We start from the raw sequence: 144,179 nt of genomic DNA on the forward strand, positions 1-144,179 counted from the left end.
TTGGACGAGGACAGCCCTAGCATGGACAGAAGTTAGTCAGGGTATTGTTGGTATGAAAAGATGGCCATGTCCTCATAGTTCACCTTTCCCACGCTGTGGGAGCCGTTAAGCATTCCTGCTGCCAGAGGTAAGTGCCAGAGCTCATGGGGCTGCAGCTGTGACGGGGGGGGGGGGGGGGTGGGGGGTGGGGGGGGGGGTGGGGGGTGGGGGGGCGGGGGTGGGGGGTAGCCTCTCCACTTCATGGCAGGAGCCTCAGACCCTTGGCCTTCTGTCTTCTTTCCTCTCACTATCCCTCTTCACAAAATGTGCAGCTTCATCCAAGTCAGGAACATGCCCTTTACCTAAAATGCAGAGAAAAGCGTTACAGCCTCTGCTGCTAAGAAGCCTTCAGTCAGCTCTGAGTCAGGAATATTATACCTGGATCCTTGAAATTCATAAAATGTGTCTTTATATTGCTGACAGGAGTCCCTAGACCTTGTATTCATCATTATTTATTAATAATGCCAAACTAAAATCTACAGGAACAAAAATCTTTTTTAATCCCCATGAATTAATGTCAGGCAGTCAGACTTCTGGTATACTTAGTATTTTGCCTCCTATTGCCCTGAGCTGAAGCATGAGAGGACAAGGATCGCTCATGTCACCAGTCAAAATACCCAGAGGGCCTCTTTAGCTCTTTTCTATTGCATACAGTAAAACATATTTATCATGCTATAAGTATGAGGCCTTTGAATTTATAGTGTATTATAAAGCAAATTCAGGCATTAATTTAAATATATGAAGATCTATCACGTAAATCTGTGAGATATTTCCCTCATGGGTGGGTATCTTTCTGTTGAACAACAGGTGAAACCCTGGACCCATGGGGATTTTTTTAGTTGGCTTCACTCCTTGTTGGGATTTTCTCCAAAGTGGTCTGTTGGCCTTGGTGCATGTTTTTTCTGTATATAGCTTGTTTAAATGAATTTATGTTCTGATGCATAGAGTGTAGAAGTCAACTTTTCACCCGAGGTGTGTGTTCCTAAGCACAACATGGGGTTTGGAAATACTTTGGGCCACATGCTGGAAGCGAGGCCCAGTTTTTGTGGCATGCTGCCACATCTCTTTTGATTAGGAAGCTAACGGCTGGATAACTTCTGAAAACAGGAAGGTATGACAGCAAAACTTTATTTCGATTAAATAGCTCCCATATAAACACAGGAATTCCACTGTCATTCCCACTCCTTATCCTCAGCAGGTTTTGCAAGGACAGACTGGCTGGGTGACAGGCCCAGTGGCTCTGTGCTGGCCACAGGTCACTGTGAGCAGGTTTCTTACCTAGCACAGCTGGCAGCCAAAAGAAATTCTCTGAGAAGTCATAACACAGCCAGTGTTAGCAGAATTTACTATACCTCCATGGATCTAGTGATTTTTCAAAAATTTTTCATGGAGACCTATGGGAAAGCTTCCAACACATGAATCATCTTATACACAATATTGCTGCCACCTCCCGTTACTGTCAATGGTTTGGGAGCCAACAAAATGTCCACACCATCCCCTCACAGTCTGTGAGAAGATCAAGTAGAAGTGAAGCCCAGAGAAGTAGAGGGGAAGGAGGAGGAGGAGGATGAAGGCAGTTATGGGTGTAGGTTGGGACACCTGGGCTGGGCTGGCAGCCACTCTCCTGTGAGTAGCGTGGTGGGAGGCCATGCCTTCTGCTGCTGTGTGGGTGTGCAAGGTCAGATTTTAACCTTAGAAACCAGTGAACACTTTGGAGATATCATCCACCGTAAGCTCAACTGCTGGCAGGAAAATGAAGAGCCCTAGAAATAGATTAATTTAGCATATCAGGAGTGGTTTTTAATCTATTTGTTGGAGGTCTAGCTGATGCTCTTCTGAGGTCAGGGGTCATGGGCAGTGTCATTTTGCATGGTGGTGGCTGCTGGCAAGCCAAGTATGATGTTTCTGGATTATTTTGATGTACTTCAAACATTATGAGAAAAATCAGATGTCTGGAATTAAAAAAAAAAAAGTATGTTCTGGTTTCTGGTGAAAAAGCTCAGCTGTCTCAGATATTTTGCCTCTCGCAGTACAGCAACAAATACTTTGTTGAAGGAATTGGCTGGCTGAGGACTCCAAGTCCCCAAGTGAGCTGATAAAGGGAAGGCCTCTGAATGGAACTGGGGGAAGATGCAAATGGTAGTAGTGTTCCCACCAAAGTGTGCTGATCAAAGACTGGAGACCTTAAGGAGAGTTGAGTTCAGCTCCTGATCTGCAGTCACGGAGGAGAAAATGGATCACCCAGAGGTAGATTAGACTTAGGTTCAGGGGGTGGTAATGGTACATGGAGATGAGAGGAGTTTATAGGGTACAGAAGGTAAAAGGCACATAAATTTTGAGTTATTAGATAGCAAAGCAGCATTCCAGCAATGCAGCACTGTGCCTAGAAAACAGATTGAATGCAAGGCAACAGAAAGCTAACAGATACCCTTTCTACACCACAGCCCTGAAGTTTCCCCAGCCCGTATAGAGTTGGTCTTGTGTTCAGTGGCATCATGAACACAACTACCAGTTAAACATGAATTGACCTATCAAGTAATTAAGAAGTGCACAGGTAAAAATCACTGATTCATATATATCGGCCAAAGGCAAGCTATAGAAAAGATTCAGTGATTGTTTAATGAAATACAGGTGTTGAAAAAAGATGCAGTGTTAATGGTATGAACTGTTACTAATTTGCCTTATTTATAGCCCAGTTTCCCCTAAAGTTATCAATGAGGTTTAATGTAAAGTATGAAGGATTAGAAAAAAACATTTGTTTAATAAACAAAATTAAGCTTAGAAATGCAATTTCTTAGAAAGCTGGTTAAATTAATCTTAAATGATCTGTTTCCAAGTCCCCATAAAAATCACTCTTCACTTAAAAACTAAAGGTAAATTTTGTACTGACACAGTGTTCTTTACATGAAGCAATGTTATTTCATTTAATTCCCTCATTTAACTCCCCTTTTAGCCATAAAGTTATGCTTTCGGTGTTTGTATACTTACAATGTGTTGTAGTTTCAACAAATCAATGATTAGAAGTTGCAAATATTCAGGTGAGAAACAGGTAGAACAAAACTAAAACAACATATCAGAATTATTATTTAAGTTCTACTGTCTCTTGCACAAAGTTTTGGAATATCAGTGGAAATCTGATATCTTAATCATTTTACTCTTAATGACTGTCATTAACTCTTTGCTATGCAGTTCATAAACTACTGGGTGTTAGACTAGGTCTGTCCCACCAGCTCAGCTGGACTTTAAGTACAGAGAAGACTGAAATTTTTCTGTATCTCCACCATTGCGGGCCTCACACTTCTGATAAACTTTGGAAAGTACCTCACACTGATAAATTAAAAATCCATCCTCAAAGTTGCCCTTAATAGTCATACATTGTTTAAACATACTGTGCAAACTGTGACTCCTTAGAACAATTACACAGATCAGTTGCCTATATTTCTTTATAAACAACACTCAGATTAATTAGTTGGAATGGCTTCCTTTGCTTCGCCTCTGATGTCATGAAAATGCTATTACTAGCTCTTCCTTGGACAGAATAAACAAGCATATCTGATATGCAAGCTAATATAATGTCCTTTATTTACATGATTGTAAATCCTGTTAGCTCTGAAACAATTTTGAATTTAGGAGTCGGCCAAAAAGGAGAATAACAAAGGAGAGAAGTGACCTCAGTGATTCCACGCTGACGTATCTTCAGCCTCAGAACTGGCATGGGAAGGTTGTGTTATCAGTTGGCTTGGGAAACCTGAGTGATGGCTCTGCCATTCTGCCCACAGCAGCACATAAACAACTATTAATAGTTCAGGAGTTCATAACTTTTACCTGTACCTCAGTTAAGTTTTCTGTGTAGTATGCATAGGGTTTCCAATGTGTTGAACAAAGCTCATTGTTTAAACAGAGCTAAACTGGGATTTTAGGGCTTCATCTACTGAAGAGCTTTATATTCAATATCTGGTTGTTTTAGGCTTCTACTGTAACATCTACAAGTATTTTTTCTCTGGCTGCACATCATGTTGAACAACCTTTTTATTCAAGTATCTAAATGGGAGATCTAACTTCTTTCAAAAATAGAGACTGTATCCCCTCTGAAAATATTGCTGTATGGTATATAAATGCCATGAAACATCAGCCAGTTGGTGTTGTGTTTCTGAGGAAATACTGCCCAAGCTTAAGCTCAGACTGGTTATCTAGCACTCTTACTGGTATATTTTGAAAAGTGTAGGTGTTCTCCATGTTTCTTCATGGCATCTACTCAAGAATGAACATACCTTGTAAAAATGATGAGCATTTAGCACACTTTGTCTATTTAAACATATCTTTTCAGCTACATTCCCCACTTCATCGTGAGCTTTGTTAGAAGACCAGCTGTTAAAGGTTACAAATAAAGAACTGGGGTAGAAGACAGATCCATAGAATGCATGGCAAACCTATTTACTTCAATGGAACTGAGGTTTCAGTGCAACCTTTGTCAAGCAAGAACTTACAGAGAAATGGCTAGGACTTTTCCTTGTAAGATGCTGGGTTTGCCTCACCAGTAATTGGCTGAGACCAGGAGTTCATGTACATACAAAGAGAACTTTATTGCTATCATATTGTGGTACTTTATTTAAGGTTACAGAGGAACCCAAATGCTATAAGACTGGGAAACTGAATTGTGTTCAAAAACATACATACAGGTAAATATTTGTTTAGATAGGACTTATTGTAACTTAACTTATAGTGGTTTTGCATTATCAGATGTCCAAAAGCACAGAACAGTCATCTTGGCCAAGTGCTAGCCAAGTTAACAGTCATCATAAGTGGAGAACAGCAGAAGCATGGCAAACATTTCTATAAGTACGCCAAATATTTTCAGTTCAGGAGCTTCATGAATTGTCCTGTCCCTAAACGTAAAGATTCCATAAACCAATGACTAATCTATGAATGGATGCTCAGGCAATACTTCATATACTGAATACAGCCCATTAGAGCGACTCGTCTGGCGTGCACCCCATGCCCCATTTGTAATAGTCTTATTTCTTGTTGACCCCTCAGGAGGTTTACCTGTGTATGTGCATAGCTAATTTTCAGAGTCCTGTAAGGTCTTTCAGCTACAAGGAAAACTGGATGATAGGTTCAAGTGGTTTTATGTACAAAGGGTATTTTCCTAAATGAGACAGGTGACAACACTATTTATTGTAGTGAGCCCTATTCCAGCTAGCTCTGAGTTCGCAAACTTGCTTGTATAGTTTCTTATATTTGGTGTTCCACTCCTGAAGGATTTTTTTGCATCAGTTTGTAATCAATTTTATTATTTGTGTCTGCTTTTGCTTCTTTTTTCTGTTGGTGCCTTTTACTGTTGTAGTATTCATACTCAACAGAAAAGCATCATTTATCCTTATAGATATGCTCAAGGAAACCTGTCCATTGCAGTCATTATCTTTTGCATGCTCAATGCATAGTTGGTTACTCTGCAATGTGAAGGAGACAATAAAGTGTATAGGCAGAAAGCAGTGATGGGGTACTAGAAAGTCTTGAAACTTAAAGGAATGATGTGTTCCAAGTGGTGTTAATTTTCATGTGCAAAACTGATACTTTTGACAGGATTAAGTTCTCTAAAATTTTCAGGAAGCATTTAAAATATGAAATAGAAAGCTTTATCTGGTATTTTGTAGATGTAAAACTTGCTCTTTTTCATACCAGGCTCATTTTTTTATCCCTATGCTTGTTTGAATATTTACCTTATTTTAATATTGTATTTTTTTTTATCAGATGATGAACTGCATTCTAAACCACCTGAGTTACATGGACTTTTCACTATCCTGACTCAGCAGCAGACCTGTACAGGATATGATGTAGCAACCAAGCGCACTTAAGGGCTCGTAATTAGTGTAGGACGTTAGTAATTGGGATGCCCCGGTAACACTGGTCTGCTTTGTGACCTAGGACAAGCTTTTTAACTTCTATTCTTCAGTTCTGGAGCTCAAAAGATGCAAGACTGAGACATACTGATTTCCATGTGTGGAAAAAAAAATGCCTTTTTCTCAGTTTCTTGGTGGTACATCAAAGACAATTTTGTCTTCTCTCCTAGAACATTAGCAGAGACAAGGGAGCAGAACTTAACAATATCAGTGTTGTTCGTTCAAGACTATTGAGTGGTTTAAGCAGAGGCCTTAATCTAGGGTTTAGTTTATTGGGCAAGATCCTTAATCTTTATAATCTTCCATCTGTGGAGTAGAGATAATGCAGTTTTCCTTCTCCTATCTTCTTGCTGTTGTTGGTTATTTATACCGTAAGATTTTTTTTTCCCTCTGTTTTACTACATACATGCATAATTTCATGGCTCCCACACCAAATGCAGCTTTGACTTTCTAAACACTGCTTGAGGTCTTGAGGGATTATTTTTCCTGCAGAATCCACTGTGAAATCTGTTTTCCCTTGATTATTAACTTTCTTAGGATCATCAGCTCTTCTATCCAGAGTGAGTCACCCTAGCTTCTGATAACTTCTGATGAAAATAGGTGTTCTGTGAATAAGTAACTATTAAGACCCAACATATGACCCCTTTGCATTGTCAATATTAAACCCATGGCTTTCATAATTTTGAGCTACTGGTAGTGCAAGTACTGTCTAAATGCAAAGCGTTTAGTCAATGACTAAATGGCACCACAGAGATAAAATATTATTTCATTGCTATTTGTATTTTTGATGTTATGATAAATACAGTGGTGAGATCAGGAGAGATTTATGTCTGACAATAGCTCATGGAAGATCTGTTTGTGTTCTGTTAGAGCATAAAAGCCTTTTTCTCTGTTTTGTCTTCCTTTGAGGCTAGCAAAAACAGCAAGCAGGATAGGACAAATTCTAGGCCACGGTGAATTATGACTTTTTCAGTGAAACTAATCGTCAATGAGAGACAAAGAATAGGATTTTTAGTTGTGAAACAGGAGGATATGAGATTGGGCTGAACAAAAAAATGCCATGGGATTCACATATCATTCTACATCTTTGAACTATACGTTTCTAAGCTGTTTTTTAAATATATTTCTCCATTCCCTAAACTATTTTAAATGATACTTGGATTGTACTATGTCACATTCCTGTAAAGATGCCAGTAGCTGAGTTATTCTTTACTACTAAAGGAATATTATTTGGCTCTTTTCTGTTTCTTCATCTGTCTGCCCATCTTCTTCCTTCTGAAACCCACTTGTGCCTGACATTTTTCACTGTGTGATTTTAGCCACGGATGCTATAATTTCAGAAGACTCGGTGTATGGGAAGGTAATGTCAGCTGCTCAAGACCTGACCTGTAAAGATGCAAATAATTTAAGACCAGGGTAGGTGAAGAGGCTACAAACACCTCAAATTTGGGCCTCAAAGACTGAGAGCAGTCACAAAGCACAGAAATGTGCTTATGGGTAGTTTAAGGCAGTTTTGATCTGTTCTGATCTGAGGGCTGCTTTGCAAACAGCCAGCTCTGACATGTACTGTGAAAGCAGCAAGAGAGCTCTGTAACTGCCATGACATTCACATTCTGATCAGTTTGAGGTGAGCAGTGAAAAAGGATGACTAGGATATCACTCACAAGCTTCTAGGGACAATGTTGTAAGCTTGCACCAAGGAGAGCCACAAATGCATACAGGTTATTAGTGATGGTACCACCCATCAAAAGTAACTTGCACTGTGGTTTTGGAACCCATCCTTGGTATGTACTCAAGATATTCATAATCCCTATGTGGTAATCTTATCTACAGCAAATCTGCCTCATTTATTACTTTCAGGATATATGTATATATGCATATATGCATGTGTGTAAACACTATAAATAACCATCTGTATTTTTTGTGCTGAAGTTAATTCTGATTCTTATTTATTATCACATTATTTAGTCACACCAATAAAACCTCTGAGCTATTTCACCAAGTTTGTGAAAGAACAACTGCTACCTCATGGTGCTTCTGAACACATCATAAAGCTGGGGAAGACAGACCTGTCAACTTTCACCTGTAACAATGCCCTGGCCTAAAGTCTTGATCTTTCTCCATGGGGAAAGGTTGTAGACCTAGTGCCAGTCCTTAGTCAAGTTAACGACAAAGATCATGGATCCCTGCAAGCAATTTTTCATTAATTGGTGAGTGCCTTTTATGAAGGAAAGGACTGGACCACAGGGAACTCATTCTCTTTTTCCTTCCTACCATTTCTTCTTTCACTCTGTGTTCACCTTTGTCTAACCTCCCCATCTCCATTAGGCAACATCTAAAACTAATTGAAGGAAGAGAAAGGATAAATATATTTCCAGAAACTGTTTGTGTGAAGGAATATTGATTTAGGACTGTGCACCACCAAAGTAAAGAAGGGAGACTCTGTCAGCAGATGAACCCAGTGAAAGAATGTCTTCTAACTCTTACATGAAAAACCTTTCCCCTGACTTCTAGAAGAGCTGAATCAGATGTCAGATGAAGCCACAACAACCCTTGAACAGAGATGGTGCAATTCAGATTTGTTGTTCTTGCATTCGATCTGATCCTGGTGCTAATTAGCTTAGAAAAAAATGTTGTTTCTCTAGACTCATTCCCAGAGGTCACTTCAGGCTTTAGGAGCCTCCCAGATATTGAACTCCCAAGTACTTGCACTGTTTCTGAAAAGGAGAAGGAAATTATTTATAAAATATCACTCTTCCTCACAGAATTTGTGTCTGGAATTGGAAGACAACTGCAGTCTTCCAGTGTTTTCATCACTGTCATTTTAGCAGCTTTGGTAGCTCAAAGAAACTCAGGAACAGAAACTGATGTGTTTATATCTATCTATATGAAATCCTAGCTCTTATTCTCTGTATGCCTGCTTGGTTTTTAAAACATTGTCTGCGTGCCTCTATGGATTGCAAGCTTGATGCATGAGAGTCCATTTATTAGAAAAGCAGTAAATCTCAGTAAAAAAAAATAATAATAAATGGTAAGGACAATATAAGTTTCCTTAAAAGACTTGCTCTGTTTCTTTGTGAACTACCTTTTATCCTCTACCATTTAGGATCTTCTGACATGTTTGATAACTGGCATGCTGCCAGCTCTCTCACATAGACCACCCACCCTTCACAGTGACGTAAAGGAAGTCCCCAAGTTTGCATTATCCGATGGCAAGGAAGCCTTTGCTATATTTCACTACACAGATGGTGAGCAAAAAGGTGGGAGCCTTTGGATTGGACTGCATCCCTTGAATCTGATTTGTTTCTCTTCTCACCCAGGCCCCCCTGTAACAAAGAAATCTTCTGTTTGGTGTACTTGCAATGAGAAAATAATGTTCCAATTGATGTCAGGTGCTTTAGCCTCCAGCTGATTTCAAAGTGCATCATACTGCTAGAAGAAAAAACCCAGCTGAAAAATGCATGGAACTGTAAAAAGCTTTTCACTAGTCCTGCTCTGTTATCACCAGGAATGTACTTTACCAGCTGAGCTCAGTGCTTTGCTCAGTGCACAGGGCTGCATGCTTCATCTCTTACCTTTTTACTCTACTTCTCTTTTCTAGTGTCCCTATAATGTTGTGATCTGTGTTCATGCAAAAAGGTTCACACACATGCAAAAAGAGCATCTGTGAGATCTAGTGGCAGGAGAAACTACTAGCATTCTGATTTCCTTCTTTGCACTCCGCATCCTCTGCCATCTGCTCTTGGGCTCTTCCTGCTGTTTTTATGTTGCAAAACTCTTTGAGACAGGATGTTTTTCTTTTTATTTGTTAAGAGCCTAGTGTAGAGTAATGATAAACAGGAATCTAAGGCTATGATGAATATCAAGTTGCTGTACTTTCCTGACATTGTGGAATGTGTCAGTTACTCAGGTGTGTGGGGCTAATGCATACAAGGAGGAGAAAGGCTCCTAATAGCCAGATATCACCTAATACTTAAAGAGTGGGAACTAAAACTAAGTTTTTATGATTTTGTGTCCAGATATACCCCTATTTTCAGTTAAGAAAAGTCAAGACCTGTAAATTCAGATTTAAAGAATTTCTGAAAAGTGAAAGTTTTTGAATATTCATGTAGAGGAAGAATGAAGGGTGGAAAAAGTTTATCTTCCATCTGTTAAGATAAGGTGAAAGACTGTGGTTGAGTCAAATTTTGCCTTCATTCAAATTGGTAAGCACTTAAATGTGTGCTACAGCCTTTGCCTTCCTCACCAGCTCAAATATGGAAGATGTGGGAGCCTCAATGATCAGGGATGGATCAGGCTCCTTACAAAACTCTTCTGTGCAAACCGTAAGGCAGGTAAAGGTGAAGACCTGAGCACATGCACCTGTCAGCTGTTCCTATCTTTCACATGATACTGGAGGCTTCCTCCTAGGAGTAGAGAATTCATGGTGGGGAAAGAAGGCAGGAGAACAGTTTGGTTAAATTCCAGATTCTGTCAGCTACTGTACCTCACCTGAGATATATGCCTGACTATAGTCACAGTGGGGAGGAATGAGTTCAGTCACTAGGCCAAAAGCCAGAGGATCAAGACCAAGCTTTATATGCAAGGTTCTCCCTTAAACAGGGAAAGCTGATGGAAATGTATGAAGAAACCAGGCATGCCTCATTTCCCTATAAGGCTGGAAAAATTCTAGGGAAAAACAAATCTTTGCTTCATATCATGTTTCGGCTAATAAACATTCCTTTTCTGTTTAGAGAGCTGCTTGGTCACTACATACCCCTGTTCAATGGCACCAAGAGCTGCAGAACATTGAACAGTTAGTGGTTAGTGCAAAAGGTCATAGCCTAAGGAAAAGAAAATGGAAAATTTTAGCTTAAAATCAATTTAAATATTAAGCTAGAGTTGTGGGAATATATGGGAATTGAACAGGTAAGGATCTAAGACAAAGCTATCAGGACAGATCTCATGACATGGCTTGTTAAAAGGAATATAAGGCACAGGAATTGCACTGACTGATGTGCCCTGACATCTCTCAGACCTGACTCCTTTTTATGAAAATTCAACTGTAAAGGCTTAATTTATAGAAGAAATAGAAATATAATACCTTTAGAAATATAACACCTTTTGAAGTTATTTGCCTCAGATGACACAGAAATTTTCTGAGTCACAAGGGAGTAGAATGGAAGAACCATGATCTACATTTTACAATCTACCCATTAACACATGTTTTATCTTCCTGGATCAAACAGGAAGAATTATCAAAACCTGTTACATCAGTATACATTAGGGGAAAATTGCTTCTAAGGCTATAAGTGGACATAATCCACTTCAAAATTTCTTTTACAGCTTTTGCATAACATTTGTAGGTACAAGTAACATGGCTTATGAGGGGAAGTCAAATTTACATATGTACCTTGGACAGATCTAAGTTCCAATATTCATAGTTGCATGAGGAAACATGATTTACATATATTGATTTTGTTTATAAATATGTGTGTACAAATTCTGAGCATTCTGTTGAGAATGTGAACTTTCAATTTAAATGTCACTGCTCAAAGGAACACTAAAAAAAAAAAAAATAGAAGCTACACTTAAATAAACACACAGTGAAATTTAAGTCTGGCAATCCTGAAACGAGTATCTTTGCTAACTTTAGCTTCCAGCAGGAACAGCATACGGGAGGAAAAAAAAATATAACGGGGCAGGGGGAGGGCGAGGGAATAGGTTCCATGGTATAACAAAACCATGTAGCCCTGAATTCTTTCCCCTTAACTTTAAGTGCTTATTTGAGTTGCCTTCTAAAACACCTTTTTCCTCAGACTGTTTTATGATCAATAGAGAGAAAGGCACTATAACTCAGTTATACACCTTTAAACCAAAATCATCCTTGAAGGTCATCTAGCTATCCATTAAACATAGACAGAGTCTACAGCAAATGAGTAGGTAACTTAGGCACCTTGCACATAATCCAGAAGTTGGAGGAATGAAGCCAAACCTAATTGGATGTCATAACAAACCTAGAGAAGAAATTTGCCTTTCCTTTTCCCAGATTCAAATCAAATAGGAAGTACCAAATAAGCTGATTGCCATCTTCTAAAAATCTTCCAGTTTCTTTCTCTAAGCCATAATCTATTGTTCAGTTCCGCAGGAATCATACACAATTTTACATTACAGTCTGTGCTGTCGTGAGTGGGTGTGGTGTTGTGTTCTGTTTTTCTACTTTGATTTCTGGTCACCTACCTGGTAATAAGAAAAGGGTCTGAAAAAGAATGAAGTGGGAGAAAAACTTTGAAACAGTCTAAGCTTAACTCTAAACTCTTCATAAAATTTATTTCAAGTTCTGGTGAAACTTGGATCTTTCCTTAATTTTGAATTATTTTTCCCGAACAAAAGAATCCTATCTTTCAAGGAATCTCTATTTTGGAATTATTCTACTTTATGTACAAAAAATGTAGAAGGGGCTCCAACACTGACATTTTGGAATCGATTTATTTCCACTGGATAGAGTTTGAAATCAAATACAACATATTTCATACATTTTTTCCAAAGAATTAGCAATTCCTTCCAAACTGAGAACGAGGCAATTATTGTGCCTCCCCTAGAAAATGGAAGTAAATATTTCTGAACACCGGCTGAACAACACTTTCCATCACTTGAAACAACAAATCAACTTGTGCATTGATTAACTGTCAGGCAATCATTTTGTATTCCTAAAGCTCAGAAAGATGTGTTTCAAATCTTGCCTTGTTTCTATCCTCTGACTTTTGTGGCTGCAGTAGCAGTGCTCCCACCTTTTTGACAAGCAATAACAAGCTTTTTTCCCTGTACTTATCTGCCATCGAGGTACATGCAGCATGGAGCAGAGTGCTGGAAGTAGTTTAGCAGTTGCTTTTGATACATCCACAGAAACCACTTTGGTCTAAAGTCAGCGTGATCCAGAATACATAATTTCCAATGTGCTTTCATTGGTATGTGAAAGTGCATTTGCTGATTAGAAGAAGCTGAAGTGCAGGAGCTGGGAGATCTAGCTAGAAAGAATTCCTCAGGCCCTATCCTAGGCCTGTTAAGCTTCTTCCGGTTCACGTTTAATGTTTATATTCAGGGGACCACCAACAAGTGGCACAGGGTGTGCAAGGTATCAGCATCTCCAGTCTTTGTGCCAGTTGCTCCTTCAGAGCAGAATGTGTTCCCAGCAAACCAAATTCCATGACTAATGAATAGGCGTCAAGGCTGCTTTTTGGCTTCGCAGGAGAGTAAAAGGATCTCAAAAGACTGGAACTCAGATTTCCATTTTAAGAGCCATATCAGTGATTGCCGTAGCAAAGAAAGGGAATGCATAATGCAGCAGGATGACTATTTTACAGATACCATTTTCACATAGAACTGCCCTCAGCTGCTACAAAAAGGGGAGCAAATTACATTCCTTTTTGTTTTGGAATTCAATCAGCCAAAGATGTTCTCTTGCTCCAAAACATGTTGCTGGTTCATTTCTCCTTGAGTCATCTCTTGCATCTGTGCTGGCTAAGGATAAATTGCTACTGTTTTGATTTGATTGAAGCTACATTTAGACTGCCAGAGGCTGTAGCAAACCAAATGGATCAGGTTTGTATTTCACTTATCCCCAGGCAACCCTAGTGGATTCAGCAGGTTCACAGCGAGGTGATTAAGAATCATATTCAATCTTTGTCTTTTTTACAGGGTTATGTGCAATCTGTCACACATGCTTCTCTGTTTTGACACAGTTACTCTTTGTATTACACTTCTGCATTGCACTCATTTCAGTTTAGCCACAAACACCAGCTGAGAAGGAAAATTCTCTAAGAAGTTTGCTACTCACTCTCTCCTGATATAATTTATACCATGCTCAGGTTGAATGTTTAGTTTTGCCTTGCTTATCTCTGAGAAGCATAAACAATTTACTATCCATGTACTCCTGAAACCTGGCTAAAAGAAAAGCCTGTAAACCAGGTATCCTAGGTTGTATTTAATAATTCTTCAAAGTGTATGCTCTTCTTTTTTTCCAGCCATTGGTTTGTTGCTCTAACAAGGAAAGTTTATCAGCTTTGTTTTCAAGAGACAAATTTGGGCTGTACAGCTTTGAGAGATATTCTCTTAACCTTAAATAGGAAGAGAGCAGAAGTTAAGAGTAGTCAGAACCTCAGATGAAAAAAAACCTGATTAATTTGATAAGAGTGATTTATAACAGCAAAGGAACTGGCATAGTATCAGAGCAAACAACATAGCATGATTTGATGCAAAGGATCATAAGGTATGTACCAAGCAAGGAAACTTCAGTTGTTCATCTCCAAGAAGCTGGCATGCAGAGTTTCTTCTAAATCAAACACCTCTCACTGGGCTGGAAAACTAATGCTCAAGCTTGACAGCAAGGCTGACAGCCTTGTTTGTTGAAATGTACCCTTAACTTTCAAAATGTTCTCACCTAATATGATGAATTTGATTTTTCGCTGGACAATCTTATGCCAGAAAGATTACCTGAGATTCCACAGGAGTTAATCTGAACCACATCCAAGATAGAGCTCAGAGTCTGTATGCACATACAGAATTGTGCTAGCTAGAGTGAACTTAGAAGGGAAAATTAGCAGGCAGCTTCCATCCTGAAAGTGGCTATGTCAAAACATTCATGTACCACTTTCTCTGTGTGAATACAGAAGTTTCAGATGGCTTAGAGAAACATGCCACTTGAAGAAATCATACACAGCAAAAGCATGTTTGAAAGAGTTTTAAGGCAAAATATGCAAAATATCCTTGGAACACCAATTTGAGATGGTTGGGATTCCCATTTATAACCTAACAGAAATAAGCAGGCAGAAAGAGTTGCTGTAAGATCCAAATCCAAATCTCATCTTCCAGGGAGGACATGGTATTGCTACAAATTAATTATTGAGAAATGTGGTAATAAATTGCCCTTTAACCTTCACAAATTAATCATGAGAAAGCAAACATAAATAGCATTAGTATGTTTCCATCTGCGTATTTTGTATCTTTCTGTAACTGTGTCCCAGAGAAAAATAAACTCTTATATGCCATAATATCAAGTGCTACATATACACAGTTTTGCACCTGCCAATGCCCAAAATGCACATAGAACATCCTGAAAGTGGTTGGTTTATTTAGGTATTTTAATTATTTGACTTAAAATATGCTTGAATAAAGCAATACCACCATGAAAATAGATTGGCATTTAAGAAAAAACAAGTGAAGTGCTGCAAATTACCTGCTTTAAAAGTTGCCCCTGCAGATCCCCTCTCTAGGCAAGAACCCGTCTCTCCTGCTCCATCACAGTCTCTAGTCTGAACTGTTGTTTCTTGAATTCCATCACCTGATCCTAATACAAATGAGGATTTAATCTGCTGGTAACTCAGTATGTGGAAATCAGTGGAAGTTCTTCATTACAACAGCATGAAGTTTCTTGCAAATTTTCCTATAATATATATTCTGATAGAGTAGTAATCACTCCAGAAGCATGTGCTCGTCTTTCCCTGCAGTTCTTCCCTACAGAAGCTCTTCTCATCTCCTGTTTTAGGAGATATGTCTTAGCAGTAATTATACTTTTAATGATAAATGACTAAACTTTTGTTTGCTCCACTCCTTCTTCTCCATAGGTGGTGTTGATTTTTTAAATTTCTTTTCATTCAGGAAGTATTTAATTAGGTATTGTGCTAAATCTATAGGAAGATTTAGATGGTTAAAGCAGGACTTTAGGTGACAGGGTTTAGATGCTTAAATGGCAAACCACAAAATCCCACTTTACTACAGCTTGTGGAGGAATGTGAAGTCTGTAGCCAGTTCAATTTTTTAGAAGAAATCTCTAGAGGTATATTTGTCCTTCTGGGCATGGCAATTGTGAATAGGTCCTGCTTAACTTATGAGCACAACCTCATGACATCTACCAGCCAGGCATTCTTCAACCTCCTTCAGTCCTCTATTTAGAGCATGGTCTGAGGGCGTTCTGAGGGTGAACCTATCAAGACCAGTCCCATTCAAAATTCAGCAGCAGAAGCTACTTTTTTTCCAAAGCATAAGTAAAGGTGATGTTTCCCCAGCCCATTTATACTTAAGCTCAGAGGATGAAGAGCTTGGTGTTTAAGAGACATATTGACAATCCTTCACATGATGGCCTAGGCTCAAACCCTCTTGTTCCTACTTTACAGGAAATAACCTTATGACTAAGCTGTAGGCTACCAGTCATAGACTACCCAGGGTGAAGGAGGGTAATCTGAAGTGGTTACTAGCAGATGTGAGATGTGCCCATACTTCATGTCAACCAAATTTTCCTTTACAGTCCCCTTCCTAGGCCAAACCCAGACTTTACTCTGGATTATATCTGCCTTTTCTTTAGATTCATAAGCATCTTTTCCTCACTGTAGATTCTTCCATGGTCCCCTACACAAAAAACTCCCAGATACAGGTAGCTACATTCCAAAGAAATTCTAAAAAATTTATGAAATACTAGTATTGTGTGTGGCCTTTCTAGCGAAAATTTATTTTGCTTAATGTCCTATTGTAAATTTCCATATAGAAATTTGGGTCTGATTTGGTACTGGTTCATTTAAGTTTTCCTCATAGTCCCCCTTCAATGCTTTGTGAAGCTTTCCAGTGCAGAGCCAGTGGTATTTTGCAGCATTGTGGTCAATGCAGCTGCATGAAAAAACTCAATTGTCTGATGCTTGGAGCACAACATAATAATTTATTAGAAACATAATTTAGGCAATAAATCTCAAACACTATAAAAATGCTAAAGTGATATTAACTATAAATTGTTTTAGAATCATCTCCCAGAAGAAAATTTTAGTTAATTACTTTTCCCAATAATTATTGCCTGTCTGATCTGATCTTTCATAACTAAAAAGTGGGTTTTTCAAAGCAATGGAAATGTTTTCCAGAAGTATGTAATGAAAACTGATGGATGTACACAGATCTAAGATTAAATTTTATAATAAAAATACAGATTTTAATAACACCAATAAATAACAAGGTAGTTCTTATAAGCTTTGATAAACAGGAGCAAAATATTGTCTAGTTCTTATCTTGCAATCTGCAAGAATTGATACATTATCAGGTGGATTTTTTTTATTCCAGCCCTTAGAAAAATGACCAAGAAGTGTCCTTTACCAAGGATTGTACTCAGTATAGTAATAACATATGGAAAGTAGGGAAGACTTACTAATTAACCCATAGACGAACTTCCACAGGTTAGAGACCTAAATATTTTACAACAACAGTACACTAGGGGGACTAGTTTTACTCTTTCTTCAATCCTGGACATATGTCACAGTCACAGGAGAGGTGCAGCTTCAGTGAATTAGTACCTATGGCACTGCTAATACTGGATCTTGCACATAGCAGGCCAAATATCATTATTGTAATTCCTCAAAAATCAGGAAGTACCTAAAAGTTACCTGACCTACAATTTTTCCCCCCTTCAGTTCAGATAAATGTTTGTCTGTCAGAGAACTGCAATTGTTAAGTATGAATGTGGCAAAAAAAAGAAGAAATAAATGTTCGTAATATGAAAACTGATAACTCCAGATATCATTAAGCAGACCAGACTGAGCCCTTTTCCACCACGCTAAATCTGCAGCATTTTCACTACATAAAATGGACTTGCTTCAGAACAAGTGTTATCCAGGTCCTGGCTTATTTTATATAGAATAACTAGGAAAGTTGACTTTCATGCCACAGAGCATGTTTAAATAGGAAACTTGATTAGTTTGTTAAATAAACACTACTTACTTACTTGAATAGGTTAATAAAATTTAGTACCAAAGTGAGTTGACTATTTCCTTACTTAGATATTTTGTGTTTAGCAGTGAATTGGTAAGAGTAAAGAACTACTGCTTTCTTTGGTACTGTCTCTTATCTTTTTCAAGAAATCACAGAATGTCTCATCTTCATTTCCTCCATCCTTTTGTTTAATCTTTGGTGTGCTGGCAATTAAAAAGGCCAAAATACCCTTAGGACACTCTCAAGGGGCTGTACCGTATGAGTCAGACTTTCAAGAATCTAGCACTCAAATGCTCCTGTTTAACTACAAGCATAACTAATATAAAACGAGACCTGTACGTTTCCACTGAGCTATTTTCTCAATAGGACCTGTATTCTGATGGAAAGCTCTTCTTACATATGTAAGGATCTCACATTTTCTTTGATTTTAGATACTCCTTTGTGTCACTATTAAAGCACTAGGGAAAGAAAGGTTATACAAAAAGATGATGATTGTCTAGTGTTCAGTTTTTACCAGATTGTGTTCTTTATAGAGTGATTCTCCAGAGTGTATCACCTGCACCATTTATGGAAATCTTCCATGATGTTGTCTCAAACAACTTCTTTTGGAGTCCAAGGCTATTTAAGTTAAGAACTCCTTACTACAGCCTAACCTAAACTTTCCCTTCCTTAGTTCCAGGCCATTGTTCCATTGCCACTGTAAATATTTCCCTTCCTTCATTTAAGATAAACTTTTAAGGAAAACATCAGGCAAACAAAACAAACAACAAAAAAACCCTCCAAAACAAAACAACAAAAAAAAAGAAATTAATCTTCTCTTCATCTTTATAAGCAGTGAAATGCCACAGTGCAGTTCAGCTGTGGGCAGCTTTCAGTATTTGTACAAGAGAGCAGTCACTCTGGAAATTAATAAGTGGAGAATAATCTTACATGTAATTATAAAGGCTCCTAGCCTAAGCAACCAGAAAACTCACAGGGGCAAAACTCTGTTATAATCAGAGGTTTTTAGATGGAAGTTAATGCTGCATTCCCTGGTAGTATGGGGGGAGACAATTCTCCAATATATGTGGCCTCAACTCTAACATTTAGATCTGGTCACCAAATTAATATGAATGCAATATATTTCAACTTTTGTGAAATATTTCATTTGTTACCTTCTGGCACGTTGATTAAGGAAGGAGGAAAATTAAAATATCAACAAGCTCATCCTGGAGGTCATTCTGAAGCATGTGGAGGAGAAGAAGGTCATCAGAATTAGGCAACATGGATTCTAGTTGACATGGATTCACCAAGAAGTCACGCCTGAGCAACACAATAGCCTTCTGTGAGGGAATGGCTGGCTGGGGCTAGTTGAGGGGAGAGCGGTGGTGGATGTTGTTTGCCTTGACCTCAGCAAGGCTTGACACTGTCTCCCATAAGATCCTCACACATAAGCTCAGGCAGTGTGGACTAGATGAGTGGACAGTGAGGTGGATCGAGAGCTGGCGGAACAGCAGAGCTCAGGGGTTGTGATCAGCGGCGCAGAGTCCAGCTGGAGGCCTGTAGCTTGCGGCGCTCCGAGGAGTCGGTGTTGGGTCTGATGCCATTCAACTCATTCACCATTGACCTGGATGAAGGGACTGAGCGCACCATCAGCAAGTTTGCTGATGATGCAGAACTGGGAGGAGCGGCTGACACACCAGGAGGCTGCGCTGCCGTTCAGAGAGACCTGGACGGGCTGGAGAGTCGGGCAGAGGAACCTCATGAAGTTCAACAGGGACAAGTGGAGGGTCCTGCCCCTGGGGAGGGACAGCCCCAGGCACCAGCACAGGCTGGGGTGACCTGCTGGGGGGCAGCTCTGCGGAGAAGGACCTGGGAGTGCTGCTGGGCAGCCAGTTGCCCGTGGGCCAGCTGTGTGCCCTGGTGGGCAGCCAGTTGCCCATGGGCCAGCTGTGTGCCCCGGTGGCCAAGCAGGCCAGTGGGACCCTGGGGGGCATGAGGAGGAGCGGGGCCAGCAGGTCGAGGCAGGGGATCTGCCTTCTCTGCTCTGCCCTGATGAGGCTGCATCTGAAGACACTGAAGACTTGTCTTCCTGGTTCTGAGATAATTATCACATTCTATATAGGGTCTGGAAGAAAACATCAAATCTCTGCAGACTGATTTTGCAGATGGCACCAAGACTGTGTAAGCAATGTAATTAGTGAAGAAGTCTGTTTAGGGTAATTGAATCATTTCATAAGAAATTCACAAACAAATGCATGGAATCACAGGATCAGTATGTCTAGATGGGCCATCCTATACTTAGAAATATTCTTACAGGATGGGGATGGTGTTCTGGGGAGGAGTAAATTGGGGTTCATGGTGGACAGCTAACTTGCATATGAGCTACCATTAAGATGCCATTTCCAAAAGTGCTATTATAATCCGTGGATAACTGAAAAGGGGAATATTGACTTCAGATAGCAAAGAAATACATTAGCTCTGTATTTGGCACTGTGACTAGGAATATTCCGTCCAGCTCACTTGCCCAGGACGGGACAGTTGTCGTTATTGTTGTTAACTGTTGATGATTTAGAGAAAGCTCAGAGCAGGGTTACAAAAGCAATTGGAATGTGAAAAACATAATACAGTGACATGGATTTCAGTCTGGTTGGTTTTATCAAAATAAGTTATGTGATGACAACTGCCAGCCAATATCTAAATGAGAAATCATAAAGGAAGAGGGGATGATAAAGCTAGTGAAATACAAGCTAAAAATAAGCCCTTTTTTAAAAAAAAACAACCCACCAACAAACAGTGGTGGCAATTGGTTACAGAAAGAGATTAATAAGAATCATGATGGATTTTCAATTCCAGGAATTTTTAAAGTCAATTCATTTCCACTGACTGATATGGAAAAATTCATGAGGCCCTGTGCAACTTAATCTAAACAGGTCCTGGTTTGAACAGGGGGTTGCATGGGATGACCTCCTGAGGTCTTCTCCAGCCTTACAAACTAAATTACTCTACAATTCTATGGATTCTGCTTTTGGGGAGATCGGACAAGATAACCCATTTTGGCCTTAAGGTAAGCGTCTGCTCGTTTGCAGTATAGTGTAGAGAGAGCAGCAGCACTGTAGCTGCAGGGAGCACAGCTCAGCAGAGCTAATTTATCCAGAGAACAGCATTCCTTGCTCTCCAGTAACCTAAGGAAGATCTGATTTGCAGTATTCCAGAACCAACATGTGCATGTGTGCCAGTGGAATACAGATGCTTCACTTATTTGAGGTAAGCCTTTAGTTTTGGAATTTATTTACTAACAAGAAACTAAAACCGATTCAAAGACAAGTTAGTACTGGCATAGAATTGGGTACAGGACATATCTTTCCACCTTTATTTCCCATTAGAAAGGGAGAAATAAAGCAGGGCACAGTACCAACACAGCATTACCAACACAGGGAAAGGTACGTTCCCTGCCCCAGGAGGATAGGTTACAGAGCTCGCAGTAGGTAACATCAAAAAAGAGCTATAACAAATCGTAGGAGACAAGAGGAACTGCATTCAAACCCACACATACATACTCTAATGAGTTGCTCAGTGAGGTATTTCTGATCCTTGTAACATTATTTTGCAGCATTAATCATTTGCTTTGTTAGTGTTTACTCAGTTACTAGCAATGTGTTGATTTCTGTAGCTATTACAGCTACAGAGGAGGGAGGAGGACTGAACAATGAATGTAATACTCTTGCACATTTTGTGTGGGAATTTGTATAAGACTACCATAAATCAAAGCAGGCTGGAAGAACACACTAGACCACGTGGAAGAAAGCCAAGCACAGGTTCACTGGTGAAGTAGAAGGGGTCAGAGAAACACAAGCTAAAGAAGATAAAGCAGAACTGTGGTTTCTACAGTTATTGCTTCTTCTTGCTTTTTGCACTTTCCTGCATTGTATGGCTTACAGTTTTTCTGTTTGGTATATGCTGGCACTAGAATTTTTGTATGGTTATTACATTGCACCTTGATGCTGTATTAATATTAGTTTTACATCTCAAATATCCACATTCAGCAAATATTTATCTAGCTATTTGATGAATGATGGCAGTCTTAGCGCTTTCCCTTCGAAATTCTCTCTTCTTATACCCATACAAACTATCATTAGTGAGTAAATCCAAACCAAGCAGATCAGCCAAAGGACTTGAACTTTCAATTAAATACATTAGCTGATGTAGGCCTAATATTAAAAGGGTAACTTCCAGGTGGAAATTAAACAATTACTGTGTTAGTTTTGCTTGGCCAAAAAGTCTGCTCTTTCCAGATGTGAAAATCAGTCTGCTAAAAGAAGCAAAAAGCAACTGAGAAAAACTAAACATTCAGCACCAAAGAGAATTCTCTCTTAAAAGAGAACAATGTGCATGCAGGGACCTAAATGTCTGTTACAGTGTCTCAGACTGTTGGATGTTTCTGTATCCTAAAGGGTCTTAGTCCCAACTTTGCACCTGGAAAGCGGCACAGGAAGGGATGCAAGTTAAATATCCATTTCACATGGATCACTTGTCATTCAGTTTTTAGAACACAGCAAAAGAATTTGGAATCACTGTGCACAGGTCTCACAAATCCTTTTTTTTTAATTTATGCAATTTCACTAGAAAAACATCAGCTATTTACTAGTCCAGAGTACATGCATTGAATGGAAACTGAATGCTGGCTGAGGAGCGTGATGGGACCACCACCATCAAGAAGACCAAGGAAGCAGGTTTCCAAAGTCCACCACTAAGGTAAAACTGCTTTTCCTTTGCCTGCTGTTTCCTTTTTGCTGCAGTAACAGCTACTGAAAAGCACTGACCTGAACTGAGTGTTCTGTAAGAAATTGAGGAAGGTATTTTATATAATGTTTTCTATTGCTGAGACAGGCTTCACATGCTCAGGTTGGCAGTGAGGTTCCCGTACTTAGTTTGAAGAAAACAGGGAAAACAAATTCTTACTGCAAAGGTCAATAATAACATTATCGAACAAAAGCCAAAAAGGTGCTACCTTTTGTGTCTGTGTGGGAAAGAATAGTGCTAGTGGGAGAAATAGAAGGAACACAGTGGGGGTTTTTTCATAACAATTCTGTGAGCCCAAGCAGAGAGATTACCTCTCCTTATCAGCTGCCCTGGCTGACTGCAATGTAAGAGCTCCATTACCTGTTCCTGCAGGTCATATGGGACAAACCAGTTGGAAAACAGAGCAAGTTTTAAGTAGGCCTCCATTTGCTCGCTCGAGAAAAATTATGGGGTTCCAGAGAAAAAGCCAACATAAGCTTTGACATTTACCAGGGAGGAGGAGATCTTAATAGCAGGAAGGGAAGAGCTATAAGAGCATGAAGTCAAAAGACACAACACAGGGGTCTAACCAGTGGTCTGTGCCTTGGCTTCCCTTTTTCTAGGAGAGGATGTTGCTGTTGCCTTTCTGCCCAAGTATGCTGGTAGATAAATAATCATAGTAATGAACTAATGGGAGGTTATAAAAAAAGAAATTCAATAAGAATGAAGGATTATGCCAGAGGATGACTGAATTTTCAAATTCAGAATTAATGGAAATCTCATAGTATACGTATTAATCAAGAGCTTAATGTTATGGAAGAATCTGTGATTACAGACTAGAACTCAGTCCCCTGAGGAGAACAAGAACATTTGTCTTGTTGAAAGGGCAACATGCAGAATACACTGTGTACTTATTTTTAAGTGCAGTCACCCTGTATCTCAATTGAGTACAAAAAGCATGTAAGAATGCACATGCTTCTTCAGCACACAAGCTATAACCCGCAGTCTCAACACAAGTTACGCCAAGCAATTCTTTTTTTCTATTGGCACAAACACATGCCTGCACCTCTTTTTTATATTTGTACATTTACACAGCTGGATCTTGCTGGACACAGGGTGTTCCAGCAACGTCCGTTGCAGGCCCTTCTCCCCTTCCCCTCTTTGCTTTCACACCTTGGGGTAACTTCACAGAAACTCAGGCAGGCTTGCGAAAACACTCGTTATGTCTCCTTAGCTAGACAGCCCATTTATTTTAGATAATGCCACCGTTTTGGTTGAAGGAAACGGAGAGTGTCAAAGTGTTTCACAGTGCTTATGTCTCCATAAACACAAGATTTACTGACTAGATATAAAGCAAATGGAAGGTGAAATCATGCGTCACAGAAATGAGAGTTAAAATAAATACAAATATGGGCATTTATATTTCTCCCAAAAGCCTGAGGAATGACTTCTGTGGTCAAAAGCTTGGCAATTTTTTCCCAGCTACCCTAGGCTGTCTAATGAGAGGTATTACTTTATGTTACAAATTGCCTCCTTTTTGTCCAAGGCAGGCATTTTCTTCATAGACAGGTACAAATACAGTATTGCATAAATACTCATTAAGGACTTGTGAATAGCTTTTTGCCCATATATTAAAGGGCACACATAGACACAAACACACACCCCGTTATTATTATTTTTTTAATGAAGAAAATAAAATTGAAGATCATATTTGGTATCCCACACATGAGTCCCTGCCTTGTCCTGCTCTTATTACGTGGCTGCTAAGGGTAGGTGATAACTATGGGATGATCGTTATGAGAATTTGGTTTAATAGACTATGTAATTTTTCATTTTGGAAGGCAACAACTCACAATATGTTGAGTTCTCTCTGGTATGAGAGATATCTCACCATGTAATCAGGACCCCAAGCATGCCTGCACAGGCAGTTACATTCAGGTTATCTACTAGCTGTCTACATGCATGTAGAGGTTTAGGGTCCATAATGCTCTAAGGGTAAAAATCTGAATGATGGCTGTTCAACTGTGATTTGAAAGGATTAGTTCTGGAAATGACCAAGCACTTCACACAGTCCACCAGGAGATATCTGGCACTCATTTCTTTTTAAGGACAGCATGCTTGCTCTGAGTATATGCAGCCCCTGTGCTAATAGCAGCAATATGAATGGAGAACATGTGGGCCATGAAACCAGTTACATCTAATCCCACATATGAGCCTGTTTTTCATCTCACTGGAAGTCCATGTGTTGCAGAGTTTATGGTCAAATTAAGCATTAAACAGTAGCAGAGATGTACAAAGACTTGGAAAAACTGACAGGAATGTATTTTGATAATCAGAAGTATTGGTAAGTGCACAAGAACCCCTCATGCTGGATCAACTCATGGGTCTTGGCCAGTCTTGCACTGCGCTGGAGAAAGAAGAATGTCACAGCCATTCCCCACTGAAGCACAGCTCTGCTGCTCTGGGGGAGCTAATGGGATGTCATGGCATCACATGGAGCTGGAGACCTATAAACTATCAACACTGCCTTGGCAGCCCAGGAGGCAGGATTAAGGTTCCTAAAACCTTTGTCCTGCAGTCAATATGTGTTCAGTGAGATCACAGTACCTGCAATTTGGCAGTGTTGGGAAAAACTGTTACTTGTGAGGATGCTTTTAAATGTCTAATATGAACTGTCAGCTCTAATGAGAAAAGTCCATGAAATTTTACATTGTGCAATCTAGAGTGCTCAGACTGGTTTGCTTAATTTTAATGTAACTTGGGAATAATCTCTGTAGTCTGTAGAAGTGTAGCTGCACTATCACAGATGTCAGTGAAAGAAGTGGTAATTCTTTTCTATATTTAAATACTGCACATTTTTTCTCAGGCTTTTTCAGGAAAGCAATTCTGATATTATAGGCCTTTCTACATTACACACTATAATATTGAACCTGCTTTTTTGCTATTTGTTATCTCTATTTTATCATTAATTTGGGAATTACAAAGACCAAGCAATACTGTGCTATAAAGAACAGATAAAGTGTTCATCCTCACTTTTGTGAACACTCTTGTGACTATCTAATACATTCGTAGAGATTTTGATTTATTCAGGTTTGACTTACAATGCAAAGAAAGAGAAATGATAACCCAAACACCTTCTGAATGTATAGAATAAGTAAGTTTCTAAGCAACTTCCCAGACTATTTATCAACACTTTATATGGCTTCTAGTGTACCTATGCCTGACAGGGAAAGAAATTGTTGAAACAGTAATAGTTCCTGAATAATTCTACACTGAGCTATGGGAGTTAATATAAGTTGTTCAGAGGATCTGAAGCGATGAGTTTCTGCAGTCGAGGAAACTCTGCATGCAGATTAGAGAGATGTTGCAGCAGTGGCATGGCCAAAGCAAAAAAGTATAAAATTTACTAGTTTTTCTAATTCAACCTGACAAGAACTGTTACCAGTAACTGCAGAGTACAGAGGTGACAGATTTTCCCACTGGAAGGGCAATGAGCACTTTATGGAATGATTAGTGGTCTGAGTTTGACCTTTTAAAGAAATGTGAAAGTTTCTTATGTGGGAGAGAGCACAGATAAAAGTAAAGGCTGTAGTGGGGTCACTGTATAGCTAGATAGAGCACAAATAGCCAGGGGGAGAGATGCACACTCCTTAGGTGCAATGTAGCCGTAGACCAAAAAACCCAGGCAGCAGTTTCAGAAAAAAGTTATGCTATGAAGCAGAGCACAAGGCTGTTGTATTGAATGTTAAAGAATTTTACAGGACATTTATGTTGCATTTGTATATCATCACATCAGTAACAACAAGTATTTTTTTCTGAATGAGAAAGCTAAATGAGAAGAAAATGTGCTATGCACATGAGTGTTGAGGAGACAGTTGAGAACAGTGGCTGCACATAGTTGTTCATCCCTCTCAACCTGCAGTAGCTAAAAGAGAAGAGTATGGAACGGAGGCTCAAATTCAGATCAGGTGTAGAAGTGTGCAGCTGCTTAAACTCAAGAAGGTTGCATTACCCTGTGCCAGATCATAGACTGCTCAGCATACCAGACGAGACGGGGAGAGCACTACAGAAACACAGTGTTTGCCAACTGTACAGTGACACTGCCTTTTATCTTCTCTTTGTAGGCATTTCAGAAAAATGAAATGTGGTTATTCTTTCAGAAAAGCTGTTTAATTTCACTATTTTCCACAAAATCTGGACTGTTCTGCATTTATTGCCTGTCATACAGAGACAGATATTTAGCAATTCCACTGCTTCCCTTGCTATGACTAGAACATAGTCTGAATATCATTTGAAGTCCCTTTGAAATACCAACCCAGTTTCAGTAGATGTTACGTAAAAATTCACCACACCTAACTTCAGGAGTCTTCGGTGAAAGCTCTGTAGTCTGAGAGGCTGTCCAGGTTCCCTTTTTATCCAATGCAGAGAAAAAGGCACTTTGGAGAGCAGGCTGTCTAACTGACACGGATATCCTCCTGCATGTGGCTTCTGCAGTAGAACTACCCTTTTATCTCCATCATCTGTAAAGGAAACCTGGACAACTGGCCTAGGTGTACTTTGCTGCACAGTAGGAGACTATGTTCAGACACGTATTGTATCCCAGATATCAGAAACTGATGGTCCAGTCATTTTCATGGATACGCCTGTTACAGTTTCCACTGGATGGTTTCTCAGCTCCTCCATGTAACCTTCCCCACCGGAGCATCACCAGTGCCTGACTCTGGGTGTGGACTCATTGCCGAATGTTCTGCATAAATAATGCTTTTGTTAAGTCTGCCTCTGCCTTTCTGCAGCTCTCATAATCTTCTCCACCACCCACCATCAAATGGGGTGTTTTTAAATGCTTGAGCTGAACAGCCTCGACTCCAGTTCTAACTACACAACTCCGAAAGTGCGTCAGTTTCCAAAGGTGAAATTCTCCATCTTGTCACTCCTTGAAATCCACAGCAATCCTGAGCAAAAACTAAAAAAGCAGAATATGCTGTTTACACATAATAATCCCTTAGGATATGTGTTTTCAATTGATAAGGTCTGATCAAAATCAAACCCTGTATCTCTCACGTTTTAAAATTGTTCTGAATTCTCATGGATCCCATTAGACTCTGCCAAGCTTCTTTGAACTATTCTTAGATGATGGCATTTTCAACAGTCCAAAGCAGTAAGTCTCTCTTATGTGAGGACTATAACCTGCTAACGAGCACGTAACTGTCCTAACAGGAGTTCAGCAGAATTCTGTGAAATTAGATTGGTCTAAACCAGAAGATTGCCCCTTGTATTGGTAATAATTGTTTGCTCAGTAGCTCAGCACACTTACTCTAATAAATAGGTATATCAGCTCTATCCTTCTGTTTATAGAAAGATGTTTATAGAAAGGCCCAGGATACAAACTAAAAGTTTAAGTCTTTCTTTCTAGGGGGGGACAGCAGGGGAGAAGAAGAAATAAAAATTGTATAATAGGAACTTAAGAAAAATTCTATAATAGGAAGAAATACACAGTTTGCAGTAATCTGTTTTCAAAATAGAAAATTTTAATCTTTCCTTGGCAAAATATTCTTCCTTCTCTTTATTTACTGCAATTTAATAAGGGGGGTTTATGATATAAAAGAGAACATTTAATTCAGAAACAATAGTTATTAGATGAAATTACAATTATTTGCTTTTTTCATTCTTTTCCAAACTTTCAAAGAATCATTGTCTTGGCACTTTCACATCAAGATCAAAAACCATAGAACTATGTAGAGTGTCACATCTATTTCGAACAAAGGAATCTCAGAAATTAATTCATGTTTTAATGAAATGAAAAAGAGTCACTCTGTATTAAGCACACCTTTGTTCAATATGATTGAGCATCTTAAAGGTATAAAACATAAATCCAGAGATCTTCCTGCGAAAATATATCCCATCCAAGTCAGTTTTCGCCATAGTTTTCAAAATTCCTTATGTCTTTGATACACATTTTCTAACAGTATCTTAGAAATGTTTTCTTTTTAACTCTAGATACATTTGGTGTGAAATATGATGGCAGAATTGTTTCAAAACTTGTGAGTGGTTTCATTTGATCTTCTAAGTGTGTCAGTAGGATTTAAATTTGCAAGTTTGAAGTATGTTAAGCAGCAGACAAAGAACAGAGGGTGTGTCAAGTGTGCCATTGTCACAGGAGAATAAACAATGTAGCATGACTGACACTACTGTAGTTTTTATTTACCATGCAAGAAAATGCATTTTCTTTTAGTCTTGATTTATTTTTCTGGGAAGGTTGAAGACTGAAGTAGCACTTAGTTCTCAGTAGAAACATTTTTTAAATCATGTTCCAATGCTACCTTTATAATAATTCCAACTATCTTCTGCATTCCTACCTACCTCACCCATACTGTCTTAAACCATTTAACGAACTTCTGGTAGCTCATTCACTTATGATCACTCACAGACTGCCTGCATCTTCCATAACAGCAATCCCACTACTAGTTCTGCTTATAATACAACTTGAGAAATTGCTTTTCTTATGTAGGATTGGATTTGAATATGGAAATAATTCTTTACAACCACCTGTACAAGCAGCTTCACCTGTTCTATCACTCAGGCTCCTGATCTTAATATTTCAGTTGTTTCTTACTGGCCAGAGTTTAGACTGCAGTAGGTAGCATCTTACGATTTGCTGCCCCAGCTTCTGCGAGGTTTTGAGAAAGACCATGCCAAAAATTCCTGTCAGGATGTAGTTTTTCACCCTCTGTACTTCAGCAGTTTATCCTTTTAGGTCATGTCCATATTATAATCCAGACTAGTGTGGAGAAAAGAGTGATTCAGATGCCAGTTGCGGCTAGCTACCTGTATTTAGATGTCTAAACACAGGCATCTACATGCAAGATAGGTCTCTAAGCTCGCATTACTGTCAGTAAGTCTAGAAAGAGTTTCATTTGTCCAGATGTAAAAGTTTGCTTCGGGCAGAGCTGAGTATGTCTTAAAATGCTGTAGACTGTCTTGACCAGGGGCTTGATTCAGTGTCCTCCACATAAGCATCAAGTGCCAACTGAAGTATCCAGGCATATCTTAAACAACTATGCAGGACTGGGCAGGTGTAACACAAGACCCATAGGAATTCTCTGCCGTTCTGGATTGACATCTGTCTGTCTCATGGAAAACCTAAGGGCATCATGAATAGCATTTGACAGCAATTTGTGGCTAGGTGTATTTAACCATTCACCCCCTCTGTCTATACTAGGAGCCTTCATACCAAGTTCATGGTTAGACACCTAAATCTAAATATCTAGTGTTTGACTTTGAGTTCCATCCAGGTAGAAATGTAACCACAGAAGAGAAAGTGCCATCACTTTACTACCTGAAAAAGACCCTGTTTCCTGGATGGGTTTGCAGCTGTGAGAAATCCCATGCTATTGTGATTGTGTCAATGTCATGCAAGCATACCAAACTAGTTTGAATGTGGGCATGGTAGTAAACTTATTTTTAACCATGTCTACCAAAGGGATTCTGTTGAAAGAGCCAGATGGACTTTCATCAACATTCTTATCCAGCTGCTGCTGAAAGTAACATCAATCCCTTTGGCAAAAACCGGACGAGACTTTGACTATACACAGTACTTTTCTTGTGGATATTGATATGACACAAAAAAAATCTCCTGTGCTTCATATTTTTATATGTTCAAATGTTTGTATGGTACCACTGCCACACTTATACTAGCCTTCCTGCCATACTGTGAATTATATTGCTATTTCAGTTTTCTGGAAGGAGAGTTGAACTAGAGTGATATGATAGCTTTCTCAAACTCACAAAGTAGTCCACAGAAGAAAGAAAGAAGAAATAAACCCACACCTCTAAATTGTGTTGTCTAGTGACTTAAATTGCACAATCTCCTTTTTTTATACAGGTAGAAATGTATCTCAATTGATGCCTTTTTTCACAGCAACAGAAGAATAAAGTAGCTTCACACTGCATTATGCAGAATCATATGCTGAAAAGAAGAGCTTTACAACAAACATAAAAAAAGTATATTTTGGCTCTTCCATTTATGTAATTTTCTTATCTTAAAACAACAGTTACTCTTAAGAACATGGATTAGTCATTAGGTTTGAGGAATTTTTGGAGTTTTTTAAGTGCATAAGAAGTTATAGAGCAAACTCCTGTTACTTTAGTAAGAATTCAGTTCTATCAAGTTCAGTGCATGCAACTGAATACAATAAGCTATAATTTTTAAAGTGTAATTGGGAGAAGCATGGGCTGTGAGCTATTGAAAATGTAGATACGAGGGTAGTCAAGATGGAGTCTCCAGGTCTGCATTAGTAGTTTTATTGCTTTTAATAGGCACTCCAATATCAGGATAATTGAATAAGTGGGTAAAAGAAGCTTTGTAACTTTAGCTATGAATTTTAAACTATGAAAGATCTTAGAGTCACAAGAGCCATATGAAAAAAAAAACCAAAAAAACCAAAAGAAAGCAAATAACTTACACTGGTTTTGGCTAAAATTAGTATGATTGCAGGAATTTTAAATACACAGTGATAAATGGAAGTATCTAAGATGGTAAAATGGATTACAAAGGCAAATTCAGATTGGTCTCATGATAGGAATTTAGCAAGCAAGTACAATATTTTTTGCAAAAATACTGGATTTAATTTAGTTTGCTTCAAGCTTGATCCAGATCCCAATCATTACTTTGATTTAAAACAATATCCTTTAACTTCTCTGGGCTTTGGACCAAATCCTCTGTGGACATAACAACTCTTTTAATAAGGCAAAACTTATAGAAAGAAGCAGTGGGGGGTTTAATAGTGGGGTTTTTTTTTACAATCAAACTAAATTATAATTTGGAGAAAAAACAGTTTATCTTCCAGGTGCATAAGACCTTCTTCAGGTCTGCAACAAAACCAGCAAAGTAGCTGCTTGATAATGTAATTCAAAAGATTTGGGAGAAAATGTCAGTGTCTGTTGCATAGGGAAGGTGCTAGCAAGGAAGCTAACATTGATGCTGTAAATCCAGTATCTTTTGATTTTATACTGAAACATCCAGTTACTGATGAAATAATACTTTTCACAAAACAACTATTACAACTCTGACTTCCCACTCACTTTTTTCCTCATTGGACACCCACTTCAAGAGGACAATCAGTCTTCAGAATGAAGTTCTATTAGTGCTATAAAGCACATACTGATTGCAGACATTGGTTTTATGACACAGGATATACTCCAACACTTCCAATCATCCTCTTGATGTTCAGTGGGAAGTAATTACATGGATGCCTTTTTAGTTTTGTGGGAGATAACCATACGATCACCCCTCTTCACACCAACATCTGCTACTGCTCCAATGCCACCAACCACTGTTTCTTTCAAATTGTCTGCTTAACAAAAGTTAAATTCAGAACAACTGTTGTCATCACCTACTGTTGCTTAGAAATTGTTGTTTCTGTTTAACAATTTGCATACCCAAAGCCTTCACTGCTTCTTCTACCCATAGAAGTTGCTCTTAAAAAAGATACTGTCTTCCTACAAATGCAGTGTAGTGGATAAAGAAAAATGAGCAAATGTTCTTTCCAATCCTGTCCATCATTCTAGGATATTGTCAGATTTTCTGATCGGTAAAAGTTATAATTTTTTTTCATTGTCAAAACCCACTGTTACAATGCAGAGCCGCTATTTTGTTCTATAAGTCAGAGTGCTGTAATTCTTTATAAAACAAAGCTTAGGATAACAGAGCTATAGATCTGCAATAGATGCACAGTCCTTCAATCCCTTAAAGAGAACTTGCACATTTTTTTCTCATTCCTATTATTCCAAACAAGAGACTTTTCTGCCTAAATGGTTACCAGTGTGGGTATCAATCACATCTTGCCATTCATAAATAACGAAGAGTATAGCCCAATGGATCATAAACTTTAACGAGGAAGAATGTCATAATAGGACTTGAAAGTTTTGGTGGTTTAGTTGGCATTTTAAATAACAATTGCTCATGTACTTCTGAAAGTCAGAGAATCATAGAATCACAGAATGATCAGGGTTGGAAGGGACCTTTGGAGATCATCTATTCCAACCCCCTGCTAAAGCAGGTTCACCTACAGCAGATTGCAGAGTCATGTCCAGGCGGGTTTTGAATGTCTCAGAGCAGGAGATGCCACAACCTCTCTGGGCAGCCTGTTCCAGGGCTCTGTCACCCTCAAGGTGAAGAAGTTCTTCCCCAGATTCAGATGGAGCTTCCTGTGCTGCAGTTTGTGCCCAATGCCCCTTGTCCTGTCGCTGGGCACCACTGAGAAGAGCCTGGCCCCATCCTCTGGACATTCATACTTCAGATGTTTGTAGACATTGATAAGATCTTCTCTCAGACTTCTCCAGCCTAAAGAGGCCCAGCTCCTTCAGCCTTTCCTCACAAGGCAGATGCTCCAGTCCCCTGGTCATCTTTGTAGCCCTGAAGTCATATCTTAGTGGACTTTGTTAGGTTTCTGGTACGTTTTAAGAAAACAGTTTGATCCTTTAAATGGCTCCTGTAGCTTTTTTCTCTCTCAAACAAGATTTTTAGCTTTCTGTAAACAGAATCCTAAAAGCTGCCATATAAAATGGTATGCTAAAGGGAATAAAATAACACTTGTTTCATGTAATTTTTTTCATGACATCCAGCCCTGGAAAAGGCACAAGGTGGAAACATTCCGGTTGTAATCATTCCCGTTTAGGCAGAAAAGAGGATATAAATTCTTTCTAGCATTCCAGAAAAGATACAAATATCACTATTTTCATATTTAATATGACTCCTTTACCATCAGAAAACAAGGAATACATGTCACAACTTTCAGAAAACTGATTTGTTTCCTGTTTTAATTTCATGATTTACAGTATAGATTTCAAGTGAAGTAGAATGAATCATTTCAGGAAGGTCGATAGCTGTAACCTGAAATCTCTCCCCACTTAAGTTGAGAAGTCAAATCTAGTATTTAAGCTTTTGGGATGTTTTTATTGTTTTGCCTATAAAGGCACTCACCTTCTTACATAGTTCACTAAAGACAAAGAAGATATAGATGTTGTGGTCCTTCATGGAAACTTTGTTGCTTATTTTGTTTTAAACTAAAATCAAGATTATGTCAATTGAAGACATAAGGCTGTTCTTTGTATGCAAAAATGTAACAGTCTAGGATTGAATTATTGAATATCTTACCATTAAAAAAATCTTTCCTACAAGATTTGTGGTTGTTTTACAGACTTGAAGGATTTTTTTTTTTCTTTCTGGTACCTTGGAAAAGCATTTGAAATTTCTGATGAACTCCAGAACTGAATTTGACCACGATTCTTTGAAGTCACACTCAGCACTTGAACTCGGCTACAGAATACTGGTCTGTCCACATTTGTTATGCAGAATCTGTCCCTCTTCATGCAATGTCATTGAAAACAGTGAGTAGAATAAAGCATGTATATGTATATGTTAGCATACATGCAGCAGAACAAAACCTCTAAGACAACTGGTAGTTTGTGTAATTTAAAGTGGAACTTTTACACTGGCTGACAATTGGCATTTACACATAGGCCACTTCAGGAGAGGACCAGCAGACGGTTGTGTATAAACCAGCTCAGGGAACAGTCAGAAACAGCTCTGAAGAAAGATGACTATAAATCAAAATGCAATCAGGCCATTTATATACTAAAAAAATAAATCTGCCTTGGTCTTTCCATATCAGTCATGCATATCTACCATATTCAAGTTGGTAGATCCTTATTGAAGACTTTTTTGTGGGATGTAGGATTAACAGAGATAGCAAACCTTTTCCCTTTCCTCTAGGAAGTCATACTGACCAAAAGAAGCATCAGGTAGTCATGAAAATGTAACAGTCATAGGCCTGCTCATGCATACCAACATGATCGCTAAGAGGCAGCAAAGGGTAGAAAAGATTAATCAACCAATTAAAAACAAAGAAAGAAGTACTTATCATAATTTTCAGAACTATACCAGGACCTGGTACTCCAAAATAAAAGTCATACTGCATAACCTCTCTGGCTCTTTCTTGCTCTGCAGAATTTATTAAATACCACTCGCCTTGTTACTAAGGCCAAACTAGGCAACTTCAATCATAGCTTCTTTTTGCCAATTTTTACAAATACACAAAATAAGATTCTAGTTAAAAATAAGGTGGACCAGCAGAAGTAATATTAAGATAAATATATTTGCTGACACTGTATAATACCACTTTACTTAAAAAAGATTACTTTTAACTAATCATTTACAATACCTTTTTCTGAAACTGTATTGAAATAAGAGACTGTTCTTATTCTCAGAGAAGTCAAGACCTTTTGCCCTTGAGGTCACGACTTTGTATGGACTGGGATTTGCCTTAACACTGTAGTCAAATTATTTAGTTACTAAACAGGAAATTTTGGTAACCAAAAGTAAGTACATGGTGTATCCATCAGCATCAAGTTATACAGTATATTAATAAATTTTCCATAGTATTTTACTATTAGCTACTAGAAGCACATTTATCTAACTGTGGAAAGCTGTTTAGTCTTCAAGGCTTCTCAGATGATTTGTAACAAAATCAAAAGTAAGTTCCCTGATGGTTTGTTCAGCTAGAGTACAATTTGCAGTGGATTTGACCTTGGTGACTGAATAAACAAAAGGAAGATTTTTTTAGACTATATCATATTTCTGCTATCAAAGAACCTATAGTAAAGTTAAGGTATGGTCTAAACTTCAAAGTTTTGCTGGCATTTTGAGCTGGCTGCAGAGTAAAAAAATCTACTGGGGAAAATTAAAACTGAGGTTTGAATGCCTCAGTATGAGTTTTGAATGCCTCATCAGCTGTGGACAGAAAAATATGCCAGCAGAGCCTCAAGCAGAGCTGCAGCTAGAGCCATACAAGCAAGCTCTACCAGCTTCCAGCACTGTTTCCCAGGCTCAGTAAAGCTGCCATGGCAGAAACCTGCCAGTACAGACTGTACCTCTGCTAGAGGACTTTCTCCAAACCCTGAGGAAACTTGATGGCTGAAGGCCTTAAGCCTAGACCCAGTAGGGACACACATGCCTACTCCTAAAAAGTCCAGAAGCCTGAGCTAGGCATTTTCTGTATTACACAAGATGATGATTTAAACTGGGTCCAGAAGAGGCACCAGACTGAAAAGAGCCTTAGGTTACATGCTGTCACCTACAGCTGCCTATGGTTAACCCATAGCAAAAAAGGGTCTGTCTGCATTTTCTGTCTGATGTCCAGAATGGACAAATGGCAAAGAGGTACCTCTACTCACTGGTGAAAACAAATGTTTGTAATCTTCCTTTCGAAGACCTATCCTGATAAGGGCAAGGCACAGCATATTTGAAAAGGATAGGCATTAGGGGAGCACTGCCTCCTTACCTTGGCCCGCCAACACAGCCTCTGCAATATCACGCAGCAGCACAGAGGCTTGTGCAGCTGCCTTAACACTTGCATGTCAGAAAAGGATGCAGGTAAAGCCACTTTCTTTCAGTTGTGGTAGTAAGGATAGAAAGCTGCTGGCATCACTAAAAGAAGAAAGACTTGGGATCTACACACAAAGAAAAGTCACGTAAGGTTTATACGTATGATCCAGCTGACATCTGAAATGGTTGGATCCTAGAACAACAGATATCTAAACCCAAATGTTTTGAACATAGCAACTCATTTTTTATCCAGACGGAATAAACAGAGGGAAACAAAGGGATGAAAATTGCCAGAAACTTAAGGAACCGATTCCCTGGAAGCCATCCTGCCCAAACAAAACAAAGCAGAACAATCTGCTGAGGAAAATTCAGACTGAGGTTTGAATGGCTCCTTAGTTGGCTGATGGCATTAGAGATCCCCTTCAACAGTCACTGTTGGCCCTTAAGAATGAGACAAATAGTAGCTTGGGAATTGTCTTAAATACTAGACCTGTATCAGGACATGACCAGAACTGTACAACAAGAAACAGAGTCTTTCTTGAGTTTGTTTTCACAGCACCTCCTTGCATGAAAAGATGCTGTTTCATAATTTGTTGATTAATTATTGTGATATATTTCAGAATAAGGCAACTGAAATTATAATTCTGAGTTTTGCACTCATTACCCAAAGCTTTCATCACTGTTATTTTATTTCTCCCCTTCAAATTCTTCTGATCTTTTCCTCCCTAGAGAAAGGACAATCTCTTCAAGGACATTAATCAGCTGTACCAGTAATACTGCTCTAACAGCAGATTTACAATAGTCACAAACGTGGAAAAATAACAACCTCTAATAAGTCCTGAAAAACCATAATGCACTTGAATCCATGCCAGCAAAAGGGATTAGCTTATGTTATTCATGGATGAGATGCATCCTTGCCGTCTGAAAATGTCCTTTAGAGAATATAATATTGCATGTCGCTACCAGTGTGGTGCTGCTTTAAATGCAGATTTTGCCATGTTTACTCAAGTGAAGTGGTAGCTAAGCCCTCAAATAACGTGGAGAAGAAATCCTGCTTATCATGACTAAAAGTAGTAGAATTCAGTTCCTTAGATTTTGGTTCTTTGGAGTAGTATCTGCATCTGAACCACTGAATCCATTTAATGTCTTGTTTGTGGGAAATGCTACTAACATTTTTGGGAACTGCTTGTGCATTAAGATAGTACCATCATATTGCTGTACGGAAAGCTATGCCAAATGCACCATATCTTTAGTCTTCTTTTACACAATGTTTGGGATGTTTTGTGATTGATTCACTTGAATTGTTTCATCAAAAATGAGGTGTTTACAGAAAATCTTTCATAATAGCCACCCAAACCAGCACTTGAATTCTAGACACCTTCAAAACTATAGAACAGCAGCAATTTCAAGCTTAGGTAGAAAAAAAATTTAAAGTATTGCCTGGACAAAACATATAAGTATCAAGGGTTGAAAAGTGAATTAGAGATTGTTAGAACCAGGTAACTTCTTCATAGCAGAAAGAGAGAGAATTGTAATGCAAATCTGAAGGCAAGCAAACCTACTAAGGAGGCAGCAGTACCTTGAGAGTGCACGTACAGTTCTGTTAGATACTGACAAATAAGTGTTGACATATCAGGCAACATTTTCTTTTTTTGTGTGTTTTCTTTCATGCAAAACCAAAATATGTGGAGCTTGAAAACTGCACTTCTAAAAAGATTTATGTAATTATTTCTTGAAAGTTTTTTCTGTTTAAAATTAATCGCTGAATGAAAATAAGCAAAGAATAAGAACCCTTACTAATAAAATGTGTGGTGTTTGATTTCTTTTTTCTCCAGTGTTTTCAGGGTGACTCTCTGTTATCAGTACGATTGCAAAGGCTATCCCAGGTTTTTGTGTCCTTTCTTTGCTACCCATGGAGACTGGGATGGATTCACTCCACCCAAAACAAACTTGTTCCTCCACCCATCAGAGATAACTTTTGTAAATGTACAAACATGAGAGTGTAAGTCCTGTTCTGATAAATTTGAAATGTCAGTTCTGTGAATGAAGCTTCACAGTATGTTCTTTTGAGCAGTTACAAACAAGATATGAATATTGTATCTGACATAACAAAATCTGTACCTCATTCACTGTGTTCACAAGGAAAATAAAACCTCCAAATCGTTACACTGGGGACTTTTTGGAATTGCGGTTGGAGATGATTATTATGGGGAAACTAAGAACTATAAATGCTTTATTGTTTTGATGGAAATCAGCCAAGAAGGCAGATAAAAGACTTAAGAAGAGCTAGCAAGGAAACAAATCAGAGACCTAAATGACCCTACTGGAAAAATAAGTGCTAGGACTTAACATCTGGTTCTTGCAGTTCTCAAGTCACTCAGCAAATGGTCAGACTGATTAGAGCTTGTCTGCATACTGTAGGGAAGGGAGTAAAGACCACATCATATCAACAGTGGCAGGCAGTGCCACGTGAAAGCTCATAATCTACAGTGATATTGCTATAGGTAACAGACATCAATGTCTAGATAAAGCCTAATTTTTAAAGTTTGTGCCTGTGCTTCAGTGTGACCCCTCTCGCTGGTACAGCCATACAAACCATAAATAGCGATGAGTTGGTTATTAAGGAGATGGATATGGAAGCATGTGAAGCATTCAGTAGCAAATTACCTTGGACTTCGTTGCAAACTTTAAACAGCAGCCAGGTTTGTTCAGGTCATGAACTTTTCTTCCAAAGGTTTCCAGTCAGATTGGACTGATTTACAGTTACTTCCTTGCTGACTTAGCTCAAAATCACATTTTGATGTAAAACCACTATCAAGCCAATGAGTTTGAGGACTATTGCTTGAAACAAAACTTCAAAATGAAGGATTTGGGAAGCCTTCTCAAAATAGAAGAAAAATACCTTCACCTGCATGCCCCAAACATGCAAAAAGACTAGCACTTTACATAGGCTGTATTTACAGCATGCAACTTTACTGTACATGAGGAGCCTGAGATGATGAACCCACTCAATGCATATTAACAAGTGCAGATCTAGGTGTATTGATCAGCTTGAGTCTTACTGATTCTTGAAAAGTGTGCAGCATGTATATTATTAAGGACATACTGGTTGCTTCCAGACTCCAGCTGTCCTCTCCCTGATCAGCGTAGCTGTCTAATCTGGCAAAGCCCTAAGGTTTAGGGGACAGGAGCCACAAGGTTTGCCTCTGAGCCACAAGTTACATATGCTAATAGTACTGGCAACCAGCAATTACTCAGCATTGGATGTTTGGTATTGGTATTAACCAAGAACACAAAAACATTTTCTTTGTTATTTAAGGAAGAGTAAGTGAAGTTCAAGTATTTTTGCTTTGTTTCATGAAGTATAGTAGTGTGTTTGAAGCTTGTTTTTGTCTTCTCTAGTTTGCCCTTTGTTCAGGATGGCAAAGCTAACAATAAACAGTAGGTCTACCTGGGGGTACCATTCCCTAAAGTCTGGTGAGGTCACAGTCTTTTTGTATTACTGGTCATTCCCACCTTTAAGTACTACAGCTTATTTTGCTTTCAGACAGGTGATGTGCCAGTGTAGAAACAGGGCACTGATAGGGGTCTTCTGTAATATTCTCATTTGTGAAAAGCAATCTTCTTGCCTAAATATTCAGCAGCAAATTAATGGACCAGTTCTTGATGATGCAGTGATAAATGTGAACAAAAGACAGGGTGCTGAACACACACACAGAGAAATTTGATTGTTATTCTGTCAAGCTTCTTGATAATGAACCAACTTGATAGGATACAGATATATTTCCAGATCTCTTCCATTGAAGCTCAGGAAATCAAGTTAAAAAAATTCAGGCTTTCTTTGGGGCTTGGGGCAGTAGTAAGAGAGAACTAAAACTGTCTTTCTTTCAGCCCAGTCTATCTTATGTGGACCATATTGAATGCCATCCAGACATTTCCATAGGAGCTGCATTTACTTCTACTAGATTCAAATGTGATGGTTGACATATAAAGCTGATTTGTTTGTAGCATTCCTTTTTACAAACATAGCTACATTTCATTCTTTGCATTTTTTTTATTTGTAATCATGTGGTTCCACAATAGCTCCATCAGTTCAAGATGTCTCAACATAAACTACGTGGAACTCTTCAGGCTAAATCTTAATTTATAAAATCCAGTGAATTTTATAGTTCTAACTGGGGACAGACTGTGTCTCCAAATTTTTTTTCGGGAGGTCAGAGGTTCATTCTTTGCCTTGTCACTTCCTACAGTCTCTAAAATAATCCTTTCTTCAAGAGAAACACGTTTTACTGCACATTTTAACCATAAAGGTACTAGGCTATGCTCAGAAACCCAGCATTTATTCACCATCCTAGGTTACAACAATAGCAGTTCACTTATCAGGAAACATTTCAAAGTGGAATTTAAGTGACTTGCATTTTTAACACCAGCACAGGGATCATAAAAGGGCATTTTAGGATAATCAAACTTGGGTATGAAGTATTCAGGTACAACTGCACTGGGCACTGGCGAGGCCGCCCCTCGACTCCTGTGTTCAGGTTGGGCCCCTCACTGCCAGGGGGACGCAGAGGGGCTGCAGCATGTCCAGAGACGGGCAGGGGGCTGGTGCCGGGGCTGGGGCACAAGGCTGGTGGGGAGCGGCTGGGGGAACTGGGGGGGGTCAGCCTGGAGAGGAGGAGGCTCGGGGGCACCTTGTGGCTCCCTGCAGCTGCCTGACAGGAGGGTGTAGGCAGGGGGGTCGGTCTCTTCTCCCAGGTGACAAGTGACAGGGCAAGTAGAAACAGCCTCAAGCTGCACTAGGGAAGCTACAGATTTGATACTAGGAAAAATTTTGTTACTGAAGGGGTGTTGAAACATTGGAACAGGCTGCTTAGGGAGGTGGCAGAATTGCCATCCCTGGAGGTGTTTATAAGATGTGTAGATGTGACACTTAGGGACATGGTTTAGTGGTGGAATTGTCAGTCCTATGTTAATAGTTGTACTTGGTGACCTTAAAGGTCTTTTCCAGCCTAAAGGATTCAAGGATTCTGTAACTATATGTTCGTTCTTTGTGATTACTGAATTTGATAAATCATTGACTTGGATGGAATATATGAAATCTTCATGTTCTGGGACTTCTTCTGGGACTATTTCACAGCTTGAGCTGGGCAATGAAAATGGAAAAATGTTGACCTAAAGAAATACTGCCTTGTTTAATAGTCTTGCACTCTCCCCATTAAAATTCTTTTGTAAAACATAAGCATACCATTTCATTAAAAAAAATAACTACAAGGCTTCTCCATATGTTACTCACTTTCAAGGTCTATGCAAGTAAAAAATCTGTATTGCATTAAATAAGAAGTGAAGGTAAATATGATATATGGAAATCTTCCAGATGATTGAACTGTAAAATAAGATTCAACACTGCAGAACGTTTCTTCTCTCTCTTACTTAATAGCATGCATTTCTATATAAAGACAATGCAAAACTTTTCATGTGTTTACTTTAAAGAAACTTAACCAGCACTTTTAGCAGAAAAATCTAGCTTATTTTTGAATTGCTGTATTGGGATTTTTACTAAAATCAAAAGAAAAATAATGACTTTAACATGACATCTAACTGATCTCATTCAATCAGTGTAAATCAAAATCAACTCTACTGAAGTAAGTGAAATTCAACTGATAGGGACGTTATGGTGTTAGCATCAGTTTCATTGACTTCAGTACAGTTACCTCTGACCTGCCTCAGCATGAGATCAGATTCAGTCCAATATGGATAGACTTGCACATTCAATTTAAATCCAGGAATGGCCTGGAGATGTGAAGCTTAAATCCATAACCGCATTTCCAAAAAGGTAGAATGTTCACTAAAATTATGTGGGGGTCAACATTAAGAAAAATAGGAACCAGCTGCAAGTTTAGGATACTTAAATATAGATCAATTTCTAATTAATTTGTTTTAAAATCAAGTGACGGCTGATAAGCACCCCTGTTTTTATTGCCAGGGCATAACTGCATGTCTCTGGATTTGTACTGCATAAGAAACTAATACATGAAGCAGAGCATATGCTTTAAGTGTGAGCAAAATTATCTGCCATTGCAGAAGAAATCCAGAACTCCGGACTCAACTCTTGGCAAGTAAAAACCTTTTGATTCATCTTTACACCAAAACCTAATGTTGACATTAAAGAAGGATAAGATGAATGAAGTTTGGTGCTCTAACTCTTCTAAGTGTTCAGCGTGAGGGAAGCTAATAAAGCTGGCCAAGGTGGTGAAGGGATTTGGTGGTACAGAGGTTTGAACTGGATGGCCACATGCAGGCAGGCTTCTGTATTTCCTATGACCCTTGAACCTTCCCCATTCCTACAACTACCTCCAAATTGCACTGGTTTTTGAAGTTCAGAACCATTTCAGCAAGTCTGTTCCACTTTTGGTTTCTGATTGCATCTGAAGTGCCAAAAGTCTTGAGGAAGGCTGCTCTCCTCTCAATTTATTCAAGATGTTTAAATACATTTTAAATTCATATGGAAACCCAACCTTAGTATAAAGCCTTAGGAGATATCACCTCGTTACACTGCTGCAGGTTCCAAAAAACCTGTGCCAACCCACCTACCAAAGTTGTGAACACATCTACATCACATTGCACACGTTAAACCAGGGAGCAAGTTGTTAATAAAGATCACATTGTCACTGGACAATTATGGACAACTACATAAGAATGCGTGTTCTTCTTTTGTTCTTTTTCCTTTTTTTAGAGCAAATCAGCAAAATCAGGATGGAGCCATGACTCGTAATTTCCTTGCAGTACTGCTGCTGAAGATTCTTACTAGAAACATGCAGAGCATAACACATCTGCCTTTTTAGCCTGACCCAGGAGTAGTCAGACATCGCAGTGAATTCAGACCTTTTCTCTCCTCTCATTCTCATATGGAGTGAATTTCCAAACAGAGGAAATGAAGAACAAAGTGGAGTCCAGGTGACTGTCTGGTCATGACCATATAATCATAGTAAGGCGGTATGGGGCATGTGCTGCAGTCTTCAAGAGGTAGTACAGTGCAACATAAACATGGTGTTTTCCCTGGAGACTCTTCCTTAATGTGTTGGAATGGCAGGAAAGTTCTGAAACCCATTAAGACTTTTAGACTCCTGAGAGTTTAAATTCCTGGAAATCCACATAGCTGGAGAGATTAAAGAGCTAAATACAGACAAAAAGCTGCCCTCAGGATAGGAGTTGAGTGATAGGCCAGCAACCTATCCCTTAAAAAAATAGTAATATGATAAGGCTTCCATTCTGACAAACAGCATGATAGATACAGATGGCAGAGTTTTGTTCAAAGTCTCTAAGCAATATTTGATAGTACAAAAAAACTTGGAGTGTATACAGTAACTATAGACTTAGCTTGGTGTGTTTTTTTAAGTTTGCTTACTTTCATATTGTAGCAGTAGGATGTATAATTTGAAATAAAATAAATAGGTGATTAAGATGTTGTATTAGTTTTACTTGGGTTTTTTTTAAAGCTTCCATATGAAAGATTTATAGATAGAAGAAAATGCAAAAAGAAAATATCATTCCAACTAAGGTCTTCAATGAATGCAGATTGTTTGCATCTGCTGTGCTGCATAATACTTCACAGAATAGCAGATCACTAAGAAGATCAAGAGACAGCAAGCGATCCCAACAGGAACTCCAGAACTGGAACAGAAGGGCCCTCTGAGACCATTTTACCCCAGTGCAATTACCTTCTTTTACTAGACAAATGCCGAAGTGCATTCAAGTCACTGTCAAAATGGAATGTCAAGAAAAAGCTGAGATGTTTATTTTCAAAGCTGGAGTCCGTGTCCCAGGTAAGCAACCCTCTGAATGACCCTGTTCTTCCTGACTGCATCAGATGACGCATGCAGGTGTAGGGTCATGCAATCTGATAGGAGGAGGAGGAGGTGACATTTCTCCATCATCAAATGGGTTTCATAGAAGTTAACTACTTAAAAAATCATCTGTACCTATTAAGATTCTGATTATACTTAGGATTTTAGAAAGGTTCCTGGGAGGTCAAGATGCCCAGTGAATGTGAAACCAAGTCATGAAGAGAGCCCCAAAGGGCATGTCTCTGTCAAGCCTTTGTTTTAGGCTCCTCAGACAGAAGAACCTCAGCCTGGTCAATCCATATGGGACACGATGGTCTCTTGAGAGGCGGCAGCCAGAAGTTAAGAGCACCATCCCTGCAGCGTGGTGCCTGTCAGCAGCCTGCACCTCAGCAGGACTTTTCCCTTAACTTGTCCTGCACTGATTCTGCTTCTCTTCAGGATTATGAGGGATGGGAGCTGATTCTCTGCCCTGTCAGAGGGGTGAGTTGCAGGTAACTTATTTTGTTGATCTGTCTTAGTTTATATAATCAAACTCAGGATCACATAATACTGCTTTGGGATGTGGGCTTTTTGTTGTTGTTGTTGTTTTATTTTAATGAAATTTGAAGTTTCATTTTGAACTTTTGCATTGTGAACTATCTTAAATTCAGCATAAAACTGAAAACAGTTGTTAAGAGTTTGTTTCTTCCCTTTTTTTGACTTTTATTGAAGGAGGTTCATGGTGATGATGTTTCATCAGTATTAAAACAGGAATGTGAACAGCATCTGGATGCAGGGTCAGGGGTGGGAGAGACTATGTCTCTGTAGCCTGCATAAGGCACTAAGGAAAGGAGCCCAGGCTCCAGACATGCATCTATGATCAATTCAGCCTCTGAAGCAGCTGACCAGCTGAAATCCCTGAAATTTCCAGAGCAAACTGATAGAACTGAAAACCTGGCTGAAGAAGTTCTTACATCATGTTTTGGTTTAACTCTTTCAAAGTACTGCCTCAGTTTAACTTGAACATCATCACCACTGCCACCACCCCTGCCCCATATTTGCTTGGTTTTCTGCTGTGTTCTTTTATCATTTCCCAGTAACACAGCTGGAGAAAACCAATTTTTCTGGGATGATGGAATTAGTATTGAGAAACAGAACTGTTTGGCTTTAGATCACCGAGTTGAACTAGAAAGGGGCAAGGCATGCTAAGATTTAGTAGTTGTTCCAGGCTGCATAAAGAATGAATTAGTAGTTTCAATTTTATTCTCGGTTGCATAAAGATAAAAAATACTACTACCATGACCTAAACCTTTGTTGGCAATCCTAGCAGAACAAGATAGGTCAAGCCTGAAAGCAAATGAGTGGGGTGGGGGAAATTCCTTCTCATTCCTACAGGTGCACTATCTGAGCCAGCGCTGGAGAACATGAAGGAGGCAATATGAGGAGGCTTGTGCTGCCAGAACACCACCTGGATCTCCTCTGGGCTTAACCAAATGACCTGGATACACAAATTCAGGTTGGGATGGCCCTAAAACACTTCATTTAAAGATAACAGATCTCCAGTGACTGTCATCAGAACTCTTGAGTATTCCCAGGCCTCCACTGGGTCCTGGCAAGTTAAAATAGAATTGACTGAAAATGGGCTAATCCTGTGTGCCCCAGAGTGCAACAGAGCACTAAGCACAGTGCACTTTAACTGCATTTGACAAAGGGAACTCTTTCATCACATTTCTATCAGTGCCTGTTTTTTAGTTGCTCATTTCTAAGGTTGCTGATATTAAGCTAATCTTAAGGCAAGCATTCACCGTGTGCCGATAACAAACTTGGGACACTTTGTATTTGACAGTGATAAAGTAACCCCTTTCTTCCTCAAAGTACAAAACATATTTATTTTAGCTAACGTTGCCTAGGAATTAACACTATTTATCTTACAGTACAATAAAAAGCAGACTTCATTAAGATACAGCAAAGAAAAGTCTATATAAAAAGTTTTGCATGTGACATTAGTAAACCTCTGAATCATTTCTCTCAGTGCTGTCAAGACAGAAAAGTGAACACTGAATGTTGTTCATGTGAAAGACCTGTAATTTACACTTTGCATTTTAAGAAATTACTGCTGCGTTTTAAAATTCAATAATTCAATATTAATATTTGTGTGTTCAAATGCCTATCTCATATACCTATCTGTAAATATCTATAACAAATGTTTATTTGAACACACTTTAAGCCTGGTGTGTTTGCTTCTGTTTAAATGGACTAAGAAAAATAACACTTCATGTCCAATTTTTGATTTAGCATACATAGGAATTAATTTCCCTTAGATATTTTGTAGTATTTGCTCTGTGTGCTGTCTTAGTTATTATTCCTGAAAATATGCTTCCTTGACAGAAAAGGCACAGAAGAAATAAAGAAATATAAACTAATTGTTGAATGCAGTTCAAAATTTGGAGAAAATTTTCCTTTTTTTAAGAAAAAAAACCCAGAAGATAGTTTAACCTAATTCTAATAGAAAAAGGTGCCTTTGACTGACGTATTTTATCTAATCCTACTTATTTAAGAAAATAAAGGTGCTTTATAACTTTCCAGCTCTATGGCATTAGAGTGCTTGCCAAGTTTTTCTTGGCTAACGCTATGGATAATTATTTTTCAACTATGTGCATTTTAGCACTTAAACCACAATATTTACCTACATAACAACTACAGAGAGAGTGCAAGTTTCCTCAAACTAGTGTGGCCCAGGCAATTTTGTGATTAAAAGCCGTAATGATAAGAAACCAATATACATGACAGCTGCTTCCATCAAATGCACTGATTTTCAGAGCTGTTGTACACACAGAGTTATGCTTTAATGTAATTTACACTGGTGTTACCAAGCTTAGAACCCAGTCCAGAATGCTTCTTTAATTCTTGACATTCCAACAAGTTGCCAATAAACCCACGTTTAGTACTATGTTGTACAATAAAGTATTTTTTTGTCCTCTAGGAAACAAAGAAAGGCTGATTCATTTTTCACAGATCACTGAATGGCTATGAGCAGCGCCCTTTGGCTAATGCAAGCTGTATCAGCAGCCTGAAGTTCAGAGCCTTTCCATCACTTAATCCTGAAGGACAAATTCGAGGACTGCTTTTAATGACTGTATTTACCTGTTGTTTCGAGGCTATGCATGATCCTCTCATCTTCGTGGTATCTGCATGGTGAGTATCCAGCTTCCTAAGACATACTGGCTAGTTCCCAGCAGCTCTCAGGTACTTAGACTAAGTCATCTCCCACAAGACTGCTTCAATAAGGCACAAGGCTTATTTAACATTTGCATCAGTTGGTTTATTTGAAAACCACTTACCCATCTTTTCATAGCCTATGACCCAGGGATGCATTCAAATGAGATTTCAAACAGCAAATTTTTTTGTTATTAGTCCTTGCATCTCTAAATAATGGAGGCCAAAAGAAACACCCCACCAAGCTTTCCAAAGTTAATGCTCCTCTAGCTGCCACCTCATCTAGCTGCAGGGGTAAATACTGAAGTGCACTGGCATTCAGTTACTAAACTGAAGACACTTAGGTGGAATGAGCTGTTTCAAAAACAATTAAGTTTTATTTAATTTTGAGGTGGGTGTTAATCCCTTGCACACACCCCGAAAGATAAATTGAGTAGCAGAAGATGTGATATGTAAAAAGGACAGTCTGGAGTGGTTTTTTGATTGAGTTATGGCTAAAGGGCAAATATTTGTGTTTATATAACGCTTGTTGCTATAAAAAGCAACATTGATATTGATGGGTGGAATATTCCTTGATGCGGAGACTGGGGGAAGAAGCTGCAGTAAAGATGTATACCTGTGATCCGTATTAACATTTGTTACACTGCTGCTTGCATACAAAAATTACAAATATACCAGCCTGATATATATATTGTGACCCATCACAAACAGATCCTAATTTCCTTTGAATGTGCCCATTACTTTTCAAATTATTGCCAAGGGCTTTGCTAAACAATTTTTAGAGTGTCTTTGTGAAAGATTCTCCATAGATCTTTCTTTTCAGTTTTCTCTTTGGTTGCCTGAATCTTGTGTTGCAAACAGGAAGGAAATTTAACCTGCAAAGAGGACCAGTGCATAGTCTCACAGCTGTGGCCATACCTCAGGGAAAACCTTACTCCTCTCTCCTTACCTCTGACAGGGGAGTGATCTGTTCCTCATCCATACCTGTCCAGCATGTGAAAACCTCTCTGCTTAGACAGGTCCACCCCAGTTGTCGGCATGCTTTGAATCCCGAGCAGCCTTATTCCTAACTGGTGGCCAATCTATCTAATGACAGATTACAGGACATACAGGACAAGAAATATTTTGCATAGTGTATTCTTCTTGATCCCAAACTTAAAGATGAACCAGAAGAAGAGAGATCAGACTTCTGCTGTCATTGATCATTTGTGCTAAAATCCACAACTCCTTTATGATTTATTAGCATTCACGGAAGAGTGGAAAGTTGTCCAAATAATCATGATTCAATAATGTTGTAATTCCCTACCAGTCATGCTGCAAACTGAACTTGGGTTTTATATTTAGGTAGGGATTCACATAACAGGTTTATATATAATTTCATTGGCCAGCTAGCACTCACTTTATGAAGCATGTTGAACAAACCAAACAAAACCAGCCCAACCTTTATTGCTCTGTTTCCTTTTTGATGTGTTGGCAGCCTGGATTGTTTTTACACCACGCATAAACACTCCCTAGAGACACATGTCAAAATGAAGCAGCCTAAAAAGCTAGGATAAAGGTTCAGGTTCTGATTCTTGGTTGTTGGTTCTTCTATTTTACAACATTTGAGAAAGGCAAAAACACAACAGAGAGGTAAAAATCTGCCTACTTGCGCAGTCCTCTTCTGTTGTCTGCTTTGGATACTCAGGGTAGCAGGTCCTTAGAGCTGAGAGAAAATGTGACTAATTCCTGCAGCAACAAGCCCAAATAATTCCTTCATAATTTTGTGGGAAAGCAGAAACATTTCCCTGAACTTCAGTCCTCATGGAAAAAAATTCACAGGGAGCAGGAGCTTTTGTTAGAAGCTGCCTCCTTTTTTGAAAGTCTAATAATGACAGTTTGAAAAAGAAACGTTTTCGCACACACATCAGTCTAGTACTAAGTGCCCAGCTCCAGGTCTGTTGTTGTCCATCTGGTGGGGTCAGCTGTCCTCATGAGGCTGCCCTGGAACTGAGGTGCCCAAATGGGTAAAAACTATCAGAACTTCATGGTCAACATGGGTAATGCTTGCACAGCTACAAAGAGCCCTTCCCATCCATGAAACAGCTGTGTCCAGCCTAGTTAATATTGTGATATTAATTAATTAGCTGAGTTAATAATGTCTCCTGGGCCAATGGCTTCTCCTTTCATCTGCTGGCATTTTAATGGTGTCATAAGGGACTTTAGCCAGGAGACAATCATTTGACCCCTCTTGGAAACTCTGGAGGCTAGGCTCACCAGGACACACTGGAGATAGGAGGGAACATTTCTGGCCCATCCCTTGCTTTCATTCCTGCGCTGCAGAACAGTGGTCGCTGTAGCTGCGATTGTACAAGGGAGGTATTTCTTCATGAGCAGCCCTGAGCAATCATATTTTTCCTCCTGCTCTTCACTCTTGTGCTTCTGAGCTTATCCTGAACAAAATTTGACTTGCTGAGTTTGCTGAGATAAGCTAGAGATAAAATATTCTGTGGACAGGTGTTGGGGTTGAGCCTGCTAGCTGCAAAATGATTTTTGACACAGGTGTTCTCCAGAATGCCATTGTCCTAAAGGGCTGAAAGCAAATCATTTTTCTCTCTGATAAAGCCAGACATCCCATGCAAAACATCACAGGACCCATTCTCTAACCTTGGTGATCCCAGGGGATTTATAGTCCTCTTCTCTTTACTGGGTCTTCTTGAGCTTTCCTTTCAGCTCTGGATTCTTCATGGCCTCTGCCTCTCCCAGCGTGCATTCACGGAACCATCTGTAAGTCTGGATCTTCTTGTTTCGAGGCAGCCAGTACTGTGTCTGTTGCTGGCCGCTGCCCTCCTCAACAAGCATCTACAGCTGCTCATGCGTGTACCCGCAGCGCTGAGATGTGGGAGCAGCTCGAAGAGCATACCTGTGCATCTGAGGCCGCCGGAAGGACTGAAGGGACACACAACAAGCAGCCACGAGAGGTGGTGCTGCAGCTGGAGAACAACAGCCCTCTGCAGCCCCCAGAGCTGAGATGCTGGCAGGGACCACTGCAACTGATACAAAGAAAACCCATCCCAGCCAAAGCCGGACTCTTGGCACTTCTGTAACTGCCGAAAAGAGTTATACAATCTGAAACAAAAAAGCATTTTTAAGGCCAGAGGGGAGGAGGAGGCTTCTGCCTACATAAAACCTGTTGTGCACTGTGTACACAGACATTTATATTTTAGTGGTGTTGGTGACAGGTCTTTTTGAAAGTATGTGCATGTGCTGTAACAAGAGAGTTACTGGGAATGGATAACCAGCTGGAAAAATGTGGTCAAGGTTAAACTTTTCAGGTCCATTCACGCCTGTGAATTAATTTAGCTTGCCATTTTATGATCTTAAGTTGTGAAATACTCATGCAAAGTATTAACAGCTAAAGCAATCCAAGAAAAGGTCTATTATGCCAAACTCTAATCACTAGACAGTAATTAGGCTGTCAGTTACAAAACATAGCATTTGTGATATTTCCAAATGGAGCAACAGGCAGTGCCATGTGTCAAAACCAGGGATTGGTTCAGACAGGTAAGAGTCTTTTTATTTGACAGTTGCCAGCTTGATTTCTGAGCAAATTAAAACCTTGTTCCATTGTGCCAGTGAACCCTTGTTTGAAAGAAGAGCTTACAGAGATGTTCTCAGTGCAAGCCCACAGATAATAAAAGAAAAATATGCTAAGAATACAGTACAGATTTTCCCCGTGAATTTCAACACAGTGGCAGATTCTTATTCATCTCGTTATGTGAGACCTCAAGGCATTTCTTTAACACATACACCAGCAGAAGTTAAATATCACAGCATCCTGAAGAGTTTAGTGAAGTCTGTTTTATTGCTGTTGAAAATGAGGCCCATGTTAAGTCCAGCATTTTTGAATAGCAACCATGAAAGTCATGTGACAAGATCCATTTTCAGGGTTCAAAGATAAAATCAATGGTTCACTAGATTAGGGGCCCAAAGCACACTTAGCTGTCAATGTGCCCACATATATTTCACTCCTAGGCTCAAGGTAACCTCTTACTTGCTTTTATGCACTGACAGCTCCCCAGAGCCTGCTAGCTGGGAGAGGTAGAAAACCAAGATGCATTTAAATCATTGCACTCATGCACACTGTTTTACTATATAAACATAGATAAAGAAAACGTTTAAGCTCAACTGTAGAAACAGTAACTGTTACTGACTTTGGGTGACATAAACAAAGAGTGATATTTTACATTCAAATATGCCACCTGGGGCTCATGCAGCAGATTGTTTGTGGTAGAACTAACTGTCCAGCCTGACAGCAGGAAAAGTATCTCACAACCCTGAGACAAACCATTGCAGCAGATACTTGACATGTTGGGTGCTGATGACAAAATCTTTGCTTTTACAGAGTCAGAATTATTTACCGAGGACACAGATGCAAAATTTCCATCAGTGAACAAGCTGGTTCCTATAATGCACAAAAAAAAAAAAAAGAAGCCTGGTCTTTCCTCAGTGCAGAGAACTGCAGCCTTTCTCCTGAGAACATCCACATGAACCTGCAGGTTTCATTTCATTTCAGGTAGCAGCAAAATTCATCTTGGGAAGGATTAACAATTAGCACTGAAAAAGGAAAGACTTATTAGAGATCTCTTTTCATGGTTTTCTTACATGTCTGGCAATACTACGTTTTTTCATACAAGATCACTCTTAGAAGTATACATATGGCATTCTGGGCTTTTATTTAAAGAAGTGAAGTAGACACCTGTGTAACTAGAGCTGCTGCCTGCAGATGGGCTTGAATGTTTGACCAAAAAAGTGTCTCCCTCAAAATATCAAGGAACCCTTTTTTCTTTAAAATGGTGTTTGAATGCTGATAGCCAGTTGTCAGCCTTATAATCCTATACACAGATGCACATATAATGTACATATCACCTTACAGATGTAGACGTGAGTTTACTTGCTAAATAAATACTGGGGGCGGGGTAGGGGGGGTAGGGGGGTGTCCAGTCTGGTATACTGCTTTAGCAGCTGCTGCCAAGAACAACCGGCCCACCCACTGCAGCCACTTTAAAGACTATCAAATACAACTCGTAAGTGCTAGCATGCTGTAAGACAATGTGAGAAATTTTACCACCTTGCACAAGACCAGCACCAGTTGCTAGTGTGTCTGTTTCTCAGAAATGTTTATTTGGAGAAACAGTTGCTCAGACATTCAGACACTGTATAGACATTCTGGAATTTCTTTTCTTTTGTCAACATGTCTTTTTGTTAATGTATCTACCCTACCTGGAGTCATGCTAAACTTATGCAGATATTTGACAGGTACATAGGAGTACATTTTATGAAATCCCAGATAAATTAGGAAGGGTAAATACTGAGTAGGACAGAGAACAGTATTCAAGTATTTACTGAAATTATAAACAGGACAACAGAAAAAGACTATCTATGGCTTTTAAACAGCCCCAGCTCAACACATGCAGGTGTTTTGCAGTAGTGCAATGCACTTTGGCTCACAGCACCATTTAGTGATAGAAAGTTATACTGCCTCCTTTTACACAGAGCAGGAAAGTTAGCACAGACTTCTCGAATCTTTTGCTAGTATCTTAAGCCATCATTCTGCTATTATAACTAGAAACATACAGTGTAAACAATTCTGGGGAATGAGTTATTGCCAAATGAGGAGAAAAGGAGAAACGTGTGAAAAGAAAGAGAGGAAGATAGAGATATGGGGAAAGGTTCTGAGAGAGGCACAGATAAGACATCTGACGTGACTTTTCAGTGTAATATGGTAGCAAGAAGAAATTTACTTACAAGCTGTGTGGTATTTGGTCGTGGAGAGCAGAGGCTGTATAACCCTGTCCATATGGTTCTGCTGAGACCATACCTAAAAAATACATTTGGTTTTGAGCAACTTACTATAAGGATGATTGTGCCAAACCAGAATGGATTCAGAGAACAGCAGAACAATTATTAAATGTCTGAATTTATGAGGAAAGATGAAACAGCTAAATATATACATAACTTGGCTATGAGATATCTAAAGGGAGACATTAATTGTCTGTTAGTACAGTATTCAAAGGCTTAAATGCCAAAGCAGCTGAAAAATCACATGAATTATTTAGTGAGATATTAAGAGGATGTAGTTAAGACTAGTGAAATGGAATAGTCTCAAGTGATGGTGCTTGAGAAAGGGCTGGCCCCCAAACATGTAATATATGAATACAGTCTTCAGTTTAACTGCCACATTATCTGTCTATAGGTTATCAAGAGTACATGTGTGTAGCCCAGGGGACAGAAAGGAAGGTAGTAGAGGCAATTTCACTCCAAAATTAATTTGTGGCTAATAATATGCAATTTATGTTCTAGGTGAACAAATGGCATGATCTATGTATGTATGTAAACTCCTCAAATCCTTGTGGAAATACAGTGTTTGGTATAAGGACTACAGCATTTAGCTGTCAAAAACTGGAAGTTTCTGTGCCACAATTTGCATGTGGGCTACATATTCATTGCAAACTCTGGTATTAGTCTTTCCATTGCTGGTTTACATCTGCAGAAAGCACATATGCAGTACAAATAAATAAACTTAAACTGTTCAGTGGATTTAAAAGAATGTACTTTCCTGCCTACTGGATTTTCCAGCATGAGAAAGAAATCTCCGGAGGTTTTTCTTTTGTTTCCATGTGAGATGGATGAAACTACACAAACACAGAGACCCCAAACTCATTTAATCTTCCCTCATTCCCTGGCAAAGAGTATATAAAACTTTGGAGATCTTTGGTTCTGCTAAAAAAAATAGACTTCATCCATTTCTGCTGTGCTGTTACGGTTTTTATCTATGGTGCTTTGCATGGAAGTTGCCAAACAACATCTGTGTTGCTCATGAAAAACGAATGAAAATGTTTTCAATTTGTTTAGATCAGCACAAAAATATATTTTTCAAGTGAAAATAGTTCTTGTTCTAGCAGCTCTCTGATGAAGGACTGACTCACAAACATGTGAGTCAGAATTGCTCCTGGCATTTTGCTGCCTTAGGTGAAATACCAGCCCAAACACCCATTCAGTTCTTTATCATGTTTGACAAGTTAATTTAAGAGTGCTTTCTATCCAGTCAGAGTTTTGTGAAATAATTTGTCTTTTTTGGTTTTGCTGTGCTTTCTTCTCTTATCCTATTGTCTTCATTCAGCTTCACGCCTCAGCATGTCCTTTTCCTCTTGTTACATTTACCTCCGTAGGATATTGCAATTGTTCTTGTCATCCAGCCTCTCTTCATGCATTTCCTTCCTTTTCCTTCCCGTGCATGGTTTTACTGGAGTCCCATATCTTCTTGTCCAAGTCATCCCAGTTGTCACACATTGTCACCTAATAAGCCCTGAGGCTGACTATTGCACTTAACCTTTAAGGAGTCCTACTCTGCACGTTGGCATTATCAGGGCCTGGGATTTCTGGGAGAGTTAGAGGGATCTGATGGTGAAGAAAACTGCAAAGACCTCTGATGCGGAAGAAAAAGCCAGTTTCAGCTACAAAACCTCCTTTCACCTGTTTTTATTTAATTTTAATGATTCTTTATGCTTGTAGTTTAGTATCTGTAGTCTTTGCTTCCTACCTTTGAAATGTTGCCTCTCTAAATCTGAAAGCAGAGAACATTTTGCAATCCAGTCTGGGGGTACTGTAGCAGATGAGCACTCCTTCTCCATCCTTCAGTTACAGATGGGCAGGAAGGACCGGCCAGGTACAGGTTTCCTGACCTTATTGGTTCTGCAGGAACCGTGGAGACATGACTGATACAGATCCTTAACACACAAATGTCATCTTTTGGAACAGCTTTAAAGCAGCTGCTGGCAGAAAAGCTCTGCCAAATCCCAAAGGATTTTGGTTTAGCAAAAGCACCCAGGTTCATCATCTAGAAGATAAGGGTGTGAGACATATGACAGCACACAGCCTTATTGTGAGTCCTGATTTAAACTTCAAAGGCCTGAAACTCATGTGTGTCCTGCAAACAGGAGACCTTTCCAAGCCCTTCCAAAAGGCTGCAGTGTCTGCAATTCCTGCAAAAGGACCAGAAGCAGACAAACTTCAGGAAGAATATGCTCCTTCCCTGTCCTTTGCTAGGAAGCATTCCCTGGTGAAACCTAGCAAGCTGAAGGATCCCTTTCTAATAGATCTCTACCAAATTTACACTGAGATTCAGGAACATTTCTAAGAATGGAAAGTGTGATACACATATGGTATACGTGTATGCATATGCATATGCATACACAATATACATATTAAGCTTTTTGAGTATTCATCTTATTAAGAGAGTGTAGTTTAAAATTTAGGAAGATAAGACATTCGGTCAAGATTCTTCATGCTTTGCCCTGCTTGTTTGCAAACATAATTTCTCGTGGTCTACTTTCTACAGTTTTCAGCAAGTGTTTTTAGGAAGATGTCCTGTGTGAAAGTGAGACCTTAAAATTGCCAGATAACCACATTCAGACTGTCTAGGGAAACTGTGAAACCTGATGCATGAGAAATAGGATGCAAACTGATTACAGAGAAACTAGAAAAGTATCCAAGGGTTCGGGAGTGTAGGCATTTTTCCTAAGCACCGTAGAAGCACTTAACCATGTTTTAGATGGAATGTATTACTGAAGTTCAGTTGTTCCTTGATTTAGTTTTAGAAAAATACTCAAGAAAATTTGAGGCCTCTCCAGGACACACTAATTTTTGCTTTTGCAGTTGCAGCTGTCCACTGAGGTTAAGGAATTTGGATCAGTTCCAGCCTTCATTTACACGTGTTGAAATAAAATTCTGTTTGCTGTGTCATATGGTGGTGCGTTTAATGAAATGCATGAATGTGTCCTAACTGTTGACATTGAGATGAAGATACAAATAGAGGATGGTAAGCATTGTTAAACTTCCTTCCTACTTCTTACTTTATTAAACTAAGTTACCGTAAAGTGTGAATATGAAAGTGAATATACCACTTTCATTTCAATATTAGACCTTGATCCTAAACACTGCTTCAGCTGAACAGATTCCTGCAGCCTGAAGAAGCACACAAAACGGATATGCACACCTGCAGCAGACAGGATCACTATCTTGTACTGTTTATAACAGCACAATAAATGAGTCATAGCTATTTGAAGCATTCAGAAGAAATAATTCAGCACACAACTCCTAATATATTCCAAAGGAAAAGAATACACCAAGGGCACTGTGCCTGCTGACTTTACCAATGTGAATAGGCTTTCCTCATGGGAATAACTCTTGTGGTCCTCACTAGGAGGGAAGTACCCTACAGCGGCTGAAGAATGCAAGAAATGTTCCAGAAATCATTTCATTGTTAGCAGTGTTTGAGGTGCATTTGAAAGCCTGTATTATAAAAAGCAAATATATGTCCCAATTAAAACTTCTCCAGGCCTGAATCTTTGTTGAACCTGTTATCAACAAATGAGTAATTAGAGGTCAGCTGTGGAAAGAACCAGTTTCTTACCACTGTTCCCAAACATATCTGCAACAAAACAAGGGATGTATGAAACCTTTTACTGCCTACCAGCAGGTACCATCAACTACTAAATTCTAGGCACTGTTAATGACATCACCAGGGAGCGTGACTTAGGTCAAAAGCTTGGCAGGAGGTGCTGGCAACTGTTAAATCAACAGCAATCAAAACTGGAAAACCAACATGCTCACTACCATCGAACCTAAAAGAGAACTTATTGTGCCTCAAACACAGCAGCAGGTTTAATAGAAAAGTAGACATGTTTATGGTTTCAGATTTACAACAAGACTTATAAAAACCTTATTACTCAGAATCCAGTCTGCTGCCCTAGAAACTAAGAATGTGACTTTGTTGAGAAGAAGGATCTGTTGACACAAATGTCTTGCCCACGTTTGCCATTGTGGTTAACCAAAATACATTTACTACTGAGAAGGTAAATAAAAGCAAACAAGATGCTTCTTATACTACAATACAGTAAGGTTCAAATTGACCAACCTTAATGCTATGGCATAAATATGCTTAATGTTTATGGAATTTTTCTAGAAGCTATTTGCCCTGTTTGGCTTAATGTCTTATATGAGACCTACTGAATGGGAATGTGTTTTCGGTATTACATGTACTTAAAGACTTCATCAAAAATATTCAGAGGAGCTGCCATGAATACCACAGTTAACCACACTGCAAATAAAATGGGCCATGGTTTACTCTTACATTAACACGAATAAAACAATCTTGTCCCATATAGTATATGTACACCGAAAATTAACTGACAAAATGATAACACTAATGGAAACAGTGCTGTATAAACTTAAGTCAACTACACAGACTATGCTGAAATAGCACAGTAGCTCTTAAATCTGCAGAAGAACTGAGAAAGTGGGAAACCCAGGTCTGGTGTCTGAGTTTCTGCCAGGGCTGCAGGGTCTCACTCAGCTGCTGGGCTTCTCCTCCAGTAAGTAATCAAAAGCAAGCCCAGCATCATCTGGCGCTAATGGAGAAACTCCAGCTCACAAAGAGACTCACAATGTTCAGTCCTGGATTGGTCTTCTGCCATGGGATAGAGCCCTCATTTTTGTCTTCCTCCTACATGGAGGAAAAGGAAGACAAAAAGAGGGAGAGAGAAACTACTTGTAAGAAAATAAGGCCATAATATATCTGTGTCAATATACATCCTTGAACTGGGTCAGGTTGGTTTGCAAGCTAAGAAATCCTGAAAGGCAATTACCTTTCATCTGAATTTCTTTTTTTTACTAAATTCATGCTTTAACACTCTTTTAATTCTATTTTTAAAATTAATCTTGAAGCCATTAAAAATAATGCAGGAGACCTGCCTCCAGTGACTTTTAAAAACATCTGTTATTAAGTCTTGCTCCAGAACACGTCTATGTAAGCAGAGCTTGAACATTAAAATGAGTTTGTTTTCTCAGCAGAAATTCTTTCTTAGAGTCTAAGATGACCTCCTCATGCACATCTGTGAGCAAGGCTGGAGCCTCACATCAGAAGTGTTACAATTAATATGAAAACACAAAACAGTCAGCAGCTGTTGAAGGGGGAAAAAAAGGAAAAGGTCAAAGTATTAAGATCGTGTGATTGCTCAGTAAAGCTATAGTTTACACTGTGCCACAAATCAGCATGGGAAGGGCAAATTTTGCTCAGAGATCACAGATTCCTTCGGAGAAGATCCCTACAGCGCAGCTGTAACTTGTGACAACATGTGACAAAACCACTCAATGGAATAATGCTGACAAGTAGTAGTTTTCCAGCTCCCCAGAAAAAGCCCCAGGCTCTGCTCTCTGCAGCTTCTACCTTCTTTTTCTGGCTTTTTTTCTTTCTTAGAGGTAGTTGTAGAGGGGGGACAACATTTCCAGTCACTCCATATTTAACAATTTTCTGCAAAATCTTGTGGAACTTTTCTTACATTATATACTGAGAGAACCAGGGCTCAGGAGTTGATTAACCACATGGTTCGCTTGTGGAAGATCAGCACTGCCCTGAGATGTCATTCTCCCATGACTCTAATGTTTAGACGAAGCACTGGAAACAGTTTTGGTCCATACCATTACAAAATAAACGAGATTCAGTTCTACTAGAAGTTGTTCACATGATCACATGGGTATTGTATGTGAGCTAAACAGCAGTAACTTCTGGAAAGATTCCATCTAGGAAGGAAGCGGTTGGCTGACCACACTTAAGTATCCTGATTTCCAGTTGTATCTTTTCATGGTGAAAAGCTTTACATTTGGTCTACAGAGTTTCTCTTCTATTTGTTGTTAAAAAACAAACAAACAAACAAAAGTGTTAAACTAGAAGGAGGGAGATAGAGGCAATATTTATAGTATCTGAACCATGGTTCCTTGGGGGACTTTCTAAAGGACTGGTATCAGCCATGCTTTTGAACTCCATCCATAATTATAAGGATTTTCCAGCCTCCCAAAACACTGCTGCCAAAACACCTTCATCAGCCCCTCATCTACAGATGAGGTACTCACTGGCAGGTGAGGTCCTTTCTAGCATTACTGAGTTTCACAGCTGGTCAATGTTATTGTAAGGTCACTCTCAAAAGTTTTTGAAAAGTCATGGTGATCTGGGGAGGCTGCCAACAAACAGAAGAAAGAAAACATCATTCCTGTCTTCTAGAAGGACAAGGAGGATCTGGAGAGCTAAAGGCTAATGAGCATCAACAGCCCCTAGTCTCAAAGAGTCAGCAAGAACTTACGCCCTTTTATTGGAAGGTCAGAATTCTGTGTCAATTAAAGTATGAGAAGACAGATCTGATAAATTAATAGCAGGTAGCTTAATTGATACAGTCTTCAACTCAGGAAGTCCTTAACCACTAGCTTCTGAAGCTTGGAGTAGGGTGGAGGAAAGATCCGTCTGTATGGGCCATTCTCACTCTTTCGCTATAAACATTCACTGTTGCTTTATGCCCCAGATGCGGAATGCATGACGATTCTTAAATAATTCATCCCCATTTACAAGCCAAAACCAACCCATCTCTGAACTAACAGAAAGTTGGTCATTTAGCTAAAGCTGTGAGTAATTGTTTCTTGGGGTTAAAAAAAAACCCAAACCAACAACAGAAAAAAAGATAAGAGGATAAAAGTATATTAAGTAAATTATAGCAAAATCTAAGTTGGTAAAACATCAGAGAAAGATCAGAGGCATTTTTATACTGAGTTTGCAAAATAAAAAGAGTTAAAACATTTTCTTTGCAATTTTGGCATCAGAATTTAGCTTTGAGTGTTACCATAACTTCCAAAAAATATGGGGAAAGAGTTTTCTGTAGTGTTCATATGGCACAATAATGACTATCTTTTTTAAAATATTTCCTCAGAGACCTTAATTTTCTCTGAATCCAGCAAGTAAAGTACAAACATCAGTCTCTGTGCGTCTATGTTTAAGTAGTGTTTCAGGCTCCAGGTTCTTCTGGGATTTTACAGTAAGAGTTCTCCCTTGAATAGGAAGTGAAGATGTGGATTGTATGTTGGCATAAAACTACATTTGCTGTGGGGCTGCAATGTGTGGGTAGGTGTTGGGGTGTTACGGTTTTGTTTAATAAGACCCATGATTTGACGTCAGTATGGTTGGTTTGATGCCTTTATTATCAATTTCCTGGAATTTAACTATGACATTGATAGGAAATACAGTTGAGCAATTCTGACTCTAAATTAAAAATTTTGTTGTAAAAAAATAGTTTACTATATGTACTTATCATAAAAGGAAACAATTATGTTTTTGAAGAAGTATGAAAAATACACTTATAAAAAGGTTGCACCATTGATTCATTATTTCAAGTGTTAACTAGAGGTTAAATTATTAACCTATGGGAAGTGTAATTTAAAACAGCTTTAGGACAGATCCACCAGAGGACAGTTTTTCCTTTGTAAGCCCTTTTTCAGGCTTAAATATCAGGAAAACTAACCCCACGAGCACACACTAGCCTGGTTTATAAGAACTTGTGCTTGATTCAAACTCCACTGAAAATAGCCTGTTTTCCAGTGAGATCCACAGATCTCAGCAAGGGTCCCTGGTCTACCTGCTCCAGATATTGAAATAAATAATGTACCTTTAACCTAGGAACTGGCTTATTTTTGAGCAACTTAGGAAAACTATCTATTTTTGTTGGCCTAATACCTTTCCAAGTAGAAGCATTCTGTCATCTGCAGAAGATCTCTGCGAGTGTTGAGTGCCTTCTCTTTGGGCAGATGTCCAGGGATGGCATGCTTTTAGCTGCAGCACTTTGGGATATTTTTGTTCCTGATGAGTGACTGACATGTCAGATGCACCTGACCAGTAGAACACAGTGATAAACACGAGGGATACCTGCAGAAATGTAGATCAATTACAACATTTTGTATTTGATCTGCGACTCTTCATCAATCAAGTTCACAGCTATTTTGGATTGTGCAGAGCAGTTGCAGCATACACAGTGACTCTGGCCATTGGTGTTAAGGTGCTCCACTGGTTTTGAGGATGACCCTAAAGCAATTTGTTCATTTTTTCTTCTTTCAGTTAATTATTTTTTGCCTGGAAAATGTGCTTGCACAATGCCTAAGGATGATTATGTCTTTTCAAGATATTACAGATAAACACGACTCATTTAGAGGCGGGGTGAGCTCTCTTGCCTCATAACACCTTCTACACCAGCTGATTCACTGAACAGCTCTACAGAGCCTAACAGGGTCTCTCATGTAGTTCTCTTCCTGCAGAAGCAGTTTAATATGCAAAGTAGCTGCTTTTGATCATCGTGTTGATAGTGATCATTGTGACAAAAAAATTAGGGTATGCGTTTTTGTAAACCTAGCTCAGTAAGCCATCATCCTAAAAACATTTTTACTTCTAAGACGTTACTCAATATTGTGTATGCTCTCCACAGAGGGCCATTAATACTATGATTATTGGTTTAGAATGATTGTACCATGCACATGTATAATACACAAACTGATACAGAACACATTTCCAGTGAAAGACACGTTTAGGATACTGGTCAGGCTACCTCCTACTTACAGAGGGAACAGAATGAGTTTCAGGGAGAAAGACTAAATATTCATACAGCTAGTAGACAGCAAAGGCAAGACTGACTGGAACAATGAGCATATTCCATAAGAAAAAGAGGGAATGCGTGTGCGTACCCTGAAACTCGAAGTATCACCTGGTCAAGAGGGTGCCAGCCAGTTAGATGGTGGAAGGAGAGGTCCTTCCTAGAAAAAATGTTGTAGATCAACTACATCTTTTCTTGCATTTATTCACCTGGGCCTTTAGAAAGCATTTTTCACTATGCTGGCTATTTCGAACACCATGGGTGGTGCTTGGGTTTGTATTTTTGCTTGATTTGGCTTGAGATAGGTATGATTTAAAGTACCTAGAGAACAAAAAGGGTGGAGTAAATCTATAAACCAAGACTCTGGGCCATGTTAATAAGTGTCCTGACTCCCCTGTAGATCCTAGGGGTAACACTGCATTTCCCATTTGGATTTTGATAGGTGAGATGAAAAGCTCATAAGAAAGGGCAGAGGGTGCTGGAAAAAGCAGAAATGTTTTCTAGCAGCACACTCGAGGCATGTTCAGGGGGCCAGGCAGAGCATCCCACTTGCCAGCTTAAAATCTTTTTTTCTATGCTGTAAAAATGGGAAATCCAAATTAAAATTATTTCATCAATAGAAACATCAGATTTTTTTTCATAACAAGAGGGACTCTACCCAGCCACAGACTGAACATGACTCAGATTAACCATGGTGCCACCTCTTAAAATAAATCTGTACCTCGTCTGAAGAACTTCCTTTTCAGCCTGAGTCAGAGCAAATAAGTTTCAAGCTGTGAACACATTACTGTTTCATATCCATGAAGCCCATTAACTCATTTACCAGCCTCCATTTTCTGCTACTTCTTAGCTTTCACAAAACTTATTAACATTCTTTTTCATAAATAGCATCAATTTTTTTATTAAACTGGTCCTAACTGTGAAGTGTTATTTACAGTTACCAAGGAGAGGGTGCTTGCACCATTAACTGCTTCATGTCTGCGCTCTGAAGACTGCAGGAGCTTCCAGCTTGTTTCTTGCTATCATTAGAATTGGGTTGATATGATGGCTGGGAAAATGATTCCTTGACTTCAGGACTGTTATTTTTTTGAAATCACTCAAGTATTCCTACATTAAATACTTGCAATACAATTTGTTTGCTTTTCTTCTTTGTTGTAAAAGGGAGACAATACAAGTTATTCAAAGGTGGCATGCTGGAGTGAAGAGTGGTTCAATTTTCATACTACTTTTTATTGGTTTAAGACCTACGCTTCTAGTGCAGGGAGATAAAAGCATGGTGAATCAAATCAAGAACATTAATCAAGACTCAAAAGCTCGGTTCAGTGCAAGAAGCCTCCCAGGAAGGCTGAATGAGAGCTTGCATTCAATACTACTCTCCCGCTTTACCGGTAGATGTCTCTGTGTCAGCTTCTCCCTCTGTCTTGCCTCTGATAAGAAATCAGCCTTGGAAGACTGCTGTAAAAAGGATGCCCAACATTTTTCCTTGCACCTGCTAATCTACGCCCATGTCCAAGTGATTCTGAATGAAATTCAAAGAATCTGGTTTGTCTAGATTATTTCAAAGTGTAAACCAAGATTTTTTTAATAGTCAAACTACCAACAATTAAATCATTGTTAATTAGGGCATCTCCATCTTTAATATCTACATGTTATTTATGAACTAATCTAACAGATGAGATGCTCGTTCAGAAGAGGCACACCACAATGACAAAACTGATATAAGGAAAAACAGAGTTAACAAAAAAGAAAACCCCTACAATAAGAGTGACTATGAATTCCACATTATCTCAATGCACTTTTACATCCAAAGAAAAAAAGAAAGGCAGAAATGTCAGCAGAATACAAGTATCTTTCCCTCTAAATGTTAATTGTCCTTAACAAAGTTGCCTGAGAGAAAAGAGGCTACTCACCAATAACAGGAATTGTTCGGGATGTGCAGTTCACACATATACATGGCAGTCTGTCAAATACATATAACAGAATTTTTTCTACTGCTGATAATGTTAATCTTATTATCGCTTGTTAGGGTGCACCAATCCTGCATCCAGAGATTGTGCCTGTTCTGGAGTGCCATCCCATGCCAACCTTTCAGTCCACAATCTAATCAAAGTGTTACAGGACAATAGTATAGGAAAGAATGAGGTTAGGAAGCAAAGATGCATATGGACTGCACATCTCCAAGTATGCCAGATACCTCCTTTTATCTTCACAGAGAATGCATGTTCTCTATCAAACTTTCTGCAGTTGCAAGTAACAGACACAGAATTACCTTGTGACTGGTGTCACTGCTGTTAAAGAGAGGCTGTCACCACTGTCCTGGTTGTGCTTCGTAAAGGTATGAATGACAGTCACCCATCACCATCAGAGGTGCAGGTTTGTCATAGCAAGGCTGCAAACGGAAGGGAATGGGACCTGCTCTGAGCCGTTTCATTGTTGTCGTTCCTCACGTGATGGAGACTGGCAGTGCTGGAGACCATCTCAGAGGAAAGGCAAGTGAGGAAAGACCAAAGAGCCTTCCCTCAGAGGAGAGGCAGGGGACAGGGAGGTCTATGATTAAAGGGATGGTGAACACAAGAAAAAGAGCAGTAAGCAGAGAAGTAGAAAAATAAGTAGAAAAAGTGGGTAGTACAGGACCAAATAGGTTGGTCTGTTTCCTCATTTTGTGGGGTTAGAAAGAGGGGTCTGAGGGTGAATGTGAGTACGGCTTTTCCTTGAGGTAGAACACCTGCCAGCCTGTGGGAACTGAAGGCCACTGATCTTGGGGTATTGTCTGATGCTGCAGAAAGGGTGTTTAAACTGTCCATGATTAAAAAGTTTGCATCAGCTGAGATCATTTGCCAGAATACGGAAGGTAAACCCAGATCTTCATACATGTAATTATGTGTATACAGCGGTGCATTATGGGCTCAGTATCTTACCTTTTTGATAAAAAAGGTAAGGGAAAAAACCAAAGAGGACAGAAAGAAAAAAAGTCATGACAGTAAATGAGTTGTGGCTTGGAGAAGAATACAGATCTAGTGGATGCCCTGTCTGGTAGTGAGCTGAGAATAACTGTGTATGCTGTGACTACTGTGATCTCTTGCTAACATCAGTGAGGACATGACCCACACGTTCGAAGTCCAGTGCCGTTGTGGGAAAGGTGTCCAGTCTCTAGCACAGCCTGAAGTCTGAATGGACACACTGATTATTGCTCTAAGAGATCACTGCAAGTAAGTCTAGGATGCCTCCAAAAAGATAGTTAATGTAAATTACAATAATAAGAGCTTCAAGACCCAGTTAATTTCAGAATAGTTGTGCAAATGACTAAATAGTAGGTCTTCAAGGAATTCCAGGAAGAATTCCTTCGGTTCTTCATGGCATGGTGCAAACCACTAGAACAGAGGACTACAAAAATTATCTAGGGAATTTCTCCATTGAAGCTTTGTTTTCGAAGACAGTACATGAACATTTAAAAAATTGGCTTCAGATCATGAAAGAATTAGGTGTAGAAATTAAAACTTCCTGGCATAACACTTTAATGGAACACATTCATTTCTTATGGAAAAATTTACCCACATGTACTGGATATGTGAAAACACAGTATTTTCTCACAAACTCTTCTCTGTTCAAACTAAGGCTCTTCCCTGAACTGCTCTACAATACTGCTACATTTTTTTTCTTCCAGGTACTTGTTAAGAAAATGAGCTTCTCTCAGTCCACCCCTAAGCATCTCAGAAACAAAGAACAGAACAGCATCTCAAAGTTGCAGGCTATTTTGTGATCTCCTCCTGAAAGACAGCTACATAAAAAAGGGTTTTAATTTCAAACATCCAAAGAAGGTGTTTGTACAGTTTAACTTAAGGTAGCTTTCAAAGAACAGTTATATTAGAAACTTCCTTCCTTCCATTAATTACCAAAAGAGGAGTCTGGACTCTTAACTGGGATGGCTCCATCAGATGTTAGTGTCCTGTCACATAAGTGAGGTTATTACCCCCTCCAGCACAGTTTGTGCCTAACAGCATGTTCAGGTTTCCTGGATAAACAATCTGTAAACAAAAGAAAAGAAGAAAAAAATAAGCACTGAAGCTGAGGGTCAAATAGCAGAATGAGTTGTTTATAAACATGGCATATTAAAGAATTGTTAGAAATAGGTTATACAGACATGGTTAAACATACAAGATTTCAGCGTGTAATAGCTAAGGAATTCAACCAAGTACAAAGAACAATGAAGCTCAGCCTCTGAGAAAAAAGATATAGCATAGTACAGGAAAGAGGCAAGTTGCCAGTTACTGGACATTATACATTGTTTCGTGTTAGCAGTTTTTTCACCCCCTGAAAAAAAGCCTCCATTTCATTTTATATTAGCTCTCACTGGGTTCAGCTAAGTAAGAATTAAACTGAACGCTTTGTTTAAAGGAAAAGCAAACCTACGAGTTCAAGTACATTCATTAAATGGAGACGTCCATTCGCCTTTCTTTTCAAATATCAAAACTCAGCTCTATTACTGTCCTTTAGAGCCCTGTGTCAGTGTGCCACTCTTGCCTATTGCTTAACATTACCTTTTCAAGCTTACTTCCCAAATATACTCAATTCCCTCCAACCTCCATCATCTCCATGCACTCACTACCTACCCTTTCTTCCTTTTCTCTTCTTGATTTGCAGCCTTGTCTTCTGACTACTTCTAAACTCACACCTCACATGCTTGGTAACTTCTCCCAGTACAACAGAATCGTAGAATGACAGAATCATTTAGGTTGGAAAAGACTTTTAAGATCAAGTCCATCCATTAACCCAGGACTGCCAAGTCCGCCACTAAACCATGTCCCAGAGCACCACATCTACACATTTTTTTAAACACCTCCATGTCACTCCAGTTTGCAAAACTACAAGTAAGCACCTGTGTAATCCCACTGAAGTTAACTTCCATCCTACAGCTATTTTTAACGAATGGCATCTTTGAGTCCTTCTAAGTAACAAGTGGCTGCAGGATAGAAAATACATCCTGCTGAAGAAAAGCTGTGATGTGCACAGGGGTTACCTACAACATTCGCATCCAAAGCAGAAAGACTTTGACCAGCTGTGATAAGGTGAGCACTTCTAGATGAAAAGCAGTAATTCAGCCTTGAAAAAAGCTCTCACAAGTTGAAGGAAAATTAAGACATAATAAAAATTGAGAGAAACATAAATACTTATCTGTCTGAAGGTTGTGGCCAGGAATTTTTTTGTAGTTGGAAACAAACAACTAAAGAAAAGCACTTACATTATGGTTATCTGGCTAATTAACATGGTGAATAAGAACAGTGACTTAACAGTGTTTTCTTGAATGCCAATCATTGTGTTTCTTGTAAATGAGTGTACAGAGCAGGACAGCAATGGACCTATAAATGTGAGACATTTTGGATCTGTGTGTGCAACCAACATGTTGTAATCAGTAGCACCCAAACAAACACAATGATCTTCTAAAGGAAGTAAGCAGTCCTGAAGGGCAAAGGCATTAATGTTTCATTTCATTTATTTAAATATTCATAGGCCTCTTAATCACCGAGATACCTAGAAAAGTCTGTATGAACAATGCATTTAGAAAGGTTTTCATAGCACTTCTTTCTATTCTCACTAAAACTTCAGAGGAAAAAAGTAATCAGAAGTACTCTAAGGAATCTCCTGTAAGAGAAAGAAATCCAACTCATCATTGTCAGTTCAAGAGCTCTCTCATTGACACTGCTTGACAACAAAACAGCAAAAAATAAATTATTGTTTGCCTTTTGGGGGGGTTTGGGGTTTTTTTTTGTTTTGTCATAGTCATCCTTTGATGAACAGAACATCATGCTTCTCCTGTCATTACTTAAAAGCCTAAGGTACTCAAAGGTACCTTCTTGCAGCGATGTATATTTTACCAGTAGAATATAGATATTTGTAATATGTTCTCTCCTTGTCTTCTTTCTGCATTTTGCTCAGATTCCCCCTGCCGCTTGCTCTCTATTTCTTCCCCACTAATATTACTACCATGTGTACAACCTTCTCACACAAGGTCTTTTTTTTTTTTTTTTTTTGGCCTTCCATACTAAGTACAAAAATGTAAAACCTGCAGTTCTGGGTATGTTACCAAAGGAAACAGTTTTACTTAAAACCTTGTTTTTGCCAAAATATTTTCAAAGTATCTGGAGAGGAGTCAAACCGCAGTGGCTCTCAGTTGTATTTCCTTTTACTATTTCCCCAGGTAGTCCCAGCACAGCACTAAGTAATTGGATAGTCTTTCAGGAAAAAAAAAAAAAAAAAAAAAAAAAGAGGCTGCACGAGACAGTTTGTAAGTTTAAGAATTATCCTTCTGGGGCCTGTGGGGATGAATATAGGGCACACAGTTGCCAAACTTGAAATCCTTGCTTGTGTTAGTTGTTCCTGAAGACCGAAATCAAATATGACAGTTTATACTAAATACATGGATTATGTTCAGCCTTTGTAATGCTGGTTCAAATCTGCTTAACTTTTCATAATCATGAATCAGAGATTGGAGTTGTCTGTGATTTTACTTGATTTTGGCATCTGATCCTGCCTCTGTTTCAGATCAGCCTTTTCATATAACACAGATATGTATTATGAGTATAGATATATATTACTCACAGAGCATTAATAGTGCAGTGGGAAAAAAAGTTTCTCATGCAGCTAGGTCTGCTGAATTAAGAATATAATTATATGCTATAACTGCTATCATCCCATTTTACATGCCATCTAACTAAATCTTGTTATATCCCAGATTTCAGCTTATATTAAAAACACAGCTCAAAGGCATCTTGGTATAAGCCAAACATATTCCTTGTGTACTGGGGGTCTTCCCACAGGCCAGCTGTAGTCCATTATTTTAAAATTTTACTTAATTTTTCTCAAGCTATTTGTGGTCTTGCTGACATCTCCAGAAGACTTATTCCACATCCCCCTTCAGGAGTGTTAAGGTCTTGAGAACACAGGCACTTCGCTTTGGCACTAAGGATTCTGTCTGCTTCTCTTGACGGTTGCTGAATTCTCTCCCACTAAAACTGGAAAAAAAATGTTTTAAAGCTGAAGTAGGTAAAGTCCTTTTGTCCTGTGCCTCCATTATCCTCATTATAAAGCTTGATGTGAATGAATCCTCATTATGTTTTCATTTCTTTGCAGGATCATAATTTCTGGAGGGAAAGGGGTATCACTGTTTGGTGAAGAGCGCATAAAAGATTGCTAAGGGAGCAGCAGAGTAAACATAATTCAAATATCACAGCTCACAAGATACAGAGTTTATGGTTAGCCCCAGAAGGATGTCTGTCGTATGCAGTGCGTGCAACTAGGGTTTTTTTGGACAGACTTTTCAGTGAGTCAACTGTTCCCTTACATCTTTGAGGAGCCAGTGTTAGCAGATGAACTCTGTCTAATGGGTTTGTAAAGACGAGAGGACAGTTCCCTGGAGTACACACTGCTGCTATTCAGTATAAGGGCCCTACTGCAATAATGTCTTACAGCCCTTAATATGCCTTCTTAAAGATGATTCATTTGACAATGTACACACATAAACAACATACATACAGCTGGAGCAATGTCCAAAACATAGAAGCTTTCACCTCAAACTGGGATTCTCTCATCACCCAGTGTTATAACTAACACCTCTGTCCAAAAAGTGTTAGGCAGCATTACGTACTCTGCAGTTCAAGTTCAAAGTCAATATATTTACACTTGATGGGACGGAAACTGATATGATTCTCTTCCCTTGCTGTGCTGGTTTGGCTGAGTTAATTTTCTTCATAGTAGCTAATATGGGACCATGTTTTGGATTTGTGCAGAAAACACTGATCAGAACACAGGGATGTTTCAGTCCAGCTGAGCAGGGCTTACACAGCATCAAGGTCTTTTCTGCCTCTCACCCCACCCCACCAGCGAGGGGCTGGGGGCACAAGGGGTTGGGAGGTGGCACAGCTGGGGCAGCTGACCCCCAACTGACCACTGGGGTATTCCAGACCATACAACGTCATGCTCAGCATGTAAAACTGAGGGAAGAAGAAAGAGGTGGAGGCGCATTTGGAGGCATGGCACTTATCTTCCCAAGTAACCATTACATGTGGTGGAGCCCTGCTTTCCTGGAGGTGGCTGAACATTTTCCTGCCGATGGGAAGTGACGAATTAATTCCTTGTTTTGCTTTGCTTGCGTGCACAGATTTTGCTTTACCTAATAAACTGGTTTTATCTCAACCCATAAGTTTTATTTTGCCCTTCTGATTGTCTCCCCCACCCCATCAGGGGGAGTGAGCAAGTGGCTGTCTGGGTCTTAGCTGCTGGCTGGGGTTAAAACACAACAATTGTCCTGAGTGGGAAAACCAAGAGGTACATTAGAGGCAAAATTTTTCTCAACTACAAGTACTGTATTGCCATGCTCTACTGATATCTTAATATATCATAGTATCTTTTTACTTCATTCAGGCCTGTAAAGTCAGATTTGTTTCCATCACTCAGAGCAGTCCGTACTCTGAAAATGCATTTCAGATCTACATATGCAATAAGAAGTAAAAATCCAGCATAATTTTTCAGTGTCAAATCCTTGTTTCTGGGATCACGTGGCAGGATATTTCACTTCAAATCATCTTTTCTTGCTACTAGGTTCACTGCATAGGTGAAGTAGCCCCTCTTGGAGAAGATATGGCATATGGCAAAGTGTCACAAGGACCTGCAAGTAGGATTGTTAAATCAGAAGAAGACTTTTCATTTGCTATTCCAGAAAGAATAAATAATCTGTTTATTCTGATACTGAAAATGAAGATGAAAAATTTTCTGCCCATTATTGGGCATTACTTGAAGGAGTTACAGAGACAGTATGGCTGAACTCTTTGATATAGTGGCAGATTACAAAACAAAGCTGCCAGCCACAAGTTAGTTTCAGAGGTTCAGACTGGAGGGTAGAACAACTTCTTCATTAGGAGGGCATTATAGTACTGCAACAGGTTACTCAAAGCAGAGGTGGATTTTCCATCCTCGGAGTTTTTCAACACTTCACTATACAACACATTGCTGATTTGATCTAGTATTGGCAAAAGTTCTGCTCCAAGTGAGATGGTGGACTGGATGACCTCCACAGTCTCGTCCAGCTAACATTTCTATGATTTCAGCATAAATGGCTGATGCACAAATGCTAAAAAAAAACAACAATAAGAAAAGACAGCAGAATAAAAATCAAGTCAATCCAGCTTTGCAGGAAAGATTGAGGGATGAAAAAATCTCTGTGAATACCTATGAATATTTATGTTCTTATACTGCTTCAACACCAGTGAACCCAAGCAACAGCTGACAAGGGGTATTCAAGGAATATCCCTAGAAAATGCGTATTTGAAAGCATCCTTCACCGAGTCTTCCCTCCAATGCCTTCCCACAGTCCTCTGAATTTTGTTGCCGAGACACCAATATAGGTAATCAAAGAGCGGATTGCTCTACCAGAGCACAGTAATTCACGTACATTGCCTTGTTAGCTTTGATGTGGCATCCACGTTGGAAGATAACTGTAGCTGGCAGCAGAAGCAGAAAAGGAATGTTCACTTTTATATAGATGTGACTGTGCTGCAGTCCCTTCTGAGATGTTTGGCAAACGCCTACAATGAACAGTCTCTTGGTTTGAACTGCGCTCTGTCTTTCTGTAGGGAAAGCAGGCTCATAATGCAGGCTTAATAACCCTCATAACAATTCAATTTCCTGTATTTCCCACTCACACAGGCACTTTCCTTCTTCCCAAGGATGAAAGGGTCTGTATTTCTTTAAAAGTACTTATTTTAAAATATTCCAGCTGCTGCCTTCCAATCGGCTGCTAAGTTTAAGGAGAAAGATTTCACTCAATATCACTCTGCAGTCAGACTTGAAAATGAAACAAAAGTATTTATTTTTGAAGATCATTGGCTTTCTTGAAGGCACCCTAACTTATAATTAGTCCCAAGTTGTTTCTTAATTTCTCCATATTTGTTCTTACTCTGTTTTATTATCATGAGGCCAGGAAATATGAGTCAGTAACCCTAAGATCATCCATTTCACTCACTTACAGGGGGTTGAAGCCCAAGGCTAACAAAAAGTGTCAAATATTTCAAATAAACTGAAAATACGTCTACCATTTACCACCCACAGCTGAGCTCATATTTGCAGCAGAATCGTAGATGGTCTAAAACATGTTTAAAGAATTAAGTATAATAGCCCCACAGAAAGGAATGTTTAGGCTCTCAACAGTTACTCATGAAAAGGAATATATTATGAGGTGTTCTTTTCAATGGAGCATTTACTGTCTCTTGGTAAATTTTATATATTCATTGATGCATAAATAAGGTGTTCACATTTGCCTTGGACTGCTGAAAAACTGACCAGTCCCCATGTTTTGTCAATTAAAAAATTTCACTGTTTCCTTTTAACTTTTCATTTTCCTGATGTTATCATCTTGTTTTCAGCTGAATTATAAATAGCCACTGTTACAGAAAGTCCACTCTTCCAGTGTTTCCTGTTAGACAGAAAGAAAGCACTATTCGCTGGACTTCTGTAGTGCTCATCTGTTCTCCAGAGACTTTCAGAACTTACTTAAGTTCAGAGGTTCAGATCATTTAGATAAGTTTATATGTATTTCCCTAGATCCACCTCAGCACAGCTAATGAGCCCCAGTCCTTCACAGTAGCACACTTACCTGGAAATGGTAACTAAAGAAATCTTCCACCACCAATAGCCAAAAAATCTTGAGCCAAAAGTTAGTGGTGACTGCTGGGCATTTGATTTATTCACTTACCGGTTACCCTATGGTTGAAGCACTTTAATTAAGTGGAATCAGACACCAAAGTCTTTCATTGCGGAGTATGACAAAACCACTGTGCTGTGAGTTACACACTTGATAACAGCATTCACAGAAGCCCGTATACAGAAGAAGAGCACATCTACACTACCAAACAGGTGCAATGATGAAGAACAAAGTCTTAACAGCCACTTTGTTTCTAGATTTAGGCAGTGTCTGCAACACCACACCTGATGCTTGCATGAGAATATGGGTAACAGTCTCAAACCCACCCTTGACTTAACTTTTCCATTTGATGTGGAAGCCTGGCGACTCTATTCTTTTAGAAGATGAGATGGTAGTGCCGTATTTTTTGTAACAGCCTGGTGGTGAGAGCATTTGTGCAGGAAGTGGGAGCCCTAGGCTCAGCAGTACACTATGCACCCTGAAAATGCCCATAAATAACTTATTGCTGTTGACTACATTCACTGGAATTGTTAACGTATTTAGAAGAAAATCAATATGCATTTCAGCAAATAGTGGCACCAGAAACGCTGCTTTTCATGGGAAATATGTAGTATATCCAGAGCACTGGTGAACCACAGGCTGCCATTCCTGAATGCATGTTTTGGCTTAAAGGTTTACTGTACAAAAGGTTTGTGGAACCAACTTCATCACTGGTACGTTTTCAGTTAAGGTGGCTGAAGTTGCCATCTGTAAGTATGCTGGAGCTATGCTCATAGCCTAGCTCTGCAAGTAGGTCACTCGTAAAACTTGCACATAGGATAACCTACTTTGGGAAATTCAGGTGTGCACAAACTGCTGAGTGTCATTTAGGAGATGCTAATCAAAAACACTTTGGGGTATGTGAAGCCACAATATTCTAGATGACTAAGTAACTTCACTAGTGCCTGTGGTCCTTCGGTTTAACTGGGGAACTAGGAGTTGTAGATTGCTTGTGCAGTTTAGGTACCTAAGACACACACTAGACTCCTACATGCTTTTTCCAACCTATCTTCTTAGGTGTCTGAAAGCAACCCCCTCCCACTCAAACTGATGGAATTTTTATTCCTTCACAACTTTTAAAAATGTTAACTCACCTCTCAAGTCTGATATGAAGACATACGAAACTTAGGTTACCACATACCTTTCTAAAACAGGGTTATACAAGCTCACCTGGGGCGGCTGCTCAGTAACAGGGCAGAGGAAACCACTCTGACTGTCTCTGTGCCTGTTCATGCAGTCTCACGCTCTGAGAAGAGTGATCTGTACCATTGGGTGGTTTTCAACTTTCTAATGGGTTCTTTAGCTTTTTCTGTTGATACAAACAAAATTATCTGAATTTAACAAAGTTCTTTAAGTAAAACTGTCTCATAGTCATTCTGCTGATCAGGCAGAGACACTGCACAGAGGTATTTGGTGCCTCTTTACCTCTTAAGCCCTGTATTTCGTGTGTTAGGGAATTCAGCCAACTCAAAGCACAAGTCCTTTCTGGGAGGTTTGTAGCGTACCCACTACACCTTTATAAATATCTTTGCTATGGCATAAACTGATTTGTATCATGTTCTTGTGGTGCTCAGCAAGCCTGGGAACTGAGCCAAGCCTCTTATTACACATTTGACTACAGAAATGAGTACACTTGGGAAGACAAAAATGTTATTAAGCTGAATTATGTTATGCCCTCATTTTTCTGCTTCAGAGCAGAATGATACAGAATGAATTAAGGCAGTTTGGGGGCCTTTATGTTAAGGCAATGAGTTAAACATGAATATGGTACAGTCTGGGAGGTCATTTCTACTAAATTTCAGAGAAATTCATTAAACTTAAAGTAGTCATAGTTTCCTCTTAGTCTATCTGTCCAAAAAAACTCTATTAGTCTGATTGCCTCTTGATCTTTTAACACAGCTTTATACGTTTATGCTTAGTTTGGCTCAGAATCACATATAAGGCTTATGCAAAAAGATGGCTTCTCTAAATATTACCCCTTCAAATGCAACCTGATCTAAAGGTCAAGCACGTTCTTTCTTGTGAGTCATCAAGAATAATAATGTTTCTGCAAGCCAAATTCTGGCCTTAAATTCATGGCCTCACATTCACCTGTGCAAATAACTAAATTCAGAATCTGATCTCCAAACAGATGTCTTAGGAAACTACATTGTCTTCCGCAGAGCTCTGCAAAGGCTCTGTAAGGTCAAGGCCCCTCAACCTATGTCCTGCTAATTAATGTCTCTTATTTTTCCTCAAAAAGAGATAAAAAAGTATACTTCTTTTTCTAAAGCATCCAGAGAATTGCCTGTCATATAATTTTTTCCAAGTCTCTCCACACTCTAGCTGCAGACCAGAATTGGGCGTTTGTTGTAATACAAATTGGAACTGCTGCATTGCCCGACTTTCTGAGTATTTCAATATGATGTTTTAATTCTGATCCATTTCTAAATATCTGGAAAATGAAAAATCTCAACCACAGTAGTCCTAAATAAGAAATTTTTGTTGTTAAACTTTTATCTTCAAAACTTAGAAATAAATATATTTAAGTTTCTTGTTTTATGGGTTTAAAACTTGTGATTTATGTTATTAAAGGAAAACATATAAAATGAAAAACATTTCAAACAATTAGAAAAATTATTAAATTAGCTGGTAAAAGTGTCAGCACAAAGAATGAATAGCACTAGCAACAATTCTACTGGGAATGTGGAGTAAGTTGAGGCAGGTTATGTTGGCACATGGGAAAATAAAGCAAATTATTTGGAAGAAGAAATATCGTTTTGAACAATGAGAACATAATTTATGATGAGTAACCAATGTAGAGAGAAAAATAAAGAAAAGCATTCAGTCATGAGTCTGGAGGAAACATGACACCCCCACCCCCAACCCCCATAAGCTTTTCTAACTTCTCTAAAAACAAGATTAGTTTGATAAAACTATTTACATTTCCCTCTAAATCCTTCCTTGTATTTAAAAAAATAATAATACTGGTAGTAAATACTTGCACACAAATGAGGATTTTAAGATATTTCATGAACACAGCAAAACCCTGTACTTGCCTGATGTTTTGTGGGAGTTTCTTCCAATCAGAATATCACAGAATATTTGTTCCCAATCTCATGAGCTTCCTTCTCAGTTTTGGTCTGTATTGCTTTAAAAGAAGCAGTTGCTGCAATGGTTGAGACCCCAAAATTCAAGATGTAAGGCTTGGTCTATTAAGTTGTGCTGAAATTAGAATCAAAAGCTTGAACTGGTATCACAAGTGAACTAGGAACCAGCTGTCAGCTTGAGCACTGTACAAATAGGGGATTCACACAGCAGCCAAAGTCACAGGTCATAAGCCATATTAGATATTAACCTGGGAGTCAACATCACAGTTCGGTGCAGTAAAACCATCCTCCAGAACGAGTGCAATAAACACATGGGCTGCTGTGTCCAGGCCTGCACTCTGAAAAAAGTTTCCTAGCAAGTCAGAAAATAAAAGAAAGGCATTCAGACTTGTCAGGAAGAGTAGAGTATTGCAAAGTTTTTGCACTGTTGTGGGTTGGATGCCTACAAGGACGTGTGGAAACAGCATCATGGACAATTCTTTGATGTGTTTTTCCTTCCAAACTGCTTTCATCTTGCTTGTTTCAGCTTGAGTCAGTTGGCTGTCATCTGAAAGGTTATTTCCTGACCTATGCCAATGCATGAGACATAATGACAGCTGCATGAGCAGCAAACAAGATAAATAGTTGGGTGTTATCATTCTGTCATTGGTAGCTGAGACCGTGGTGTTTCTCTCTCCCCTCCTCCCAGAAGTTTCATGTAGATTTGGAAAAATTAAAAAACAGCCCAAGGTTAGCACTGATCTCTGCAAGATGTTCAGAGGGAAAGATCAGTTGCACATTACTACTGGGAAGAAGTCTAGTAGACCATGCCTATCTATTCCTGCTACAGGACAAAGATGCTGGTGGTAGTGCTAGTGTGCTTTGCTGTGTCAAGGCTACAGGAAAATCCAGTAGTTTGATCAGGAGTATTTTGTGTGTGCCTATGGCCTGGAGGAAGTTTTCAAGTAGCCTCAGCACTCTGTCCTAGTTTAAACTCTGCTTATGAGCCTTCTCAAGGGTCAGCTAATGTCACCTGTTGTTCAATGTTGATGGTTACTTTTTTCTTGGGTTTTTTTTACCCAAAAGGAAAGGCTGGAATCAGGACAGTAGCTGAAGAATACTCTGCCTACCTGTAAGCCAGAAGATAAAACCTTAGCCTGTAAACTCGCCAATTCAGTTGTCAGTGCCATTCTTATGCCTGAATCTTAAGAAAGTGGGTGCAGCTGCCATTACTCCACCTTGAGCAAAACAAACAGTAGTTTCCACCCACTGGAATGACTTCAATGTCCAGGTAGTTTTCTGCAACAACTTTTCAAGAAAAATTAAAGTTATTATTCACAATCCTGAAAGTACAACCCAAAACCTGAAGCATTATTAAACACTTCCAAAACTGTAAGCAACTTAACTTAATATCCATCAAGGAAGGGCAAGACCTTTCTGTTTCACTGCTTTGCTTGTTTTTCATGGCCACCTCCTTTTTTTGCTAGCTGTATGTTCAAAACAAAGGCACAGCCTTTAGATGTATCTTATTGAACATGCAGGTGACTCATCAGCTGTTCTGTTTATCACCAAGACAACATAACCATGTGATTACATCTCTCAAAGTAAATCCTCCTGTAGGCTGTGGACCCAGATCAACAACATTAACTACAAATACCCAGACTTTGGATTTCCTTAGCCAATCTTTGTGTCTTTCTAACTAAGGAAATCTTTCAAAGACACTCCCAATGGCTCTTGGCAGAGTGAGCTGCCAAAAAACAGGGGAATAACATACCTAGGTCTTCATTTCATGTGTGTTATGCAGAGAGAGACTCATACTGTCTCTGGATATATAATATACATACCATAGATATGTATACACCCCCCAGAATTTGATCTCGAGGGTCTACTGCTGATAGTTAGCTTCTGAAATACAAAATAGCAGCTTTTAGAAGAACAGTCAAGGAACAAGTACCCCAAGCATCCACTGGGAAGCTGCTAAGCACTTTGTGGAGTGGCAGTCAAACAGTTCTGGCCTCCAATGTGCAAAGCCTATGTGGTTAAGGAAGATACAAAAAAAGGACATTTTAGGATGGCATGCTACCACAGAAATCTTAAGAAAGAGGATCTGGCCCAAATTAATTTCAACCTGATCTTTTTTAAGGCAATGTCCTCTGTAATGATTGGATGGCAATTTCTATACCAGTCTGAGTTTTCTAGGTTGACATTGCTTTTAATTATTTTATCGTCCCCTCTCCCATAATCCAAAATGCCATGCAATGTTCAGCTAAAGCTGTGTCTGCACAGTCTGGGTGAGTTTTGCGTTTCTGAACAAGTGAGTATTATCGGATTCCGTTCATTCCAGCTGGGGGACAGCAGGCTGTGGGAATGGTTACAGGCAGAGAGGTCCCTCCATCCCCCATCCCCCCTTCATTCACTCTCTCTCTCTCCACCCCCTCGCCGCACCCCCATTTTTTAGGATAAATATTTAAAGATCAGAATGAGGCAAAACCCCATAGGGCTGGAAACACAGACAAGGTCACACCAGACAAGTCTGCAAAATAGCTTTTTTGATTTGTTTTTCTTTACAACATCCAAGGTTTAAAGATTTCCAGCTTTTAAATTGTCTTTGCAAAGAAGAGAAACCATATTATGGACTTTTTGGTGAAGGTAACATACTGGATAATAATTTTAGTTCCAGGAATTTATGCTGTGTAATTACTAGAATATGTCTTGGTGAATAATGTTTGTAATGATAGTAATAAAGTCAAAGAAACACACTGAGAATAAAGCAGTCAAACCCCAGTTTTCACTTTATGATCAGATGTTCAAATGTTCACATAAATGAGTTGTCACTGCAGTTTTGCCACCTTTTATTGGTTTTGTGCTTTAGCCATATAGGCTTACAGTCAGATGAAAACAATTTCCCTACTTTAATTCTTTGTAAAGTACAACAATGACAACAGTAGCTGGAGGTTTTAGGCTTTCCCATGCAACATGGTACAATTGGTGAACACCTTCTAATTCAGACTAGTATTGGTCAAGTCTTCATCAGTATGACCAGGTGTTCTAGAAGATGTTTTAATAAAATTCCGGCATCTGATATCTTTTAATCATTCACACGATACAAAAGTTACACCCTAGTTCTGTCAACATTAAATTATCATTAGTAAGACTTTGCTCCTGTTGTCTGAACAAATTTTTTGTACAATAGCAGGTTTCCTGCTACCAATGCACTTAGTTTAGGTTTAGCATGGGAATGTTGAATACAACGGTGAAAGCCTATCAAGAAAAACATTTCTAATGTGATTTTCATTTGTGGAAGAAAAGAAGAATGAATGAATGGGCTTGCTGAGAAAATGTCACAGGTCATGTTTAGATTTCTGCTGTACTAATGGAGATTTCATGCAGAGAACGCAGCCGGTTGCCTATAATTTCCACTTTGATCTATCAGAAATTCCTAGATTCTCACTTTTTAAACTAATTCCTAGTCTCATACCAGATAGAGAGAACTTTGACAGAGTTTCTGCACCATTTTTTCATATGCAGCTTTGATTTCAGCCTTTGTCATAGCTATCTGTTTCAAGGTCCTCTTTGCCACTGATGTGTCTACCATTTTTTCCTACTGCAGTAAAAGCTTGTTCAGTCTCACAGTATTTTCCATGGACTGTAAACTCAGAAATTGGACTGTATTCAACTCTTCTATATGTGGTGGAGGAATTCAGTATATTGATTCTTCGGGTGTAAACTTGTTATATTTCCCAGCACCTTCCAGTGAGGACAGAATTAGAAAATACCCTTCCAAATGATTAAAGGGTAAGTGTTAGACTGCAAGCTGTTAGAAAAAATATGTTTACGCCTGTACTAGGGCACTGAATGGGCTCCAGACTGTTCTGCAGCACTGAGTCTAATTGGCACACACCACGTTGTGTCGACACCAATAAAATCTCCTACCCTGAGAGGGGTGCCTGCCAGCACACATCCTATTTGGGAATTGTTGTTCCCAGACTGTGTGAAGTTATAGTGGAATGGTTGCTCCCAGACTGTGTGAAGAAACAGTTTGGGTAAGGGCTCTTCAAGGCCACCATGCAGCAGAGAATCCTGTTTTGTAGTTATGTAGGAATAAGTTTTCTGTATAGTGCAGTAGCAAGAGGTCTGATGGTGAGGGAAGACTTGTAACAGCCAAAATGTGCTGGATACCATCCTGATAGTGTACCAGCAAAATTAACTGGTGTGCCCTAGCTCTATCTGATTTACTGTTATGGATGTAGCCACTGAATTTTCTTGGCTGACCATTGAAAATTTCCCCTCCAAAGTCATGTCCAGGCCTTCCTGGCTCCTACCGCTCCTATTAGGTAATGGTGTGGCAGCAGCAGCTGTGCCTGCATTTGACTTTTCCCACTTTTTGAGGAGCAACTTCTTCACCAGGAGTGACCAGGGGGACCTTCGGCAAAACCCTTTTAGAAATCCAACCTATGGAGAGGACAAAGAGTGTAAATGCATCTGACATTTAAGGACTTGCTTCTTTTGGAAGTCAACAAAGAGTATAAAAATTCTGTACTTCCAGGTAAAAGCAGAAGAAAGAAATTGTTTCCTCACTATTTGCGGTTACTAGTCAATAGCGTTTTGCTTATGTCTCCTCAAGGATAACAAATGACGATGTTGTCTTTTGAATGAAGATATGTTCTTTTGGTCACGAGAGAAGAGAATTGTTTTTTCAGGCTACTTAATAGCAGAAAAATTAGGAAAATAGTCCCGTAGACCTCTTCCTGATTTCAGGACACTTGTCTCTTTCCTTGTCTGAATAGTTGAGTAGTTACCCCAACACTCATGGAGTGCATTTCAAACACTGTGATGCAGTAGGCTTCAAACTTGCTGGCATTTCAGTTGTTGGATGAATTCTACATTATTTGAATAACACATTATTTGCTTGCTGTAATATATTATCCAGCATTATCCAAGAGAGTTATCTGAGTAATATGTTCCATTATTTGCTGTATTTACTATGGTGTTTGGTTGTTGTATTGACATTCTTTGGCTTTGTCACAGAAAGAGTTTTGTTCTGTCCTACACTTTAAAGCTTATCTGCAAATGAAAGAATTAAGCTGTGACCTTTCTGTTTGATGTATGAGAGAATCTTAGCTGTTTGCAGATTTCTCTTTACATCTTTTTTACTTCAGGTTTTTTTCTGAAAGAAAGTGATAGGTTGGTATGAGCAAGAGAATTCATAAGAGCTGACAAAAAGACTGATCCTCCAGGTTTTGAAATCTCTTTTTTTATTTGTTGTTAAACAAGGATTCAAAAATAAATGTTTAATGACAGTTAAAAGACAAAGACTGACCTTTTCTCCTACAAGGGGAGCCAAGAAGGTTCCCATTCCCTTTGTCTGATCTCCTAAGCTGGCTGCTGGCAAGGCTAAAGAAAACAAGAGTTGACATTTTATGCATTTCTGAAGGGCACTAACCTAATTTTCATTTCCTTATATCTCACCTTCAAATCTTAGATCTCATTCGTATAAAACAAATGAAAAGAAAGGTAAAGAGAAAATATATATGGGTTTCTGGTTTGTGTATGCAGTGTTCCCTTCTCTCATTATCATCAGAATCCTTGCTACCATACTTAGGGATTCCTTACGGAACTTTTATCCTTGCAGAAGGATAAACCATGATTCTGTGCTACATGGTGGGGAGGAAGAGGAATATGTCTCTTTATGGAAATATTTTGCAACACAGAAGGAAAGTTCATGTCTTCTTTGCTTAGAAATCTTAACTTTCAATTGCCTGCTTGTTACTCCCACTGAAAGTAATTATTATGATGAACATTACATAATCTGAAAAACAAGTAAGCATTGTCTGATTACAGGTTTCTTTCCAGAAGCAGAATGGAAAGTTTTCTGGGGGAGTTTTTAGACATTCTACATTTTAGAAGGGAAATAATTGCCAGGTTTATATCCCAGAATTACTAAGGATAATTACTTCTTTTGCATCCATAACCCAACTGAATTACCTTTTTCACAAAATCAGAATTAACAAAATAAACCATCAATACTTTTCCTCTCTTCAGATGAATTTCAGTTCTCTACAGAAAAAACACACAGTGTCTATGCACCATTTCAATCCCATTTGCTCAGCCTGTGGAGATTCTCACCCATCAGAGTTCAGACTTCTTTTTCATTACTTAACAATGGAAGTCAGTTATTCAGTAGAAAAGTTTTCTATCAGCAGGAGTTTCTTCTTCTTCATGAACTTTGGAATCCTTAAAGGAAAGAAGAAGAAAATGAAGAAGAAGAAGAAGAAGAAGAAGAAGAAGAAGAAGAAGAAGAAGAAGAAGAAGAAGAAGAAGAAGAAGAAGAAGAAGAAGAAGAAGAAGAAAAAGAAGAGTTTGGCATCTAATCCAATTTTCTAGAATGGAGTTATGATAGAAATAAAACTATTAAAACTTTTAAAACTTCAGCATATATTTATTTCATTGCATTCTTAAGAAGTCCAGGCATTTCCATAGAGCTTTTTAACAAGCCACATACAAAAAACAACAGCAGCAAGCTAAAATAAAGTATATCAGTAAAAAAATAAATCACTTTGGGGTAATTTTAGCTATTAGTATTTTCCCAAAAAGAGGAATTTTTGTTCGTTTGCTTCAGTGTATACTTGAAGTGTCCACAGATATATCTAAGCCATTTTTTTGTGCAATGTGCAGCTAAATTCACCTATATGTCATCCACATTCACAGAACAATCATTCATTTAAATACTGTTTAGAAAATAAATCCAGAAAATTACCCTCATTCAGCAGAGCCCTAAGTACTTTAAAATTTTATTAGGTCCTTTATCCTTGTTGCCTAGATAGGTGCCTTTTTACAGCTAAAATAATTACTTAGTTACATACGATTGCAGATGCTGGTCTGTAAATTTTTCAATATGTTTAATGATAATGACCCCACCATACTGGTATAAGCAAATGAGTGTTTCGCTCCTATGTATTTTTAGGACAGCAGCACAGATCCTGGGCTGAGTACAAAAGGAGTCTAGCTCAGATTTATTCATGGAATCCCATTGGATTCAGAAGATTGCACAGGGATATTTGTTACTTCCTTCTTTTAAGTTCTGTGCAATTCCTTTCAAAATGAGACTGCCTTGTATTTCAATGACAACTGAGTCAGGAGAACTAACATGGGCCTTAGCTGACTTGTAGTTGCACTTCTTTGAAATTAGAGTAATGAACATCTGACAACAAATGCCTCTGAAACATGTCTTCTCTCTCTTTAAAAGAGGAACCAACATTAAATAATCAGCTCTTCAGCAAGCTAAACTGATGATGCATTTCTCAATTACGGATTTCTTTCTTTTTCTGAATGTTGCACAACATGTATTTAACCTAAACTGTATTGCAGTGTCTTGTTTACTAAGGTTATTCATGCAATGAAACACGTGCCTGCAATGAAACAGCTGTTTGCACACAGGCATTTCCACAGAGCTGGAGTTTGGCACAGAGTAAAAAGTGCCAGAGGCTTTCATATACTAGTTAGATCTGTGAAAAACCTGTTTCACTGAAATGAACTATTTGCTGGAGGTTGCATATGAAGCTCCCATTGGCTTTATTAGGAGCAATCTGCCCACTGACAGCTAGTCATGATATGATCACCACTGGTAAATCCAGCTCATATACTTCTGCTGACATTGTCTTTCAGGCTGTATGATGACATGAAGAGTTAGTGTTAATATGGCACTGTGCAAAATGCCAGGGTGAAAAGGGTTACTGTCTTTTGGTTGTAAAAAGACTAACCATTTGCAAAAGAAAAAAAAGAATTGGTTTTATTTTTAAAAGACCAATGTCTTAATTTTTTTAAATTAAAATGGATGTTTAAGGAGTCTAGCATCAGCAGCAACAAAAGACTCTGAGATCAATCCCAAATGTCACTGTAAAAAAATATATAAAACACTTCTATAGAGATGTGAAATATGAAATTAACTTGTATTTGAATATTGTTTCAAGGATCCAAATAGTAAACTCTAAAGGCTAATGTTTTACAGTAGAGACATCAACGATGTTAACAATGGCAGCTTTGCGTCAAAGTTCTAATGAAAGTCTTAAATACTTGTAAAATGTTAGGAACTAGTAACATTTGTTCACTACTGGAAAAAATAATTTCATTTCCATGTTTTCTCCTCAGATCATTTATGTTGAGCTATACTTGAAGTGCTGACCACAGTAAGAACCCCAGACATATAAAAGAGCTTGAGCAGTTACAGCACCTGCCAAAGATAACTGTTAGTTTAAGAAGTAGTATGGTGAAAGCACATCACACCACTTGCTTGGGTCAGACAAATGCATGCAATTTAAAGAGAGAGAAACCAACCATAACAACTAAAATTTTGAGGAGCTGGCATGGGCCTCCTATCTTTTTTCTCTCCAACTGAAAACACAAATACATGTAATATTTCTCTCTCCACCCTCAGTCCTGCTAATTGGGACTGAAGCAAAATCAAACTGATGTTTTCCTGCAAGTAACAGACCGGTGTATAGAGTCAGGGGTACCTGAAGAGTTGCTTTACACACTGGCAATTCTGCTTCAGTTTCAGTTACAATTGCTCTGAGGATACAAAGTGGCTATTCCCCTGGTACAGAAGTAAAAGGGTATTACACTCAAACATCAAAGTAAGCATGAGATCTATCTGTATCCCAAGAGTTCTCTTCTTAGTCATTCAGGGAATGTTATCACTGTCTTCAGTGAAGCTGTTACGTGAGGAAGGGTTACAAATCAAGAAAGGACCTCTGTTGCAAAATGTATTCTCTTCCTGTGTCTGAGGATAATCTGAATTACTCTGATGTGCTTATCACAGGTAAATTAGTTGGTTCAAGTCCATATATTCTTTTCTCTCAGTGTAAAACTCCTTTAATGTCTGGTTCAGCTCATTGAAAACAACTGAATTGGCTCGTTTTGAAGATACATTATGTAAGGTATTTTCTAGAGACCACTCTTTTGTTGAGATAAACCTCTTAACACAGTTTCTCCTCCATCATTTTGCCATGGCATGCATTTTTGTATTCAGTGTCTCTCACTCTCAGACAGTAGAAATCATACCGCCAGTAAACTGAGACCATCTGGCCAATCCACTAATCATAAAAACAGGGAAATACAGAATCTCCCACAGCTTGTAATCCCAGTGCTTGGACTGACAAAGGCAGTACAGAGATAATTGCAGGGTTTGTGAAAAAGGAAAAGTTAAGGGCAAAACCAAGAGCATAATTTGGAAATCTGTAGAAGGTATGTGATAGGAAGGCAGAGTTTTCTCACATGAGAGAATACATTTCTCTGTGAAAAAGACAGGACCCCCTTGCAGCAATAGATGCAGGACTGTCAGCGGAACAAGCCGTAGGAAACCCGAAACATCCTCATATCTTAGCTACTGTCTCTTCATTTTGAGAAGTGGTAAGGCATACTTTACACATGATCTAGTTCTCCTATACTGGATCCAAATGTGCCATCATTTCCCTTTAATGTGGATTTATAGGACTTCTTACTTCACTCCAAGTTTTATGTGCTGGAAGCTTTCTGTGGTCAAAGAATCCAGGGTCCACTAGTCATTCATGTGCTCTTTTCTAAGAATTTATACAATTTCTCCAGTAAAACAAAGAATAGCAAAATACATTGCCATGATATTTCCCAGCTTCAGGCTTCAGCCTAAGCTCTGGGCTAAAATAAAAGAATTCCCCCAATTAGTCTCTCCCTTTCTATTTCTGTAACTTCTGCTAAAGTCATTGTCCTCTACAGGACAATGCATGAGCCAGAGTTGCCAATAATTTCAGAATTTGCCAAACGCCATCCTCCTCCTAAAGTCCCAGATGAAAAGCAAGATACTGCTTATGAGGTAAACAGAAATTACAATCAAGTTGCTGCTGAGGAAGCTTTGTAATGTAGGAAGAACTGAGAGCAGAACACAGAGGCTGAAGGCAAAGGGTATGAATGATGGTAGCTGGAAGCTGCATTTTTACCAAGACCTGGTTCCCTCAGTTCAAAACATACCACAGCTGGATGACCTACTCCAGGACATCGAATATATACTAAGATTTGATTTGGAAATTTTGTGACCTTCCTGGGCAAATGGTCTCCAGAATGCTACAAATACCCCAGAGCAAGCAATTAAATTCCCAATACTGTGCTGACACAGATGTGTTAAACTTGTTTGTACTTAGTAAGGCCCAGCTGCAGTAGTCACAAGTACAGTAGAAAGGTGTGCAATAAATGGAGCTGTGGCTGGTCAGTCTTCACCACAATTTTGGGGTTTTTTTTTCAAGCTTTATATGTGAGCTTTGCCAATAAAGGTGGATGAATTGCTGGTTCCAGTTTGTAGTTATCTGTGCTCCTCATTTCTTTTTACATAGGTCTGTTGCCCTTGACATCCTCTTGCTCGAATGAAAGCAGAACACAGTGTGAAATATAAACTATCCATTTCTGAACTGTCCGAGGTCATCAAACAAGACCAAAAAATGTCTCACAGAATTTCCATCTGGAAGCATGAGTTGGCTGAGCTGAACACTCAAACCCTGTCAAGCCTTCCCTTAAGTCTCGCCAGGATATTAACTTTGAAATAAAGCCTAGTTTTTCTGAGTTCTGTTTTGAAGATTTCTGCTCTATTCAGAATGCTTGCCTTGCTGTTATTTTTAAGAAAGACGTAAAAGCCAAAGCCTGAAATTTGGAAATACATGTGTCATCAGCTCGATTATATTGTCATCTAAAAGTGAGCCATGCTGGCACATAAAACTAATTTATGGTTGTAATTATATGCATGGGACACTCATAATACCTTTGCTTGATCCCTCTAGTAGCTACAGCCAGCAGAAATACATCTGTCCCATGTAAACTCAGCTATTGGGTGACCCTCTGTAAACCCCATTTCTGCATCCTAACTTAATGTAACAAAGAAGAGATTTGGAGGGTCGGTGAGGAACATTTCACAGAGCTCTCCTTGTAATAAAAGTTTCTAAAAACTCATCCCAAGTTTATCCCTACCCAGTCACATTTCTGTCATATAAAAATTTTACCACAAGGTTGTAAAACACTACAAATTAGGGAATTCACTCAGACCCAACATCAACAGTGTTCAACCCTCACCAGCAGTACTATCATACAACAGGAATCACCAAATGGCTTGATCCAATGCCCACCTAAGAGAACAGGAAACTTTCTGTGGGTTTGAGAGAGAGCTGGTTGGGAAAAGGAAGAGAGGTCCAACAGTAATTTAGATATTAACATGGCTAGGTAAATTTTCAAACTTCAAGTCATAAGACTTCATGCTTTTGTAGAGAGGACATGTGGTTTAGTGACTTAAACAGCTTTATTTCTTTTTATTCATAATAGCATCAAAACACTTGTTGGATGAGGATAAAACACAAGTGCACACACACACACACAAACAAAACGCGTCACAACATTTATGCTAAAAACTCAAGGTGCATACATACACTAACCATTTCTTTTAAATTACTCATTTTTAGAGATTTTTTTTTTCTTATTAGTTTTCCACCGTTCTTTGGGAAATGAGGTCTTATACGGTTCACATTTTGCACTATGATTCATCACTTTTAAACATCAATCATGTCTGGATTGTTGAAAAGCATGGTGTTTAAAAAGAAAAAAGTTTTGCCCAAAAATGTCAGACTGGGTGTTCTCTGCCCACATATTCATGGATACATTTCTAAAAAAATATTGAACCAACCCCTTCACTCAATCAAGGTCATCTCAGTTAATGAAAGCGAAGCAACATACTCCTGACTTAGCTTTTGTTCATTGTAAGGATATTCTGTATCAGCTCAGTTCAGATTAAAACATCAACTGGAAAAAGATATGACAAGATGTTATCAAAGTTAGTAAAACCAGAAGATAGAACTGACTGATTTCTGATATGTAGGCCAAAAACATGACAGGAAAGGACTGGCCTGAAAAAGTATTGATGACCGGTGAGCAGGGATGAGCAACAGGGACTACATACTTATGTGATTGTCAAAGAGTTTGTCATGAGGTGCCACCACCTTCCTAGCAGCTGCTGTTAGTGAGTCTTGGCTGCAGTGCAGCAGCAATCCCTGGATGAAGACCCTGAGCTGTCTGTGCTCCTTTATTTCCAGCTGCTTCTGCTGGCCCCCAGGCTTTTTCTGTAAGCAGTGAAATACCTATATTAGCAGCTGGAAAAAAGGAGAGCCAAAGTTGTTCTATATATTCCACAAGCGAGTGGGCCTTCATTGGTTCATTCATGAGCCACAGCATGGGAACCTCTCGGAACACATGTTGACAACCGGGCCAAACAGTGAAGCCAGAGCAATGCAGCTGCATGATAGCTTTGTGTTTTGATAGTGAGCACATGTGGGTCACTGCTAATGGGAGAGTTAAATCCCTGTTAGTCCCTCTGGTAAACTCATGATGATGGTTTTGGGTCAATACAACATAATTAAGTGCATCAAAATGAAAATTTAGCCTATTTCCTAGCACAGGGATTTGTATGGGACCAGAACAAAATGGGCCTGCATTGCTAAACCCTCAGAGCATCTATCCTAACTCTCTATCAGTAGAAGTCATGAACCAAGTGAATGTTCAACATTTGCCCAAGTCATGCAGCCTACACAGTGAAAATTGTAGCAAACAGTACTTTTCAAACCTCTGTGTTATGGATAACAGACACAGGCTGCATGGTAGTAACACAAAGGTTTGTGTTTCATCTGTTTAGTTTTGAGGCTATTTAAATGTTTCTCCTCTCTTAGCAGAATATCTGACCTGAACGACCCTCTTGAGGACTACTTGAGACTGATTTGAATCCAGACCCCAGCAAGACTGCTTTTTGTATTCTAGGCCTATGCTTTTGCTACCAGGCTGCCTTATTCACTCAGCCCTTGGAAGCTCCTTGGAAGAGTCTGCTCATATGCTTGTGCATTGTTACTTCCTTAGCTTATTCCTCCTTTGCTTTCACTTTACAACGACTTTCCGGATTCTGAGATTTCTTAGACTGGGATTCATGGCATCTAGCTGCATCAGGGGAAGTGCAGACTGGACATGAGGAAAAGGTTTTTCACTGAGAGGGTGGTCAGTCACTGCAACAGGCTTCCCAGGGAAGCGGTCATGGCACCAAACCTGTCAGAGTACAAGGAGTGTCTGGACAACAATCTTAGTCATATGGTTTCATTTTAGGTAGTCCTGCAAGGAGCAGGGAGTTGGACTTGGTGATCCTTATGGGTCCCTTCCAGTCTGAGAAATTCTATGATTCTATTTTCAGTTTTAAATGTGAAGCAGCTTATCTAAGCTGGCCACCCATACTACTCCTTTAGTATGGAGGACAAGATCCTCCGAAAGGCAACTCAATCCAGGCAAAAGTGGATGCCTAAAATAAATGGGATGAATCACCATCCGGAAGTTTCTGTTGTTCTGATAGTAGAGGAAGCTTGGGCAATTGGTTTAGATGACAAGCCTAGCTCTGTCTAAAGTTAGCTGAGATGCATAGGCACACTTTATCATGTTTTAAACTGTTCATTACGCAGATCTTTAAACTTTGGAAAAAGTCTCACAAGTAGCTTTGAAAAGCCTCTGAATGAGGTGAAGAACTGCACCTGCTACATTCACAACAGAAAGCAACTTACTGTTAGAAACTATTCAAGAGACAAACAGCAAACAGCCCAGCCAAGAGGAAATAGAACATGGCAGGTTACAGAATTTCTACCACAGCACGTTGTGAATGCTAACTTTACATGGGCCCAACGGGAGACTGGAAAAGTTCAAAGCAGAGAAATCTGTGGAAGGTTACATATATATACCACACACCATCAGGTGGCCACATACAAAAAGCTGGGGGGTTGATCTAGGGATGCTTTGCTGAATTATACACCTTGTCCTACACATCTGCTTTTGGCCACTGTCGGAGTGAGAGTAGAAGAGTTAGATGACATCAGCCTGACCGAGTGTGACTGCTCAGACCACAGATTCTCACACATCTGCTAGCTCCATTACCAGTTCTTGATTCACAGATTTACTTGCTAGGAGTTGTCACATTAGAAAAGCAGTCATCTAAACAAATATTAAAATACTTGCCAAATAACATTGGCTATCAATGAAGTTTCACCCCTGGTAATTATTGAGACTGAAGCTCTTCCTGAAACTATATCCATAAACCTGTCAGTGATAATTGGCTAATTTTATTGACTGTACATACTTCTGGGGGGCTCTGTATACCTCTATTTATGCTTAGAAGATCATAAAATATGCTCAGCTGAACATTTCTTTATACTCAGTCTTTTTCTTATTATCATCCATTCTTTAATTTTTAATGAACTACAGTAGTTTGTACACGCTACTTCGCCTCATTCTACTATTTTTGTTGTCCACTCTACTAAAAAGCCACATGAAACAAGGCAAAACTTAAAGCTTTTATGTGGTCACCAACACTTGAGCCAAACCAGCCTTTTGGTATCTTTGGACTCTGAGCATCTGTTTTTTAGCTTTACATCCTGTAAAGGAGAGAGGTAATATCACAGGGTGCAGACAAGAAAAATAGGAGCAAAACAAAGCTTTAAGTGTAAAAATTCTGAATCACAATTTTCAGACTGTAATGACCTTATTAAATGATTGTTTGAGTTAGTTTTCAGTAGAAATTCAGAAAAAAGGGATGTTGCAACAATTGTGAGCTGTACTTTTGAGGCTTGTAGGATGTTTCATTGTTTTCTCTTTAGACTAAAAATTCATCACAAATAGGCTAACAAAGACTTTAAGTAGCTGTGAGTATCAGGGCTTCCCACCAGTTTGGATGAGGAAGGTATTCTGCCCCTCCCTTCACACTGTACTGCAACAACACAGTACCATGCCTGTCACAGGACTGGCAGAGATAGGCAGGTGGTTTCAGAACCGTGCTCCTGTAGCAGACACCACAGAGCACGAGGCACCTTGGGCCCTAGTGACCCACAACAGCAGGATTCCACCGCAGCCTCCACCCTCCTGCGTCACATCCAGAAACAGACCAGAAGCTTTAGCAGCTGCAGACACGCACAAGCAAGGTCCGCACGGACGAACTGCACCGGCAGCACACCGTGGTTACCGCAGAGAGACGTGCTGGGGGCTGCAGCAGGCGGCTCTGCTGGGGGTCACTGAGTTGCCCACCTGCTGGCCTGATTGGGGGCGGGGGGGAAGGGAGGTGCGCTGTGCTGTGCTGTGCTGTGCTGTAAGGGTGACTATAAAGCCCTGGGGTGCAAATGAGAAGCTTTGGTGCCAAGGTTATTCTTTCTTCTGTTTTAGCAGTAAGAGGAAAAGGTGCAGCCAAAAATAGACATCCAGCGCACATCAGCTTCTGGCTTCACAACTGGTTCCATCATGGGCGTTTGGGCTTCTATGATAATGGGACATTCTTTGACTATTGCCTGTTAGGGAGGGATGGGATCCACTTGCTGAGAAAAGGCAAAGGAATCTTTAGTAGCAGGCTGGCCAGTTTGGTGGGGCTGGCTTTAAACTGAAGGACTTGGAGAGGGGTTCAAAGTGGCAGTGCTCACGCCATCATATCCAACTGGGGGATAAGCCAGGCCAACCAGAGCAGCAATGTATGTTCCTTAGCTGCCTTGCAAGATGAGTACCAGACAGCCAAACATCTCAGGGGTGTGTGTGGCTATGGTGGATCCACTTGCACCCATCTTGGGAAACCTGCATGCTCAATTACCTCTCAGAAATGCTTGTACACCAACACAGGCAGCATGGGGAACAAACTAGAAGAATTAGAGATCTGCGTGTGGTCACAAGGCCATGATCTCATTGTGGTTACAGAGACATGGTGAGGTAGCTCACATGACTGGAATACTGTCATGGATGGCGTGTCATGGATGCTTTTTATGTGAGGTAGCAACTGGAATGTATCAAGCTCTCCCTTGGTGTGGATGCAGAACAAGATGAGAGCTTATGAGTAAAGATTAAGGGTCAAGCCAATATGGGGAACACTGTTGTGAGTGTTTGCTACAGGCCACCTGACCAGGAAAAGGAAGCTGATGAGGCCTTCTATAGACAGTTGGAGGTAGCCTTATGATTTCATGGCCTGGTTCTTATGGGGGACTTCAGCCACCATCTGTTGCAAAGACAGGTACAGCTAGACACAGATACTAAACACAGCTAGGCACATGCAGTCCAGGATGTTCCTGCAATCATTGATTATAGCTTTTGATGCAGATGATGGAGGAGCCAATGAGGCGAGGTGTGTTCTTAGACCTTGTATTCAGAAACACAGAAGGACTGGTTGGTGATGTGAAGGTTGGGGGCAGCCTTGGTTGCAGTGACCATGAGATTGTGGAGTCCAGGATCCTGTGTGGACAAAGCAGGGCAGCAAGTAGGGTTACAACCCTGGACCTCAGGAGACCTAACTCTGACCTTTTCAAGGACCTATTTAGAGGAGTGCCATGGCTTAGGACTCTAGAAGGTAGAGGGGTCCAAAACAGCTGCCTAATACTCAAGCATAAATTCCCTCAAGCTCAACATAAGTACATCCCCATGAGTAAGAAAACAAGCAAAGGGGGCAGGAGACTTGCATGGAAGAGCATGGAGCTTCTGGCACAACTCAAAGAGAAGAAGGAAGTTTAAGGGATGTGGAAAAAGGGACAGGCCACTTGGGAGGAATATAGGAATGCTGTCAGGACATGCAGGGAAACAATGAGGAAGGCTAAGGGCTGTTTGGAATTAACCTGGTGAGGGATGCCAAGGACAACAAGAAGGGCTTCTTCAAGTATATCAGGAGGAGAAGGATGACCCAGCGAAAATGTGGGCCCACTGCTGAATGAGGTGGGTGTCCTGGTGATGAAGGATACAGAGAAGGCGGAGTTACTGAATGCTGCCTTTTCTTCAGTCTTTACTTCCAAGGCCGGCCCTCCGGTTTCCCAGACCCTGGAGGACCCAAGAGAAGAAGTCTGGAGAAAGGAAGAAAGAAAAGTCGAGGAAGATCACGTTAGAGATCACCTGAGCAAACTTGACACCCACAAATCTGTAGGTCCTGATGGGATGCACCCCCAAGTGCTGAGGGAGCTGGTAGATGTTATTGCCAAGCCACTCCCCACCATCTTTGAAAGTCCATGGAGGACAGTGTGGCAATGTATTTGGAAGAAAAGGGACACCTGGCCTATCAAATGTCACTCTTGCTTTAGCAGCTTGATATGGTTAAATAAAGGCTTTATCTGCTCAGCAAGGCTGCAATGTTGTATGAGAAAGACACCTGGAACAAAGAAAATGGGATCGTTGGCAGTTAAGCAGGCAGAAAAACAGGAGCTGAGCTGGGATCTAATGAGTGCAAGAATCTCAACAATCTTAATGATGGGACTAACCACCTGCATGCTTTTAACACATTAGTATCTGTATAGCAGCGTGTGAACAGTGTATGTAACCCACAGAATTAAGGTGTGATGTGTGTATGAATATTAAAATCGTATATAACCTTGCAGAAACTTCAGTAAAGTGGCTTCAACTAGGATCATACTGATATGTCGTTGAGTCCACGATTTTTGCTCCTGCAGAACAGGAGAGGTTCCTGAGGACAGGAGGAAAGCCAGAGTAACTCCAGTCTTCAAAAAGGGCAAGGAGGACCAGTGAAACTACAGGCCAGTCATCCTCACCTCCATCCCTGGAAAGGTGATGGAACAGCTCATCCTGGTGGTGTTCTCAAAGAATGTGGAGGAAAAGAAGGTCATCAGAAAGAGTCAGCATGGATTCACCAAGGGGAAATCATGCCTGACCGACACAACAGCCTTCTGTGAGTGAATGACTGGCTGGGTGACAAGGGGAGAGTGGTGATGTTGTCTGTCTTGACCTCAACAAGGCTTTTGACACTGTCTCCCATAACATCCTCCTGCATAAGCTCAGGCAGTGTGAACTAGATGAGTGGACAGTGAAATGGATTGAGAACTGGCTGAATGGCAGAGCTCAGGGGTTGTGATCAGTGGTGCAGAGTCCAGCTGGAGGTCTGTAGCTCGCAGTGCTCCCCAGGGGCTGCTGCTGGATCCAGTCCTGTTCAACTCTTTCATAAATGACCTGGATGAAGGGACTGAGCGCACCCTCAGCAAGTTTGCTGGTGATGCAGAACTGGGAGGAGCGGCTGACACACCAGAAGAGCTGGACAGACTGGACAGGCTGGAGAGTCGGGCAGAGGAACCTCATGAAGTTCAACAGGGGCAAGTGGAGGGTCCTGCCCCTGGGGAGGGACAGCCCCAGGCACCAGCACAGGCTGGGGTGACCTGCTGGGGGGCAGCTCTGCGGAGAAGGACCTGGGAGTGCTGCTGGGCAGCCAGTTGCCCATGGGCCAGCTGTGTGCCCTGGGGGCCAAGAAGGCCAAAAGGATCCTGGGGGGCATTAGAAGAACCATGGCCAGCAGGTCAAGGGAGGTGATCCTCCCTCTATTCTGCTCTGATGAGGCTGCATTTGGAGTGCTGCGTCCAGTTCTGGGCTCCCCAGTTCAAGAGGGAACTACTGGAGAAGGTCCAGCAGAGGACTACAAAGACAATTAGAGGACTGGAGCATCTGCCTTATGAGGAAAGGCTGAGAGAGCTGGGGCTCTTTAGCCTGGAGAAGAGAAGACTGAGAGGAGATCTTATCAATGTCTACAAATACTTTAAGGGCAAGTGTCCAGAGGACGGGGCCAGGCTCTTTTCAGAGGTGCCCAGCAACAGGACAAGGGGCAATGGGCACAAACAGCAGCACACGAAGTTCCATCTGAATATGTGGAAGAACTTCCTCATCTTGAGGATGACAGAGCACCAGAACAGGCTACCCAGAGAGTTTGTGGCATCTCCTGCTCTGGAAAAATACAAAACCCACTTGGACATGATTCTGTGCAACCTGCTGTAGGTGAACCTGCTTTAGCAGGGGGTTGGACTAGATGATTTCCAGAAGTCCCTTCCAAACCTGATCATTCTATGACTACATAAAGCTGTTGAAATTAAGAAATAGATAAATATAGGCATTTTTTAAATAATAATCCTTGTATATTACTGCCCTGTTACCACAATATTAACTGAAGTAGAAAGTCATTATAGGACTCACAGAAATGTTAAGCATCATGTGAACTGTGCAAATACTATCTGTTACATAAAATGTGATTAAATTCTGGGACCACATTCCTCAGTGAATAAGCAACCACCCAGAAATAGGGTTAGGAAGTAATTTACTCTTGAGCATGTTTCACCATAATTCTCTATTTCATAGTTTTCTTGTAGACACTTCTCATGATTTGGCTTATGGACAATGCTGGAGGTAAGATACAGGATGAAGTGAATTTCTGTGTGGTTTAACAGGGTTGTGCCAAAAATCCTTAACAAATTTATCAGGATTTATCAACTATGAACTCTGCTTAACACCTGTAAAGACTTCACAATGTCATGGCAGTCTTCCAAAGATACATGAATTTGACCGAAATTTAAAAAAAAAAACCAAACACTGAAGTAAATGGAAGAACCTACATGAGAAGTGTTAACAGAGAACTTTTTCACTTTCTCTTGTATTTGATTTCCTACCTGTATTAGAAATTCTCTAAGTAGACTATATCATTAGTGTGATTAATTTTCTCTTTAAGAAGTATTTCTACTCAAGGGAAGCTCTTGTATTTAACTCATCAGTAAGATGAGACAGCGTTTTACAGTTGTACACAGCATTAAGTTAGAATGGGTCTAAACCAAGGACAGAGATAAACACGTCCAAGGGAACATGAGATAAAATAAACTGAATACAAGAAGCTGTGTCTTCAAAGCAACACAAAACTGAATGGTGGCTAACCCATATTCTTTAAGGGGATCAAGAGACCTGAGATGGTACCCTGCATCCATATGTTCTAATTTAAAGGTTCTGAAGCACTGCAGTATGCTACTTCATTATGCTGTGTATCTCTTGGATAACTTGGTGAACAGCTTAGAAAAATATCTGTCAAGTATATGCAAGGATATCTGATTCTGCTTCAGAACAGTTCTGGATCATAGCATCATAGAATCATAAAATGATTTGGGTAGAAGGGACCTTGAAGATCACTTAGTTCCAACCCCCCTGCCATGGGCAGGGAAACCTTCCACCAGGTTGCTCAAAGCCCCGTCCAGCCTGGCCTTGAACACTTCCAGGGATGGAGCATCCATAGCTGCTCTGGGCAGCCTGCTTCACTGTCTTGCTTCATTCACAGTGAAGGATTTCTACCTAGTATCTATTCTAAATCTACTCTCTTTAAGATAAGATGATGTCTCATTGCTCGCTATGGCCCTCCATTTCTGTAATTTTGTTGATACACCCCTGAGCAGGTGAATCCCCGAGGAAGATTCCTTGTGCTTAGTGGGAAATCCTAATGGGATGTGCCAAGGAGCACAACAGAGAATTTAGGACATGGAAAGGTCAATGCCCTGGTTTCAGCTGGGATAGAGTATGTGTTCTTAGTAGCTGGTGCAGTGCTGTTTTTTGGATTTGACGTGAGAACAATGTTGATGGCCCACTGCTGTTTGTGGTAGTTGCTGGGTGATGTTTGTACTAAGTCAAGGACTTTTCAGTTTCTCAGGCCCTGCCAGCCAGAGGGCTGGAGTTGCACGGGATGTTGGGAGGGGACACAGCCACGACAGCTGGCCTGAACTAGCCAAAGGGATATTCCAAGCCATATGACATCATACTGAGTATATATAAGCTCTGGGAAGAAGAAAGCGGGGACATTCAGCATTATGGCATTTGTCTCCCAAGTAACTGTTAACGCATGATGGAGCCCTGCTCTCCTGGAGATGGCTGAACAGCTGCCTGCCCATGGGAAGCAGTGAATTAATTCCTTGCTTTGCTTCACTTGCATGCACAGCTTTTGCTTTACCTATTAAACTGTCTTTATCTCAACCCACAAGTTTTCTCATTTTTACCCTTCTGATTCTCTCCCACATCCCACTGTGGGGGGAGTGAGTGAGCAGCTGTGCGGTGCTTGGTTGCCGGCTGGAGTTAAACCATGACACTCAAGTACTTGTAGATACACTGGAAAAACTGCAACATACCACACAAGCAGCTTTTTTAATTCCCAAACCTGGTATGTATTCATCATTCAAAACTAACATGACACAGATGCCAAAACCTACATTGTTTTCTGTGCTGATTTATATTGTGGTTAAAATAGAGAAAGCGCCTACATTTTCATACAAAATATTGAATTCATATACAAAACTCATTTTTTTTGTCTTCTGAGTTAGTGAAAAGTGAGGTCTTTTGAGATTTTTTAAGAATGTAATCCAGCCATCTTCAGGAATGAAAGTAATGCATGCAGCAGTCTTAACCAATAAAGAAAGAATTGAAAAGGCCCAAAAAAAGGAGGATGAAGACTCAGTGGCAGAAACTGGGCATTATCACACATAAACGTCAATGTTTAAGACCATCTTTCTGTTTCCTTCAAAATACTAAGATTTAAGTAATTTTCTAATTCCTATTGGTTTTTAATTTTCAATTCTGGCACTTTTTCCTAATACGTATCAGTTTAAGTTGCCTTTAAAATCAGCTCCATCTGAATTTCTAAATATTACTGAGTTAAGCAAGATGTTCAGCTATTTCATGATACTGTTTAAGAACAGATTGATAAAAGGAAAATTATTTACTACACTCACCTTTAATTAGTAATTTTCAGCTTCTTCCAACAGTAACAGGGATGATCACTTCCTTTGGGCCATTAAAGATATGAGTGAGCCAAGCTCTTTCCATGTTAGACATATTAGAATTAATCATTATTATGATAATGATTTTCAAGAAGTGTCACAGTTCTGTCAGGTACGTACAAGAGAAGCCAGTGCTCATCTGAGAGAGCAAGCAGTTCATTTTTTTATGAGAGCTTTTGCTTTATCACTATCGTGGTGTTTATTTTCTTGTCAGACTGATGGCAGCACTTCAGGTAAGATTTGGACTGGAAGCAGCTATACAAACCACTATGGGAACAGACCTATACAAAGGTGATGGCATCAATGACACAGCAGACAGCAAAAGTCAGGGAGTCTGGCAACAATTTCAAGACAGCAGGAACAAAGACAATTACAAAAAGTCATATAGGCAGGTAACTAGAAAGGGTCAGGCAGAAGTGTGGAAGGTGTATGCAAAAGGTATATTTCTACATAAAGTTGAAAACCGTTGCAAAAAACTAATAATAGAATATTTCAGTTGTAAGGGACCTGCAACAATCATCTAGTCCAACTGCCTGACCAATTCAGGGCTGATCCAAAGTTAAAGCATGCTGTGAAGGGCATTGTCTAAATGCTTCTTAAACACTGACAGGCTTGGGACATCTACCACCTCACTAGGAAATCTGTTCCAGTGTTTGACTACCCCATTTCCACTGAAACTGCTATATTCACCAGTATTGGTATTTATTTGCCAGTGTCAGTAGTGTGTCAGTACGTCAGAGGCTGTGACTTCAGTACTCCTCGACACCAACTTTCCAATTCACTCATGATACATAGACCATTAATAAATGGTCTGTAAGTAAACTAGTACATGCAGCATGTATAAAGTTAGAGGAAGAATTTAAAAATGCAACAAAACTGTCAGTTTTGATATTCAGCTGAAATTCTGAGACTTCACATATCCTTCAGCCTCTCTTCTCTAGCCACATTAGCATTGGGTACCTTGAAGGTTGGCAGACCTGAATGGACACTGAGGCATACATGGGGCTTTGTAGAGCACAATCAATTCTTTAAGCTTCCTGTTTCAATCTACAGCCAAATCAAGGGTAACTTATATTATGATTTTGCACTAAAATATCCATTTTAGAAAGCTAGTAAGTGCATATCCCTTTTCTATACAGAATTAAAGACAATAGAACTAAGTGGTGGCCATACCTTGTAATTTTGTATTTTTGAAAAGGTGGCTGCAGGATAAAGGAGTCTAACTGACAAAAAAAATTGTTACCTCCAGAGGTGAAGCAAATGGATAAATTAATTTGTAGAGGTTCTCCAGGGTTTCTCTGAATTCCTTCAGTTCTCTGTTCTGCTGATGTGGTAAGGGCATTCAACTCTCATCAAGTCATTGGGCAAGGAAGACACTAAGGTCTTGATCTTGCAAAAGCTAACTTATAAAAGTATGCATGTTTTTGGAATCTCAGGAATGTGCCAAGATTTAGAAATTATACTTCTAGGATTACATTTTTTAACCCAATTAAATCTGACTGTGCCAGATGCAGTAGCTGAAATTATAGATTTGGAACAGTTATTTTGATGATGTTCCAAAGTATATGTAAATCAAGTACCATGATTATTTTTAAATTAACCAAAAGGCACTTTGTTTTGTTTTACAGAAGTTTCTTAATACCCCGAATTCTTCTATGTTTGCATGTGTGTTTAGCTAGGCTCTGGATTACATCTACATTGCAAAACAAAGCACCCAGGAAGGAGCAAAAGTGTAGAGAGATTGTGAGGCATCACTGCTCTTTCCCAACTACAGTATAAGTGAGGAAGGTAGTATGAATTGTACAGCGTGTTCAGATGAGTAGTTGAAGCTCATCCAAACCTCTGGAGGCTTGAGGCTGAAAATACCTTTTGAACAACTTTCCTTCTGCAAGATCTATCATACTTCATTAGGTTCAGTATTGGTACCCAAACAGAGCACAGAAATCCATTAATCCCGAAGGAAAATATGAGTGGATGCATTAAGATCGTTTTGATACTTATTTTTTTTGACAAAACTGGGTTATCCTATCACTATGGAAACCACTCTCCTGACAAAACCAGAAGCTATGCTCTGTCAATAAGGCAATTTCATTCAGAAGATAAGCTCTTTTCAGAGCCTTCAACAAGACTCTGTGTGTGTGTGTGCTGGAGACTGCCCTATCTATATTATCCCCAGCTTTATAAAAGCAGAGAGCATGCTGAAAAATGCCAAAAGACATTTTAAACAAACTGCAAATTAGTTCCCGCTCTATCAACCTAAGTTGTATTGTCACAGCAGTTCTCAGGGTAGGAGACGGCTCACTGTGAACAGAGATCATAAGCAAATTCCACGGCTGAGTTTGCCAAAAATTTGCACTCCCCTTTGAGCAGTAAAATACAAGATTCCAGTGGTAAGTGAATTAGTCAGGTATAAAAGCTATTGCTGCCAATAGCTCAATCCTTCTGTGTCATTGTGGGAAAAACAGCAAGGGTGGAAATTCACGTAGAAACAGTATCATCAGATTTTGGAAGAACCTGTTCACTGAACTGGTCACTTGAACATGGATGGACAGGAGACCAGAACACCCAAGAGGTCCCCAAGGAGACACAGGATTTACTATGACACCTTTAGTTTCCAGATAATAATCTCATGAAATGGGTCTTTACAGGTGACAGAAGCTGTTCTCAGACTGACATGCCTATCACCATGTATCTGTGTTTGCCCCAGATCCAAAACTCTGAAGGCACCAAAACTCCCCTTGCCTTTGCCACAGTCTTTTTTTCTTTGTACACACCCCTGATAACAATAAAAAAAAAAAAACCACCAAAGCAAACAAAATAAAACAAAGAAAAAAAAAATCCTCTTTTCCTAAAGCCATTATTATTACTACAGGGACCCTGGAGATGGAGACCCTATGAGCACATCAAATGGTTTTTGTTTGTTTTTTTTTTTAACTTGGGAGAAAACAAACAAACTAAAATGCAGCTGCCACCCAGCTACCTTAAAGAACTGCCCGAAGTTTGCTGTCAAGGGAAGACTTCCTTATGAGAATGCTCCCACTCTTTTTCCAAACTCTCTGAAGTAGGTCATGGTGGAAAAAGCAAATGGTGACTCTATCCATGTCATGAGCTTTTCCATCAGTTCTGAGACTAGAAACTGGGCAGACCTAGTTCTTAAAACTCTTGCCCTTCTCTACAGAATACTGTATCCAAAAAGCTTCTTTAATCAAAGCTCTAGGTAGCCTGTTTGTTCCCAAATGGAAAGAACCTGACATAAGTTAACAGATAAGGCTGTCCAGGAGAGCTGTAGAAACTGAGAAGACAGAGTGCAATGACTCACTGCTCTCATTGTAGCTGCAACTTGCATAAAAAGTATTTCATAGAATCATGGAATCATTGAGGTTGGAAAGGACATCCAAAACCATGAAAGCTCCTCAGAGTTCACATCATAGAAAACTCAATAAAAGCACTTACAGAGTCACAGTTCCAGAAAATCCCTTACGATCACCCATCAAACACACACATGCAGAAGTTTTCACAGGAGCTAGCCAAAAGTACACTTTTTCAAAAAAAAGTAGATCTTACAGGACACAGCTGACTGCCAACTTCACCTACTAAGTCATGCCTCTTCCAGTAGAGATTCACATGCAGCAGATGGTCCATGAAGTCTTCAAGGTTTTCAATCAATATCTGCAGCTACAAGAACCACAGAATCATAAAATGGTATGGGATGGAAGGGACCCTTAAAGGTCATCTAGCCCAACCCCCCACCCCGACCTAACCCCCGCAATCAGCAGGGACATCTTCAACCAGATCAGTTTGATCAAAGCCTCATCAGCCCTTACCTTGCATGTTTCCAGGGACGGGTTATCTACAATCTCTCCAAGCAACCTGTTCCAGTGTTTCACCCACCTCATCATAAAAAAATTCTTCCTTATATCTAGTCTGAATCTAGCATATTTTAGTTTAAAACAATTACCCCTTGTCCTCTCACTATAGGCCCTACTAAAAAGTCCCCATCTTTCTTATAGGCCCTTTTTAATTACTGAGGTCTCCCTAGAGCCTTCTCTTTTCCAGGTTGAACAATCCCAATTCTCTCAGCCTTTCCTCATAGGAGAGATGTTCCATCCTTGTGATCGCTTTTGTATCCCTATTCTGGACCCACTCCAACAGGTCCATGTCTTTCCCATGCTGAGGGCTGCAGAGCTGGATGCAGTACTCCACGTGGGGTCTCACCAGAGTGGAGCAGAGGTCCTCCCTGGACCTGCTGGCCATGCTTCTTTTGATGCCACTCAGGATACGGTTGGTTTTCTCGGCTGTGAGCACACATTGCAGGCTAATGTCCAGCTTTTCACCCACCAGCACCCCCAAGTCCTCTTCTGCAGAGCTGCTCTCAATCCCTTCGTCCCCCAGCCTGTATTGATACTGGGAGTTGCCCTGGCCCAGGTATAGGACCTTGCACTTGGCCTTGTTGAACTTCATGAGGTTCACATGGCCCCACTTCTTGAGCTTGTCCAGGTCCCTCTGGATGGCATCCTGTCCCTCAGGGCATGGCAACCACACCACTCAGCTTGATGTTGTCCTCAAACTTGCTGAGGGTGAACTCAATCCCACCATCTATGTCATTGATGAAGTCAAACAGTACTGTTCCGAATACAGACCCCTGAGGGACACCACTCACCACTGATCTCCATCTGGACATTGAGTTGTGGACCACTACTGTGTGGATCCAACCATCCAAGCAATTCCTCATCCACTGAACAGCCCATCCATCAAATCCATCTCACTCCAATTAAGAGAGAAAACTGTACAAGGAAGTTACACTTTGTTCCTACATGGAAGTTTTTGTGCAATGTTCCAAAACCAGCATTTCTGGGAGGCAGAGCTCAGCCCAAACTGAAAATACCATCTGTGAAACTGTGCTGAACAGTCATATCCTCACAATGATTTGCATCCAACATACACTCATTCTGGTTACAGGGGCAGAGGTTCTTCATTTATAGAAGCTCTTGAGTTACGGCACAGCTGGTGGTTAGGAATGGGGCTGGACTCAAAGGCTTGTAAGTAACCTCATGTATTGATTTTGAAAACCTACCAAGGATGGAAGAAGAGGGAAATGGACCTCGGACCTCACCTCCGGACCTTATGGTTGGCATCTAGGACTCTCATTGTTATGTGGCGGCCATCCAGGTTCATGCCCATCACAGAGAAGAGAAAGGGAAGACTGCTTGCTCTAGAACCAATTTCATCCCTGGCCTGCTTTACTACCAGGGAAGCTGATGCTTCCAGTGCACAAAACAACAAAAATAAATAAGTCTTCTGAATGACTGATAAACCTCTGAACTGTGACAGCAGGCAACACGTAAGACATTCCAGGATAATCGAGATGAAAATGTATCAAGTCTTAATTTCTTACTCAATTTACTGAGATTTTTGCTGTCAAGTGGGATGGTGGGTTTCGGAACTAAGTTCACTAGTATTTCAGGAGTAAGCCAGAAAACTGAGACAAAATGTCCAGTTTTTCATTGAAGCTTGAAATATACAAAGACAATGAACTTCATTCAGATGCCTGAGAGATTAGATTTCTGATACTCAGTGGCATTCTAAAATGACCACAAAAAATGTTCCTTTCATCCAGTAATATGCATTCATGCCATCTTTATGACGCAGAGATTTTCACATCCATATCAGAACATGGACTATGTGCTTAAAACTTAATTGGAATGTTTTGCAGGCACCTCACTGGGGATGAGCCAGTAAAGGAAATAATTTTGTCTATCAGCCAAAGATCCATTTCTTAAGTTTTAGTCAGTACCACTGTAGAAGGTGGGTGGTAATGTGGTTCTAAATTTCAGTAGCCAGTTATGTGTAAAGGTAAAGAAAACATCGAAAGCAGGCTGAAAAACACAGAAATTCATTATGGTATTTTATCACTGGATCATATTTTAATTAAATGCACATAAAACATTTCAAATTCTTAAGTTTAAAAAAATATTGCAGGAATCCCAGTACTTTTTTTTCTTTATAATAATAATAATAATAAGCTTATATAAGTGCCAATTTCTAATTTTGCAGCAATTTACCCACTGACCTCTCTCCATGCTTTCTTCCATGCGTGAGAAAAACTCCTGTCTCTGCAAAATTTACCTGTGCTCTGAAGACTGAAAAAAGCACAGCTGCATAGTATGTATTACCAAAGGAAGAAGAGAAGCTTTAAGCTTTTTATGCATTACTACAGGAGGAGACAGCTTTAAGTAACCCATTTATCCAGTTTTACTGATAGCTGACTACTAGTTAGTGTTATTCTCTCTATTTCTTCTTCTTTGCTAATGGCAGCTATGTTCTTTCCTGTGCCATGCTAAATTAATTTAAATTGGTCTGAATGTGATAAAGAGTATATTGCTGTGATATTAACAAAACCAGATTCTAAATCTGTCTGTCAAAGTGAGCTGTGAGCTGATTTAACATTCATCTTGACTTTTGGTGTCACTACATTTTAAGTATCTTGCAGTACAGAACTAGCCTTTATAACACCTTACACAGTGTTAGGGATTATTTTTTTTATTATCACACAGAGGGTAGCCACAGCTGGAGAAAAAGGAACATGTCTTCTTGATACAGGGGGATACCCCAGGCAATTTCACACAAAAGCCTTTGAAAAAAGAGCTAGGCTTGTTTCATGTCAAGACACAATAAAAAAGTCATCTGAAATACTGTGTGCCATTCTCATCCCTCACGTCTGATCAGATGAACTGAAGCCAGAAGAGCTTCAGTGAAGAAGTAACAGGAGGATCTGAAAGGAGACTTGGAAAGGAAAGAGGTTTATTTTGCCAAGCCTGAAAGGAGATAATATTGCTCTCTGCAAACATACAGATGGATAGACATCAGTGGTGGAGAAAAGGTATTTAAACTGAAAGACAACTTTTGCAGTATTCATTCCATGACATTCCAAAAGAACCAGCTGGTAAGAACCAGTAGTGAATAAGTATATCTAAATATTCCTCTTTAAAAGAGCTTTTGAAAGAGCCTTTCAGGAGAAAGAATCAGGCAAAAAAATGTCATTACTTTCCCAAAAGAATTTGGTTATGCATTGTTTTCTGCCTTTACTTATCATAGCTAGGGAACTAGGCTTCCTAGTCCCTTCCTGTAGTGTCTTCCTGCACAACATAATCATGATTCCCCCATTTAAAACCTTGGAACAGATTCAACATTTTCAGATGGGTCCAAATATTGATTTGATGTTACAAGTTGGAACTTGGGAAGATTTTATTTCCAGGTTTTAATCCACAGTATCTATCTCTCTGTTATTTCAAGTATCAGAAGATAATCTTTCTTCTGGATCTACAATGATCATTCTCACCTCTCTGTATATGTTAATGATATACAGGAAATTATATACAGGACTCTTTGTCTTCATATAAAGCCAAATAAAAAGTACATGAAGAGATTAGGAGACTACTGAGACAAGTCCAGCAATGTGGCAAGTCTTTCGTAAAGACCATTTCCATCTGCCAAGGTGGATAAGCATAAGCTCATGCAAAACTCTTCAATCCAGATTGGATCTCCAGCACACGCTAGTCTCTCCATTGAGATTCCAAGTCAAATGATCAATTAAAATCTTACATCTCAATTTTTAAAATGAATACTTCATTTTCAGCTACTAGTGAAAATACAGATCCTAGCAGAAACTTGTACCTACCCTTCTGTATTTTATTCTCACAAACACTACATTGCCAGTTCCCAGTAGTACAATGCTTGTATAACAAAGTTCTCCCCAGGAAGCGCATTTTGGCAATGACCAGTTCACCTACAACTGATAGAAGTAGGTATTACACAAATTGCCTAGTGCTGTTGTGTAACTCACAGTTTGTGTCCCACTGTGACCTGAATTGTAACAGTGTAATCAAGGTAAGAATGAGACCCTGAAAATTAGCTTAGCTTTAGTGTTTTTCTTCACTAGACAGTTTGCAAAATGTACTTTTTTTACATTACATACATTTTTTACATACAGAAAATATTTGAATGCTTATATTTATGAATAGTCATATAGTTGCAGATTTTAAACTTCAGAAGAAAATATGATTACTAGGTACTCTGACATTTCTGTAGCACAAAACACAAAACTTCACTTAATGATTCCTGCTCTGAGACTTCAGTTTGTGATGGAGCTAGACCATTTTTCCAGGGAGAAGTCAATTTCAGTTTCAAGAGTCAGGAATTCAGAATATCACAGGTAGTTGACCTCACAGTGAAATTAAGACCCAGCCAGTGCTTCTTGCCATGCCCATACTAGTGTTTACTTAGTGAAGACCTGCTTGCATTTTTCTATTTTACTAATAAGGAATGCAAAAAAAGTAAATTAAATTAATGTAGACGGTACACTTCATTAAGGAAGATATGGGAAAATGACAGTTTGTTTTAGTTTTTTGCCTGCATAGATTTTATTACCTTCTTTATTTAGGTCTAAAACTAGACGAAACTTTCCCTCATGCAGATTTGGTGAATTACTGAGTATGTTACAATATCTCAGAGTCTCTGACCATTTTCTAGAAAACCCAGAGGCTAGGGGCGATGAAATTAGCATGGCTTCTGCATGACATGATGGTTATGACCAGTCCAGTAGAGCAATGAGAAAACAGAGACTCACAGCTACTGGCAAGCTATCTGGAAAGGACACTCAAACCCTTTTGCACACCAGTATCTCAAAATACAGTCCTGTGTGATAGGATTTTTCTCACACCATTAAGCATCACAGAGCCATTGGGAGGAAAACGCGTATGTACAATTGTGAGAAAAAGAATTGTTCCATACCTAGAAATCTGACCTCCAAGAAAAAAAAAATAGTGGTAGGGCCAACTAAGCATGTGCAAAAATGTTCACAGGGCAAGCTGTGAAATTAGGTAAAGACATCCCTCCTGGGCAGTTCAAAATAGATATCCCTCTTGGGAAACTCTATACTAGCATTCTGGAATCTGCCAGATCTGTGAATTACAGTAACTAGACTTCAGCAGTGAAAATACCTGATACATCAGGAAAAAAAGGATCTTACCCCCTTTCCCTGAAAGCCTCTGCTAAGTTATTTAGATGTTTGGATCTTTTTTGTAATAGTCAAAAAGAAAAATCACTGACCTCTGTGGAATCTGTTAGTTCCCTGCAGCACAAAATGTAGGCTTTATTTTACCAAACCAAGGGCACTTATGTCAGGGATGACAAGCCAAGTGTAATTAATTTGCAGAAACAGGATTCAAAAGTGGGCATTAGTCCAGAAGGAGGAAGAGTTCCCAATGGGAACATTTGCAACCTGATGCTTTTGCACATAAGAAAAATTAACTCAGCTACCCATAAATCCACCACCAGTTCTCAGCTTTGAGGAGGAGAAAAAAATATCTTCCTCTCCAGACACTTCCCCTAGAGATCCAAGAAAAGCATGCAGGAAATGCACAGAAACACTAACACTCCTCATCAACACCATTCCCTTAAACCTCAGCTCTCACGCTAATGTGAATGATTTCAAAACACTTTGAAAGTTTTTATACATATTACTGACGTAGGGGTTATGTATAGGATAGACAGCTCTGAAAAAGGTGCCACAAATTACCTGATACTTTATTTGCTACTGCTCCTGCCAGGACTGTTACTCTGTTAAAACAATGGACACTTTGACTTAGAGAAATCAATCAGAAATACCAATAGCCATTATTTTATGAATTTACATAACTCAGGAGTAGAAATTAATATGGCTTTCTTTTGTTATATTGGGGTGTACAAGGGAATTTACAGTGGGATGGCACCTTGTTGTTTATCACACAGGTCACATTCACATCCCCAACTGACAAAGTCAAAACAACCTGGTATGGCATGTATAAGGAGCATAAGATGTAAGATGTGCACTGACAAAGCCAGAAAGATAAATCTTTTCCATATCTTTCCCCAAACTGCACAAACGAAGAGTCTTAGCAGTGCTTTTGCCTGTGACTAAGCTGAGCTGGTTTAATCAGGTGGCTACGGGCAGTGTATTCAGTCCATTGGTTGCCATGAATATCAATTTCTGCAAAAATATTTGATGAAAATCCATTAACACTGAAGGGTAACAGAGAACAGCTAACACAGCCACTGTTCAACAAAGATACAGTCTACTAACTAGGAAAAATTTGCAAGTATAGACTCTCAACAAGAGTCAATAATTAAAGTGATGCAGTGAAATATGTATATACAAGCCAATATAAAGAACTCTTCAGAATAATATTCACATACCATATAAAACAGTCCTTTCCAGACTAATCAGCTTATATGATACAAACCGACCTTCTGGGCATTTTTGTAATCACAAAAGGGAAGAAAAACCTTGAAGATTTATTTAATTTTAAATAATGGCAAGATTACATAATTATTAATTTTATTATTTCTGCTTTAAAAGGATGCTTTTCAATAATAAGTGAACAGTATGTTTTGCCTTGGTGTACATATTACTCTTTACAATGAGCTCTACCAACCATTATAACTGTTGTTATACGTATTGCAGAGCTTCACTTGGGAGATCTTAACACTCTTTGAAGGAATGTTATGTGTTGCTGGCAACAGTGGCTTCAAAGGACAAGGATGGGTTATAGTGAGAGCCAGTGGATTTAATTTCCATGATTAGGAATCCACAGATAATGATGGGACATAGATATTCTGCAATATGTTCCAACTAAAGAAAATCTTGGCTTTGATGTAATTCTAGGTAAAGTGAACCGCAAAGAGACGAGTTTTCTATTAAAAGCTCCCTGCCTCCAGTGTCTTGGAAACTCAGCACAAAATACCTTCTGGTCTTAAGGGGAGTGAAGCAGGGCTTGCAGGATAGATCTAACAATACGTCAAGGAAGACCTGAAGGCCCTCCGTGACAGTAAAGGGTTACTAGCTATTACTGGCCACACGGCTGTGTGAGAAGTCATCTACTAGCAGTTCATTGATGGCAGAGAAGTGGAAAGTTAAGTTGCCCGTTAGAAGAAAAAATCACAGTTATTAATACAGTTACGTCTGGAATCACCACTCAAGGTCAGTTTTAAAGACAATCTACAGAGTAGAAACTACATAAAAATAAATCTTATTTTTAAAAAGAAGGAAAAAAGGAAGAGGGAGTTCTGCCTGTTATTTACATGAGGAAATCTACTGAATTTTTCCTGGAAGACTACGCATGGCTGGAGAACAGTGGGATTATCACCACAGTAGTATATAAGTAAAACCTAATTAACAGAGAGGGGAACTGGTTTATTATTTGGATTGTTTAATGCTTTGGGTTATTTTTATTAACACCTACTTAACTCAAACACTGAGAGACACCTGGGAGAAATATCTAATCCATTTTGCATTTCAATAGAGGACTGAGAAAGCTTATAATATGCATATGGGGACTTCCAAAGGGGTTTTTAGGGAAAACAGGAGAGATCAAGTTTAATATAGCTGATACTTTTAAAAGCAAAAGTATCCATGACTACAACACTCTAAAGAAGTATAAAAGACCTCACAGCTTGTTTCTTCTGTTTTTCAGTACTTTGGCAGGAATGTTTATAATGCAGGAGGAGCCAATGTCCTCTGACATTATACCACAAGACAAGGAGAGAGCAGACTGCTACACCACCACAACTACACACCAGCAACTTCAGTACTTCAGTTTGCCACAACAAGACTTTTGTTTCACAGAAGTGGAAGAGCTCACCCTAACTAACCCAGTAGCTGGAGGTTGTCAACCTGTTAGGTTTCTCCTAACAGTTTCTAAACTGGCATGAGCATTTTGCTTTTATGTTCAGAGTCACACACTAGACAAACATTTCTGCAAGGCCCGGGTCAGGCAATGGCTGACAGCAGAGAGGGAAGAGGGGAGAAAAGGTTACTGAAAAGATAGTTATAGACTCACCATTGGCATTGGAGGAGAAAAATCTTTTAATAGGATAACGTTAAACTAACTTGGAAAAAATGGATACAAAATAGACAACAGGTTAATAATACAACGGAAGTACTTAGCAATGCTAAAAACCACTGGGATAAGGATTAAATCCAGAAAAAAGAGGAACAAATGTAACTAAAACAGCATCAACACCTACATGAACAAAGACCACTCACAAACACATTCTTACTTGAAAGCAGAGTTTCAGATATAAGACTAAATCAAGTCTCATATCTAGTCTAACATTCAGTCTCCACACAAAAATAGGCACAGGTCAGAAACTAAGATCTGAAGTGTGTCTGTATGTGGGGCAGAGAGATACTGATAATTAAGTAGGAGGTAATGTGTTTCTAAAGACTTTATTGTTGATGTGTATCCTTTCCCTTTGGCTGGGAGCATCTGGTAGAAACGACAGGTTTTCTAACACTTGCAAACAAGACACTAAATAAAATAACCTCCCAAGTTATTAGGGCTGTTTCTCCAAATCACAGATCAAGACAGTATGAAGTATAAAAGCCAAACACTAGGAAATATAAAGGTAGGGCATTACTGTCACCAGTATCATTTTCCTTTTCAGAGTCTGAACACTGCAAACTTTCATGAAACTTGCTTTACAGTGAATTTTATTGGCACTGCAAATTTCTCAAGTTAAGAGTTCAGAGTACTTTAACAGAAAACTTGAATATTCAAAATCATGTTCAAAACAATCCTGACACCAAACCAAACACAGAGATTTATTTACCAGTTTTTTCAACAGGACTGCCAAGCCAAGTGGCTTTTTTTTTCCCAAAGCACCCAAGCTGTTTTGGTAACAGAGATGGCCCAGGATCTCTTGTTACTCATGTCCAATTTACAGAAAGTATGGTGCTTACCAAGGTTCGGTTTTCTCAGCCTTTGTTTTGTACCAAGATCCTTAAATTAATCCCAGAAAGATGGGGGGAAGGGGGGTGGGGGCGTGGGGGGGGTGGGCTGTAGGCTAAAAGTAGTGATAGAGCATTTCTGTTTCCTTTCTCAGTGAAACAGCATTTCCTAACCAATGTCCATTGTGATAAATACACTAGCTAGCATTGGCAGCTGTCACATTTCCCAGATTTTTCAGTTTGCACTCAAAGCTTGAAAATATTTAGTAAAAGAAATTTAACACTCTTATGTCTTAAGAACTTTTCAGGATTTACCTTTCACAAAGAAGTCATATGGACAAATGTATTGACGCAAACCCAAAACATACACAGACTCAGAAAGGCTGCAAGTTTAAGAGCAGTTTCCAACAGACCTAATGGTAGAATCTTCATACATTTTGTATTCTAGTGGAATTTATTGTTTCTTACTTTAAGTGTTACTTCCTTGTAACCTGATCCTTTCACACTGCTACAATCTCATCAATCTCCTACCATATGTATCCACGTATTGCTAACATCAGAATTCCATTATGCTGTAAGACAAGAATGATCCGGAATAGCTGACTGTTTCAGTACATTGGTTTAACATCAGCATCAATATCTTCAAAATCATAATTAGGCCTTACTTTTCTTAACTTATCAGCATTTATCTTTATGAAATCCTATGCCCTTATAAGGACTTCATCAATGATACCACCCATCATGTATGCATGGTAGGGAATGGGACAGAGGAGCCTTGTGTCTTGTCAATACACACTTTTGCTCTTTGAGGTTTAAAACAGGTGTTTATATGACAGCTATAGATTAACAGTGAACGAGGAGGGGTATTTTCAAAAAGAGGCTGTGAATACACTTCTGGGTGGGATAGCATTGTGACATCCCATCTGTGGAGTGCAAACACCATCCCACCCTCAGCATTTTGAAAATAAACTAGTGGTGCTTGCCCAAGAAGAACCTGGGAGGAAAATGCTGATTACATCTTCAGGGAATAATGTTCCAGAAGATGGAAGAAGAAGATTAAGCAAGATACTGAGTAGATTAGTTAATGTTAAGATTATCCTCTACACACTAGAAGAGGCAGAGACTGGATGAAAGGAAAAAAACCCAAACCACTGCCTGATCTCATCTGTAAAGACTGTCTCACCATGAATACCCACAAGAGTACCAGCCTCAGGTTTCATAGGCTTTTCTAATCCCAGTGCCTGATTTTGCAAGTTTACTAATATCTTTTACTGAAGATACCTGTGTGAACCAGTGCAGTGACTGGTAGTGCTCATAATGGCAAGGTGAAGGAGGGTAACAGGGAACCTGAATATCCTTTTTAAGTGTTCTAGTGCTTGAGACAGCCCAGTTTAATCAGTTCATTTGCATTTTACATTCACAGACATTTTTGTGAATGTAAAATTTTGCTGGAGTCCCGCAGAAAGACAGCGTGCAACATATAATATGGGGATATACCTGAGACTACCTCCATTCAGAATCTACTGTGAAACTCACTGACCAACAATGGAAGAAATAGAGAATCTAATTGAATTGTGTCTATTTCCTGGTGTTTTCACCATCCAGCTTCTTTGCTACTACATTCGGATGACAGCCATTTACCAAATGCCAGAAAAGTATCTTCATGAATCCATGGGGAAAGTAATAAGTAAGTCCTCAGATCTAAATTCTGCCCATAGGGATTTTAATAGTTGTATCCACAATGGCCTGTAGTCTTTCAAGTGACTCACCCATGTGTACAAGCAGGTTCTCATGTTCACAGCTTTTACAGTCCTAGACCTTTCTTATAGGAGCCATAAGAAGCAGCTATGTTTCTTCTCAGAGAATTAACCCAGGCTTAGACTTATCTTTCATGATGTAGCTGGAAGAGAAAGCAGTATAGGTGAGTAAGTAGAAAAGTACATGGCCAGAATTGTTACAGCAAAAAATGCTGGGTAAGCCACTGTCCTGGAGGGGAGGAGATGTAGAGCTGAAGCCCAGCAAGAAGAGGATGGATTGAACCTAGTCCTCTTCTACTCTCTTCCCAGGAACGTAACCTCTGAATTACTGCATAAGGAGCAATTTATCACTCTGGGAGAAAAGCTGCTGCATTCTGTGGAGTTGAAAGCTGTAAAGATGTTTGGAGAATGGCTGCATGACCAGGAAGGAGATAAACACCATTTGATGCACTTCCAAGTAAACAGACATAGGTATTGGGAACTTTAATGTTAATATCTTTGGCTCCTACAGATTTTCGGCACCTACAGGACTAGGCAACAGCTGAATAGGGATTTTGAGGATCTAACTGTTGGGTTCAGTCACCTAAATTCCACATCAGTATCTAAGGCCTTTTGTAGAGATAAGCCTTGGTCCAATAGCATAGCAGTTAAGAGAATTATTGCAAAGCAAAGATACATTTTTCCCCTATACAGGATGTAACGAGAAACAAATACATTTTCCAATCAGGCAAATAGAGATTAATCTAAAACTTTAGATCAACTGTAGTGCATAGTATGATATTTTCTCAGGCCAACTAAAACAGAATAGAGAACTCCTCCAATCAGTTTTGCAATCAGGTTAGCAGAATAGTCTTTATTCTTCATGTTAGCAAAAATCTTACAACCTCTGTTAAAACTAGTTTGTTGTTTCTTCAATTCTGTGTGAGTCAGGAACACAAAAAATCAGTCTCTAAATAAATCTCAGAAACTAGTAAAAACAAAGCAAGTACAGAGGGCAAAGCACTCATAAAACAACTAGGCACATCAAACAGGTAGAATTATTTTTGCATAAAGTAAGACAGCTTGAAAGTTCTCGAATCATTAGCCATATAGTTTGAAATGTTCCCCCTAAATTACTTTTTAGTAAAATAAAGTTGAAGAGAACAGACAAGCATCTTAATATGACAACAAACTGCTGTCATCATTGTATTTATTCTGTGTTTTGTGTGGGGTTTTTAGCAGGGTCCTCAGTCCCTTACCGATTACCAGTATCTGAGCAATTGAACTATGAAAATTTAATATAGGTAGAGGGCCAAATAGGTGATGCATACTGTGGCTAGCCCTTCTTTTAGCTTTTCCCCGAGTTCCCCAGCCTCCAAATCCTGACTGATTAAATATCCATTTGGAATTGGAAATGTGTTCATTTTCCAATGTGCCCCACTCAGACAAGCACGAAGTCTATGGGGCTGGATGGGATCCACCTAAGGATACTGAGGGAGCTGGTGGAGGAGCTCACCAAGCCACTCTCCATCATTTAGCAACAGTCTTGGCTAACTGGTGAGGTCCCAGAAGACTGGAGGTTAGGCAAAAAGACACGCATCTACTAGAAGAGGTAGAAGAAGGATCCAGAAAACCACAGCCCTGTCATTCTGACCTCACTGCCAGGAAGGTTATGGAACACATCAGCCTGAGTGCCATTATGCAGCATGTACAGGACAACTGAGGGATCAGGCCCAGCCAGCATGGGGTTGTAAAAGGCAGGTCCAGCTTGACTAGACTGATCTCTTGCCATGACAAGGTGACACAACCAGTGGGTGGGAAAGGCTGTGGATGTTGTCTACCTAAACTTTAGTAAAACCTTTGACACTGTCTCACAATCGCTAGCCCTTGTTCTCATGGGGAACTTCAACCTACCACGTGTGCTGGAAATACAATACTGCAGAGAGGAAAGAGTCCAGGAAGTTCCTGCAGTGTGTGGAAGAGAACTTCCTGACACAGATGGTGGCAGAGCCAGCTAGGGAAGGCGCTTTGCTGGACCTGCCTTTTGTGAACAGAGAAGGACTTGTGGTGCTGTGGTGGCTGGAGGCTCTCTTCGACATAGCAATCATTACATGACCGTCTTGATTCTCAGAGAAGAAAGAAGTGGGGTCGACAGAACCGCTACCTCGGACTTCCAGAGGGCAGACTTTGGCCTGTTCAGGAGACTGGTTGACAGAGTCCCTTGGGAGGCAGTCTCAAAGGGCAAAGGAGTCGAGGAAGGCTGGATGGTCTTCAAGAAAGAAATCTTAAAGGCTCAGGCCATCCCCATGTGCCAAAGGATAAGCTGATGGGGAAGAAGACCAGTCTGGCTGAACAGAGAGCTTTGGCTGGAGCTCAGGAAAAAAAGGAGAGTTTACCACCTTTGGAAGAAAGGGCAAGCCATTCAGGAGGACAAGGATGCCGTGAGGCTCTGCAGGGAGAAAAGGAGAAGGGCCAAAGCCCAGCTATAAATTAATCTGGCTACTGCCATAAAGGACAATAAAAAATATTTCTGTAAATACATTAGCAACAAAAGGAGGGTTAAGGACAATCTCCATCCTTTATTGGATGCAAGGGGAAACAGAGTAACAAAAGAGGAGGAAAAGGCTGAGGAACTAAATGCCTTCTTTGCCTCAGTCTTCAGTAGCAAGACCAGTTGTCCTCCAGGTACCCAGCCCCCTGAGCTGGAAGATGGGGACAGGGAGCACAGTGAAGCCCCTGTAACCCGAGGGAAAATGCTCAGTGACATGTTACACCACTTAGACACACACGAGTCTACGCTGCCAGATGGGATGCCCCCAGGGGTGCTGAGGGAGCTGGTGGAAGTGCTCACCAAGCCGCTTGCGATCATTTAGCAACGGTCCTGGCTAACTGCTGAGGTCCACCTTGACTGGAAGTCGCAGATGTGATGCCCATTTACAACTAGGGACAGAAGGAAGATCTGGGCAACTACAGGCCCGTCATTCTGACCTCGGTGCCAGGGAAGGTTATGGAGCAGATCATCCTGAGGGCCATCACGCAGCATGTACAGGACAGACAGGGGATCAGGCCCAGCCAGCATGGGGTTATGAAAGGCAGGTCCGGATTGACCAACCTGATCTCCTTCTACAAGAAGATGACCTGCCTAGCGGATGAGTGAAAGGCTGTGGATGTTGTCTACCTTGACTTTTGCAAAGCCTTTGACACCATTTGCCACAGCATTCTCCTTGAGAAACTGGCTGCTCATGGCTTGGACAGACCTGCTTTACACTGGGTAAAAAGTTGGCTGGATGGCCAAGCCCAAAGAGAGTAGTAAACGGAGCTACATCCAGCTGGTGCCTGGTCACAGGTGGTGTTCCCCCGGGCTCAGTGTTGGGGCCAGTCCTGTTTCGTATCTTTGTCAACAGTGTGGACAAGGGGATCGAGTGCCAACTCACCAAGTTCACAGGTAACCCCCAGCTGGGGGGAGCGTTGATCTGCGGGAGGGCAGGAGGCTCTGCAGGGGCGTCTGGGCAGGCTGGAGCGATGGGCCCAGGCCAGTTGTGTGAGGGTCAACCAGGCTCAGTGCCGGGTCCTGCCCGTGGGTCACACCAGCCCCCGCAGCGCTGCGGGCTGGGGGCAGGGGGCTGGGAACTGCCTGGGGGGAAAGGGCCTGGGGGGGCTGGTCGGCAGCCGGCTGGGCATGAGCCCCCCGTGTGCCCAGGTGGCCAAGGAGGCCAGCAGCATCCTGGCTGGTGCCGGGAACAGCGTGGCCAGCAGGGCCAGGGCAGTGCTGTGCCCCTGCACTGGGCACTGGCGAGGCCGCCCCTCGACTCCTGTGTTCAGGTTGGGCCCCTCACTGCCAGGGGGACGCAGAGGGGCTGCAGCGTGTCCAGAGACGGGCAGGGGGCTGGTGCCGGGGCTGGGGCACAAGGCTGGTGGGGAGCGGCTGGGGGAACTGGGGGGGGTCAGCCTGGAGAGGAGGCGGCTCGGGGGCACCTTGTGGCTCCCTGCAGCTGCCTGACAGGAGGGTGTAGGCAGGGGGGTCGGTCTCTTCTCCCAGGTGACAAGTGACAAGGCAAGAGGAGATGGCCTCAAGCTGCACTAGGGAAGCTATAGATTTGATACTAGGAAAAATTTTGTTACTGAAGGGGTGTTGAAACATTGGAACAGGTGGCTCAGGGAGGTGGCAGAATCGCCATCCCTGGAGGTGTTTAAAAAATGCATAGATGCAGTGCTTAGAGACACAGTTTATTTGCGGACTGGGCAGCTCTGGCTTAACAGCTGACTTGATGATTTTAAAGGTCTTTTCCAACCTAAATGATTCTATGATCGGTGCTCACTCTACAGTAGTTTCTTTGCAGGGCGTAACGACCTGGCATTTAAAAATACTTGAGCACTCAGCTGCATTTTGAAAATAAGATCATTGGGTTTAGGTGTCTGAAAAAAATGTATTCTTTTACTTAAGCAAGAACCCTTTAAAATGTCTGAGATGGGACATCATAAAAGGATCTTAGAAAGCTCTGCCCCTCTAAAACTAAATAAGACTGTCAGGACATGGGACATTACCCCAAATAACTGAAGTTAAATTAAATGTATCCCTTAATTTGTCTCTGGTTTCAATGAACAGAGGCTACAAATGTTGTAGTTTTCCTATCCTCCTCTGAATGACAGAAGTACTTCTCCACCAAATCTGCTAAAATAGTTTTTGTGGAAGTTTCTTCAGAACCTGCTGAGGAAAGGGTCTTTTTCACTGTTTCAAAGTCATCACACTTCTCAAAAAGATTTGCAATTTCAAAATAGAGCTGTACCTTAGGAAATAAACTGCTTCTGTATGTACTTTTTTTTTCCTCCTGAAGAAATGCATTTATTGCATGAATAGAGCATGAGGAACAAAGACTTTTTCCATGAACAGCCCACCAGAGCCAATATGCCTTGCCTGCATTTGAAACATTTTGGTGAATTGTTTCTCTGAGACAGTCTTTTCTGAAAACTTATGCAGTAAATCTGCCCTGAAGACCTTCTTTTCTTCAGTTTAACATACTTTAGATAAAACAAAAAAGGAGTGCTGGATTAGTCAAATGTCATGAATTCTTTAAATAAAATCTTGCAGTAATCTTTTTTTAAACATTTTGGATAGCCGATAAACTTCATGGACTTTGTTCTGTTCCACCTGCTCTATCCAGAATTCCCCTTTGACAAACTATACTGTGGTCTTTCTCTCTCTGAGGCTAACATGCACCTTGTATTTCAGAAAACAAAAACATCTTCCTGGAAGTGTTGGACATCCATATTTGCAAGCATATTCCTGATATTTGCCCCCAGATACCTGCCAAGTCTATTAAACAGCCTAATAGTACCTTTTGTTATTTCTGGAATTTGCAGAGAGTAGGCATTTGTCATGTCTTATAACCCTCCACCTCCCCTGAATTGTCATACTGGAAAAGAAAACATAGTAAAAGATGCATCTGTGCAACTTAATGTTAAAACAACTTCTAAGCCCACAGTTATAAAAATGGAAAATATATTTCTCTGTAAAGAAAACCTGCAAGTTAGCTAATCAAACTTTAGCCTCAGGGGTTCAGACGGGTGCCACTAAGGGCTTTTAACACTGCACACATAAAGCCAGCCTGTAAAAACAGCCATAAACCATAGTGTAACTCCTCTCCACCTTGCCCAACTGCATGTTCAGGGTTGTCTGTACTCCACACTCCAGCATAGTGTAGAAATAACCAGACTAGGTTTAAATACACTGATTCAGGCATCTGAATCAAGGTAGGCTCAACACACTCTGCTTGGCAAGATCTAATCTACCCAAGCAGCAGGAAGGAATGCAGCCAAGGACATTTTAGCAGTTCCAGACTCTTCCTCTTCTATCCCTATCATTGCTCATTGCTTTTATTAAAGAGACATTAATAAAACTAGGAGGTGGTGTCTTCCCCATGCATTGGAGAGCTGAAAAATAAACCTCCGTAGTTCACAGGAAACAGCTTTTAGCCCTGTTTTTCTATATCTTAAGACTGCTGATGTTTTTTCATTTTGGGGTTCAATTGTCGAAGCAGATCTGCGCCCAATTGCAAAAGGAGGCTAGAGGCTCTGGTTTCATTGCTGGTGGAGGGACTTTCCTCACTTCAATTTAGGCAGCTCAGGGTTAGGCCTCCAACTCTCAGTTTGTTGCCAAAGATGCCTTTCACAAGCCAGCATAGGAAAGCTGCTACTTCTGGGTGCTTCATCCTCAGTGTCTAACACAGGGAGAGATAAATCAATGTCTGGAGCTGGCAGGAAAATGAGCCCTGAGTGATTATTCCAGGCATAAACAACTAACTTTCCACAGGTATGCCACAGGCCCTGTTGCAGCCAACCACATTACTGAGGAACCTGGTGGCTGCCACTGCACAGGTGAAGAATGTGTCCCCCAGGACCTGGACAGACAAGCCCTGGAGTTTGGCCATCATATCCCCAGGTCAGAAGTTTCTAGAAAAGCTGCTTCTGCCCTACCGCTCACATCCAGTACTTGTAATTTTTCTCGACTGAAAGGAGACATTGGTTACCATGATGCCAGACACTTTTCTTCCCTCTTTCCCCACACATTTGTGACCTCTCAGGCGGCTGTTTTGTGTTCACTCCACACACTGTATCTCTGCTTCCATACAGGGCAGTTCCCTTGGTGGGAAACCAGGAACAAAGTGGGTGTCACGGGGCTGTGAGCGCCCTGCCTAGCCCAGAGCAGCACACTGGGGCCTCGGCAGGACATGGCCACCAGCCTTCCCACTGCCTGGCTGGGGCCTCTCCCCAGTCCCCAGTGGGAAGACAACCACTTGCAGCAACCAGGACACCCTCAGCAGCCAGGGCCCTGGAGGGGGAATGAACAAGGCCCTGACGCTTGCATTCCCTCTCAGCACGGGGCATCCCTGGGCCCACAGCAGCCTGTGCCCTGAGGGGCAGGGAGCCAGGCCGGCAGTGCCTCACCAGCCTCCGCTAACCCCAGCGGTTCCCTACTGGGCTGCTTAAGCCCTGTGGGTTCCTCCAGGGGTGCCCTTGGACCCCCAAACTGGTCCAGAGGTGAGGAGTAAGATGCACTTGAAAATCCTTATTTAAAAGAAATTAACAAAACAGGTAAACCAGATCCCGAAGATCCTGAGCTGTGGGTAATCATTTTGTAGAGAAAACGGCTTTCCTCCTGAGTGCAGGCAACGTGACAGTAGGCTATTTCACTTCGGGGAAAGCAGAGGCTGGCCCACCATGACAGAAGTGAGAAGGTTTTGAGAAGGAATGAAAAACGAAGGCTATTTGAGGTGGCAAGATGGGTTGAGATTTTAAAATCAAAACACCACTGTTTTCTTTGCATGCTCACCCAGCAGACATGACCTTGGAACATTTTGGCTGGGACTTTCCTTTCCTTTGCAATGAAACAAGACCCTGCTCCCTCACCAACAAAGTACTCTTAACAGAAAAAAAGAAAAAATAGCAAAAAAAATCTTTCCCTCCCCGACAAATTTGACATCTGACCATATTTTTTAAATGTTTAGAAGCATGAAACAGTAAATGTCAGGGATTGGGCTATTCATATGTTTATACTGGAGGCAAATCCCAGCATTTCCAAATACCTGTCCAAATTTAGGTTTCAGATATAAAGAACCTGACTGTTAATTGAAGTTTTCACTTTATTTAAAGGCCTGTATGACTTCAAATACTGTTTCAGCATATATTATTTTATTGAATAAAATTAGAAGATTGTTGTGATCTTAAAAGTCACTCCAAATAGAGAGAACCATGGTCTCACTGTTGTGGTTTACATTTTTAAGGAATCTAATAAAATTATACAAGATTTCTTCCTGTGGTTTGTTGGGAGGTTTTTCAGCAGACACCTGCTTCCATGTAGGTGGACTAATATGTTCAAGATGTATCTTTATTTCTGTTGCAGGGTATTTAATGGCTGACAGATGAAATTTGTTTCCTTATGGAACATGTAGTATTCAGAAGCTGATTCACCTGTAGACAAGATTAAAGGAAACCAACAAGGCCACTTCCAGCCCTTATGAGTTGCCAGAATTCATCTGAAGCTACTGCATTGATGACAAACTACACCAAGGCTCTGCAGTCTTGACCTGAGCACAAAACCCAAAATAATAACACCTGGTTTATGTCTAGCTTTCCCTACTTCTTATCTATTGCCAGCAGTGAAAGAGATTCACATATCAAATTTGCTCTTACACTAAGAATCTGGCCACAAGTGTAAGCACACATTTTAATGTGCTGCACATGTCGTATAAATACCATCTATTCTCATGCTATTTGCTCAAATTCTTTAGGCCGAATTGTCACTCAGTGGCTATAACAACATTTAAATTTCCATATAATCCCCAGTGGGTTTTATATTTCTGCCTCCTATTTATATATTAGCCTGCATAATTTGAAGCCTTCTGTTACACATATTAAGAGCATTTCTTCTTCCACGATGAGTTAAATTTTCTCAAAATCCCTCAGTCATCACTCAGTTTGATATGACTAAGCATAGACGTGCATTGCTAGCCCAAGTCAATGACAGTATGCTTCATCAAGTCAATGGCCCACTGTTTTTAAAGGTCTGTGTCACCTCACAAGGTTTCCGTGGTAAACCTTCCAAAATACCAAACGTAGCAAATTGCTGGTGGTAACATCTACAGCTATGCTAGGAATCTAGATATTGAGCATTTATATTTAACTCATTTTTTATGATTAAATCATTTAGATTGTTACCATTATTTAAAATAGTTTAAGTACTCTTGCAAAGGGATTATTAGAAACCATAAAGATATGTGCATCACCTTTTCATAAAGAATTGCAAGGGTAGTTTTAGCTTTAGAATTAAAAAAGCAAAAATCAGATGATACACAATAAACTGGGAGTTAATATTATTAGTTCCTAAAATATCTGAATAGCATGAATGTAATAAATGTGCTATTAGTTGAATTGTATTTATTGTGGGTTTTCAGCAATTCACCACTTGGCATATTCTCACATCATTTAACACGCAGATACAGGCAGAACAAGCACACAAATTTGGTTGCATTCTGATGAGGTGTTGTTGCTATGAGCTTGGTAAAGAGGTGATTATTTAAACCAGGGGTCCTCAGACTTTTTAACCAGGGGGCCGGCACGCGGATGCAGTGGCAGGCAGTCATCTGCGGCTGCTTGGTTCCCCCCGACAACCCCCGGTGGGGGGGTGCAGGGGGGTCTGTAAATACTGGGGGCCGGATTGAGGACCCTGGGGCGCCTTACCTGGCCCATGGGCCGTAGTTTGAGGACCCCTGATTTACAGAGAGAAATCATCTTCCTATTGTGTACATATATTGTGTCTAGACCAAAAAGCCTTAAATTATGCCTGGGGATTCCAAGCATCACCGCAGAAATAATTACTGCTTTGGCTTGCTGTCTCCAAGGTGCATTACTTATGGCCTGATATATAACAGGGAAGAAAGTTACCTGCAAAACGGTTGTAATGTGTTTTTTTCTCTTTGTATCTACTATGAAATAGTCCTATGTGTGAGAGAGGGTTTTTTTACATTTCTGTGAGAAATAAGTCTCTCTGGCTAAAGAACACAAACTGCAATACCTATCATCCTTCCCCTCCACAAAGATTGTATTTCTGACAAGGGACAAATACATTTCCTGTAGATTATTTCAACGAAGTCCCTTGTCTTATAATTTTTCATTAAACTCCCGGATGGAGTGGTTTGTCTTTGGCTATCCACGTGTAAGGACTACACTAACAGTTAACACCCAGACCTATCAGAGATGTGAGCAACAACCTACAGGAATGAAATGAAGAGTCACGCTCACTGCCTGCCATCTTAATGAGCCCGGGTGTTCTAATGAACAACATTAGAAAAAGGAGAATGGTATTACTGCTGACACACTAGGCATGGTGTCGCAGAACAGGAAAGAAGAGCAAGCTCCACGCACCCCACCAGCCCCTTGCTCACTGGCACGGCAGCACTGACACATGCTGCTCCTCCTCACAGGACCTCAGAAGGGAAGAAGCTGAAGAACAGTTGTGCACGCACCTTCCAAAGAGAGGCAATGCTACAGTGCATGGCAAGCGTTGTTTCAAAGTCAAAGAACATTTGTTCTGTGCTCCACTCCATGTGAGGACATATTGTTTTCCTTCAGTCCAGCTCACACAGCCTTAAGCAGAGGGTTTAGGGCTTAGGTCTAAATCAGTTATTTACATGAAGGGATAATGTGTGGGTCAGGTTCAACAACAGGCATTAGAATAAGCAGTACAAGACTGCTACAAGATCGAATAAATCCAAATATTACCATATTTTCTGGGAAGAAAATAAACACCACCCAGGAGAAAAAGTGGTCAGAAATCAGAGACGTGTCTGACCTGAGTTGTACATACTATGGTGTTGTTCCTCAGGTTGACATTACCACCAAATCACTGGCCAGAACAACACTGCTGCTGAATTTAGTTCCTGCACTGTGAACCCAGCCATTAAATACTGGGAACTCAAACAATAATCTTTCTAATGCACTGAGTTAGTTTTGTTCCCACCCAGCTTTCCTATCTCCCCTTTCACTTTGTTATTTAAGGATCTATTACCACGGGTTTATACAGCAATTTAATCATACAAGGCCTGATCTTGTGAGGTGCTGAATACCTTTAGCTAACACCACACATCACCAGAGGAATGTTTTGTCCTTGGCTACATTTTCAGTCTGGCTGTTTCCCCCGTCTTTTCCACATGTAGTGGTGCTACATGATCCATTTAAAGGGCACCTTCACTGTTCTTTGTATTCCTGATACACAGAATTATAAAAGTAATTGATTTAGAAAAGTAACTACTTTAGCGAGATAGTTAATCATATTTAAAAGTTTAAAAGCAGAGTGTATTTCCACAGACTTCAAGGGAACTATTCATATGCTTAATGCTATTAATTAAATTAAATTCCAGACCATATGAACTCTTTATTTTATTCCCTATGTCATACAGGTCCCAAGGGGAGATTCACAAGGCTGCAAGGGAACCTATGGCATCCATTATGTCATGCAGCCCCTATGCAGCAAAATAAACATCACTGAAGCCATTTTAAAAAAATATATATATCATCATCATTATATACTAATAAGGCACTTCACAAGCACTTTCCAAAACACTCCACAAAACAAATTGATTAAATTATGGCATATTTGCACAGGTGCAGATACGTGTAATGAAGATCAAGTCCTTGTCTGAAAGAATTTATCACCTGAAATACAACTACCTGTAGAAAGAACCATGAGAGCTCTTTAACAGCTTTGTGCATTTTAGATTCCCCAAGGACAAAGGTCTGTAAATAGTAATAAATAATATAAATGTAAGATTTTGAATCTATTTTAATAAAGAGCTGTCTCATTTCTCTAATTGTAATACTTCCATTATTAAGCTGCCAAATTTCATTGGCTTTCTACTTCCAGTCAAACCTAAAAAGAAGGTGCCAGCCACGTGGTGAGAGCCACCAATTTTGGTCAAAACCATGGGAGTACAAGCTGGATTTTTCCAGAGATTAATGAGAAGAAGGATCCTGACAAAACACCACGACTGAGATAGAAACTTTAACTGAGAAAGCTGATAGCCCTCTCCAGTTGGAGCAATTAACGAGGCAGAAAAATCAGGGTTAGGCTGAAGTGCTTTAAATGGTAGGTCTTCTGCTAAACAAACCCATTTTGAATGAAAAATTCCAGAGTTGCTACCAGCAGAGAAGGGAGAGCAACCACTGTCTACAGCAGGAGGGGGAAGGAGCAGCTCTGAGCAGGGAAAAAGTAATTTCTCCAGCAAACACAGCTGGTGTACTCATGCCCTTGCCCAAGCAGTCGCTTTAAGGCATGATATAACTCGTTCACATGGTTCTCCTCTAAACCTAGAGCAAACATCTCTTGCTCATCCCTCACCTGTAGCTTTCCAGCAGATACATCCATCAGTAGCAGTGACTTACAGGCATATCGTTCTTAATGTGACTTTTGACAGAGAAAATAAGACAGCGGCTGCCCTTGTTTGAAGTAAAGCACCACAGCCCTAAGCAGATTTTAAGTGGTCAGGGAGATGTACTATGAGCTCCACAAGCTACTATTGCCTTACAGATCAAAATACATTCTTCAGCCTTCTTGGTGAAGAGTTTGGCATCAGTAAAAAAATAAGTAGTCAATCACATTTGCCAAAAGTCAGTCAAAGGATGAATTATTAAACTGAAGCTATTGCACTTAGCAGGCTGGAGCTAGTAGTTCTATTCCCCCTCAAGCAAGCTACCAAAAAGCTTTATACAAGTAAGCATTCCACTGACTTTGAGAACCTGCTTTTTTCCATAAAGATATCATAAAAGAAGACTTCCCAGTGTCTTACCAAAAGCTGTAAAATTATTACTTAAACAGTATGAATGCAAACAACAGGTTTTGCCCCTAGTTCACATGCTTATCTTCCTCTGAGAACACAAAGAATTAAAACCAATCATTATTAAAATCAGTATTAGCAGATTGTCTGTTTATTAGTGTGTTCTTGGCCTCACATACAGGTAGACGCCAACCTACATTTAATTAAAATAAATATATTGAGTTTTTCTAGCCTGTTTAAAAACGGTAAATGCCCATATGAGTAACATAGCAGTCTTTAATCAGTAACCAATTACAATGTCTGAAACCTGACAAAAAAAAATATCATGGAACAAGTCTTCCAAATTAATTTTAAAGTGGAGGTTAATTTTCCTGGCTACAGTTAAGAAAACAGAATTTAACATTTACCAAAGTCACTGGCAAAATAGAGCTCAACACAATCAGATTTTCCATGAATATTTGTGATAAGTGATTGATGGTTTATATTATTACCATATGCAGTAGTTAAACACTGAAAAAGTAAACCTTATAAAGAAACAACATAGAAGATAATATTTAATTTCCAGTGGGAAGAATTTAAGAATTTTCAGATGAAAGTATGTGGAGTGAATATGTGATGTGAACATAATTTAAATGTTTGTAACAGAGTGGTTGTGTAGAGGATCTAAAAACTATTTCAAATAATTACCAGTGTTTTAAAGTTAAATAATAGTCAAGATTTACAGGTTCTAGAAAGCTTTAAAATAATAAAAGCACATTTTAAGTACAGGCAAGAAATACGTCATTGCACTTTGGAAATGCAGACAGACAATGAAATTTTGTTACCTGCATGAGTTTTATGAAGAAAGACAGGTACAGTGAGTGCCTATTTTCCCTAAACAATATTCTTTCTGGATTTGGATTCCACACAAACTGATTTATTTTCAAAAACTATAGGAAAAATGTATTTGGATTGAACCTTTGCTTTGAAGATGCCAGATAATCACAGTACAGCTCTACATTACAGTGGCCTAAGTTCAAATGGTGTTGGAGGACACCCAAAGATTCACTCTTATTCTGTTTTGGTTGTGCATAAGCATTCAACATTTCCATTATAAGGAGGAAATCTTACTATTTAATGTAGACCTAATCTTCCTAGGTCTCTTGCATCCAGTCCTCCATTTAGAAATAAAGGCATGTAACATTTACTACAACTAGAGGAGAAGCTGGCCTGGTATGTTTGTATTAGATGGGATGACTGTGGACAATTTATCTAGCTTTTGTCCTGATGAATAAGGTTCAAAATGTGCTCAGACTATGACCTGTTGTTCTAATCCACCAGAACTGTGTCGGAAGAGAAATGTTAAGTCTTCTAACAATTATGCATCATAGGTGTTGCAAACCGTGCTCCAAGGAGCGGAGCAGTGAGAGTAGTGAATAGCTGAGTGGTGTATAGTGCATAGCTGAGTGGCATAACTTTTAACTATTAGTCTTTTTAACTTAGTCGGTCCAGGAATGTTTTCATCTGAATAACTTAGTCTAGTAGCTTTATTCTTTTCAATACGCTATTAAGAACACAAAGGACTATAAATTTCATGAGTATTACTGCTGAACTTGCCTTTCTTTGATGACTCTGTAAAGAAGTTTTGGAGAAGAATAACATTTTTTAAAAAATTCTATAGTGGGAAATGTCTTTTTCGCAGAAGACGTTCTGTAGGGTACTTTTATTCTGTCTGAATGACACTTGAGTTTATACAGATGATCTGATCTCATGCAAGGTGAAACCTTCATGTGAATTGGACAGAATCCTATGTACACACTCATCCCTTGGAACCAAATGTTTATTTAGAACAAACATACCTTTATCTTTCTTTGAAAGATGTGATGGGAGTGATGGGAGCACTGACGTTGGTAATGAGAGTGGGGCTGGGAGACAGCTGTTGAACTGACAAAATCAAATCAATGAAACTGGTTTATAAAGTTTTGTAGCCAGTGCCATTCCCTCCGATGACAACAATTACACGAAAAAACTGTTCTCTTCTAGGAAGAGAATAGAAATTGTGGAGATGCAGTACACTTTTAAAAAAACAGCTGTGTGCTAGTGCTGGCCAAATTGCTGTCTGGAAAAATGAGGTGGCATTTGTACAGATGAAGGTGGGAACTGGGAAGAAAATTACCTGTGTATCTTTTAAAGTGACCTTGAAATTGATTTCTTTTAGTTTAGATAGTCTGCATTAATTTCTTAACCTCAAAGAGAAGTTTCCTGATACATACATTGGAAAACCCATTGCCTAATCCCTCTGAGTGAGGCCAATTCAAATGTTGCTTAAGCAAAGATGAAACCTTGGAGATTTTGTCTGGGTTGGTTTCATGGCCTGATCCAATGCAGACGGCAGCCACTGGAAACAGCACCACTGCATTGCTCCAGGCTTCAGTCTGCTCTGTGCTCCTGATCACTGTCATCTAACACTGTCTTTGCTGGAAGAAAGTGGACAGAAGTTTGGACAGTGGGACAATCATCACCATTTTTCCTGAGAACAGGGAGGCTTCTCCTTCAGGAGAAGCAAGAGCTTAAGGAAAGCTTCATAAAGCTTTAGCATAGGTGCTTTGTGTTACTAGCTGAAGGAGTTCTCACTCCAGTGAAGGCATCCCAAGCCTGGGAGAGCAGCTTTTAACATAAGCATGGAAGGTAAATGCTGCCCATGACTTTCTGTATTTGCCTTTGCAGAATTTTTCACACTGGTGGGGCTGTTACAAGGAAATTCTTTTTCACCTGTGAGCTGAGAGCATTTCAGCAACAGTCGTAAAGGAACAGGAGAAAAAGAAAAAAGTTTAATCTTTTTGTCACTGTCACCTTTTAGTTTCATTTCCAGAGTGAGTCCTAAATTTAGTAGTGTCACTGGAAACAATGCAAATAAACCAAGCACAAGAAAGGACTTCAGTCTACCACTGAACTGCTAGCATTAGAATTCCTGTGTAAAACCTCTGAGATTTTTCTAAGACTTAAGGCTTCTCCAAAAGACATAAACTCATGAAAATTCCTGCTATTTCTGTCCACAGTTAAATGAACTGCCTGACCATTAAAGAAGGCAGAATTTGGGAGATACATTTTATCCCATCAAGACATGGAATGAGCTGCAATTTTCCCTGCTGAATGAGATACATCTGGATTTCAGCCTCTTGCTTTCTATAGACTATACATTTAAACTCTTGCTAGCAAGATATTTAAATAACTCATGAACTCTTTAAAGTTTTTATTACCACAGAGTAGCCTAGAGCTCATATGGAACCGAGGCGCCTATGCACATTTAACACTAATAATACAATCCCTGTTTTGGGATTAGTATGACTTGTGAGTTACTTTAAAAATCCCTTATGATGCTCAAGCGTATCTTGTGTGCAACTTCTCGTAGACATGCATAAACCTGTATATTAATGACGTTTTAAAGGCAAATCCTGTCCTTAGCCATACCTTAGATGTAGGTTCAAAGGACTTGTGCTGTGAAGGTAGTGAATGTCATGCAGGACCTCTGTGTGGGTGGAAAATTTGCACAGCTGGTCATAAAGAAAGTATGCCAGAGGTAAGACCATTCCTGGTGTCAAAGCTAAACTCTATGCAGAAAGATTCTCAGCTACCGGTTTAACAATAAGCCCTTGAGTAGACTGACTGCTTTCACATTAGGTGTATTCTTAGGAGTGTTGCTGGGCTGAAATGAAAGGTTAATGAGAATTCTAGAATTTCCTTTCCTTTGTTTATATATTAACAAATAAACTAATTACAAGATCATACAATATTAATTGCAAAGTACATTTCTTTCTACAAACACTCAGCATATAGTGCTGTATACCAGTACAATGGATGTCAGGTATCTCAAACAATTACTCAGAAGAAACAGAATAACATGCAGAAAACATTGCAGAAAAGTTTGGGATTTGCAGGCCTTAACAGAAAGCAAGGTAATAAACATAGTACTCCCAACCAGCTACTCAGCACCTATTTTTCCTGGAGCAGAACCAGACACGCTCAGCACTCAAAGCTATTTTGAACCCAAATTGCACCTTTCAAACCTCACCTTTTCCTCTGCAGGTCAGTTCAAAAATATTTTCAGCAGTGGGAAGATCCTGATTTACTGAACACATCCCCAGAACTTCTGCCAGCCTCAGCATCTTCAAAACCTTTCAGATTAATTATGTTGAAATGATCTATTTCATGCATTAATGCAAAGCTTCCCTTGAGAACATCTCCATCATATCCATGTATATGAAAAATATTTCTGTAAGAAATTACTAGTGAAACTAGATTCACTGACTTTCCCTCATCCTTCTTTGCACCTGCCTTCTGTGTTAGGTCTGCCTTTTAATTCCAAATATTTGGGGAAGTCTGTTTACAGATTTGGAGAAAAAAAACAACATAAATGTCAAATCAGAACCCTTCACAAACAGGAAATGCATATTTGAACCCAAATGGTGAATATTTCAAATTCTAATAACCTGAGCAGTCTTTGTGAGATGATTGCTTTGTGACCTCCAATTAGATTAAGTACTGCTGCTTTTGAGAGAAAGTACTAAGTAGACCTGAAAAACTTGCGTGTTGATGTACAAAATAGTTTGAAATAACAGTGTCAGTCTAGTCGTTTTTAAATTTGTTTATTTTTGTCTGTTTTTCTTTTCAAAAACAAGTTCCTCTCAAGTAAGCCTTTTGTTTAGGTGTACTGAAAATTGCCCTGAAACAATAAATCATCCTCTCCCAAAAGGTTTCAACTATGATCAGCAGTGTAGAAGGAGGTACTGTCTCAAGGCTATTGAAATGTATGCTGTTTCTTAAAAAGCCTGATGAGTTTTAAATTATTGCCATAATGGATGTGCTTTAGAAGATGTTGTAAATTATTTTGATTGCACTCATGTCCCATTTCAGACCACTCTACTCTCACTTTCTTAGTAAACAGGCAATGCAGGAAGCCTGCTCAAACTGATCTTTTTCTCTGCAAACTATAATACCCTACTTCAAAACCTCAGGAAGGTGATTTCAAAATTTTTCAGCTGTTCAGAAACCAGACTAACCCACTGAAATCTACTGACCTCACATATGGAAAATAACCAAGTAGGAACTAATGTGTATATCCTCTCTGAACTTCCTTTTACAAATTTCAGACTTAAGAAAAAGGCTGAAAAGGAAAAGCATTCTTTCCTATAAACATTAAGCTTTACAATACCATCCACTTTCCGTTCTCAAATTAAACCGGAGCCCACATTTTGTTATGGTTTTAAATTGTCTGCAATAATAACACCTTCCCCCCTTCTAAAATGTAGAAGGCAAAGCGTATCCAGAATCATAAGGTTTGGGGTTGTTGTAAACCACTTAGGAAGTCTGTAGAAACTGGACTCCCACAACTGCTTTGGGCTGAGAGGAGAATAGGTTCCCAAAAGGAACAAGAGGTCTTTGTTTTGGGTTGTTTAAGATGCAGAACAAAGGAAACTGTTTGACAACAAACAAGCCTTAACAAATCTTAGAAACAACCAGGGTAAAAAAACAAAAAAACAAACAACAAAAAAAAACCACAACCAAAACTTTCTCATACAGGATATGAAGGAAACAAATTTTATTGCATTCCTCAAGCTTCCTATGTTTTTTCCCAGGCAGTACCTGACACGTTCCCAAAGCCGCTGAGAACTCCATCCTAAAAGATGACTGCATTGAGCCCTGAGGATTGCACACTCATTTCCAGAGTTCAGCTTCCTGGATATTGGTGTCCTGCTAACTTTCAGCAGATAGTTTTTCTTCCATAATGCACGGCTTTCTCGTGTTAAGTATGATATCTTTTGCTGAATGCATCCTTTTCCAAACAGACTTCTTTTCCTGAAAGATCAAGCTTTCATTTGTTATTTTCGTTCCATTCACTGAGAGACCAGCTGAGCGTCCTGATATTTCTCTTTATCATATTTGCACTGTTTTGTAAAAGCCTTTTGTCTCTCAGTTGCCTCTAGGTTTGCTCCTACGTGGCTGAAATGGGTAGAAATTTTTGCTACCAAATTGTATGGGAGCAGAAACAGATCTTCAAAGCAAGGTAAGCTTGTAAAAGCCCAATTTGGTCTCCTTTATGAGCAGAAAATGCATTTACTCTTCATATTAACTGATTTTTTTATAGCTTACATTCTAGTTTCTAGTAAGCACATAACAGTGAAATGTTGGGAAACAACACAAAAAATTGAACTTGTATAGGCTTTTCAAGCTCAGTATCTTTTTTATCAGTTAAATATATAAGTTAAAATAGGGAATTTTATAAAACTATTCTTGACTTTCATCTCTATAACAGTAATTCAGGGAAGTGAAGAAATCTGCCATTCACATTTGAAGTGTGTTTGAATGGATACAAAGCTTTCATCCATAAATTCAGGCACTGTAATGCAAAATTCATCACTACATCACCTTTGCTTTCCCTCTCTTTTTACAACAACTAAGAAAATGTGTTTGCTATGAATAGACAGAAGGAAGGCAAACAACTGCCTTACAAATGCACTGGAGCATGGAGGGAGCTATTTCCCTTGCAACATTCCCCACATCGTGTACACGTAGCCAGAACAGATGTATGTGCTTGATTCTTCAGGTGACTAGCAGTGTTAGCATAGCTCTGCACTCCCAAAAAATAGCTGCCTTTCTTCTTGATGTCCTCACATCCTCTGCAAACCAAAAAACTGCCTTTCAGCATATGTTTCAAGAGGCAAATTAATCCTTCCTCAAAGATCTGAAGAGAGGCAGCCCTAACACTCTGGACACTCAAGGCTTAGTTTGCAACCAGTCTTCACACACAAACACCTTTTCCATTCATAATGATACGTAAATAAATATTTATTCATGTGCCTTTTTTACAGGGTCTGTGGCATTGATAGAGTCATGAGATAAATCGATGAGAAAGGGAAATCTTCTGTACTCTTGTCATGAACGCTGCACTGATGCAAAGTATAGGACAGTGGCTTGAACTTACAGAGCAATGACTGAAGGGAACAGGAGAGGAATGGCACCACAGCTGTCTCCTGTACTATCAAAATGTCATGACGAGTCTCCAAGAAAAATGCAAGCTATGACAGAGCCTGCAATGATGGACTGATGAAACATTTCGGGTTTATGCACTTTTGGTGAAGTGAAGGCTTGAAAAATTTTGCTATGCAAGACATGACACAGAAAAGCTGCATCAGATGACTTTGTAATGCAATGAGCTTTCCCAGGATGAAAGCGCTGCATCTGAAAGTCTTGCTATATGTCAACCCAAGACAAGCAACAAGCAATAGATGGACAACACACAGGACTCAGAAAGCCATATGTTTCTGCACAAATGTGTCATTTTTTTCCAAGGCAGATACTATTTGCTTGCCAGCCACACCAATTGCATGGTAATTTTAGGATCATCTGAACATATCAGCATGTCTGAGACAGTAACCTCACTTGGTACCCTGGTTGTCAGCTAGCTGGTGGCTTTTGTATGATCTCACATAATCATTTGAAGCGGCTTCTGCAAGAGACTATATTTTCTGTTCTGTGACAGAACAGGAACTTTGTGGGTACAAGAAATGTATGAACGGCTATGTTAGTCCTGAGACAAACTGAGACAAAATATCTTTAAAATAATGCAAATATTGACATTTACATGTTTCAGAAGCGACAGGAAACCTGTGCCCAGCCAGAGCCAAGGAGTCCCAAGAGACCTGCTTCCTTGGATACTGCAGTCCTCTGGTCAGCATCCCATAACACAAGCTGAGTATAACACAACATCCAGTTCCAACAAGTACATGCCAGGACTCTTCAGAGGCACAGTTCCCTACTTTTTACCTTTCTATAGTCATAATACAAGATTTTAAATACTAAAAACTACAGTCTATGAACTAATTTCTCAAACCAAATTAATCGCTCAAGTGTCCTGCCTCCTGGACCTGCAGACAGTAGCAGATGGCAAAGATCTGGGGCTCAAACCTCTCCTGGTCTGTGGTGGGGACAATGCAGCCTGGACTCTCAGGCAGGTGAAGAACTGACCAGCTGCCCGGTTTTCCCTTCCCTTTTGATACGGATCAGGCAGTGGCGGTTCCCAGCACCCAGTATCACACCAGTTTCATTTTGCCTTCTCTGACCCTCCCTGTATTCAAAGGTCCCCAGGCCTGATGGCAGGAGGTTTTAATGCTAGTGGTGTTCAACTCCTGTTAAAGAAAGCGGCCAAAGTTAAATCCTATACTTCAAAATGTCCTTCTTGCACAGATTGAAAAGGAAGCAAAGGAGACATTATTCCCAGAGTTATCACTGAGATCCCACATTACATGACAGAGCTGTAGCCCATTGACGCACAGCCCTGCTGCCCTACCCACCACATGAAGACCTTGCCTGCATTTGAGTTTTTTTAACATGTTTTTCTCTCGCTTCTTGTCAATTACAACCCAGCAACCTTTAAACAAATTCTCATTTGATACTGACAGCTCCTTTCTAGAGTAGCAGTAGAGAGTGGGACCACACAACCTCTGCCATGATGGCTTTGTCTATTTCTGAGTGGTGACTGACAGTAACTCTCTATTACAATACACGTTTTTGCTGGCCTCTTTTTATTTGGTCTGATTATGTACAAAATTTAACTCTAAAGTGCTTCACTGTATTTTAGGCAAATTCTGCAAAACTTCCTTTTGTGGATTAATAATTGTTTTCTCAGGTGACAAATCTGCCAGACACTTTCTGACAATGGCAATAAGCCTCATCAACCAGCATGAAGTTCTTACAATAAGATGTTTTGCATCAGTGGGAAAACCCAAATCCTCCTTGCAGTGATTCAGGGTTGGATGAATGGTTGCAAGGAGATGGAAATAGAGTCCTCAATATTTCTTTAATGTTTCAATTTTTCAGGTTTTCACCTTTCAAATGAAAACGGCTTTTTACACTGACCTGGTATGTGGAATCTGTCCACACTGACTTCCATCCAGGAACCAGGAGGGAACATGCATTTTTAACATTTTATAGCCCAGCAACTGGTCAGTGACTGCACCATAGATTTGTTGGCCTTTATTCTGCAATCACTGTCTCAATCCCAGTTGACCACAAAACCAAGTAGCAGATCTGAGTGTAGTCTCAGTAGGAAGAGCTGTCAGACTTCACCCTACAGAGCCCGTCAGGGCTGAAATATGCCTGACTTCCACTGCTTCATTTGTTGTGCGGGTAAACTCAGCATTCCACTTCCAGCACTATCAGACTTGGACTTTTGACAAGCATTTGCCTGCAATATTAAGGCAAGATCCTGTTGATTTTAGCAATTTTCCAGCCTTGTTTGTTTTGGCATTGTGAAGAAGTCCTACCAACAGTGGTGATCTGATACCATCTCTGAAACATCCCTTGTTATCAGGCGATACTGAGGTCAGGGAATAGCTATCGTGAGAAGGAAAGCACTTCCTTTCCCTGCCTCCATTCCAGCTCTTGGAATAATTTCCATGCCAAAGGTAACAAGAGGATGCATACACTAAAATGCACTAGGATTTGCTCATAATGTTCTCATATTTTTCAGCAAACCATTATCTTTGCATGTAAAGGCAGACCTTCCTAAATGGTGATAGCAGGAGTTAAACTGTGTTTGCATCGTACTTCCTTCATTCACCCTGCAGGGTATGAAAAATGCACCTGAACTGAATGCTCACCAAATCTGCTTGATAGAGGGCCATGGGTTAGCTCTTACCTGGAGGAGCACTGTATGGAAAGAACTTCTTGCTAACAAAGACTGACCGCTGACAGACCGTGTCCATGCTTATCAAGCTCTATTCTGGTAACAAAACATGTATTTCTGCTATGGTTTTACTCATCTAAGACTAGCAAAACACATACTTGTTGAACAAGAAATGCATTTCACATGCAGAGGAGACCCAGGAGCACAAGGGGCTGGTCCCAACCTTTTTGGAGTCAGTAGGAAAATTCCTCCTCAACATTTCAGGCCTGCTGGGACAGGCTCCATATGAAGACAGTGGGGTAGATGAGACAGGACTTCTCCCTTAATCTGCCAAATCTTTGCTGCTGACAAACATATATGCAACAGCAAGAACCGCCTACACCCTTAGTCTTCACACTGAATTGTCATGACTGACTGCCAAAAAAAATGTTGTAATTCACTCACTGAGTGAATGAAATGACCGATGACTTCCCCCCTCCCCAGTTAAAAGACATTTATGCTACATCTGTATCACTACATAAAAAAGGGTCAGGGAGTGAGCTTGTATGCTGGACTGCTGATGACTACCCAGGCTAACTCACTCTCAACACATCTCAGCCCAGGCGAACTGCCATCTCTCAGATGAAAGTATGGGTAAAACCGCACCTTAGGTGGCTCCCTCCCCTTAACAAAGTCCGCCAGTGCTCTCCTGCCACCAAGCACCCTGGATCCCTGGTGCCCTACGTGCAGCGCACACCTGTGTTTTCATGCAGTGAGAATATCCCACCAGTAGCCCATAGCACAGTCCTCACTGTAGTTCAGGCACTGGGAGGTGGAAGGGACAAACAGACAAAATAATGTGTCCAAGGCTGGAAGGATGCTATTTGGGACCCAGAGTGATACACAGCCAAGTGACATAAGGATGAAATGTGCCTGTAGTGATTGCAGTGCCAGAGCACAGATGGTCATCCTGTTTTAAGTAACAGTATAAAGGTATAAATATAAATGTCTTCTATCTATAGGACCAGGAGAAATTAAAGGTATAAAGTATGTTCAAAACATCTTGCCTTTTTCCTGTTAAGCTTGTTCTTCTTCATTTCAGTTCTACTTTGTTAATATACATCTATATAACACTTTCAAATGCATCTTGCTTGCCTCAGCTGTGATATATGCTACTATCACTAGAATTTGTCACAAAAATTTGTTTCTTCCTGCCACTGTGGTTTGGCTCTTTTTTCTTCTCCCTCCTCCCCCCCCCTTTTTTTTTTCTTTTAATAATGGAATATATACACTCAGCAGCTAGCATTCGATGCAATATGACCTACTTTTTCTATATTTTTTAGCACATAGACTGAGACCTGAAAATACAGCTAAGTTCAACACAGTTCTCAGTTAAAAGCAGAAGAGTTGTATCTTCTGTTTTATTTAAGCACCAAACCAAACAATTCATTTAGCTTCTGCCAGGAATAAGCCTTTATTCTCTCCCCAGCTTTGCAAACATTTTGAGCTGGCTCTGTAACATGCCATGGCAGTGCCTGTGTGCCAACCTCTTTAAGCCTTGATTTTTTATTATAAACCTTGAGGATAAATGGGTAAAAGTCCTGTGTTCTGGCACAAAGAGGTTTTACACTGCCAGTGTGAGGAAAGGTGAAGGAAAATTGCCTTATATGTGAAAAAGGAAAGAAAAGGATTTCAGTTAATTAGATGCAGACGCACTCCCAAGCCTGCTTTCTGAGCCCAAGTGATTTCTGATTATAAAATTCCTCAAAAGATAGTGTCCTCTGTGCAACTTAGTGCATAGTGCAGCCTACACCAGGTATTGTTAAAACACAGACCAGATCTTGAATTCAGGCAGAGATTTGGATTAATAACTGTCAGGAGGAATCAGAGAAAAACCTTATAAATGGCTGGAAAGGCCAAAGGGAGAACTGAACTCCAGAGCTGGGAGCATGTGGGGGAAGAGATGTCTCATTATATAGTCAAGACCTCAAACTATGTCTGAGGATTTCTTGCTTCCAAACTAAATCTAACTTGCTACTTGTGGGTGACGAGTATTAGAGAAAAAGGACAAACACATAATTAAACAACAGCATTTCCTTCATCTTCCCTCTTTCTGATTTTTCTGGACTTGAACTGTTACTTATTTGTGTCCTTCTTGCTGAGCCAACAGGTAGCAAAGTTGAGACACAAAAAATATAAAACAGTTCCTCCCATCTCCGCTTATTTATGCACCATTCAAAAGCTTTACCATCTTTCATAAGACTGCATTAAATGACAGAATGGCAAAGCATTTTTTTTTTCTTCTGGAGCGATAAACATAGCTTGGCATCTGTCTTGTTTAGATGGCAGATAATGCTGTTAGCATGCAGGTTTCTTAGCTTCCTCTTTATCTAGTTGAATATACAATAAATAGTAGAAGTCTTTAAAAAAAATAAAATTCACTGGTTTACAACTGCATTGCTGCTTCTGCTTGACACTCAGAACAAAAAGCTTGAAGGGACAACTTCTGGCTTACTCAACACTTGTGTCATTCAAGCAATGACAGCAGGACTGTGCAATGAAAATCAGGAGAGCATTTTGTAAGAAGAGAATTGGGAGCTGTGTAAGGTAAAGAGAGACTTAAAAGAGCTATTTCAGAGATTTTTAATTGTTTTGTAATACAAGTGAAAGTTTCCTGAAACTTCTTGATTTAAGGCAACAAGACTCATTGCCAGTCTCCAGAGGACGGAGAATGAACATCCTCAGCATTTGCTATCGCAGTGCAACACCAGAGACTCCCTGTAGCAATGACTGAGCCACAACCATTATTTAAAAAGAAGATATTTTGCAACAGAAAGGGAGCAAATGAGCCTTAATCCTTATTTTTTTCTATGACCTCCATGGGGCTGATGGGGAAACAATATGTGTTCCCTGTAGACCCACTGCTGGGATCCCCACACTTCCCTTGGATTTCATTCATTTCCCTCCCGCCCACCCTCCTTGGAAACAAGAACACCTTGTGAACTCCTTGGGAAAAGTGGAGGAAAGCTGCTGTGAAGCTTGCTCGTCACGATCCAGCTTCTGCATTGGAGAGAAACTAAAAAACCCTCTGGAGTATAATCAGGTCTGATTTTAGAGCCTGAGCTTATCACACTTACTTGAAAAAACTCCCACCAAGTATGTATTGACCACAAAAATCAGGCCATTAGTCTGAAAAAGACAAGCTGTGTTTTACCTCATTATCTCTGAGAATAAAAATCTATATAGATTTTGGCAAACACAGCCAGATATTTTTTAGTGTCTCTTTAAATCTTGCTTAATATATAAATGACACTTGAAAGTACTTTTTATTGCAGTTGGCATTTTACCTAAGGTCATAACAAGTTGCTTCCCTAGTAAAATGTCTTTTTTCCTAACCACAAGGATATAATTCAGACTCTCAGATTTATTAAAAAAAAAAAAAGTTTAAGTGTTAAAGCAACCCTCTGGGAATAAGAAGTAGGATTTCCCATCAAAGAGAAAGCAGTCACTTCAGTGTGCTGAACTGGCAGGACACCAAGGCCTCTAGTACTTCCTACAGAAAACTTTCCAACACAACCCTTGAAAGAAAAAAAAACAACTCACTTTTTCACCCATTGAGGTGACCTATGATAACAGCAAGCTATAAACAAAAGTAAAACAAACCAAAGGAAGTTTCTCTGCGAAGACATAAGGTGGTACGTTATTTACTACGGAAGAGTGAAAATAAAAAGGCAACACATGGCAGTGTACAAGCACATACAGGCTTTCTGCAGTGCAGATCCTTGTGCCCGCATTTGCGCTGCAGGATGCATTTGGCCCCAGAATTGATTCCCGTTAGGCTTTCCATGAACAGTGTGCAGGAAGAAGGGGATTTGTTTTGAACAACAAGACTAGAATCTGGTCCTGGTGAAAACAATTTAGACCCCAGGATTCATCTGTAAATAGAAAATCACCTTAGAGTTTATTCAGTTACGATCTGGCAGCTTGTTTAGACCATTTCTTCCATGAGGCCCACACCCTGCCATCAAAATCTAATGGTGAATCTCAGACTGTTTTTTGTAATTACTTTCTATACCTTACAGCTATTTCTAATGCAAACTTGAGCAAAAAAAATATGCCAGTAATTAGCAAGTCACAGAATCTATAGAGTGGTACCTGCACCTGGCACAAACTCCTCCTGCATATATGTGTTATGCCTTTCTTTCCATTGCACTTACTTGAAACTGCAGTTTTTGCCCAGGAGCTCATATACTTTGAACTGCAGCATATACACTCAGAAAACTCTCTCCTACTGTGTGGATGGATCTTTAAAAGCCCTGTGGCCCATATAACAAAGGTAATTAGGAATTGAAGCCAGCTGGGTTTTAGGCACCTGGCCAACACCAGCACTGTTGAAATCCCAGTTGGTGTTTATCTACAACCTGCAGCTCCTAAACACTTTTGTAATCTGGCACTATTTGTGCCAAAGAGAATATTTTGCTGAAACACTGCTAATACATTGGTTTGGAACATAAAGGTAATGTACATATTGGATTTTATGCCTATTGCATGGCTATGTGACTTCAAATGGTGCAAACTATTCCCACTGTCTGACCCAGGAGATAGAGTGACAGGTTACAAAGATTTAACCTACAAACATGCAGTGGCACCTAGACTGAACACCCATGGCAACACACAGCCACTCCCCACCACTGTCCTTACTGTGCCTGTGAAAACTAGGAATTCTACTCCAGGGAAAAGCTGAATTTTATGCAAGCAAATTTCTAAGAAAAGAAACATTTAAGATGTGCCTCAGGCACACAGTCAGTGCCAAAGCACTTCGGTGTTTCTGAATCCCCTGCAGGGAGTTGCTGGGACAGTGCCCACAGACTCTACTGCTGACTAGCACCAAGCAAACCATGAGCCTGTCCAGCTCCAATTCAGACAAATTGCCGCATGAAGAAAGTGGGTGAGCTGCAACCATCCTGGCCTTGAGATACACACAAGGAGAGCAGGGCTCCTTCCTAACATACTTCCCCTTATCCTGTTTGCAAAGGCCAAGTACATGGTCTCCATACCTTTATAGCTGATTATTTCTAACCCAGAATTTCTAGAATAGAATTAGAAATTCCATATTGTTTCAAACCATCAGTGAACCTGTCCTTGCCGCTATTGTCCCAGTAAGAAAATGCTTAACCGCCTATAAAGCACAAGTTGAAAACAGTCTCTCTTATTAACATTTTTGATGCAATGCCCACTTGGAGTCAGGAGAATGCTGTATAATTCTCCAGACAAAGGAGAAGCCACAATCATTTGACTCTGAATATTTCCTTCTTCCTGTAGCTCTTGTGTAGGTTTCTTAGCTCATATCCCTAAAAGTTTTCGGTTTTATTTTCAATACCTGCATTCCCCTTTACCTACCTACCCTCCTCATCATGTAATGGTTTTCCTTTCCTAACTTCCCCTCTAGAGCATGGTGCCAAGAATGTACTCCCTGCAGAATTTGTATTGGCTTTCATTTTCTTTTTAGTTTTTTTTTTTTTTAATCTTCTACAGTTTTACATTCCAGTCATATACATTTTTTATCCCTTCATTATTTACACTGAGTCCCAGTTATTACTGATCTTTCTTTTAATTCTGTGCCATAGGCTCATGTACTTCTGCTCTGCTGTGGAAAAAATAAGTGAGCTTTTCAGACCAGTTTCTCTGGATGGTCCAGATTGCTTCTGTTCTTTTCCAAAATCGTATTAGAATTGAGGCTTCACTTTGTTATAGTGTTTTTTTTGATGTATCGTGGTATGGGAGTATGTCTAGTGTGTAAGTTCATCTTCTGCAGATCACCTCTGAAGGCAGCAGTCTTCATTCAGCACAACATATGATTCCCCATTGCCCCAGGATGCTTCAATCCAACTTGCAATTCTGAAAACCTTTATTCCTGCTGACTGAAATATTACCCCTGCTTTGCCCTTAACTTACAGTAAGCCTTCATAAGGAATTTCAAAAAACATTAATAAAGAAGCTTTAATTGGTCTAGCACAAGCACAGAGAATGTCAGCCTAAATACCTTCAAAATATATGGTCCACTCGATGAAGATCATAGAATCATAGAATATCTCAAGTTGGATCCATAAGGATCATTGAGTCCAACTCCCTGCTCCTCGCAGGACTACCTCACACTAAACCATATGACTAAGAGCATCGTCCAGATGCTCCTTGAACTCTGACAGGCCTGGTGACATGACCACTTCCCTGGGGAACCTGTTTCAGTGGGCGACTACACCTATATTTACCTTATAGAAAGTGACTTTGCATAAATGCAACTTGTAATTCTACGTATGTCTGAATTGTCTGAACCTGTAATATATAGAAAAACATGACTATCAAGGTTGTTTTTACTACATCTTATGTGTAAGCCATGGCCTACAACCTTGCTGAATGTTAGTTTCTTGGTGATGTATATTTCCATCAGGATCGAAATGCATCTGTTTCTGGATGCGTGAAAAAAGGAGGCATCAGGCAGAAAAGTGTTAAGAGAGCTTGTTCTAAGCAAAGAAACTGCTGTAACCAAAGGCATTGGATGGGGGTGTGTGAGTGAGTGTGTGTGTGTGTTGGGAAATTGAATGAAAGCTAGTATTGACATTTATGGCTGAAAAAGTCTTCTCTAAATCAGGCAAGTTGAGGCTGTTGTTTGCGTTGGTCAATGAAATGGTATATATATATATCCTTGCGTATACGTACACTGTCTCTTACAGAGTTCAATACTGATGATATCTTTACTGTGAGGGTGGTGAGGCACTGGCACAGGCTGCCCAGAGCAGCTGTGGATGCCCCATCCCTGGAAGTGTTCAAGGCCAGGCTGGATGGGGCTTTGAGCAACCTGATCTAGCAGAAGACATCCCTGTCCATGGAAGCATCATTACGCTTTACCACCCCTCACCCTCCCCCAGATTTGCTCAGCAGCAGAGGGCAGATTTATGCAAGAATCACTAGCAGCCCGCAGTAACCATGCAGGAGAGGGTCCAGACCCCATACAGCTATACATTGTACATTATACCTCACAGTCCTCCTTCCACTGTGGAGAGGACTGACTGTTCACCACGTACCATGTAGCTTACTTGTAGTGGTTTACTTGGGACAATCCCATAGAGCATCCAACAGACATCACCGTGACGGCAGGAAAGGGTTTGCAGGATGCAGCTTGGGCAATGCAGAGGGCACTAGCTGACAATGCCTTGATATTTTGTAGTTCTGAGGGCAGGATTCCAGCAGGAGAGGCATGGAGCCAAACCCCACCACATAGGAGACTCTGCAGAGGACTTGGTAGGAAGGGAGGTCCTCCCTGAGACCTCTGGGCAAAACATACAGTCTGTCCTCTGGCACTGAGAAAGGAAAGATGAAGACAACTCATCTCCCATTCTGACGTCCATGGTTTAATTTCAGTGCTTATGTGTTCCAGGTGATTGTTATTCCCCTCCAGTGCTTGTAGGCTTTAAAAAAACCCAAAAACTAACTTGAGAAATACTAAGTTAATTATTGTGGTTATTCAGCATGCCTCAGAAGGGAACCACAGTCCCATCTCTCTAGTTCTTCTGGCTACAAGTCTGTTCCTTCAGCTGCTTTGAATTTTCAGATGGTCTTAGCCAATTATGAAGATATAAAATGATGCAAGGATTGCAAACTCTTTTTACAGAGAATTTAATTGAAGTGCTTGTTTCTATAAAGCTAAAGAAACAAACAAGCATTCTGGCACTTGCTTTAGACAAAATAAACAAATGAGGTACAGTGCATCAAGCTTTACATGATTTAACTTATGTCTTTGTAAGATGTAAGCAGGACATTATAAACCAACTTCCCTTTCTAAAATTCCCAAGTACAAATTTTATGTGGCTTGTTATGAAATGTTTAGTCTGAATAAGACGAAGGAAGAACTGAGTCCTCATATGTTCTAAATGAGGCCTGCAAAATAGTTGAATCATTTTACTTCTTGTGCATCACGAAGTGGTCAAAGTCTACCAAAAAAAGGAGAGAAAAATCAGAATGGAAGCACTTCAGACAATGTTATAAACCACCCTTCAATTCATTACAGAAACCTTTGATATATTACACACATAAGGAAAATGCCGTTGGTCCCCTGGCAATCGTATCTGTCAGATTTTATTGCAATTATCACAGTTAGTGCCTCTGTACAATCTGCTACAGTCATAGTCCAGTTGTCTTTCTATCTAGTAAAGAAGCTAATTGCAATTTACAGTTCTGCTTAGACTTGAACCTAGCTAAGTTGAAGGACCTGTCTTTCCTCATCATTACTCTTGGCGCAAATGCAATGCTTTTGTGCTCCATCAGAGCCTGGTCTTGCAGATTGAAAATAAAGTAATGCAAAAAGTACTTGCTTAATGTGCTGTTACTCTGATTTTTTCAATAGCTGGGTGGCCATTTGTCAGTAGGAGGCAGCAGGAATAATAGTTTGATTTGTCTGGACCACATTGTTTATAAAATGTTTTATATTAGAAACATATCCAGGGACTTGGATGGACGTGATTACGAATTAAAATGCATGTAAAAATGTTACCCCAAAGGGCATGCTTCTCATTTATATTAAGACTGGTTTTGTCCTCTACCAAGCAAGTTAAAAGGTTTTAAATTCCAGAATTACACTCATTGGCTCCACAGCACATGAAATGAGAAAGACGGCAGTACCAACGCTGTGCTTGGCTAATAAGCTATAGGACTAATTAGCATATTCTCAACTGAAAAGATATGATGCAACACATCAGCCTCTGTATTCCTAATTCTGTCAGTAGGTCACAGCCTTACATCTGCAATAAGCAGCAAAGACTGTCCTTACTTGATATACTTGCCAGCAAACAAAGAGGTCGGGAAACAAAATTTGTATGAGTTTCCTACCAACCATCAGGTTTTGTTTGGGTTTTTTTTTAGATATACAACAGTTTCTTCAAGAAAACTGAGTCACAGTCTTTGGATGGATGGGAGTGGCAATTCCATCCTGCTTTCCTACAATACTCACTGCTATACTGCCAGCTCTGCCAGTGCCAACAGTCCAAACCATGCTTGATAGATCAGGTGTTTTGCAGCTGCTTCTTCAGCCATCTGGCAAAAATCTTACTCATTAAAAGGCACAGGTTCCACCTTTGCCTCACATATATAGTGCCCTTCTTGGGCTTCCTTCTGTCACACCTGAGGTACAGGTCCCACGTGAAAAGCTAGTGTAAATGACTAATGTAAACCTGTGTTTTTAATCAGCTAAGTGGCCATTCAGTTAACACCCTCTTTTAAATACTGCCTTACATTTTCTCTAAAGAAAACATCTTGAGGTTTGTTTTGAAACTGTATTTTGACAACCACTTTGCTAACATGAAATTACAAATGCACGTCTAGATATACATACATTTTCTCCTTTTTCCTTCCTCAGAACAAGTAAATCAAAGCTCCAGGTCTACCTACAACTTTCATTTCTACAGTGCAGCTGGTAAAGAAAAGAACAAATAAGGGGCCCCTTTTCAGTTATTTGTACACTTTTTAGATGACCTCCCATGTGCAATTTATAATATTCATGAAAATTACCCTGGCATTTTCCTATTCATTTATTAAACCCCAGGAGACCATTACAGTTTCTAGCCATTCAAACAGAAAGTCACACCATTTCTCACACATTCTAAATAGAGCTAAAAAGATGCTGGCAACCCATCAACTACTGAACAAGCCTGTAATCATATTTCCTCCAAAATGTGTTTTCCTTGCATTAAGGTGGTGTGAAGATTTCTAATTATTACAAAGAAACAAAACCAGTGCATAAAAATCCAGCAGCTCAGCAATATTGCAGCATTATGATCAGACTCAAAAAGAAAATGCAAAAGGCTGGGCGCCTTTCCACAGGAATGAGTGTCCTGAGTGTAGTCTGCAGGGATAGTACACAAGGGTCTGAAGAAAGGAAGCTAAGGAATGGTCACAGCAACTATTGTTTGAGGTACCCAGATTTTATACAGTTGCAACAATAACCAAATCCTGTCCCAAATAATCATTTTTCAAAGACTGTTGAGAAATGGAATAGAATCACTGTACACACAAAATGCACTGGTCTGGCATCAGCAACAGAACTGTAAAAAGGCAATGGGTGAACACTCATTTTTCAGTGAAACACAGACAAATACAAAGCAAATATGAAAATACTATCATCAGATGGTGGGTGAAAGGAAGAATTAAAAAACAGATGAGAAGCCAGAAAACAAGACCTGCACAACTAATAGACTGATAGGATATAAATCCAGAATAAAGTTTTGACTCTACCCAGCAATGAGGGTGCAAAAAGTTTCTTCAAGCATCACAGATATCTCAAGGCTTTGTTAAAAGCTTGGCAGAAACCTTGCCTTTTCTGAAAGATTTTTTTTCTTTTCCACTTTTCCTGTTCAACAATGCTAGTGCCAGTAAAGAGGAGAGAGGAACAAATATTAGTAGATACAGTATGTCCATATCTAATGCTGTTTGGCAGTCTTGCTGGCAAAATAGCCAAGGATGGAACACAGTAAATAAAAGGTATCACTTTGCCCTTAAATGTAGTCATTACACATTTTGGTTAAAGCATTGGAGCCGGACACTGTGAAGGGTACATCCTATGTATTTCTGTACTCCATATTCATTCCTGCCTTTTTGTTTTACCACTTATTGGGAACTGGTTGTCTTAGGGTCTTGTTGCAGATGTAGTTGTATAGACAGCCCACTGAAAAGAAGAATTACCAATGACTTCTCTTTGCCTGCAGCCAATCTTTTCTTCATCTTTTGGCTTTGGCTGGGAAGCCACTCTTAAGGTCACATGTAAAGGCCACTTGCACAGAGGGACAGAAGCAGTCATAAGCAGAGCTTAGAGCATTTTTCCTACTGAAGGGCTCAGGAGTCTTCAGGTCAACTGGAATGCCAGCATCAGTTGGACTCCA

At 39.9% G+C, this 144,179-nt stretch overlaps 1 protein-coding gene across 18 annotated transcripts; it reads right to left on the minus strand.

The window, feature by feature from the left end:
• Positions 1–237: 237 nt before the first annotated feature.
• LOC130142592 (uncharacterized) lies at positions 238–74,511 on the minus strand. Of its 18 annotated transcripts, none has more exons than XM_056324819.1 (6): positions 73,228–74,506; positions 65,248–65,379; positions 60,448–60,636; positions 57,337–57,396; positions 52,638–52,710; positions 238–341 (listed from the first exon to the last, which is right to left on the minus strand). In XM_056324819.1, exons 2-6 carry the CDS (start codon positions 65,284–65,286, stop codon positions 253–255), a joined length of 450 nt encoding a protein of 149 aa, XP_056180794.1. In that variant the 5' UTR covers positions 65,287–65,379; positions 73,228–74,506; the 3' UTR covers positions 238–252. The 18 variants fall into 18 exon arrangements, 4 of the variants coding, with proteins under 4 accessions (XP_056180794.1, XP_056180793.1, XP_056180796.1 ...); XM_056324818.1 differs by lacking the exon at positions 238–341 and adding an exon at positions 46,854–49,958 and having other exon boundaries at positions 73,228–74,510; XM_056324821.1 differs by lacking the exon at positions 238–341 and adding an exon at positions 50,676–51,294 and having other exon boundaries at positions 73,228–73,881.
• Between the last annotated feature and the right edge of the window lie 69,668 nt (positions 74,512–144,179).

Source organism: Falco biarmicus, chromosome Z, assembly GCF_023638135.1.
Source record: "Falco biarmicus isolate bFalBia1 chromosome Z, bFalBia1.pri, whole genome shotgun sequence".
NCBI lineage: Eukaryota > Metazoa > Chordata > Aves > Falconiformes > Falconidae > Falco > Falco biarmicus.

Coding starts and splice junctions, on each gene's coding strand:
- LOC130142592 (XM_056324818.1), bottom strand. CDS start 65,286: ATGGAGCCATCCCAGTTAAGAGTCCAGACTCCTCTTTTG. Junction 60,637..65,247: donor GAGTCCAGACTCCTCTTTTG/GTAATTAATGGA, acceptor ACATTTCTGCAG/GTATCCCTCGTGTTTATCAC. Junction 49,959..52,637: donor GACCAAATACCACACAGCTT/GTAAGTAAATTT, acceptor TTTTTGTTTCAG/ATTGTATAACTCTTTTCGGC.